The sequence below is a fragment of the Tenrec ecaudatus genome, chromosome 1, assembly GCF_050624435.1.
Source record: "Tenrec ecaudatus isolate mTenEca1 chromosome 1, mTenEca1.hap1, whole genome shotgun sequence".
NCBI classification, from domain to species: domain Eukaryota; kingdom Metazoa; phylum Chordata; class Mammalia; order Afrosoricida; family Tenrecidae; genus Tenrec; species Tenrec ecaudatus.
Genome location: NC_134530.1, coordinates 5764810 through 5902215, shown reverse-complemented (window position 1 = coordinate 5902215; position 137406 = coordinate 5764810). Strand labels below are relative to the sequence as shown.

The 137406-nt window shown below is 56.2% G+C and overlaps 7 protein-coding genes across 12 annotated transcripts in view; 3 read left to right on the top strand and 4 right to left on the bottom strand.

The window, feature by feature from the left end:
* CATSPERD (catsper channel auxiliary subunit delta) overlaps positions 1-36042 on the bottom strand; it is a 61009-nt gene extending 24967 nt beyond the window's left edge. The window contains exons 1-13 of the mRNA XM_075530463.1: positions 36026-36042; positions 35744-35813; positions 32060-32174; positions 26100-26188; positions 25649-25762; positions 24223-24306; positions 19866-20016; positions 16911-17006; positions 15075-15157; positions 13061-13237; positions 4767-4880; positions 3910-3999; positions 2926-2984 (exon numbers count right to left, since the gene is read on the bottom strand). Of these exons, the coding sequence (XP_075386578.1) occupies positions 2926-2984; positions 3910-3999; positions 4767-4880; positions 13061-13237; positions 15075-15157; positions 16911-17006; positions 19866-20016; positions 24223-24306; positions 25649-25762; positions 26100-26188; positions 32060-32174; positions 35744-35813; positions 36026-36042 (1259 nt within the window). The remainder of the gene's footprint in view (positions 1-2925; positions 2985-3909; positions 4000-4766; positions 4881-13060; positions 13238-15074; positions 15158-16910; positions 17007-19865; positions 20017-24222; positions 24307-25648; positions 25763-26099; positions 26189-32059; positions 32175-35743; positions 35814-36025) is intronic.
* Positions 36043-44540: 8498 nt separating this feature from the next.
* On the top strand, positions 44541-58618 carry LONP1 (lon peptidase 1, mitochondrial). Its single transcript, XM_075545371.1, has 18 exons — positions 44541-45006; positions 47700-47788; positions 48178-48297; positions 50099-50333; positions 51138-51199; positions 51341-51470; positions 51638-51721; positions 52472-52692; positions 53832-53970; positions 54439-54617; positions 55772-55859; positions 56013-56135; positions 56228-56344; positions 56720-56860; positions 56958-57123; positions 57227-57444; positions 57515-57679; positions 58329-58618. The coding sequence occupies exons 1-18, from the start codon at positions 44575-44577 to the stop codon at positions 58503-58505; spliced, it is 2886 nt and encodes a 961-aa protein (XP_075401486.1). The 5' UTR covers positions 44541-44574; the 3' UTR covers positions 58506-58618.
* Positions 58619-58677: 59 nt separating this feature from the next.
* RPL36 (ribosomal protein L36) lies at positions 58678-60179 on the bottom strand. Its single transcript, XM_075545382.1, has 4 exons — positions 60101-60179; positions 59836-59930; positions 58910-59044; positions 58678-58818 (listed from the first exon to the last, which is right to left on the bottom strand). The coding sequence occupies exons 2-4, from the start codon at positions 59926-59928 to the stop codon at positions 58729-58731; spliced, it is 318 nt and encodes a 105-aa protein (XP_075401497.1). The 5' UTR covers positions 59929-59930; positions 60101-60179; the 3' UTR covers positions 58678-58728.
* A 1052-nt stretch (positions 60180-61231) lies between these two features.
* Positions 61232-63793, bottom strand: HSD11B1L (hydroxysteroid 11-beta dehydrogenase 1 like). The gene is given in 7 exon segments (XM_075535650.1): positions 61232-61939; positions 62008-62172; positions 62292-62374; positions 62488-62590; positions 62784-62895; positions 63443-63573; positions 63640-63793. Coding segments are annotated over 7 exon segments (858 nt in total). The 5' UTR covers positions 63713-63793; the 3' UTR covers positions 61232-61748.
* A 2101-nt stretch (positions 63794-65894) lies between these two features.
* On the top strand, positions 65895-67820 carry MICOS13 (mitochondrial contact site and cristae organizing system subunit 13). Its single transcript, XM_075535639.1, has 4 exons — positions 65895-66044; positions 66608-66785; positions 66953-67004; positions 67558-67820. Exons 1-4 carry the CDS (start codon positions 66016-66018, stop codon positions 67665-67667), a joined length of 369 nt encoding a protein of 122 aa, XP_075391754.1. The 5' UTR covers positions 65895-66015; the 3' UTR covers positions 67668-67820.
* Positions 67821-70213: 2393 nt separating this feature from the next.
* Positions 70214-91721, bottom strand: SAFB (scaffold attachment factor B). Of its 5 annotated transcripts, none has more exons than XM_075545360.1 (21): positions 91389-91721; positions 88417-88501; positions 81039-81103; positions 80738-80941; positions 80095-80157; positions 78389-78416; positions 76941-77475; positions 76397-76446; positions 75677-75771; positions 74637-74786; positions 74471-74553; positions 74191-74330; positions 73937-74025; positions 73335-73441; positions 72883-73173; positions 72666-72803; positions 72532-72574; positions 71229-71398; positions 70957-71063; positions 70807-70873; positions 70214-70516 (listed from the first exon to the last, which is right to left on the bottom strand). In XM_075545360.1, exons 1-21 carry the CDS (start codon positions 91575-91577, stop codon positions 70387-70389), a joined length of 2829 nt encoding a protein of 942 aa, XP_075401475.1. In that variant the 5' UTR covers positions 91578-91721; the 3' UTR covers positions 70214-70386. The 5 variants fall into 5 exon arrangements, with proteins under 5 accessions (XP_075401475.1, XP_075401467.1, XP_075401441.1 ...); XM_075545352.1 differs by having other exon boundaries at positions 74251-74330; positions 91389-91719; XM_075545326.1 differs by having other exon boundaries at positions 70957-71057; positions 91389-91718.
* A 236-nt stretch (positions 91722-91957) lies between these two features.
* SAFB2 (scaffold attachment factor B2) lies at positions 91958-119666 on the top strand. 2 transcript variants are annotated; one of them, XM_075545315.1, is made up of 21 exons: positions 91958-92253; positions 93317-93404; positions 97217-97281; positions 97365-97568; positions 99949-100011; positions 101453-101480; positions 102263-102797; positions 103223-103275; positions 103747-103847; positions 107732-107881; positions 107987-108099; positions 110556-110689; positions 114583-114674; positions 115450-115586; positions 115723-116016; positions 116746-116877; positions 117922-117964; positions 118388-118515; positions 118786-118898; positions 118983-119049; positions 119309-119666. In XM_075545315.1, exons 1-21 carry the CDS (start codon positions 92068-92070, stop codon positions 119442-119444), a joined length of 2862 nt encoding a protein of 953 aa, XP_075401430.1. In that variant the 5' UTR covers positions 91958-92067; the 3' UTR covers positions 119445-119666. The 2 variants fall into 2 exon arrangements, with proteins under 2 accessions (XP_075401430.1, XP_075401422.1); XM_075545307.1 differs by having other exon boundaries at positions 91959-92253; positions 119158-119666.
* Positions 119667-137406: the final 17740 nt, after the last annotated feature.

Sequence of the window (137406 nt, the reverse complement as noted above, 5' to 3'; positions counted from 1 at the left end):
TCCCTAGGCAGGAGGACGGTGAGAGCTGGGACATGTTGTCAGGAGGGGCCAGCTTCTGGAGAAGGATGGAACATTTTGGGAAAACAGAAGGCCATCGGATTAGAGGAGATGGGTTTTGACCCCTTGGCTGTAACAAACATCATGAATGTGACTGCAGTGCAGGATCCAGCAGCATGTTGCCCTCTCGTACGTGGGGGTTCCATAAGTTAGGGCTGGACAGACCCGAGCAGCAATCTTCCGTAAGGCTGGATCACCAGGCTCATGATGCTGTGGTCCTGCTGGGTCTCTGTGAACCAGTAACCTTTTGGTTAGTAACTGTGCACGAAACAACTTCACCAGTGCAAAATCGTCTCCAGTGAGGACCCTGGCTCGGTGGTCTTTTTCCCCCTGCCTACTGAGTCTGTCAGATCCTAAAGGTAGCATCTTAAAATCTCCCAAGGTGATTGCTTTAGTCAAGATCTCCATGTGTGTCCAGCGTTATTTGCCTTGTGTATTTGCCATGTTGCTTGGAGCATCGAGATTTCTCTTTGTAGAAAGCACTCTTGGCTTTGAAACGATATCTTGTAATCATATTGCCATGGCTGTTCTTTTGTTTGTGTTTGTGTTGGGTTGCCTGATGAGATTTTCCCGATTATCTTTATCCATCCTGTTACTCCCCACTTTTGCCAATTAATTCCACATGTGTCCTTCCTCCCTCCCTCCCTTCCCCCCTGCCCCCCCCCCTCTTTGCTCGCTCTAGGAGTCTTATCTTTTCACTGGAGGATTCAGGCTTCTGAATCTGATTGTGGTAGCTCCATGATTTCATGTCAACTTGAAGATATATAAAAGTGTAGGGGTGGGGTTTAGCCTGTCAATCAGGTCGCTACCTGATGGCCTCACTTGGAGGTGCCGATGGAGATAGTATTGCTCTCTGGAGGCCGGCCTCTCTCTTTCTCTCTCTCTTCCTTGACCCTCCTGCTTGCTGGCCACTCTGAGACAGGCTGGAGCCCTGCAATGTTTTCCACTGACTCTTGAACGCAAGACCTCATACCCACCAGCCCGAGATTCTCCTGCATTCTGCATCATTGTGTGTGGTTCTGTGAGTTTGAAGAGGGACTTATGGACTAGGATCGGGCTTAAGGACTTGAGTTGGACTGGGCTGGGATGTTTTCTTGATATATAATTACATCTTCATATAAAGCTCTCTCTTATACATAGGTCAGTGTCACTGTGTGGTAATCACCTAATCTGGTGTCAATTTAAGGATTAAAAGTGTAGGGGTATTTGAGAATGATGAGGGCAATGAATGTACAAATGTGCTTTACACAATTGATGTATGTATGGATTGTGATAAGAGTTGTATGAGCCCCCAGTAAAACGATTTTTTTTTAAAAAGAGTGTAGGGGTGGAGTCTAGGTTGTCAATCTGGAGATAGCCAATGAGACTTCTGTGTGGGCATGGCCTTCTCCTGAGAATTCTGGGAAATCTGGTACTTCCTCCTTGGAGACAGAAAACACCTCTCTCTGCTACTCCCTGGGAGACACTGCAGAAGACAAGCCACATGGATGAAATTAGACCTCAAAAGCCAGAGAAGCCACAGAGAGGCCCCTGCCAGCGCTGAGATGCTTACAACGCCACCTAAAGACTCTCCCCACTGGCTGGTGATCGTCCTGCATTTGGCTTCATTGCATGCGTTTCGTGAGTCTGAAGAGGACTTTATAGATTGGTATCAGACATATGGGCTACTATCAGACTTATGGCCTTGGACTGGACTGGGTTGGGATGTTTTCTCAATGTTCAATTCCTCTTGTATATAAATCTCTTTCTTATACACATATGTGTGTCCATGGATTTGTTTCTCTAGTCCACCCAGACTCACACACACTGGATTTGTTTCATTACCAACTCAGTCTAAGACATTGCTGAATGAATCACACACATCCCCGAGACCACGTACACCCCCTACCCAAACCTGGTCTTCCGTTGTTGCCTGTCTTGGTGATTGGGAGCCCTCTCCAGCATGTAGGTAAACCAGAAGACCAAGCACCCTTGGCGCGCCCCCAAGGTCTCCCCAACTCTCCTGTCACATCACCCCGTCCAGCCCAGGAGCCTGTGGTCTCTTCTTGGAGCACTGTAACACCCACCCAGCCCACCTGCACCCCATTCTCGCTGCCCTCTGACTCATTCCCACCCTGCAGCGGCTGGGGCATTCCGTTGGCATGCAAGTGTGAGACCATCTGCTGGGCGTCGCCTTGCCCCATAACCCTTTCCCTGTCTTCACACCAAGGTCTTCTGCCAATTCTTCCTAGGGTGCCAGTTCCCTCCTGTCTCGGGACACTGGCACAGGCTGGTCCTCTCCCAGGCACGCCAGTCTCCAGAATGGCCACTGGTCCTGCGGATCGCTGCCGAGGGGCCCCCTCCTTGCGCAGGCATTCCTGGGTGTCACTGCCGACGGTGAGCCTCGCCCTCCCGCCCCACATAATCACTCAGGGGACCCGGCCCTTTCTTCTGTCTTGCCAGATGCCGCCAGCCACGTGATTCCTTTTGACACGATGGCAGATTGGGTGCTCAGGGGCGAACGGAAAGGTCAGAGGTTCTAACCCGCCCCCCCCCCAGTGGTTCCAGGTGACGAAGGCTTGGTGAGCTGCTCTGGTGAAGATGTTGTGGTTGTCAGGTGTCCTCCGGTCAGTTCCAGCCCGTAGTGACCCGAGGTTCAGCCGGACAAGGCACCGAGCAGTCCTGCACCCGCCTCATCCCTATTGTCACATTGAGCCTGTGGTTGCAGCCACTGTGTCCGTCCATCTTGCCCAGGAACTTCCTCCCCACCCCACCCCCGGTCCCCATAACCCCTCTACTTTACCAAGCATGCTGTCCTTCTCCAGGGACTGGTCTTCTGCTGACCACACGTCCAAAGTACCAGGTGAGGTGGGCGAGACCACGACGTACCTGGAGGTGAAGCTGGGGTCCGCCCTGCCCGAGAAATGCTGTTGTATCAGGAACACGTTCTGCGGACCGAGAGGGGGGAGCGCAGCGTTTCAGGCCCGCCCAGACGCCGTCCCATCTCGTCCCACATGCCGCGGCGGGGAGAACGTTCCGGAAGCTCTGGGAAAGGACTCCAAGTGGAGGGTGCGATGTCCGTGATGTGGGTCCCAGCACCAGGCGCTGCCTTTGGTTTGGCTTTCTCCCTCCCCAGGGGCCCAGTGGCTTAAGCGCTTGCATACTAACAGGGAGGTCTCTGGTTTCAGCCCGCCGGCCACTCCTGTTGAGGAAGAGGAGGCTGGCAGCATGGCAGAGACCTACAGCTTCAGAAAGCCTTGGGAGCAGTTGGCTCTGCTCTGTCCTGCAGGGCGGCTTCCCGTCAGAAGATTTAAATAGAGGCCCAAAGTCCTCTACTAAAGATTTAAGTAGAGGCTGTGTGTTGGGAGGTGCTGGGGTTGAGGGCAGGGTCAGTGGGCCATCGTGCCTTGCCGAGCCCTGTCAGGCACCCACCACCCACTCTGGCCCCACGGGCCCCCTGGCCCCCCTTCCCTTGCCCATCCTGGCAACCTCCTCCTCCTGTCTCACCTCAGCCTTAGTTTCCCCCTAGCGAGCTCAGGCCTCACACACTCCCCGGGTTGGATTCCATCCTGCTAGTGGACCACAGCTTCCCTCGGGCCTGTCTTCTCAAGGGGAGCCGGGGTCTCTCCAGAGAGAGGGCCTGGCGATGAAGAGGGTCAGCAGCCTGAGCCCACCCAGTAGTTCCTTGGAGAGCGAGCTGGGCGCCTGCTGTCGTCAAGATGACAGGGCACTGCTGCTCCGTCCTGAGGGGGTGTTCTGAGTCAACAGGGCTGCACCCCTCCACCAGGCCCTGCAGGGTTTGCTCCTGGGCTGGGAGGGGGAGGAGGGGAGGCCCTGGCCCTGGGCTGGGCTGGGCTGAGCGCCCAAGCTCACCACTTGATAGACGAAGTTCCCATCCATCGTGAAGTTCTTCTCCCAGATGTCCACGTCCAGCCCCAAGGAATGCGGGTTGCTCACTGTCACCTAGGGTGGGGAGGGGGGGTGGGGGGAGGAAGCACATGCAGAGGGCCACGAGGGGTCAGACTGATTCGGTGGCACCTCACCACCACCACTGTGTGTTGCTTAATCTCTTGACTGCTGCTGCCAGGAGTATCAATTGTGGGATTGGTGGGAGGGCTTGGGGGAATCTCAGAAGGCTGGAGAACAAGGCTGCCAATGGATTCATGGTCGCCATGGGGGCCACCACCTGTCTGTCAGTTTGTCATCCTGAGCTGATCCACAGGAAGCAGTCCCATTGGCGCTCTAGACACCAGCAGGGTCAGCTGCATTTCCAGACTAGGATAGGCCAGCAAGAAAGGCCGGGCAACTGACTTCCAAAAATTAGCCGTTGGAAGTTATCCTCGGGGGTGGGGGAATCACAACAGAACATTGACCCAAGTGCTGCAAGATGATTTCCCCGTGGGGAAAGGGCTTCCAATGACCCAGTGCTCTCAGCCAGGGCGTGGAGCCTGGAGCTCACCAGCCATCACGAGGGGCCAGGGATGAGTGGTGTACCCTCTCGTGGGACAGTGCTGCTGCGGTTCCGGAATTTCTGCCTCGGGGAGGGGTGGGACGGGCTTTTGGAAAGAGCGCCGAGCGTGCAGCATTGTGCCTGCGCTGCGTTGACCCAGAAGAGGAGAACACATGCAGCAAGAACAGACTTCCAGTGGCCGGGGAGGCAAAGATTAGACTGTCTGTGAGCTGGGACCGACCCTCCAATACCCCCCCCCCCAACAAAAGGACACACTTACTAGTGGAACTGGGAGTCTGCGGAACCGGGGTATCACAATCGCAAACAATTCCAAGTGGCTTTTCATATCCATGGTAAACATCTTGTTCGCAAAGTGCCCGGAGATGTATTCTAGCTGCTCAGAAACACAGAGAGGGCCGGGCTGTCAGCCGGCCAAGTTCCCCAGAAGACACGGCCAATGGGGTAGGAAGCATTGGGTGACTTCCCAGAGATGTGACTTTCTTTTTCTGTCCCATCTTCCCCCCCACACGCTTTTGTCCCATCTTTTAATGTTTCTCTTTTTTTGTTGTATTTTTATTTTTTAAATCATTTTATTGGGGGCTCGTACAACTCTTATCACAATCCATCCCTCCATCCATTGTGCCAGCCACATTTGTACATGTGTTGCCATCATCCTTCTCAAAACACTTGCTTTCTGCTTGAGCCCTTGGTATCAGCTCCTCATTTCCCCCCTCTCTCCCTCCTCCCCCCTCCCCCATGGACCCTTGATAACTTTTAAATTAGCATTTTAAAACAAACACACAAAAAACGTTTTATTGGCATTTCACCCACGTGCCCTCCCGTTCAAGAGTTCCACCTTGTCAAGACTTGGACAATCTTTACCACAATCGATTTTAGAGCCTTTTCTTTCCCCCCGTACTCATTGCTATTTATGTAAACCATTTTTTTTTCTTTTTTTCAATTGGGGGGAAAACATACACAACGAAGCAGTCATCAGTTAGCTCACCAAGGCTGGCGCCTGGCATTCGGTGTCTTTGTTTCTGCTGCTTGTGTCGTTCCTCTCCAAATTGTTCCACCACCACTCAAGTGAACTCAATGCCCGGTGGGGCCTTATGGGGGTTACTGCCGCTTCCCCTTGCTCCTTGCTGGATGGCCATCCCCACTGGCCTCTGCACCCCCAGCAGGCTCCTCTGCATCGCCCCCTGGACTGCTCCTCCCTCCCTTCCTTCCTCTGGAAGTTCTTTAACCCGACTCTAACCGGGTTGGCCTCCTGGTGTTTCTTTGGAGCGTACGCACCCAAAGGTGTGTCTGAAGATGGCATGACTTAGGCTTGGCATTCTTGAAGACTGGACACACACACACACACACACACACACACACACACACACACTTTCTCACCATCTCAAGCCAGCAAAAGAGCCCAGGTCATCCAGCCTGGGAAATCTACCACAGTTTGGAAAAACCATCTGGCCCAGTCAAACCAGTTGCTGTGTCTTTTCGTATTTCTGGTGGGTGGGTGGGTGGTGGCAGGGTCAGACGCAGGGGTCTGATAGCATTGGGCACTCGAGGGCCGTGGGGTCTTTTATCAGAGGCCAAACACATACTCCGGGGTGTCTTGTCTGGCTGCCTCTCTTTCTGCACCTTTGCAGCCACAGCTGCTGTGAGTCGACAGCCACAATCCATTTGTTATGGATTGAAGTGTGTGTCGTCACTGCCAAAAGTAGGTGTTACCAACCCTGAGCCCCATGCCTGTGCCTACGAGCCCACCGGGGAGCAGGCTGTCTTTCTGTTTGTTGAACAGGATCAGTGTAGGGTGGGTGCGTCCTGTCAGCTTGGGCAGTACTGTGGTGGCTGGCGGGCTGCCACGTGGATTTCGCAGGCCGGCGGGGACACGCAGGGTGGACAGTTTTCCTTGGAGTGTCCAGCTCAGGACAGATTGGGAAAAGAAGGAAGAGGTGGTCCCCTCACGAGGAATTCGACCCTGAGAACCTCACAAACAGCACTAGAACACTGTCTAATAGCGGAGCCGGGAGGGGACCCCCTGGGGTGGGAGGCCGCTCAAAAGACAGCCGAGGAAGAGCTGCCGCCTCAAAGGGGAGTCGAGCCTCATGGCACGGATGGAGCAAGGCTTCCGGGACCTCCGTGTGCCGGAGGCACATGATCCCACACGTGGGGTGTGCAAAGGAGAAGTCGTCAAAAAGATGTGAAACACAGCAAGATGGACACCCTAGGCCTTGTGGGGGAACTGACACGGACTGGCGTTGACCCTTGTGGGGCCAGCCGAGCACGTGGCTCACCAGGCTGGGCATGGCCGATTCGAAAGGAATGGTGTCACACGTGTCATCTCGTGATCTGTCCCGAGGCACGACGGCGTCGGTGGCGGGGCCATGTCCACCCACCGACAAGGGAGACCAGGGAAGCCAACTGTGATCCAAATGCATGCTCCCACCACGGAGGCCCGCGATGGGGGGAAGCTGAGAAGTCCACTAACTTCTGCATTTGGAAACCGACCAATCACGCAGCCGGGCTGCATTGAGCGAGACCGGCGATGGGAATGGAAAGGTCAGAAGCCAAGAGAAACAGGGCGGGCAGTTGAAAACCACCACAGGGCCTGCGTGGCGGAGTCTCACGAGGCGAAAGACAACGTGTGGCAAACGCCGGTTTTCAACGGCATCACAGGGACTGTACCCTGGGGGCCTCACTGGATGGAGTACCCAGGAATCCAACACGTCGTCTGTGAGCAGAGGCGATGGGGAAGCTCACCGTCCTCGCTCAGAACAAGGTCAAGGCTCAACTGTGAAACAGACCATCGACTGCGCTTGTGCAAGCTGGAGCTGGAGCTGAACAAAACCGAGGTCTGCAAGAGCCAAGGCGCGGCCAGGGAACTCCACCCTATCTGCATTTAGATGCCGCCCCCAGAACGGAATTGATACCCCGAGCGCAAGTGGCCAAAGACCAGATGAGGAGGACGTCATCAACATTCTACAGGGAGAAAGCAAAATGGCCCAGCTCCTTGCCACGGACGCGTGTGGAAAGACAGAAGTGACACGAGCGGTGACGTTTGGCCTCCTCCGGCTACACAAGGGAAAGGAAACTCAACCGCCCCTCAACGTCACCCAGGGCGGATCTCCGTGCAGCTGAAATCAGACGGCGCCACCCTGCCCGTCTGACACCAGCTCCCGCACCCCAGCTCTCTCTCCTTGGCGGTTGGGTTCCCTACCTCACTGCAGTGGCCACATAGGACTCAGGTCACGCACACGGCCTGGGGTTTATTCGGGATCCTACCGGGTTCCAAATGCTCAGGATGCAATGATTCAGACGGCACACCCCCTAGTCAGCTGTGCCCCCAGGTAGGTCTCCGGTCTTTGGACTCAGCCCGGCTCACGCAGTGTTAGAACGCTCTTTTAGGGCTGCCACAAGCCTCAGCCTAGAGGTGCTCAGCCCCATCTTTGGATGGCCAGCAACCTTAGCTTCACCACCACCACCACCACCGATTAAGTACCTGGAGACATCCCACTCTACGACCCAGCCTCCTGGCTGGAGGCACTCAGCTCCCCTGGCTCGTGGTTCTGCCATTGCTGCCTCGTTGCTGTAACTCAGGTGCGCAAACTGACTTCTGGATCAAGGAGGTTCAATGGGTAGGGATCTCGGGGTCCAAAGGGCGTGCCCCACTCCTGGATCTTCTCTCTTGCTGGTAGATAGATTTCCCCTCTCTACTTCTGAAGCGGTTGATTTTATATCCAGCAGGATGGCAATCACAAGGAACCCTGGCCACAATGAACAGTCGCTCACAACTGAATGCTGTCCATGTCGCCCCGCACCTTGTCTTACCCAGAGACTCATCAGCTGTGGCAGTTACATAATCTGTTGTCAACTTGAGACTATTCAGAGTGAATGGGTGGAGTTTAGCTTGTCAATGAAGTCGCAGCTCAATGACATAAGGAGATACTTAGCTCATGGAGGCGGAACACACACTCATTCCCAGCGAGACATTCCTGTTGACAAGCCACATGGGGCTATGCTGATGACAGCCGGAGCCTTGGAGCTGGAGGAGTCACATGGAGACCCACACCAGCATTGAGATGCTTCCACCGCCACTGGACCCACAAGATTTTCCACCCACTGGCCTGTGATCTTCCTGTACTTGGCATCATTGCATGTGTTGCGTGAGTCTGAAGAGGAATTTATAGACTAGTACTGGACGTATGGGCTAACACTGATATATGCACTGGGATGGGATGTTTTCTTAATATACAATTGTTATTTATAGAAAGCTCTTTCCTATACACACGAGTGTCTACAAATTTGTTTCTCTAGTCTACCCAGCCTAACACATCAGGTAAAGGTTGTTTGCTGGGAGTAACCAAGACTGTGGCTCTCTGGGTGGTGCACATCAAGAAGCAGTGAGATACTAACTTAACCAACCTTGACAGACTCTACTCAAGTAGTCCCTCAATGCAAGAACAGTTTGTTGCATTAACCTGGCATTCCATGATGCTCACCTTCCCGACACCATCCCGGAAGACAAAGTGAGTGCATAAGCAAATGTGGTGAAGAAAGTTGATGGTGCCCGGCTATCAAAAGATATAGGGGGTCTTAAAGGCTTGAAGATAAACATGTGGCCATCCAGCTGAGAAGCAAAAAAGCCCACATGGAAGAAGCACACCAGCCTGTGTGATCACGAGCTGTGTTGATGGGATCAAGGTACCAGGCATCAAAGAACAAAAAATCATCTCATTGTGAATGAGGGGGAGTGTGGAGTGGAGACCCAAAGCCCATCTGTAGGCAACTGGACATCCCCTTACAGAAGGGTGGCAGGGAGGAGACGAGCCAGTACAGGTGCAGTGTAGCAATGACGAAACATGCAACTTTTCTCTAGTTCATAAATGCTTCCCCTCCCCCCCTATCATGATCCCAATTCTACCTTACAAATCTGGCTAGACCAGAGGATGTCCACTGGTACAGATAAGAACTGGAAACAGAGGGAATCTGAGACAAACCCCACAGGACCAATAATGACAGCAGCGATACCAGGAGGGGAAGGGGCAGGTGGGGGAGAAAGAGGGACCAATCACAATGATCTACATATAACCCCTTCGCTGGGGGACAGACAAGAGAAAAGCAGGTAAAGAGAGACATCTGTCAGTGTAAGACATGAAAAATAATAATAATTTGTAAATTACCAAAAGGAAGGGAGGGAGGGAGAAGAGCAAGGGAGGGAAAAACTGAGGAGCTGATACCAAGGGCTCAAGTAGAAAGAAAATGTTTTGAGGAGGATGATGGCAACATGTGTACAAATGTGCTTGACACCATGGACAGATGGATGGGTGGGTTGTGATAAGAGATGTACGAGCCCCCGATAAAATGATTTTTTTAAAAGGAATGGTATCCCAGATTTAACCAATGTATTAAGTGTAATGGAGAGTACTTTGAAGGTGATACGGTTGTTTTGTTAAAAAAAAAAAAAGTTTAAATACACAGCTTTGAAAAAAAAATTCCTATTGTTTTTCGGCTACCCCGTCATTTGCCCTAAAGAAGTAAGAGTGATAACATGAAGAGACATGTGCACACCCAAGTTCAGGGCAGCGCTGCTCACAGCACCAAGAAGACAGAAACGACCACGATGTCCATCAGCTGAAGAGTGGCTAAAGAACAGCACGCTGGTCCATGCACACAGTGGAAAACGGCACCACTTTTTAAGAAATGGCGAAACCGGGAAGCACTCGTGGCATGGATGGGCCTGGAGAACATCGTGCTGAGTGAAACTGCCGAGTGTCATTGAGTTGGTTCCACTCCTAGCGATCCCAGCTAGCTGGGCAGAACAAAATAGTGCCTGACCCTGGGTCATCCTCACAATTGTTCCTGCCCATGGCTGCAGCCCCTGTGCCCGTCCGTCTCGTCAAGGGCCCTCCTCTTTTTTTGCTGCCCCTCTGCTTTACCAGGCATGATGCCCTTTCCCAGGGACTGGTGTCCCTAAGCATGTGACAAAGCATGTGAGACTAAGTCTCACCATCCCTGCCTCATTCGGTTCTCAATGTACTTCTGCCAAGACAGAATCGTTTGGTTTTCCTTGTGGTTGTTGTTGGTAGCCTGTGGTACTTTCTATTCTTCGCCGGCACCGTAATTCAAATGCCATGGACTCTACTCACAGTTGTAGAATTGGGTCACCCCAGTTCCAGGCAGGTTCCCAGTCCATGGGTCAGGAGTTAAGTTGGAAGCTTCTCCTAATTTGCGAAGCTTTAGGGGGCCGATGAACCCAAGATCAGCAGAGAGAACGCAGTCTGGTGGCTGAAGAGGTGAATGCACCCCAGGTCAGCAGTTTGGATGGCACTCTGCTCATGTCTCCCAGGAGCGGCAGGCAGTATGCCAGGCCACTGACTCAAGCACAAAGAGCCATGTGCAGGATCGAGATCCAGCAACAAGCAAGCAAGCTTCTCCACTGAGTTCACTTATATTGGAAGCAGGCCCCAGCCGCAAGAACACTTACTTGCAAGTGATGGCGGTAGGAGTGTGACCTGAGTCCGAGTGATGCATTGCATCCTAAGCTAAGGATGGGCTGGCTCACCATAGAACCCATTAGGTAGTTGATTGACGACGTTGTATTTGATTGCATCGCAGGAAGTTCGTAGGGCTTAAGTGCCAAACCACAGAGAGTTCAGGCTCTGGGAGTCGAGTGGACATAAAGCGTAACTGCCGCAAACACCATTGGCTGTTGACTAAAAGCTACCCCCTAGAAGAGTTGGGTGTTGTTGGTGCGGTGACTGTGTATTCCTTCCATTTTCCTTTGATGAGCCGTGTTGGTCTAGAGTTCCGGGAGCACAGCAAGGTCAGCAGGTAGGCACCATTGTCACTCCTTGAGAGAAGCTAAGGCTTCCTCCTCCTGTAAAAGGCTACACTCTTGGAAACCTCACCGGGCCGTTCTGTTCTGTCCCGTCCTGTAGGTCTGCTATGGGTTCCTTGCTCGGGAAAATACCTCCCAGAGTTTTCAGCATGTTGCTCCTATTTCTTTATCGGGGAATTCCCGGGAGCCAGGCAATTGGCAAGTGATGAATCATATTCAATCTGCTGGCAGTTTTTTAGATCGCGCCTCCTTGATCCTGTGGTCTGTATTTTTGGACATGACGGAGGCGTTCCGAGGCGCAGAGGAGAGACGCGATCTCGGTGTAGCCGGCATGGTGTGTGCCCGTTTGAAGGCTTCTTCCATCCAGCTAGCAGATGTTACTCACCTTTATTTGTCACAAAGCCGGTGGTTCTTGGAGTTTCCATTCCTAATTGAGCTTTTTTTCCCCAAAACTTTTTTTTGGAGGGGAGGGGAAGTTAATACAGATATCATAGCATTCTGTAGTTTGACCACATCAAGGAGCATGGTACCATCGCTACCACAATCAGCTTCCAAACCCTCCTTTCCTTCCTGCGCTCCTTGACCTCGGCTCCCTTTGACGCCCTCCTCCACTGTGCCCCACCTCCCACCCGGAAGCCCTTCTTCTACTTGCTGTCCCTGTCGGGTCATCGATGGATCCTGGGTGCAGATCGGTCTCTTGAGAGCTCAGTCTTCTCCTGGCGCTGTTGCCTTCACTGCATTGGCCTAGCGTTCAGAGGCTGGCACCGCCCAGGTGGAAGGGGTGTGCTCCATGAGTTGGCAGCAAACCCCTCTGTGTGAGGCCATTTGGAGAGGGATGAAATGCCCAAGGGAGCACGGAGGGCTGTGGATCCCAGAGGCGCTCAGAGAAGGCGTCAGTTAGGGTAGCCTGAGATCGAGGAAGCCCGAAGGGAGAACCTGATCTTAACTGGGGCAGCTCGGAAGGAGCAGAGCCGAGGAGGAAGGGCCCCGCCTGACTGCAAGTGGTATTATCTAACGAGTAGCATCTGCAGCTCGTAGGACCTGTGGACACGAGCAGCTCCAAGAAGAACAGTACCAACACCTCCAAGCAGTGCTGCACATTTGAAATGCACGCCAAAATAATTCATTTGGAAGCGCATAAATGGGTGCATGCTCTCTGTGAGATGTTAAAATACGACAGACAGGGGTGTGTTTCCTTTCCCACTGCCCTTTAGGCCCCCCGGGGCGACCACTATTATTGGTTTGGACGATTGTCTATTTTCTGCCACATCTCCACATTGTGCACCTGTTTTTCAAAAAGAAACCCCCTCCCAATGCAGTGTGCGTGTGTGTGTGTGTGGGGGCAGTGATCTTCACGGTGCCTTCACCACAGTCAAAGGCCATCTATAGGTGGTGGGCAAGCCTCACAGGCGTGGGGTAAGACCCACAGACAGTAGGTAAACCCTGCAGGTGAGGGTGACCTTGGTATAGTCTGTCCGCACAGGGAAGACCACAGGACCAGAGAGAGAAGTGAAGCCCAGGTGACACAGGTGGGTCTCAAGGTCGCAAATGTCGTCTGGGCTTTCGGACAGGAAAAAGGCAGGAGGGGTGAATGGAAGGAAGGAAGGCAGGAAGGAAGGCAGGAAGGATAGAAGGGAGGGAGGGAGAGAGGGAGGGAGGGAGGGAGCAGTGCTGCCTGGGGGCGGGGCACCAAGTTTCTGGGGTGGGGGTTCTTCATGGGCAGGGCCACACACCTTGCAAGATTCCACTTCGAGCCTGGGGTCCATGAATAGCTCCTGGATGTTTAATTCACATTGTATAAGGTCGATTGTGGACAATGCCAAGTTCAGGGTCAGGGCGAAGATCTGAAGCAGTCCCTGCTGGGTGAATGTCACGACCTTGTCTTCAGACCAGGTAACTGTATTCGTAATCTGAGCGAGAGGGAGAACCACGGGAGCGGGAGCGAGCAGGAGAAAAGGAGGGACAGGGAAGGGAGGAGGGAGGGAAAGAGGGAGGAAGGAGGGAGGGAGGGAAAGGAGAAGAAAGAGAGGGAGAGAAAAATTTCTAAGACTCGAAATGAAAACCAAACTCACTGCCACTGAGCCGATGCTGACTCATAAAGAGCCTCCATGACAGGGCAGAACTTCCCCCGTGAGCTCCCGAGGCCCAGTGGTTACACCACGTTGGGGGCTGTGATCCACATGGTCAGCAGTTCAAAACCACAAGAAGCACCAAGGGAGAAAGACTAGACTGTCTACTCCTGCAAACACTAACAGTCTCAGAAAACTGCAAGGGGGAGGGGGTAACTGTGAGCCAGCACTGACTCAATGGCAGTGAGTGAGAAACTTCACAAGAGCAGACAGCCTCATCTTTCACCCGCAGAGCAGCTGGTGGCTTCAAACCGCGGACCTTGTGGTTAGCAGCCCAGTGCAGCCTGTAACCGCTACTCCATAGATCATGCTAACTCTTGGTCCCCTCCCCCAACGCCCCGCCCCCATTCAGATGATCTGGTATCTCGTGATTCCGATGTCAGGCGAGGCATGAGAGCTCCCTGTGTGACCTTAACAGCCTGAAGGGCGTGTTTTGCTGATTTCCTTAGAAAGGATGTTGGGTCATTGGCCCACAGGGTTTTACAGGAGCCTTAGGAGCGAGACCGTTAAGTATGGGGCTGCCTCGCCTGAGAAAAGGTGGGAGGTGGGCACCCACCCCGTGGGCCCAGGTGGCCCTGCCTCTGTCGAAGTAGCAGTGTGGGAAACCCCACGGGGCGGGGCCGGGAAGCGTCAGGAACCCAAAGGTTTGTTGGGCAGACTCTGGAGCTCCCCGGAGAGCCGGCTAGACACTATGGCCCCTCCCCACTGGGGACACGTGTCAGGGTTAGTGAGGACCATCTCTCACGGCCCCCATACCCAGCGGGCCTGTCCTTTGCCCTTTCCCGGCTAGGGCACCTCAGGAGCAGCTGCCACCACTGTTTGTCCGACTTTCTGGACTAAAACAGACTAGGAGGAAAGGTCTGGCAGCTGACTTTTGCCAAGAACAACCCTCTCCAATTCTGATCCGGTCTCAGGATGGCATGAGATGGGGTGGCAGGTGGCTGTGTTGGGTGTAGGCTCCCTAGTGGGAGCAGGCTTGACAACCTCGAGCCGTGACAACATTCCACAGCCAAGCAGCTCCCTGGAGGTGGATGCAGGGGTGAAGGTGGGGGAGCATGGGGCAAGGGGGGAATGCTTAAGGAGGGGTGTACAGAGCCAGGCATCTATGCACCCTCAGCCACTGATGGTGGATGGACCTTCGCTATCAAGCTGGGCCTGCGGAGCTGGGAGAGCCACCAAAAGTTGACGTGACCAAGGGGACCACATGGGCCGCAGGCGACGACGACAGGGACATTGCCTGGCCCCGTGGCTCCCTCCTAACCACCCAGGCCTGCTTCCCCAGCATCTGGATGATGGCCATCTGACCCTCTCAGTCGCTGGGTTGTCGTGGGCTGGTTTGGGGGAAGAAGTGGATGGCCAGACCTTTCCTTCTCGTCTGTCTTCAGCTCGGCTGAAGCCCCGCCCACCATGGGTGACCCTCGTGTTCTGGGGAGATAATGGTGGGTGGCATCGCTGCCAGCCTCGCAGCCCCGCTCGAGGCTCTAGGGCAGGGTGGGCATGAAGCGAGGAGGCAGTGGAATCAGCCTGCCCCCCTCACCCCAGCGCACACGAGGTGCGTCCGTATCTCGGGCGCCTCGCTTTCCCATCTGCGCACGCGGGGCGTTAAGGACACACGCACCTGGATGATGGAGTCGGAGAGGCTCCCCAGACTGCCATAATACACGCCGTGGTGCTTCGTGAGAACGGCCACCTCGTTATGTTCTGCAAGGACAATGGAAGCAAACAAACAAACAAACAAACAAACGCAGGTGAGGACGCCGACCCACGCGCATCCCTCTGCGCTTTCAGACCCGCAATAAGGGAAAGGTCACGGGACAAAGAGAAAGGCCATGTGTCCGCGTCAAGCGTTCTGCTCTCGAAAACCCGTGCGGGGCGGCCGGCCCGGTCCTTTGGGGTCCCTCGGGGTGCGGATTGAGGTGCCGGCAGAGAGTGTGGAGTCTGGGCACCAACATGCGGCCCGGCCCGGGCGGGTGTTTTGTCGTTGGCCCCGACCAGCTCTTGGGTTTCACGCAGCCCGACAGGGGCACGGGTGGAAAACGATTAGGGAAGGGGAAAGGGAGTTTCAAGAAAAGTGACCCCATATCCATCACCAGGACCCAAGGTCAGCAAGCTCTCTCCTGCAAACTCCCAGCCATCAAGGCCATGCTGGCTCCCAGCGCCCCGTGCTGGTCCCTCACCGTGGAGCCAGCGTGGCTCACGGCGCCCGTGCTGGTCCCTCACCGTGGAGTCGGTGTGACTCATGGCACCCATGCTGGTCCCTCACCGTGGAGTCGGTGTGACTCATGGCGCCCCTGTGGGTTTCTGAGACTGCTGTCACTGTTGGCCGGAGTAGAAGCCCCCCGTCTGTCTCCCAAAGACCTGCTGGTGGCTTAGACATGTAGACCACAGCCCAACGTCTAACCGCACCGCCACCAGGGCCTCCTGTCCAAGGGCCCCAGCAGGTCGATATTTTCAACTTGGTGGAACTTGAGTGCAAACACGGCAGGGACAACAGGGAGACCCGCAGCAGTGCCGTGTCGATAAAGCTTTATTGGAAGAGCAGGCCGGCGGGCCGGATTTGGGAACTCCTCAGAGGGGCAAAGCCTAGCGAGGAGGACAGGGGACGGACGGGTGGTGGCTGCGTCTCAGGAAACACGGTGTGCCCAGGAGAGCCACGCGTGTGCTAGGATCCCGTTTACGGAGAGAGGAGGGGTGACGGCGGAGGCATGCAGGAAGGGGAAACCCACAGGGGCAGGGTCTCTGCCGTGAGCAGGCAACGCCTCGATGGCAGTGGTGGGCACCCCTATGTGGTGGTCCGTTGGCACCGGGGCCCCGCCTTTACAGGACTCTGCTGCTAACCACAAGGGTGCAGTGCTCTGCAGGAGAGCGAGATGCCAACACCTGGCTTTGGTACGGAGGCAGCTTGGGACAGTCTACTCTCCGGCAGGGTGGCTCTGGCTCGACACCCCTGGGGCACGGAGGGCCGCTCGATTTAAACAGAACAGTGCTCCCAGAGACTGAGTTTCGACTGAGCATTTGGACCACAAGAGACGTACAGATATCCGCCACCACCACCCCCCCGCCCCCCTGCCCCAAGTCAAAAGACACTGCAATTTGTTGTACTCTTTGCCGCCAAGTTTCAGAGCTGGTCAGCTGTGTTGGGGAAAATCAACTCCTGGCAAATGGCCTTTCTTATTTCCCGGCAAACATGAACCCACCAGACTAGCCAACAATGGGACAGGCATCTCCCAGCAAGGAAAGCCCCAAGGGCCTGGTGCGTATCCACTCCCTCGGCCTCCACCCCCACCCCACCCCGGCCCTCGAGAGAGGACCTGCACTCAGTGCCCCGGGCTGCCATTCCTGAGTGGATACCAAAGGTCTTCCCTGTGGCTCATTTGCTGGTGTCCAGCCCAGCTGGCCCCAGGGAGTCAAAGGGGAAGGGATAGGGAGCGAGGGCTTCTGGGAAAACACACACCTACAGCAATGTTGGTGATGGTGATGTTGGCCAAGTCAACGGAATTGTGTATGATTCGCGAGCCATGGTTCACAGTGATGTCCTTGACCAGCTGGCCTGAGAGAGCAGAGGGTGGGCGTGAGAGAAAACCACACAGCTCAGCCCTACCCACCCCTTACCTGCCGCCACCCCACCGCACAGTGTAGGGCTGCCCTGTGGGGTCCCGTCCGTGGGAAAGAGGAAGCCCCTCGGGGAGGTGGACTGACCACGGTGGCAGCGGCCACGGGCCCCAGCGTGGCCATGACTGCGAGGGTGACAGGCTTGATGGCGCCTGATTGTGGCAAACTGAGGACCGGCAAGAGAGTGGCCGGAGTCTCTCCACTCAGAATAAAAGTGTGGAAGGCCCAGGCTCTGGTGCAGAAAGGCTTTCCCAGCTGTGGGTTGGAGATGAAGCCTGGCAACAGTCTCCAGGTTAAAGACCACTCCCCACGATATCCCCCCATGATAGTGCTACTTCCAAGGCATTTGCACAAGCTCATGGTGGCTCACTAGGCGGCCCGAGGCCCTTATCTGTAGGAGCAGACACGTTGCTACTGTCCGTCCTGTGCTGCAGGTAGTTGGCTCCCCTCCGTCTGCCTCCAGCCCCCCTGTGAGGTTTCTCCCCCAGTGAGGGCAGGAACCTCCATTGTTAAGCTGCCACCTTGTTCCACATGTGATTGGTGGGGTGTGCATGTTCTGAGAATATATAAGCTCACTGATAAATACATTTTGCTCTCTCTCTCTCTCTCTCTCTCTCTCTCTCTCTCTCTCTCTCTCTCTCTCACTTGTTCCTGCTTCATGGAAGATGCAAACACCCTAAACTCTTTGCCCGTCTCTTTATTTTCTTTCAATTGCACCGTCACTCCAAAGGACCCCCAGGGTTGAAAGGCTGGTCCTCACACCTAACCATATGAGTCTTTCTGGAGGCAGACTGCCCCGACTTTCCCCCACAGAGCCTCTGGGGGTGGGCCCTAACCAGACCAACAGGAAATGGCCCACCACAGGGCATCCCTGAAGCTTGAGGCCCAGACTCCAGGGATGAAGAGCCAGCGCCACTCTGGCCAGCACCCACCCCCTCACCATTTCTGCAGGCACCTGCCCGTGGCCCGGACAACAACGGTGAGAGGCGCCGGACCAGGCAGGGGGCTTCATTTTGTTCCGAGTAGGGTCACCGTGAGCCAGGACCTCACACCACCACCACCACCACCTTCCCCATCATCTGCAGTTTCCTGCCACCCTCCACAGAATGTCAGTGCCCCTAGGCAAAGTGTCCCCCACCTGCCCCTTCTAGGGGTGCCTTTCCACCCCCCTACATCTTTTGATGGGGTTCCCTCTTCAAATACCGTGGGAGTCCGGGGAGACAGGATACTCAGGTGTTTTGTTTAATGTCGGCTGCTGTGATTCTGAGTCCTGGGGGAACCCCCCCTGCCCCCACCCCACCACCAGTGCTGAATAGAACTGCCTTCTTGCGTTTCCAGGGCGGCGACCCTTCGGGAGTAGATTTCCAGGCCTGTCTTCAGAAGAGCCTCTTAGAGTGTCTTCTTCTCGGCCTAAGCACATGAGACAGACTCCCGTTTAGTCTCCTGCGTTGACCAGATGGAGTCAGTTCTGGCAGTTGGGAGGCTGGGCGCCACGGGGAGGAAGGATAAGCCACGTTCGCAGTTGAGTGGTCTTGGGGCTCGCTGTCCCGGGAGCCTCGTATCCTTCCTCCCACCATGTCCCTGTCGCCCTCTGCCTCCGGCTGGCAGCCTTTCCGCTGAGATGTTGGACTAGGTCCGTTTGGTCACCAGCCTGTCCCTTTTGCAAATGGCTGTCCACAGCACTGGTGTCCACCCCAGATCCTTTATGCCCCAGTCCTCCATTTACCTCTCTCCTCCCCCATTCCACACCCCCACGCCCCCCAGCACGGAGTAGAGAGGCCACACCTTCCACATTGTGCTCAACACCCAAGGTGGCCACTGACGGGTTCTACTTTCCACTAGACGTTCAAGTGGCCTGCAGTCGGTCTTTGCCGCTTGTTAACAAGGAGTGCCTCGTCTCCAGTGTTCAAGAACATATTCGTTGTTTCCCTAAAACAATTTTTTTCATTTAACTTTGTGGTTGCTGCTGCTGCTGCTGTTTAGCAGGGTCCCTGGTGATGCTGTGGGTCAGTGAGGCCCTGGTCTGCTGACCACAAAGTCGGAGGCTCAAACCCTCCATGGTGCAGACCCACCAGCCACGGTGGAAGAGACAGAGCAGAGCGCTCCCGGGCAGGGTTGCTGAAAGCTGGGGCCAGCTTGGGCTGCTGCGGCTCGGGACGGCAGAATAGCCATCCGCCAGTCCCACGGGCTGGTCCACGGGCAAGCTCAGGCACGCTGGTTCTGTTCCTCAGGCCTTTCACCCGCTGCCCGCCATTCTTCCTCCCCCGCTGATAGACGCTTGCCTGCTCCTCGGCGCCCTGACTGAGCTCCCGAGTTGCTGGCCATCCACCTGACCCGCAGGGATGGCGCTCTGACCAAGCCCAGCGCTCTGGGCGGGACGGGACGTACCGCTGACACAAGGCAATAAAGTGACGGCTTGGTGTGGGTTAGACGTCAGGGCAGAGTTGGGTTGGAGGTTAAAAACCACCACCGCCGCCAGACCAGCGCGGTCAAATACAGGCAGCAGACAGGGTGGCATGGCAACCCTCCGTAGGGACGCCATGGTGGTGCCATAGCTAGATGCTTGGGGCTAACCGTTCGAACACACCGGTGGCTCTGCAGGAGGGAGCTGAGGCCGCTTGCTTCCATAAAGACCAACGGTCTTGGAAACCCCGTGGGGGCAGCTCTGCTTTCTAGGATTGCCTGGAAGGCCCTCGCTGCGGTCCTCGGACTTGGCACGGCACTTACCGCGACGTGCTGGGAGAGCAGCCTTGCCCCGGGCCCTTGCTCTGAGAGGCTTCTCCAAGAAGAGGCTTACCTGAATTCCGGGAGATGAGCAGGGTCCTTGCTTGCCAGAGGACCAAAATTCCTTTCAGGCCTGCGGCCAGGACAACATTGAGCTTTTCTTTATAGTCAAAGGACAGCCCAAAGCTCCTGTTGAGGGGGTGTTCGGTGTACATGAACTTGGCCTAAGAGGGAAGAGAGTGAACCTTGAGTGGCCCTTACGGGGCGACGGGACCCTGGCCAAGATCACTCCCCACCCCCCTGCCCCGCTTCCCCTTTATGCAACGTTAAGCCTGTCTTGTGGATTGGTTTTCTTTCTACCTGAGCCCTTGGTATCAGCTCATTTCCCCCTCCCTCCCCTGCCCTCCTTCCCTCATGAGCCCGTGATAAATTACAAGTTATTTTCATCTTACGTGCTCCGCTGTCTCCCTTCACCTGTGTTCCTGTTGTGCGTCCCTCCCCGGGGGGGGGGTGTCCTATGTGGATCACTGATCGGTTTTAATCACTCACGCTTAAATTGAATGCCATCCAGCCCCGTGGGTCTCACCACGGACCATTCCATTCTGACCCCAGGCCACATGTGTGGTGGTCATGAACTGGGGCAGTGCTTGGGCATCAACTGGGTGGGGGCCGGGGTGCTGCTCCATGCTCTGCTGAGCTCAGACAGCCCGCCCAGGCCCCGCTGCCCGGATTGTCGCGGGACGTGGCTTCCCACTCTGCCCTGGGGTGACTTTCATCTCTCGGAGTGTCGGCTGCTGTCTCAGGTCTAGATTCCTCTGTGCGGGTTTTGGGGGTGTCACCGGGGACCTTGGGGTGATGCCAAGTCCTTCCCGACGGCTCTGCATGTGGAGGCCAGGCCAAGACTCTCCCCAGTTAGCCCCACCAAGATGCTCCCTTCCCCGGAAGGCGCGCTTGAGAGAAAGTACATCCAACAAAAACCAGAAAGGAAGAGCCACGGGGACCTGGCCAGGGAGCCGACCCGCGCAGGCCACGGAGCAGTCTTCCCGATGAATTTTCGGAACCAGATCTCCAGGCCTTTCTGCTAAGGCACCTCCGGGTGGGTCCAAGCCCCCCCAGCCCAGCCAGAGGCCACAGACGGGCCTGCTGGCATCACCATGGGGCTTCTCTGCCCACCCTGTGGCTGTCGTTGGGCGGGGCCCTCGCAGCCCGGTGTGCCCCAGCAGTCCTTGTGACTCAGCCCGGTCCACCTGCAGGGACCGGTCTCGCCACACAGCACGTCCAAAGTACCAGACGAAGCCTCCCCAGGATGGCCTCTGAGGAGGCTTCTGCCTGTACTTTATCCAAGACGGATTTGTCTGTTCTTTTGGCAGTTCATCCGGCTTTCAATATTCTTCTGTTCGGTAGCTAGATGAGGGGTAAGTGGGGGGGGTCACTGTCCCTCCCCATGCCTGCAAAGGTCCCCTGGAGGAGGTTGGGAAGGACTCCGGTGACCATTAAACACCTATGACCGTCAGGCTCGAATTCAGGCCCTCAGCCAGGTGGGCCCAGGTACACCTGGGCGGCCCAAACTAGGCCCAGGCGCATGACGCCCCCCGGGTGGGCTTAACACAACCAATGGGGGTCAACCAATACCTTCCATCACGCCTCCCCAGCCACAGGTTTGAAATGCCCTGGTTGGCGGGAAGGCCGATCTCTTTTTACCCTGCTCCTGGTCAGCGGCAGGTGGGAGGATGAGGTCTCCCACACGCGCCCCCTCTCCCCCACCTGGGCCCACTCGGGGCCCCAGCTCCTCTTCCCCAAAGCGCAGTCCCCCACGTGGGGGTGCGCTGTCCCGCCAGGTGGCTCGTGACCAGGTGTGAGCCCCAGCGCGGCTTCCGCAAGCGGCTTGGCATGCTTCCCGGAAATAGCGAGTATCCTCTCGTGAGACTGTGAAGCCTGGAACGTGTCCGTCCTTCGTGAAAACCCACTTGGATGACAAACGGGATTCCGGGTGAATGCTTTGATCCTGCGAAGCCAAGGACCGAGGTCTGACCCACTGGAGCAACCTCGCACTGCACCGGCTCTTCTGGGGTCCAGCTGGCACAGGGGCACCGGAGGCAGGTCAGAGTGCCATGGCTGGGCCAGGGCGCCCGTGAGTCTCCAAAGCAGCACCTGCACTTTCCAACGCTCGGACGAGGCTCGGGCAGTAGGCAGATTTACCCAGCGGGACGCATCCCTCGCTTCGCCTCTTGGCAGCTGTTTCCAGGTGGCTTGTGGATCCAGGCCGGATGGGCGGAACCCTGGGCCTCTTCAGCCTCTTCTCCGTCCATCACGAGGGGCCCACTGGCTCGGCTGTGAGGATTGTGGCCTCCTGGACATGCCGGTGTAACCCATGCCGGGGCTGCGATCCTGGATGTCCATCAGCGGGGGCTTCGCGTCTTCCTCACTTTCAGCGAGCACGCATGTCGCAGGTGGTTAATCATCCCTCCTCCGATCCCGACGCCGCGTTCTTCTTCCTAGATTCCAGCTGCTCTGGAGACAAGCTCAGCAGCGTCCGGGCTGAACTAGTGGGGTGACGGGAGGCAGAGCAGGTGCTGCAGGACAGCGCGGCGCCGTGTGCTCGGGACGGGCACTCTTCCCGCGAGCACACGGCCCCCGTCTTTCGCCCCCGCGGGCTGACGTCCAGGAAGTGGCTCTCAGGGAAGGCTGGCCCAGGGGGAGAGGCTCTGATCTCTCTGACGGCTGCTGGCTCTGGGTGATCTTCGTGGGGCTCGGCACCTCACTTCACTCGCCATCGCTGGGTCCTCTGCTGGCTGGCTTCGTCTCTGCGGTATCGTGAAGAGGTGGATCCCGCAGACGTCACGCCGTGTGGCAGACGTCACGCGTGTGGCTGGGGCCTCCCAGGCAGTGTGGCCTGGGCCGTGGCACCCGTGTCTGAGCCCATCGCAGCAGCCAGAAGGGCCCGTCTACCTCGAGGAGGGTCTCCGTGGTGGGAAACTGAGGGCCTAGCCCAGTGGTTCTCCACCTGTGGGTTGTGACCCCTTTGGGGGGGGGGTGTCGAACGACCCTTTCACAGGGGTCGCCCAATTCATCACAGTGGCTAAATGTCAGTGATGAAGCAGCAACAAAAGTAACTTTATGATGGGGGGGGGGAGTGTCACCACAACACGAGGAACCGTATGAAAGGACGAGGCAGCAGGAAGGTGGAGGACCACAGCCGAGAAGAAGGTGTGCCTGGCCTGCTCTCTGCTGGCGCCACGACGCGGGTCTCCGGACGGTGGCTGAACGCCAAACACATGTCTTCCGGGTGGAAAGGCGGACGCCTTGGCGCCTGGGCGCCTCCCTCCTCGGCTACACGGTGCCTTAAGAGAAGTCTGCTTCCTTTTGTCCGGAACGGCCAGGGGGACAACCAGCCCCCCGCTCCTTGCTTCCCACGTCCCATGAAAAGCCCAGGGTATGCAAGACCCGCCGTTTGCCCGCTCCGTTGCGTAGGGCAGTGCCCTGCTGGAGGGTGGCGGGCCTCGCGGCTCTCTAAACTCCTTGCTGAATACACGCTCTCGCTCTCCTCCCCGCACTGCGGCCGTGTTTCCTGTGCCCCGTCTCTTCTGTCTCCGTGGTTCCATAGTTGCACATGTTGCTCCGAAGGACCTGTTCCATGGGGAGGGATCCCGCGGGACGTCCCCTTTTGTGCCACGCCTTCCCTGTACCGAGCATGGTGTCCTTCTGCAGGGACTGGCCTCCCCTGGCAGCAGGTCCCGCGTGTGTCAGACGATGCCCTGGCTTCCAAGAAACCCTCTGGCCGTACGTCTTCCGAGACAGCCCTGTGTGTCCCTCGAGCAGCCCACGGGCCTTTCTCCTGCAGCCCCACGCGGTCAAACGCATCGATTCCTCTTCTGTCTCCGCTGTCCCGTGGCCAGCCTGCACGTGGGGCGGCAGCCACGGAGACGGACGACTAGGGCTTGGGTCGGGTGTACCACTCACAGCCTGTACTGCTCCTGCCTGGCTGGCACAACACGGCAAAAGACAGCCTGCTCCCACGCAGGGTGGCAGCCGCAGGCATAGAGGTGAGGATTCACCAATGCACTTGGGTACCCTGGCACGCACACAATTCAAACTCCCCCCACCCCCCAACGTCTCACTGCTATGGAGTCTCTTCTGACCCAGGGCGACCCTAGAGGACGGGGCAGAACGGTCCCTGTGCGTTTCCCAGGCTGGAACCTCATCTCTCTTCCTCGGGGCAGCTGGTGGCTTTGACCGGGGGGCCCTGCAGATCGCAGCCCACGACTCGCAAGCGCCAGGCGACCAGGGAGACGGGCAAATAAAATGGCTAGTGGACTTCAGATGGGGAACGCTGCCCATATGGGGGGTTTTGCTTCCGTGGTTTGTTTTGTTTGCCCCAAACCAGGTCGAAGGCAAAAGTCGTGGAAGAGGCGTTTTCCAACCCAACTTACCCTTTTCCCCATGACCACCAGCACTGCCGTCTGCGACAAGGAGTAAAAGGGGAAGATCCCGCCCAGCAGACCGGACGTGATTTCCTGCGGAGCAAACAGAAAGCAGTACAGACGGACGGACGGATCGGCAAGGCAGCGTGCGTGCGTGCATTCCACAGCCAGCACGGGAGGCCCGTGGTTTCCAGTCTCAGGGTGCGCGCACGGAGGACGACGGACGGGAAAGACAAACAGACGAGCAGCAATAACAAAGTCAGACGTCCGGAACAAAATAACAAGCCACGAGAACTCCCACTGCCGCCGAGCCGATGCCAACTGGGACAGGGTGGAACTGGCCCCCGTGGGTTTCCAAGACGGTCGCTCTACAAGGAGCGGCTGCTGCTGGTTTCAAACCGCTGACCTTGACGACCATAGCTCCCGACTGAAAGGAGGCCGGTCCTAATCACACGCCCTCTCTAGGGAGATGCAGGGACGGGAGCCTGGTCCCGGCGGGGGGTGGGAGGGAATCGGGGGAAGGGTCAAGCTGTCCGTGTGCTCGCCCTGAGTGACCCGAGGATCCTGTTCTCTCCGCCTCTCTTCCCATCCCAGTCCTGCCCAGCTGGGTGACCTTGGCAAAGAGCCTGTACCTCGCTGAGCTGTTGTGACAAATGGTCCCTGCCGTCCCTGCACAGTCCTCACACGACCCTCTTCCTCCTGTGTGTGTCTGTGTCCTCGCCCTGCTCCCCCCCCCCCCCGTAAGGACATGGGATGGAGTGCCTCGGAGCCCCCGGCACCGGGCATGGCCTCCTGCTAACCAAGTGCATGTGCAAGTGTCCTCCTGTCCAATGAGGTCGCCTTCTGAGGTTCCGGACAGACAGGAAGCTCAGGGGGTGGGGGCGGGGGGGGGGAAGACTTCTTCAACCCACTGTAGTCCTCTCCATGGTAACAAAAAAGGATGGAAATCCTGTGCTTGGAACCTGTAACCAGGACTTGTAACCAGGACCTTGCTCAGAAATAAGGTCGTTGATGTTATCGGTGACATTCACCTGAAGCTCTATGCCAGGTGAGGGCAGGCCCTGATCCAATGATACCCAAAGGGTCTAGTGCTTTGGGGGTAATTCCAAGTCACGGGGACCCTAGAGAGCATGTGCATGTACACACACACACACACACACACACACACACACACACGTCTCCAAAGCCGTAATCTGTCTGGACACAGACTGCCATACTGAACCAGAGACCTTGGAGGGAGCCGCTCAGCCTATACTGCATCCATGTGCCCCCTCCCCAGGGCTCCGATTGCACCTGGCTGGGAACCTCAGGCCCCCTTGTCTATTTTCCTGGCCTGGAAGTCTCCCAAGTTCTAGCCACGTGGCCTCTGGCAGGGGAAATGGGCAGCCCCCCACCAGCAGCTCACCAGGCCCCTTCCACAGCACAAGGAACGTACCTGGTGCTCAAAGGTGTACCTGTGAAACAGTTTGCCCAAGGTTTGTGAGTAGTAGATGTTCGCCTTGGCTATCTCTTCGCCGTCCATGTAGGCAAAAATGTTGTGACTGAGTCCCTGCAAGAGACACACGCGTGGGCACACCCACTTCAAAAGGTGGCGGGGAGTCACGGGGTTAACACAGACGTTGGGGTGGGGGGCAGCGGGAGCATGCGCCAAGTTATCCGTATGTCCGACAGGGGAGATCCATGCATGGAGCACCTCCATGGAGGTGGTGGAGCAGACAGGGGTGGGGCGGTAAAGCTGAGACCAGCTTCTTCAGCATGGCCAAGGTACCCTGAGGACACTAGTCCCTGGGCTTTTGGGGGATCAGGGCCACTGTGGTTTGGGGGTGGGGGTGAGGATGGCTATTTAAAAAAGAAAAGAGAGAGAAAGAAAGTTCCCCCACCCTTACCTGACAAATCTTATCAGCGCTGTAGCAACAACTACTGCCGCTTACATGAGACACGGGGTGCTTTATACCTGAGAGGGGAAAAGAAGTCACTTAAACGCCTGTGGGACTCAGTCCCGATGCTCAAGGAGAGTTTAAGGTCGCAGTGGGAGGAGCCCTTTGGCGAGCCTCCTTTGAGTTTCCATGTGTTTGTTGTTGTTTTACGTCTTTTGCATGTGCCCTGCCCCGTGGCCTTTGGGGCAGCTTGCACGGTGATGGGAATCTATTCTCATAGAGACCGATGCAGACGGTGCCCTGCCCGGTCAGCCCCATCTTCTGCTACAGCGCAGTGCTGTCCACCGAGTTGCCCCAGGTGGCTCAACAGTGGTCACGGGCGGTGAGGGAGGAGCGGGCACTCAGAACAATGGCAAAGGACAACTTGCCAACAGGAAGACGCCCAACAGTGGGGGTTGGGGGGGGTGAGTAGAGGGGAAGGGAGGTGGTGCCCGGGAGAGGCACACCAAAGGACGGGCAGCCCCTCCATCCCTGGCACAAGTCTTTACCCGTCTTGACACTCTAACCTCCAACCTCCTAGACCCCAGGTGGTATAAATGGGTTATGCTACGGGCTGCTCACCACCAAGGTCAGAAGTTCGAAGCCATCAGCCGCTCCTCGGGAGAAAGAGGAGGCTTTCTACCCTGGTGAAGAATTCCAGCCCCGGACACCCTCTGGGGCAGTTCGGCCTTGTCCTCGGGGGTCGCTGGGAGTCGGCTCGATTCGAGGGCGGCGGGTCTGCTGCCTTTGCTGGGTTGTAATGTTTGTGGAAAGGGGCCCTGGTGGCACTGTGGTGAAAGCACTCTGCTGTTCCCTGAACCTGCCGGTCACTCTAAGGCCCGAGGGTCTAGTGGGCTGCATGCGGGTTGCTGACCCCAAGGCCACCAGTTCAAAACCACCAGCAGCTCCACAGGAGTTTAAAAAAATAAAATAAAATTTTTTAAAAAGAGGCTTTTTATTCCCGACCAGAGTTATAGTCTCGGAAACCCACAGGGGCAGCTTTACCCTGTCCTGTGTGTAAGGCGGCTCTACTAGTTGTCTGTCCGCGTGCCCCTGGCATTTCAAGTGCCAGCAGCATCACCCAACGTGAGCAGGCTCCAGCCGAGCTTCCGCACTGAGAACAGACAAGGGAGGGGGACTCGGCTCCCCACTTCGGAGGAAGAGGCAGCTGCGGCACTTGGGAGCAGTCCCGGGTCCTGAAAACTGAATGGTGGAAGCAGGACCCTGCCAGAGGTCCCACCGGAGAATGGGCCCCTGGGTCCAAGGGCACTGGAGGTGTGGCTGAAGAGGGGCTGATTTCTGGAGTCGCCGTGGTGACCTGAAGCAGGTAAAGCCAGTGCGAGTGGAGTTTTTGGGGTCCTCATTTGCTGATGGGTGGCGACTCAAGGCCAAGAGAGACAGCTGCAGACATCCAGAGATGAACGACATGGCATCCATGTCAGGAGGGATAACTGCTACATCCATTAGGAAGCACACTGCTCTCTGTGATGGGATTGTAGAGAATTATACCTATCCTCCGCCAAGGAAATCCAATCAATACAACCGGTATTCAACTCTGTGCACAACCACAAAAGCTAGTGATGAAGAGGTTGAAGAAGTCTACCCCTGACTTCAGTAGGGGATTGATCAAACGTGCAGTCAAGATGCGTGAGTAATTACGGGTGACTGGAATGCGGAAGTTGGAGACAAAGAGGAAGGAGCTGGAGTTGGGAAATACAGGCTGGGTGATAGAAACGGCACTTGAGGTCACGTGATAGAACTTTGTAAAGCCGACCACTTGTTCATAGCAAACACCTTGCTATAGCACAAAGGCTGTCCATACCAAGGACGCTCCCGGACGGATGCGCAGAGATCAAACTGACTACCTCTGTGGGAAGACACGGTTGGAGAAACTCCGCGTCAGCAGCTAAATCCGGACCAGGGGCCGACTGTGGAGCAGGCCGTCAATTGCTCATGTCAGTGCAGGATAACGCCAAAGAAACTGAAAACAAGGAGCCAAAAATATGACCCTGTGTCTGTCCCACCTGAATTTCAAAACCACCTCAAGGACAGATTTGACCCATTGAGCACTAATGACCGAAGACCTGACGTGCCGTGGAACGACATCAAGAACACCCTCCATGAAGAAAGCAGGTCAGAGCTGCCAGCGTCTGACAATCGTGGGGGGTCCTTGGGCGCAATTGTACTTCGTCTTCCATAGTTTGGACATGTTGCCCCCGGAGCAGGACATCACGTTTGGTCAAGTGGAGGGGCGGCAGAAATGAGGAAGGCCCTTGACGAGGTGGACTGGCACAGAGGCTGCAAGATCGGGCATTGGAACCACTGGGAGGACCCCGGGGCAGGACCACTCAGAGTCTTGTTCCTTTGTGTACAGGGTTGCTATGGATCGATGGCACCTAACAGCAGCCATGGCATAAGGATCCTGTGAGTCGGAATCGACTCCTTGGCAGTGAGCGTCTGTAGAGTCCAGCCGCCTGTGTATTTTTAAAGTATGGCTCAATATAAAGGGCCTTTAAAAGATGCGCGATGAGAAATCATGGAATTTCCCACCAGGTTCTGGAAAGCCACCTCAGTTGTACAGCGGGCTAGGGCAGAGTGGCCAGCTGGACTGCCACCAGCCCTGTCCACGTCTGGTGTTTGCCAGCATTCAGGTTCTTTGTTGGGGGGAGGGCCAGCCTGGGCGTCCCTAGTGCCCGCTACCGACTCCCCCTCGTCTCGACAATCACAAATGCCCCCAGGTATTGCCAGGTGTCGGGGGGGGCGGGTGGGGGGGGAGGCTGGCCCAGCCCGGGGCGGGAGGACACCCTTCCAGACCTGGCAGCAGAAAGAAGGTTACGCGTGCTCACGGGCTGCGGTCCCAGCTCCTGAGCAGTTAGCGCCTTCACATGTGATTATCATGACTCCACACAAGACGGCTCTCTCTCTCTCTCTCTCTCTCTCTCTCTCTCTCTCTCTCTCTCCAAATTAGAGAGACCCGAAACGAGAGGAGCCTTTCCCAGAACAAAACGTCTGACTTACTCCCACGTGGATCTGTGGATGAGGATCAACCGGGAAGCACTGTTCATCGTATCAGAAGATGCAAGCTGGGGTGGGGTGGGGGTGGTGAAAGGGAGACGGCATCGAGGAATCCGTGCGGAAAAAGAATGTCTGGAAGCCGGTCGTGGTGGCAATGGTTCTACTTCACATGATCAAACTATGGAAGGATGAGGCAAGTGTATTAGACCCCAACTAATAATAACTACAATAACAATAAAATCCAAACTCACTGCCATGGACTGAGTGGCCCCGGACTCAGAGTGGCCCCTATAGGACAGGGGAGAGCTTCCCCCATGGGTTTCTGAAGCAGTAACTCTTGACAGGAGTAGAAAGCCTCGTCTTTCTCCCTCGGGGTGGATGGTGGCTTCAAACTGCCAACCCTGTGGGTAGCAGCCCAAACGCATAGCCTCGAATTATCCCATGGCAGCGGGCTCTTCAGTAAAAGTCTGTTTCTTTTGATGAATGTGGGGCGCCCTCGAGGAAGACGGGCTCATCGATCCTCTACCTCACAGCCTGTCCTCGGGAGACGATGCGGAAAGGGATTTCCGGACCACGTGAAGCTAGGTGTTCGCACATTTGCTGATGGGAAACTGCGGAAGCACGGGCGGGCTGGCATTGTGGTAGAGCTGAAAGGGCTGGCCCCGGCCAGGGACTTCCAGGAGAATGAAGACATTCGTCTTAGAAGAGATGCGAGTCTCAGGCCAACTGCTGCTGCGGGGGGTTTGCACGTTTGCCATGAAGCATGATGTGTCGGGCTGGGTTGACTAGAGACACCAATCCAGCGACACTCATATATGTGTAAGAAAGAGCTTTCTATCGAGAAGCAATGGTTTATCAAGGAAACATCCCAGCCCAGCCCCACTCCAGTCCCTAAGTCTGATCCTCGTCCAGAAGATCCTCTTCAGACTCATGCAGCCACAAGGGAGGAAGCAGAGTGCAGGAAGAGCCTGGGCTGGTGGGTGCAAAGTCTTGTGGATCCAATGGTGGTAGATGTACCTCCAGGGCTCTGACAGGTCCCAGCGCGATTCACTGCCAGCCGGAAGGCACAGGTAGAGAGAGAGATGTCCTTCTGAAAAGGCCATGTCCACAAGGAGGTACCTTCAGGCTCCACCCTTACGCTTTTATATCTTTGAAATTATGTCATGACCACCCACGGCTGATGGGGGGGGGGTGGGGAAGACCGGAGAAGAATGGACTCATTATCATGGAGGCTGGGCTGAGGAAGGTGGGCCATGCCAGGGACTTCCCGAGAATGAAGACCGGGGCACACAACCCAAATACTTGCTCCTTGAAAGCAAGACGTGAACCTCCCAGGTTTGGACCCATCTCCAAGGAGGACCCATCCCCAGAGGAGGATGCCCAGTTTGGCAAAGCGAGGATCGGTGAGGAAGATCCCGCATGACGGAGACTCTCTCCCCACGGGCTCAGATGCATCAAGACCATGAGGCGGATGCGGGCCGGCGAAGCGATGGAACCTCGGGTGCTACGGGCTGGGGCTGCTTACACTGTGACGTGGTTGGCTTCCCAAGGGGGAAGCTTCTTTCCGTGTCACACGGACCGCCCTCACCCCGTCTCCTCGTGGCCGGAACGCACAGCATGCTCCACCTCTCTCAAGACTTTTGGCAAGCAAGGATGGCGAGAGCAACTCTTACACACTTGGGACACGTTGTCAGGAGAGACCAGTCCCTGGGAAAGGACGTCATGCTCCGTAAGGTAGAGGGGGCCGCAAAGAAGAGGAAGGCCCCCAAGGAGAGGGGGCCTACAGGCACAGCGGCTGCAGCCTTTGGCTCAGGTGTACACAGGAGCAACAGGGAGGGTGGTGTGGGGCTGGGCGGTGTTTTGTTCTGTCGTTCCGAGGGTTGCTATGGGTCAGAGCCGCTCGACAGCACCTCACAGCATACGGTGTACACAGAACAGCCACCAGCTCACCAGCTCCCTCCGTGTCCAGGTCAGCCATCCTGACCGCAGGTGTCCTCGCAAAGTCCTGCCGCCGTTCCTCAGGGAGCCTCCCCCAGAGTTTGCAGCCTGCCCTTGTGAGCTGCCCTCTTCCGTCTGATCCCACAGAGATCTCGTTCTTGCGAGAGCACCAGGCTCAAAGCCTACATGCTCTACGAGCTACGCTCAATGGTTGTTTAGGACTTTAGGAGATAGGTCAGGTTTAAAAAATAATCTTGGGCCATCTATTTTTTTTTGAGGGGGGGTGAGGGTTTCTCCAGCCTTGGTGGCCCCAGAAACTCTAGAGAGTCCAAGAGAAGCAAGAATTCGGTTCCGCTCCCCGCAGGATACACAAACGTCTCTGCCATGGTAGACGGGCACCCTGCGGTCCTTCCGGTCTCGTGGCAGAGGGGCCCAGAGGGTTTCCAGACGTCGATCATCGCCAGGCCTTCCGTCCCTGTCCCAGTCTGGGAGCTCGGCTGCCACCTGTGTGGTCATGCCAGACACCACGCCAGACAGGCGTTAGGGTGTGCATGAGAGGCAGTGGCCAAGCATCGAACCTGGGCCTCTCACACGGGAAGCTGGAAATCCCATCACTGCTCTCTGTGACCTGCTTCTGAGTGCAATGCATGTGCAGCTCGGCCACTACATGTCTAGAGTTCCTTGTTGGGCCCAGCCTGGCCCCCTCCATCCGAGGCCCAATTTGGTATCCAACCTACGGATGCCACTTGCTCGCTTCAACCAGTCAGGACAGACATCTGGCTCACAACCACAGCCCCCTACGGAGACCCTCAGCTCCCAGCCGACAGGCTGTGGGGTTGGGGGCCAATCAAGGACGAGGAGACAGCAGCAGCCCTGGCCAGGTGGCGGTTTCGAGGTCACCTGTTACCTTTGCACAAGGTACCTCGGAGGGAGGCCGGCTACATTCAAGCAGGACCCACCACACAAGATGCACGCACCTTCGCATTGTTCCCAGACATCCTTCTTGTAGTAGTAAGCGTAGACTTTCTTGTTTAACACCACCATCAGGATATTATGGGCAAAAAGGGCCGAGTTGAGTTCAGGCTTGCCAACCTAGGGAGAAGGACGGGTGCATTGTGGGTAATGGTGTTTCTTTCCAGCATCCCTACACCAAGCGTATCCGCAACACTGTTTCTTTCCCACCGGTGCAGAAACATCTAGGTAACAGAGTGTTTCTGACATCAGTGCAGAAGCTACACCAGCCCTCCCCCTAACCCGCCAAAAAAAAAAAAAAAATCAATCGAGATCTTTAAAGAGAAGGGTTGACTGAAACAAGGAGTTCAGATAGGGCAGGGCAGAAAACGGGGAGCAGGGGGGGGGTGTCAGATTTTGTTCTGTTGCGCATGGCGTTGCCGTGAGTCAAGGCATTTCACGGGAGCCACTGTCTGGATGGGAGCAGGTGCTGAGGTCTTTATGCAGAGGCGTCGCCAATGGGATTGGAACACCAGCCTTTAGAGCAGCAGGCCAGGGCAACTTGGAGGGGAATAAAGGAGGGCAGGCTCTGGAGACAGTGGCCCCGCTGAGGATGGACAGTGGTCACTGGAGACCAGCAAGGACCCCTCCCCGCCTCTGGAGCCCCATCACGAATTCCTGAGCAGGGACCTCTGGTCTATGAGAAAATGCGCTTCTGCTGCTGACGGTGCCCCCTCGAGGTGTTTTTGTCACAGCATTGCTAGGTCACCGTGTCACTGGTGCCGCCAAACAAGTGGGAGTAGAAATACCATAGGGCCCAGCAAGGCCATTGCTTGGTAGACACCCCCACGGGAATAGGGCACAGAGGACCAATACGTATGGACACAGCCATGCCCACAGCGGCACCATTCAACCCAGCGAGAAGATGGCAAGGACCGAAATGAAATACCTGTCGGTAGAAGATGGAGAAGTATCACCGGGGTGGGGGTTGGGGTGTATGCACAATGGCCGGCGTGCCACGCCGTGCTAAATTTATACCAGTGATGAAGCCGTGAAGCATCCCGTGACGTGGATGGATTCGGACGACATCGTGCTGAGTGGCGTTAGTCAATTGCCAAAGCACAGAGATTGTATGAGACGACTGATTTTAAAATGTAGATGTATATACATGAGGGGGTACCCCCCCAATGGAATTTTTTTCAAAGCCATGTATTTAGATTTTTTTTTTGGTAGATTTTTTTAAAACAATAAGACAACCTTATCACCTTTCAAGTAATCTCGGTCATACTTAATACGTTTGTCAAACCTGTGATTCCATTCATGGGGAAAATATTTTTTTTCAAACTCATCTGTTTGGATGGCAGACAGCACCTCTCTCGCTTTTTTCTTCACCTAGTCTACGTCTCATCACTGTCCTTTCATGTCCTGCTTCATTCTCGGAAACAAAAAGAAGTCGCATGGAGCAAGGTCAGGTGAGTAAGGGGCGTGGGGCAAGAGAGGCATGCTGTTTTTAGCTAAAAACCGGGGCACTGAGATGGCTGCATCAGCAGGTACATTGTCCTGGTACCAAAACCAGTCCCCATCTGCCACAAATCAGGCATTTTTTGGAGCGCACTGTTACGCATCTTTTTAGAACCTCTAAACACAAAGCATGATTAACAGTCTGACCTGGTGGGAAAAACTCTAAATGCACTACCAGTCGACATTTTCATCCATCCAGGAAGTTGAGCGATGTCCAGAACAAGGATTGTCATCAACCAACAGTTCACATTTGTTGAAACAAGAAAACCACACATACACTTGAGTTTTTCCCATAGCGCTGTCTGTGTAAGCTGTGCTCAACATCACAACAGCTTCTGCGGCATTTTTCCCAGAGCAGGAAACAAACTTTCACGGCTTCACGCTGTTCTCTTAAATCAGTCATCACACACACACACACACACACACACACACAAAATTCCATTGAAACTGCTTTTACCAAAAAAATTCTCTGTGGCCAGAGAGAACCTTCCCACGTGACGCCACTGGATGCACTATCTCAGAACAAGTTGCTGGATGCTCTTTGCCTCGTGGGAAAAACGCATTCTATGAAAGCTCTGTTCTGCCCAGAGAAATTCCATTGGGGGGGAGGTACCCGTGTGTGTGTGTGTGTGTGTGTGTGTGTGTGTGTGTGTGAAGAAAACGTTTTCAAGCAAAACAACAGACCAGAATTTGAAGATTACTAAGAGGGGGAGAAGGGGGAGGGTAGGGGAAGTAATAGGCTAGAGCAGTGGTTCTCAACCTGTGGGTTGTGACCCCTTTGAGGGTGGAATGACCCTTTCACAGGAGTTGCCTAAGACCATCGGAAAACACGGAACCAAGACACCGCTTCTCTCTCCATCTCCAGGTGGGTCTGCCCCACATGCAGATACGCCCACCTCGGAGAGTACCCCCGGTTTGAAGACTGTTATCCAGGCTCCACCGTGCTTCAAGACAACATTTCATTTACTTGTCATTAGAAATAAACATTTCACAACATAGATAATTACATATTGTTTTTGTGATTTATCACTATGCTTTAGTGATGTTCAATTTGTAGCAATAAAAACACATCCTGCATATCAGATATTTAGATTCCTAACAATTACGATTCATAACAGTAGCAAAATAATAGTTAGGAAATAGCAACAAAAATAATTTATGGTGGGGGTCAGCGTTAGGAAGGTTGAGAACTGCTGGGATAGAGGGTAGACAGGCGTCCACGGGAGAAGGAGATGGGGGTGGAAAGAAGTGGGGGAGGAAGGAACACAACAAGGCCCTGGGAGGTTTGATACATTGTTGAAGTTGTTGAATGTCAAAATGTTGATCCAATATGTAACCCCCACCCACCTGTTTTCACAGTCAAGCGTTTACAAGAAATCACTTTAAAACAGTGGTTCCCAACTTTCCTAATGCCATGACCCTTTAACACAGTTGTGGTGACCCAAACCCTAAAATTATTTTTGTTGCTACTTCATAACCGTAATTTTGCTACTGTTGTGAATCGCAATGTAAATATCTGATATAAAAATTTTTAAAATATCTGATAGGCAGGCTGTATTTTCATTGTTACAAATTGAACATCATTAAAGCACAGTGATGAATCACAAAAAGATATATACTTATATATTGTGAAATATTTATATCTATTGAAAATAAAAGAAATTTTATCTTGAAGCATGGTGTAGCATGGGTAACAGTCTTCACGCCGGGGTACTCTTTGGTGGGCGTATCTGCATGTGGGTGGACCCACTTGGAGACAGAGAGAGGAGTGGTGTCTCAGTTCCTAAGACCATCAGAAATAGGTGATTCCCCATGGTCATAGGTGACCCTTGTGAAAGGTCGTGGACCCCTTTAGGTTGAGAACCACTGCTTTAACCATCTTTAAGAGATCGCATTAAAAATAAAACAGAACAACCAACCACCCCCAGAAGAACAAAAGCTGATCCAGCTGGTAGTTCCCAGCTCTGGGATACAAGTCCAGCTACCAACCGCAAGGTCAGCAGTTCGAGCCCAGCAGCCTCTCCTAGGGAGAACAATGAGGCTTTCTGCTTCTGTAAAGATTTATAGGCTGGGATCGCTAGGCATCTTTGGGGGCTGGAAGGCAGTGGTTGTGCTTGTTTGTTTGTATGGCTTTATCTCCCTGAATCGCACTCGTCTTGGGAGTCCTTCCGGCTGAATCAATTACCTACCTCCAGTGCCTTTGGAACAGTGAACGGAACGATGGTGAGAAAGTTATCCTGGGTGAGGAAGACTTTCTTTCTGGAAGGGAGCGACAAGGAGAGTTACATGAGGACCATTTCACCCAAGAGGAGGAAGGACAACAAAGGTGCTCTGGACATCTTCCATTCAAACAAAAGTCCTGTTTACAGCCGGGTCCGTGTGGGCTTCTGGCCTGGCCAGGGGGTGTCCCGCTGGGTTGGCTACCATGTGGCCGGGGCGCTGGAAAGCAATGCGGCCAGCATTTCACCTACCCAGCAGGGTCCCCCATGGCAGACAGGCTTCGGCAGAGCTTCCAGAGGAAGGCAGACAAGGAAAAGGGGGACAAGAGGACCACTTCTGAAAAGTGGCCAGGATGACTCGTGGCATATAAAACACCTTTCTCCCAGCTTTGTCTCCCTCAAAGATAAGCCAAACGTTAGAGGCTGTTCGCCAGCACATGGTGGGAGGTCAGATGCTTAGACACATCCTCCCTGAAGGCTTTCAGCCTTCAGACTGCTGTCTGGTCCACTGTCGGTGGGGCTCACACCCTACTGATAAGGATAGTCATTGTTGCCATGGAGAGCCAGAGAGTTGGTCCAACCTGCTCAGTGACATCCAAAGTTAGATGACCATCCTGGATCTAGGATCCACCTGTCGTATTACATGTGCACCCCCAATCCCTCTCCTTCCTATTGTGTGTATACTCTTACATCTCCCCCTCCCACCACTGTATTACCTATAGTACAACCCCACCCTGTGACGTATGTCTTTACCTGTAATCAGGGGGCTTGCACGCCCCCCAAAGATATAGAAGCCTTGGTTAGTAATAAATCGCTCTCTCTCGCTCCTGAAATTCCCACCTTCCACATCCTCACGTGGACCACCAAGCGGGGCTGCTACCATGAGAGGTGTCTGCCTCCTTTATTTCACTCTCTTCTCTCTCTCTTATTCCCTACGACTTTCCTATAATCTTATTTTCTCCATACATTTGCACCTGCCGGGCCCATGATGACCTGTTAGGGACCGGATCCCCTGACAAAGAGGCAGCCTGAGCTGCCCTCCACTTGGATGCAACTCACAGCCACATGATGTGCCATCAAACAAAACGTGGGCCGGCCCTGCACCATCCTCACAATTGCCAGAGTCAAGCCCCTGGTGGCAGCCCGGTTGTCAGTTCATCTTGTCGAGGGTCTGCCTCCTTCAACTGACCCTCTCTCTGACCGAGCAGGACGTCCTTCTCCGGGGACTGGTCCCTCCTGGCAACATGTCCCAAGCGCCTGAGACGAAGCCATCCTTGCTTCTAGGGAGCATTCGGCTGCACTTCGTCCGAGACAGATTTGTGTGTTCTCTGGCAGTCCACTGTACTTTCTGCCCTCTCCCCCTCACGCCTCTAGAGGCATGGATCCTTCCTCCGGCTTCCTTAGCATCACGGTGTAGATGAGGCCACTGAGCCTGGCGTGGGTCTTCAAAGGGACATCGTTTTGGCTTGTTCACATTGCTAAGAGATCTTTCGCCCCGGCCAGCTGTGTGCGGGTCAGGCAGCCCGTGGCCTCTCACACGCAGAGTGATGAAGGAGGTGGCCCATGACCTCGACAATGAGATGTAGCGCATCCATCCTGGACAGCCAGTGTCCTGGAGTCCATCAGTGAGAACCCACGGTGTGTTCTGGCTCCAGACATGTGGCCAGGAAGGACTCACACACCCACCCGTGCACACCCACTCGGCATGGGAAGGGCATGTGAGAGGGGGCAGCTCAGGACCCCCTGAGGCTGCCGGCAAGTGACCAGAAGCTGACACAGGCCAGGAAGTACGTGTCCCGTCCGCCCCCTCTCCCCCACCCCCCACCCTGAGCCAACGTCTTGGCTTCAGGCTCCTGATGTCCTCATCGGAGAGAAAAGCAACCCCTGCCCTTGACTGCGACGCCAGTGTGTGCTCTTTCTGTGCCCTCGGTGCTGGGGAACTGAGGTTGGGCCACTCGGTCCACTCCTGAGAAACGGAGGAGGACGCAAGTCGTCAAGGATCCCGTCTGGCTGGGATCCTCAATCGGTGCTCACGGAAGCAGCACGCGGGAGAGGCGCGTGGCGTTGGAGAAAGCTTCTGCTTCTGCTGCTTCTTTAACGTCTTGAAAGACAAGGGTGTTACTTTGAGGGCCCAGGTGGGCCTGGCCCAGCCATGGTCTTTTCAAGCCCCCCGCCCCTCTGTACGTGAGAGTTGGTTGGACGTTGATTACGCGGCCGGAGAAGGCAGAGCCGATGCATTTGTGCTTGATGGCACAAGAGCCGCCCAAAGCACCAGCACATCTGTCTGGGAGGGAGGACGGCAAGGGGGCTCTTTAAGAGGTGAGGAAGGTGAGACTTGGATCCAGTACTTTGGGTATGTTGTCAGGAGAGGTCAGTCCCTGGAGGAGGCCAGCCGTTGTGCTTGGTCCAGTGGAGGGGGCAGCGAGAAAGAGGGAGGCCGGAGACGGCCGCCGCCACGGGCTCAGGCAGGGAACAGTTGGGCGGATGCCAGAGGACCAGGTAGGGTTTGGGGGTTCCTCTGAGTCAGAACTAGCTCAACCGCAAGACAGACAGACAGAGAGACAGCATAGTGGGAAACAGAAAGATTTCTCCCAAGTCTTCTCCCCCAAATATAGGTTAGACTGAGGACACTGCTTGCAGCTAATGGTAAATGATTGTCAAGTTACCTCCCTGAAGGCAGTCAGTGCCAGACAACTGTCTGGACTGGTAGGACCCTGCTCCCTGCTGTTAAGGACAACAGGCTGCTTCTATTTAGTGCCTGTGGGTGGTTTTACACCCTACTGATAATGGTTTCTATAGTGAGTCAGAGAACAGGTCAAACAGGCTCAAAGACATCCAAAGTCAGGCTGCCATCCTGAATCTTGGATCCGCCCTCCTTGTCACACGGATACCCCAATCCCTCCTCTTCCTATTGCATGTATGTCTCTACACTATCCCCCTCTCAGTGCTGTATAACCTATAGTGCAACCCCTTCCTGTGACGTATGTCTCTACCTGTAAGTAGTGGGCTTGCACGCCCCCCAAAGATACATAAGCCTGAGTTAGCAATAAAGAGCTCTCTCTTGGCTCCTCCCTTGACCTTGTTCTGGCCCTTGCTCCCCTGTTGCCTTTCCCCTAGTTCTCCTTCCCCTCTCTCCAAGTGGACCACCAAATGAGGCTTAAGTGAGCATTGCTACCATGAATTGTGTCTGACTCCATTATTTCAATCTCTCGTCTATCTCTCATGCTCCCTAGGACTTAAATATCATATCATATATCAACCGTACAATTGCACCTATCGAAGCCGTGATTAGTGGGTGGGGGGCTGGCACCCTCCAACCACACAATATGCTCCCCAATTCCAAACTCTGCCCGGGAGGCAATGCCGAGGCAGAGCGACCCCAGATAACAGGACGGAAGTTCTCCCACCCCCGAGAGTTTCTGAAACTTTAACTCCTCACAGGCGTGGAGAAGCTTCGTCTTTCTCCCTCGGGGCTGGCTAGTGGCCTCAAACTGCTGACCTTGTGGTGATCATCTCACCTCGTAACCACTATGCCCCCAGAATGCCTCACAGAGATGCCAGAAGACAGCCATCAAGCCCACAACCCGTTTGGCCACCTGCACCTGATCTAGGATGTGGTGATGCCCCGCTTCTGGTTCCGGCCTGGGTGTCCTGGAGGTCCAGAGAGCCCCACATGGATCACACCTCTCTCGCTCTTCTCCCCGCCCCCTGCACGCTCAGTGACGCCAGAGACTTGGGGCCACCTTGAACCACTGGCTCTTCCTCCTCGAATCCCCCCAAGTCCTGCTGATGCCCCCTACTCACCTCCTTCCTGTGGGGGCTGGGGGTGCAAAGAGTCCTTCATAGATGGTCAGTGAGGGCAGGGCCTTTTAGAATAGTGTCAAAACACTGGAAGCGTTGGGGCGTGGGGGCGGAAGACCCCACCCATTTGAAAAGGAAAATGTTTGGAGTGCTGGCGAGAGGGGCGTAGGGAAGACCGAAGGCATAAATCTGATTTGAACGGTCAAAGCTTTGTCAGTAGATCCCCCCACTAGGATGCAGGCTGGACCTGGGCTGGCTCCCAATGTTTTCTGTATTTTTGGTTTGTATTGTTTTGTGTGGTTCTTGGGTGTTCATACTGGTGTGTGACTCAGAGGTGCTATGTCATTGCAGGTCACCCTCTTGAAGCTGTGTTATCTGCTTTGCTGTGCTTTCAGTAGATGGAACCTCAGATGAATGCACCTGGAGGGATAGGAAGTGGAATAAGGAGGGTACTGGGTGGTGGTGGTGGGGTCTTATAAGGAGGGGACGAGGTCAAGGAGTCCATGACAAGAACAAATGTTTGGAAAAGGCTTGTGGTAGCAATTGTACAATTTTACTTGACATGATCGAAGTATGCAATGGTATGATACATGTATTAAATCCCAATTAATAATAAAAAAGAAAGTGTTTGTTGAATGGATGAATGAAAGCAAATCAAACTCATTAAAAAAAAAAAGAAGGGGAGAGGGGAGCTGGGAGGGAGGGGGAAAATGAGAAGCTGGGCCAGGAACTTAAGTGGCTGAAGCCAGGAGCTTAAGTGGCGAGCAAATGTTTTGAGAATGATGAGGGCAATGAATGTACAAATGTGCTTTACACAATTGATGTATGTATGGATGGTGCTCAGAGTTGTTTGAGCCCCTAATAAAACGATTAAAAAACAGGAACCAATAGCAGGGGCTCAAATATAAAGAAAATGCTATGAAAATGATGGAAACATGTACAAGTGTGCTTGATGCAATTGGTGTGTGGATTGTTATAAGAGCTGTAAGAGATCCCAATAAACTGATTTATTTTTTTTTAAAAGGGAAAAAAAGGTCATAAGACATAAAATAGCTTCTTACCCCACATACAGTACTACATCATCATTGCAGGGATGTATAATCAATTTTGAGGCCGTGCGTAATGAATACACGAATTCCTAGAAAGAGGACCACAAGGTTCAAATCAGATCAGCAATAAGTAAACCACCTGTTTCCTCGTGCGTTAAAAACCCAAAAGGTGGGGTCTGAGTGAGGATGAGGTTAGGGGCAGTTTGTGTCCACCATGAGCATTTTCTGGTCTGGTGATAGCCCTGGGGTTACATAAGGCGTCACCCTTGGGGGCCACTTGGGAAGATTGGTTTGCACCTGCTGGAGAACACAACCAAAGGCAAACTCCCGGGGTGACGGTCCCCCATCCCATCCTGTCCCTAGCACGTTCCGCTGCGTGTTTCCAGAGTGCTCGAGGTTGGAGAGGCAGAGGCTAGAGGTCGTAGCATCTTGACATTAGCCAGTGGGAGACCACGGTCCAGCCTGCCTACTGGTTGCCAATGCCAACGGTGCTGCTGCCACCTCGGAAATAATGCAACTTCCAGAGGACACGCCTCTTCACTGACACCGCTCCCCGTCTGGGCCATGCGTGGGGGGAGAGATGCCATGGGCCACGTGGCAGGGTTGGCGACTTCTCTCCTTTGCGTCTTCACACTTCCAATGATGGTGGACTAGACCAGAAGCTGAACACCACCGCAAACCTATCTGTTTTCTAAGCCCATTCCTGCGCCTCGGCTAAGCTCAGGCTACTCACCTGTCTTTGGAATGACACAGGAGGGAGGGAGGGTGTCCTCAAAGGGCAGGTGTTGGGGTCCAATGACGGGGCAGGGGGACCAGGTGGCATGACCCGGCTGTGGCACCCAGGAAACACTCGGGGTAATCCCAACCCAGTCCTCAGAGAAAGGTGAGCTCTGAGGGAGTAAGAGGAGTTACCTACATAAGAGAGAGTGGAGATTTTAGTGAATCTTCTTGTCTTCATTGCTTGAAAACTGGAGGCAAGCGACAAGAGAGAAACCTATCAGTTTTCCTCCACTCTTTGGGGCTCCCCTACATTCGTTCTAGGGGCTGCACCTCTGATAAAATCCTGTGCCCCCTCTCCCCCACAAAAAAAAACCAGACCGGTTGTTGTTGGGGTGGGCTGGGGGGGGGGCTGTTGATTATGACTCATTAGCATCCCAGGAGGAAGCATAGAGCTGTTCCACACGGTTCAAACTGCCAACTTAAAAAAATTTTTTAAACATCCCTAGATTATGGTCAGAGGAGATTCCACAAAGGCTTAATCCACGTGGGGACCCTGCCAATGGATTTTGGCCTTCCATTGTCATCCACAGTCTTCTGCAGACCGGGTGTTCAAAATTGAAGCTCTTGACACCCTTTCCCTCTTCAGATTTGGATTTTAGTGTCTGTGATCCTTGGATCACACCGGTGGGTGTGTTTCTGCCATGTGGACTTGCAAACTGCCAACTTTCCAGTTGACAGACAGGCACTTAGCTTTGGGGGCACCGGACATCTTAGACATGGGTATAGATTCACAAGCAGACAACACAGAATTCCCAAGAGCATCGGAAGAGCAATCAGCCCCCAGATGACTGAGTCCCGTTTGAAGAATTCCAGCCTTGGAAACCCATGGGGGCAGTTCTATTCTCTCTACGGTCACCATAAATTGGATTGACTTGATGGCAGTGAATTGTTTTTTTGCTTCGGTTTCTGCTTGTTAGATAAAGTATCTATTCCTCCATTATGGAGCCCTGGCGGTGCTGGGAGTTAGGCATAGCATCAGGCTGCTAACTGCAAGGTTGGTGGCTCAAACCCATCAGCAGCTCTGAGACAGGAAGACGAGGCTGTCTGTCCTGGAAAGACTTAACAGTTTCAGAAATCCCAGACAGGGTCACGGTATGAGGCGGAATGGCCTCCATGGTAGGGAGTCCGGTTTCACATACAAGGGTGGGGGAGGGGGTTTCCAACAGTTCCCGGACAAATGGAATGAGAAGGTAATGGAATTTTCCTTCCCCTTCTCTTGAGACCTCCTGGCATCTGAGGGGACCCTGAGTCAGAATGTAGGCTGGAAGAAAAGGAGCCTAGATTTCATGGCCGAGGTTCTCAAACTGCAGTGTCAACCAGACCCGCCTAGAGCAGCGGTTCTCCACCTTCCTCACGCCATGACCCTTCCATACAGTCCCTCATGTGGTGACCCCCAACCATTACATTATTTTCATTGCTGCTTCATCACTGTCATTTTGCTACTGCGATGAATCAGGCGACCCCTGTGAAAGGGTTGTTGGACTCCCAAAGGGGTCGCGACCCACAGGTTGAGTACCACTGGCCTAGGGAGCAGTGACTCTGAATCACGGTCGGTCAGAGGAAACTGTTAGGTTTTAGGGGCTGAGGCTTCTCAGAAGTAATCACCAGGCCTTTCTTCCAAGGCGCCTGGGGGTGGCTTTGAGCCTACAACCTTCCACTGTGTAGCAGCACGTGTTTAGGAGCCCTGGTTACTCAGTGGTTAGAGTCAGACTGCTAACTGCAAGGTCAGCACTTTCAAAACCACCTGCCGCTCCCAGGAAGAAAGACAAGGCCCTGCACCTGTCCAGAGTTACCATCTTGGGCAGGAAGGCTTTGACTCCACGGAGGTGAGGTTTTGTTAAGCGTTTGCACCCCCTAGGGGTAGAGGAGATAAATAGCAAGTTTTCCCTGTTCCCAAGGGCTGCTTGGTGTTAGTACATAAAGAACAAAAGCAGAGACCCTACTAAAGGGGGTGGGGGTGGGGTCTGGTGGCTCTCCGTTCCCAGGGGTCATCTGGCAACGCCTAGAAAAGTGTTTTGACTGTGAAGTTTGGGGAACAGAGCCAGGGCGTGGGGGCTGGGGATACCCCTAAATATCCCACCATGCCTAGGGCACGATCACAACATAGAATAAGCCAGGCCCGGAACCTGGGGTATAGTGGCCAGCCTCCAGGAGGGAACTGGTAGAGCCGGGGCAGGGATGTCATACATTCGACTCGTTTCGAAATACTCCCTGGTTTCGGAGTGATGAGTGGACCCAAGGACCAAGCCCAAGGTAGTGGTGGTGGTGAGTTCTAGTTACCAGAATGGGGCTGGAGTTTTGAAGTGGACGTGGGAGGTCTGGGAACTATCAACTTCGACTCATAGGGTGAGGGACCCGAAACCTTCGATGAGGTGAGGGGGACTGAGAGCACCCCCCCTATTACCCCTACCACCCCCCACCCCACCCCCAATTCTGCACCGGTCAGGCCTATCCCGAGGCCGGCCCCTCCTCGGCCCCCCTGGGAGGGAAGCCCCACCGGCACTCCGTTTGAGCTCTGACTGGCGGCCAGAGCCCCACAGACATCGCCATCACTAGCATCAGCATCAGCATCTCGCTGCACGATCCTAGGGGTCCACAGCGGACCATCAACCGCTGCAGGCGTAGGCCGAGGTCTGCGCATGCGCCCCGAAACCTGAGCATGCGCAAACCGCTCGCGCGCTTGAGTGTGCGTACGTCCGCGCGCTCCTAGAAGCTGCCTTTGCAGCAACGATTCGCCTTCGAGGACCTGGCGAATGGCTACACCTTCCTTGTGGGGCGAAAGGAGCTTGAGGGCACTAGCTGGGTGACCAGAAGGGTCGACAGGGTCTGGGAACACTGAACATCACCGTCTCCACGCCGCTGAACACTATAACTTCCACCCTTCGCCCAAGCCCCGCCTCCCAGCCCCGCCCCGCCCCGCCTCCAAGCCCCGCCCCCGCAGCGTCCTGTCCGTGGACACGCCCCGCCGCCCAGCCCCGCCCATCCGCGCCCCCGCAGCGTCCTGTCCGTGGACACGCTCCACCTCTCAGCCCCGCCCCGCCTTCCAGCCCCGCCCCCGCAGCGTCCTGTCCGTGGACACGCCCCCTAGCGTACGCACCTGGCGTCACGTACGCCCCAAGCCCGGCTAGGGGAAGTGACGCGACTTCCCCGCGCCGTCAGGATGGCCGGGTTATGGCGGCGGGCACAGGCTACGTGCGACTGTGGGGCACCGCGCGGTATTGGGCACTGCGGCGGCCGTTCCTGGCCGCCGTAGGGAGACGAGCCCCGGCTGCAGCCGAAGCCTGGTTGTCCAGGGGCCGGCGGGCCTGTAACGACTCGCTGCCCTGGACACTGTGGGGTCGAGGCCCCGCGACCACTGGCCAGTGGCGGGGGCTTTGGGAGGCGAGCAACCGCGGTGGCAGCGGCGCCTTCTCGGGCAATGAGGACTCCCCGGAGGGCGGCGCAGAAGATGGGGCCGGGGGCACGGGGGGCAGTGCGGGCGGCGGGGAGAGCCCCGTCATCACCGCACTCACGCCCATGATGGTCCCGGACGTGTTCCCACACCTGCCGCTCATCGCCGTCACTCGCAACCCGGTGTTCCCGCGCTTTATCAAGATTATCGAGGTAATGAGCGCCCCAGCCTCGGCCTCACTATTCCCGGCTTAACGCAAGCAGCGGACAGAACCTAGGGGCCTTCAGGCGTCCTCACGCGTGGCCCTCAAGCACGAAATTTCCCCAAAGCTGGAGCTTGAATCCGCCCGCTCACCACTTATATAGTGACCTTGGGCCACATCCCTCCTCCTTTAGGATTCCTTCGGGTTTGTCCAATGAGAAGTATTGAACCTAATCAATGTAAGACTACTCACCCGGAATTCCCGACCTGGGCTGAGAGGCAGCCCCAGTAACATCACCCCCAGCGCATCTCCCCTGCCTCCTGGTGAATGTTTTGTAACAACTCCCCCCTTGTGGTTAAGGCCTCTTGGCAAGATACAGTCTAGGCATTGATGATACTGGCAGTGAACAAAACTCCAAAAACCATCCCCCACCGGTCGATGCCGACTCACAGCAACCTTATAGAACAGGGTAGACCTGCCCGCCTTTGGGTTTCCGAGACTGTTAACTCTTGATGGGAGTAGAAAGCCTTGTCTTTTGCAGTGAGCAGCCAAAGAGATAAACTTCATTCTAGTGGAATGAGAGAGGGGTCATGAACAAGAGTACTAGGGCGACGATCACGCATAGCTGGGTAGAGCTAGGCTGCAAACCACAGGGCCAGCAGTTCAAAGCCGCCAGCCACTCCTGCAGGAGAAAGACGAGGCTCTCTGTTCCCGTGGAGATCCACAGCCTCAGAATCTCCTATAGGGTCACGAGGAGTCGGAGCTGACTCGACGGCCGTGGGTTTTTGAGATGAGGAAGACTACTAGCAGGAGCTACTCTGAAAACTTGAGGAGTGGGTGGGTTGGGGGCAAATGATCCCTGAAGGATGTAGTCGTCGGCCACCGAGGGAGGACATGGCAATGGACAAGCCAAACGCAGTTCCTGGGCCTGGGAAGGGAGGAGACACACGACCATTCCAGACTTATGGGGAAGAACATCCAGGGTGATGTAATAGAAAGAAACACAGAGGCGGCCTAAGTTATGTTTTGAGTGGACAGGACCCAAATGAGTTTCCCATCTCCACCCCCTCTTCCTCTCTCTTGTCCCCTTCCCACCCCCCCCTTTTTTTTTAACTGATGGGAGTGGAAACAGTCCACAGAGGAGCAAGGTTATCCGATAACTTCATGAGCAAGGTCAGAAGCTACGTCAGCTTCTGCCCTCACCCTGGCCTATGCTCATTGAATGCCAAGGCCAGCACGGACAGCAGCCAATCCAAGGGGGAGGGGAGGGGAGGAAGAGGACCCTTCCCCTCCTCTCCTGCATTGCTGGTTAGCTGTGGATGAGCTGCTCTTTTGAGCCCCTTCCTTGATGTTAAATAGTGGTCCCTGGTGCCAGCTTTCCACCCCTGCCCACCGGTTTGTCGTGCTGTGGTGGCTGGTGCGTTGCTTCTGATGCATCAGTGAGCTCGGATAAGAACACTTGTGAGTGTGGCAGTGCCTGGTGCTGTTGTACATCGGGTCCCTGGGAGTTGGAACGGACTCGTCAGCACCTGGCAGCAACAGTGCCAGCCCCAGAGCCGGCTGGGAGTTCGGGGCCTGGCTCAAGCATCCCTCGCTCCGTAACCCTGGGCAGGCTGTTTTCCTCTGGATCTCCCTTTTCTCATGTGCATAGTGGACATAGTCATGTCCCCTGAGGAGCCCCTGTGGCCCCCTGGTTACGTACTCGGAACCTTAACCGACACATCAGTGGTTCCAGCCCACCTTTCCAGCAAGGAAACTCCCGGGTGGTCCTGCGAATCGGAGTGAGCTCAGCGGCACTGATGGCCTAGGGGAGGGAGGGCCCCGTGCTGAGGAGACTCGTGAAGCAGTTGTCATGGAGCTGCCTGATTGGAGGGCGATGAGGGGGCGGGGGAGCACCCTGTAGCAGTAGCATCCTCCGTGCTAGTGGGTGGAGCCTAGAGGGCAGCCCCGTGACAGGTTGCAGTGAGCAGGGCAGCCTCCTGATGACTGCCGGGGGACCGGTTCCCGGAAGAATGTCTGCTAAAGACTTTTTTCTTTCCTTTTCTCGGCCACTGAGTTAACCCTGGCTCCCAGCGAGCCCATGTGGTGGGTCAGAGCAGCCCCCCCACGCCACCCCCCTTTTTCAGGGGCTAGTTCTTTGGATGTTGGCTGCCAGGCCTTCCATGGCACCTCTGAGTGGACTTGAACTGCCAACCTCTGGGTTGATGGCAACTGCCTCCCCTCAGGACCCGGGTGTGCCCCCAGAAGTTCCCTACTGCTCCCTCTGCTTCTAGCTGTTTCCAGTCACCTCGGCCACCGTGGTGGCACAGCAGCCGTTCCTAAAAGGGCGCACTGCGGAGGGCAGACCGTCTACCTGCAGAGCTAGACCACCATGTGGTCTGAAGGCTTCGGGGCCCATTTTTGGTTCTCGGGTTTAAAGATGATCTTGGGGCAGCAGTTGGTGCGCTTCTTCCAGTCCCCAGGGTGGCTCTTTGTCTCTGGCCGGGGGGGGGTGGTGGTGGTGGTGTCCGGCTGAGGGATGCCACTAGTGTGTGTTCTCTCGCTGTCTCTCCCCTCCCTGGCCACTCTGCCTCTTTCTTTTGATCCTCTGGGGCCAGGCTGGGACAGGGAGCATGCCCCAGAGAAATGGCCAAATGGGTGAGTGCCGCCGTCCGAGGTTGGAGCCCCTGCCCGGCGGCTCACTCGGGGCCCTTGTCCTGCTAGGTTAAAAATACGAAGCTGGTTGAGCTGCTCAGGAGGAAAGTGCGTCTCGCCCAGCCCTATGCCGGCGTTTTTCTGAAGCGAGATGACAAGTGAGTGGCATTTTCCCGCACGCCGTGGCACCTGAGACCCCGCTCTGTGGCCCAGAAGAGACCAAGGGAATCCTGGCAGGGCTCAGGCCCAAAGCCTTGCAGGTCTTTTCCAAAGCCTGGCCCCGGAGCACAGGACGGGGCAGGGGTGGGGGTTTGGCCTGGAGGCCCCTTGTCAGCCGAGTGAGCCATCCCAATGGTACGGGTCCCAGTCCAGAAATGAGCCCAGGGGAATGTTCCAGCAGGTGCCGTGGTGGGAGTGAGCCTGTGCCCCGGCACCTCTGAACCCCAGACAGTCGCTCGCTCCTGGTGCTGGGTGGTGGCCCTGGGGGTGGCTCCTGTACCCCCTCGCCTTCCCCACAGCCTGAGGCCTCTCTGTGCCCCACTCACAGCAATGAGTCTGACGTGGTTGAGAGCCTGGACGAGATCTACCACACGGGGACATTTGTCCAGATCCACGAGATGCAGGACCTCGGGGACAAGCTGCGCATGATTGTCATGGGGCACAGGAGGTGCGGGGGCGCTGGTGGGAGGGGCGTGGGGGGGCCAGCCTTGGGTGCCTAGGGCCCAGCACTGATAGCCTTGTTGGGAATAACTGGCAGAGGGGGCCTGGGTGGGAGGAGGAGTCAGGCGTGCCCTAAACAGCGATGAAGGTGGGCAGAGCTGACCCCCTCTGGCTTTCTGTTACCACCAGGCAGGGCTGACATGCCTCTCTGCTGGATCCTCTGTTACCTATCTGCCCCCACAGAACCCCCAGGACTCGCAGTTGGGGGGGGGGGTACTCAGAAGTGAACAGATTAGTGCCAGCCAGCATGCAGTGAGGCTCACAGCAGCCCCTCTCCTTGGCCTGCGGGCCGGGCTCTCAGCCCCCGTGGGGCAGCCTGTCTGTCACTGTTGTGCAGTCCCACAGCCTTGGGCTTGTGGAGGAGCAGGTGCCTGCAGTCTGGGGAAGTCTCAGTGTCCCTCAGCCCTCAGGGAGCGGGAAGTCACGGTGCCCCCAGCCCTCAGGGAGCGGCACCCCGGCAGTGGCAGAGCTGTCATTAATGCTCACCCCAAGCGTGTGGAGCAGACACGCCCACGGGGTCTTCACAGCGAGCCCACTGAACGCCCGTCTTCAGCATCGCTTCTTGGTGGGTCCAAGCTGCCAACCGCTCAGTGAATCGCTTCGTGGTTTGTGCCTCCCTAGGCTCCCACTAATGAAGGCGCGTGTCTCCTGGGGCTTGTGGGCTCAGCCCCTTCCACCCTTGCTGCTCAGGCTGCACCGCGGGGCGGGAAGGGACAGTGGTCTGTGTCAGGAGGCCTCTGCCCGCCTGCCCTCCGAGATGGGAGAGGAAGGACAATGGGGGCGGTCACTGCGCCCTGGACACAAGCCTATGAGGTGCTGGCCAGAGTCCTGCTGGCTCCCCAGGCCTTGCCCACCTTGCCACCGGCTCAGCCCTCCCCGAGGCCCGCCCCCCAGCACCCTCACCTCCACTTGCACCCTTTAGGGTGGCCGGGTGTCTTTCGGCGGAGCCCTCTGTTCCTCTGGAAGGTGTCATCCTCACCCAAGTGGTGGAAGTTTGCCCAGCACTCTCCGCCTCACACATGCATAAGCTTGTGTGCCCCCACCCCCCAAGCGGGCAGACAGGAGGAGCTTGGCCTGGGCTGGGCCCTAGGAAGCTAAGTGCCTGGTGTGGCCTGTAGGGATGGGCTGCTAGCCAAGTGGTTGGTGGTTCAGTCCCACCTTCTGCTCTGAGGGAGAAAGACGAGGCAGACTGCTGCCCCCTTCAGGGTTCTCGGGCCGGGAAGCCCTCAGTCGGGTCGATGGGAGGCAGAGTTGCCTGGATGGCAGTGTTGGGGTGTTCGGTTTTATTCTTGTAGACAGAAAGTCTGAAGGGGCACCTCCACCGAGCTCTCTGTCCGGCGGCCTCCCGGCCTCCCTTGGTGTTCCTCCTGTGGCGCCTGCACGTCTCTGCACAGCTACGGGACACTGCTCCCTCTGCCTGACCTGCCCACACCAGGGCATCAGAAGTCAGAACCGGTTTGCCGGCGCCTGCTCACTCTAGTGCAGTGGTCATGAGGGTCGCTCCAGCCCTGATGTACGGGGCAGGCAGTCTCCGAGACAGGCTGGTGCTCAGTACAGGTAGTCCTGGGAGGCCCTGGGTGTTGCTCTGTGTCCTGCTGCTAGGCTGGCATGGCTGGCCACCAGGCTGTAGGAAGCAGGACGTGAGGAGTCTGGCTGGAGGACAAGGGCAGACTGAGGAGGGCACTGAACTTGAGGCCACCCTCCCCTTGGCCATGGCCCCAGCTTCCCGTCTGCCTTGCTGCTGGCAGGATTCACATCAGCCGGCCACTAGAGGTGGAGCCTGAGGAGCCGGAGGCCGAGAGCAAGCAGAAGGTGCGCCGGAAGTCCAAGCGGAACAAGAAGGAGGTGGAGGAGGAGCAGCTGGGCGGCAAGAGCCCGGTGGAGGTGGTGATGGAGCCCGGCCCCGGGGACCCTCGTGAGGTGCTCATGGTCGAGGTCGAGAACGTGGCCCATGAGGACTTCCAGGTCACGGAAGAAGTAAAGGTGAGGGGCCACGGGGTTTCCTGTCCAGTGGTTGCAGGGGCACCCATTGCAGGCATCACCAGTGCAGAGGAGGCCTGGGGCCCTGCTCACCACACGGCCTCAGTGGCCTCACAGAGGGGCCCTGGTCACAACATGGCTGCTGTGCCCTGCCACCTGCGGCCTTGCTGCGTGGAAGGGCTTTGAGGAATGGGTCAGAGAAGGAAAGCTGCTCCTGTGGAGGTCATAGTCGAACCCAGGGCTCCACCTGTCGTTTCTACCAGCGCTTCCAGCCAGGCCACCTGCCCTCTAGGAACAAGACAGCTGGCATGTGCACGGCAGCCAAGAAGGCCAACTGGCTGCACCCCTGTATTGAGAAGGCTCCTTATGTGGCCTCTGAATGCTGAGGGAAAGAGTGCTGGTTTTGATTGGTGATGTCTGCTGAGGTGCTGGACGAGGGCCTGGCTGCATGTGCCGTTGAAATCCATTGAAATCCAAACCTGTCATTGCGTGGATTCTAGCTCGCAGTGACCCAGTGGGACAGACTAGGGTTCAGGCTTTCTGCCTGGAGCAGCTGGTGGGCGCGCCCTGCTCTCCCTTGCCCTGTCGTAGGGTGCTTCAACCTTCCACCACTGCAGCCAGGGCTCCTGCGAGGGCGCTAGCGACTTCTTACACCACACACGCCTTCCGCAAGGTTGGGAGGCAGGCAGGTTTTCATGTGTCCTCTTCTTGGCTGATGAACATGAGGCCCAGGTGGCCTGGTGGCTGGGGCACTGGGGGGGCGGCAGGTAGGAGGGACCCCAAAGGTCTTTCTGGCCCTGTTTGCAGGCCCTGACCGCAGAGATCGTGAAGACCATCCGTGACATCATTGCCCTAAACCCTCTCTACAGGTGCGTGTCCATGGGCCTCCTCCCTGCGAGGCGGGCAGTGTCCCGCTGCTGTGCCTGGGGTGGGCAGGTCTCACGAAGCAGCGGTGGGCGGGATAGGCTGGCTGGGCGGAGGAGCTGCTCTGAGCGGCAGTCCACCCCCAGGGAGTCGGTGCTGCAGATGATGCAGGCAGGCCAGCGAGTGGTGGACAACCCCATCTACCTGAGCGACATGGGCGCCGCGCTGACAGGGGCCGAGTCCCACGAGCTGCAGGACGTCCTGGAGGAGACTAACGTGAGTGTGTGCATAGCCTTGTGCCCCTCGGGCCTCCCCTGCCTGCCTCAGGGCTGCTGTGACCAACGGCCTTGACCACGGAGCGTTGTTCCCTGTGTGCAGAGGGGCCGTGGGTCGGGCAAGCAGCTTCCCCACCGTGACCACCCTCTCACGCCTCTCCTCGGCAGATCCCCAAGCGCCTGTACAAAGCCCTGTCCCTCCTCAAGAAGGAGTTTGAGCTGAGCAAGCTGCAGCAGCGCTTGGGCCGGGAGGTAAGCTTCCATCTGCCAGGCCGCCTCGAGTCGCTGGACTGCGAGGGTGGTGCTGAGAGACCAGCACAGCAAGCCCAAGTCCTCTGCACGGCACGGCTGAAGGCTTCTGGCCTCACATAGACCGGAGGGTGGTGGGGGTGGGGTGTGTGTGTGTGTGTGTGTGCGCGTGCGTGCGCGGGGGTGGTTGTGGGCAAGTCTCTGCCGCCCTAGACCTGGCGCCTTCTAGGCACGTAGAACCAACCCACCCGGGAAATGCTGACGGGCTGGTTCCCCGCTCGCCTGCAGGGCCTACCATGGTCCCTTGTGGGCAAATCTTGGACCAGCTGTATTTCAGGTCACCCTGGAGGGCCCGGGGTCACTTGAACAGTGCTTAGAACTGACTTGGGGGCTGTGAGAGGCCCTGGTTCAGTTCTGGTCAGCACCTTTCACAGCCCCTCACGTGTGCCCTGGAGGCTGGCATGTGCCTAGGACATGGAGCAGGTGTTGGTGAGCTCCCGGGCTCAGGAGACGCAGAGGGGCCACGTGAACCCCGGCTCACTGCAGTCTAACCGACAGGCATGGGGGTGCCTCCAGGCGGGGCAGCGGCAGGGGACGGGGGACAGCAGTGATCAGTGCCCACGCCTCTGCTTTGGGTTGAGACTGGAGGGTTGGGGTGTGGGGCGGTCTCCTCCCCACACGCCCACAAGGCAGCAGGGAGTGTGACTGGGCCCGTGGCCTGCGCGCTCCGTTCCTGACAGCGCCCGCCCGCAGGTGGAGGAGAAGATCAAGCAGACGCACCGCAAGTACCTCCTGCAGGAGCAGCTGAAGATCATCAAGAAGGAGCTGGGCCTGGAGAAGGAGGACAAGGACGCCATCGAGGAGAAGTTCCGCGAGCGCCTCAAGGAGCTCGTGGTCCCCAAGCACGTCATGGACGTGGTGGACGAGGAGCTCAGCAAGCTGGGCCTGCTGGACAACCACTCGTCCGAGTTCAAGTGAGTGCCCGCCCAGCTGGCGTGTGTCCCAGCGGAGCGCCATGGGCAGCTTCAGGGGCACGCTGTCCCTCCCACAGTCTGTGGTCGTGGTTCGGTGCTGTGGAGTCGGTGTCGACCCATAGGCACCCTGTGTGCAAGAGAACAAAACGCCGCCCGGGCCTGCCCCGCCCCCACTGTGTCAGACCTCCTCCTCTCGCTGCCCCTCTACTCGACCAAACAGGAGGGCCTTCTCCAGGCACCGTGTCTCCTGACACAGTCTCCCCATCCTCGTCCTCGCTTCCGAGCAAGGAGCACCTGGCTGCACTTCTTCCTCTTCTGGCCGTCCAGGGGCCTCCGGGGCTTGTCGCCGGCCCCGAAATCCAAGTGCTTTGGTTCTTGTCCATCTGCCCTCTTCACACCCATTCCATGTGTGCATGAAGTGACTGCAAGTACCAGGCCTTGGGCTAGGTGAAAACCTTAGTTTTCGAATCGACACCGTGCTCTTCAGCACTGTGGGGCTTGTGCAGCAGATCCCCGGGCAGTCCTTCGTGTGCTTTCTTGACTGCGGCCTCCACCGGTGGCCATTGTGGACCCTTGAGCAATGAGCCCGTCCACAGCTGCAGTCTCTGCCCCGCCTGTGGTGGTGCTGGCTCTGTGTCCCCTGTGAGGGCTGCAGTCTACGGCCCTCACCAGCAGCTGCGGCAAGTCCTCTTGGCTTTCGCCAGGAAGGACGGTCATTTGAACACGCCGGCTCGTCATTCACGCCGCTCTTCAATCCCTAGCTTGCTTTCCTATTCAGATAAGCCAGCTTCTGGGATTGTTAGGGACATACAGAAGTTAAGGGTTGACAGTACATAAATGGAGGACAGTTCCATCAGATTACAAAGATGGAGGACAGCCACACACTATTGGGACTCATGGGCCCACCAGGCGGACACATCGCCACCCTACAAACCTGTTTTAAATTGATAACTTAACCATCGTTGTCCCACCCATTGCTCCGAGGCTTGCCACTCGCGGGAGCCCAGGGGCCGTGCTCCCGTGTCCTGGGCAGCAGTGGGGTGGACCTAAGGGGGGAGGAGGGACCTGGTCATCAGACAGCGTGTGCATACCCTTCCCGGGGGGGCTCTGCTCACAGGCCCCTGTTGGTTCTGTGACAGTGTCACCCGCAACTACCTGGACTGGCTGACCTCCATCCCATGGGGCAAGTACAGCAAGGAGAACCTGGACCTGGTGCGGGCCCAGGCGGTGCTGGAGGAGGACCACTACGGCATGGAGGACGTGAAGAAGCGCGTCCTGGTGAGCACGTGTGCACCCGTGTGTGCAGGGCCCGGGGATTTACCTCATGTGGGGACATGTCAGGGCTGATGCCCCACACCTGGAGCCCAGGCTGTCCCGCGTGGTGTTGCGGGGCTGGGGGCTTGGGTTGTAGGACCCTAAGTAGAGGGGGGTAGTGCAGCGAGAGCAGGGGTCCTTGGTGTACCTGGGTCCCCCTGCTGGCTGTCTGATGGTAGAGGAGCAGAAAGCAAGCCCAGAGGTGCCACTGGGGGTGGGGGGGATGGACATTGTCATCTGTGGGCTTTACCTGTCCTTGGCCACAGGCTGTCCCTCCTCTGAGAGCTGACCATTCTTGTCAACCCCTCTGGGAGGGGCCCGGTCCCTGTAAGGGACCATGGAAAAGCAGCGCTGTGTGGGGCAGCAAGCCCCCCTGCAGAAAGCACTTCTCTTGGGTCCCCACCCGCCCCTGAGCCCAGCCTTTGCCCACAGGAGTTCATCGCTGTTAGCCAGCTCCGAGGCTCCACCCAGGGCAAGATCCTCTGCTTCTACGGCCCCCCCGGCGTGGGCAAGACCAGCATTGCCCGCTCGATCGCCCGGGCCCTGAACCGAGAGTACTTCCGCTTCAGCGTGGGGGGCATGACCGACGTGGCTGAGATCAAGGGGCACAGGTAGAACTGCCCTCCCAGGCGCATCTGCCCGTGAGGCTCCCGGGGCCCAGTCCAGCTAGTTCTCCTGGCTCTCCTCACATGACCTGCTCCACTCACCTGGACGGACAAAGTCTAGGTGTCGGGTGCATTCCAGGCCTGGCTGGGTCCAAGCACTCGGACCTTATAGGCAGAAGTCTGCACCACGCCACAGGCTCTCCGTTGGTGGCTTTTAGCACCCGCTGTGAGAGGCTGTGGGGACCATGTCTGGTCTCCCTCCCTGCCCTCCAGTCCGTGCTCCGTCCCTGTGACAGTAGTAGGAGGCCCGGCTTTCCCCCGAGGAACTAGTGACCCTGCAGGTAGCAACTCGGCGCGTAGCCACTTTGCCACTCAAAGCGGTTTGGGGGGAGGGGACTCCCAAGTCCACCTCTGCCTAGAGGTCATAGGCTCCCAGACTCAATCCCACTCTCTTGGGAAGGCAACTTCCTCAGCGGCCCCGGCAATGAAGACTTGGACTGTCGCCCGCCCTGGAGGAGAGCGTGCAGTGCCTGCTCTGGCAGACTCCCTGCACCCTGTCAGCGCCGCCAGGGGCCAGTCTCCCTACTCAGCACCAGTGCTGTGGGTGACAGCCAGGAGACACGCCCTCCCCTCCCACGGCGCTCTGCACTCCGCTCTGCTGGGGCGATGCTGTGGCAGCCTCAGACAGCGCTCAGTGACAGTTTCTTAGGAGGCTCAACAGGTCACAAATTATTCGGAGACCATTCCTTTGTCCGCCAAGTCTCTTCTCAGCCATGCCAGCAGCTGTGGCTCGGCCCCAGTCTCCCAGCTGCACAATCACTGGGCCCGTTGGCACTGCCACTCTGCTCTGCCTCGTGGTCTCTGCCACGTCAGCCAGACGTGGCAGAGACTGCTTAAAGTGAAACTTTAAGCAGTTTCACTTCCCCACAATCCTCCAGCGGGGCAGCCAGGCCAGATGAACCAGACTCCAGGGAACCCGTTCTGGGAGGGAACCGGAGACCCAGCCCTGGCCCAGGCCCCATCCTTCCAGCGACACAGATCCATGCACTGCCCTTCTCTGAGCCACACGAGGCTCCTGAGGATGTCTCCACGTCCAGGCCACCCTGGGCAAGTAGCTGCCCACGTGCCCTGGTACTGAGCCTGTTGTGCCCTCCCTGCAGGCGCACGTATGTGGGGGCCATGCCAGGAAAGATCATTCAGTGCTTGAAGAAGACCAAGACAGAGAACCCCCTGATCCTCATCGACGAGGTGTGGCTCAGCCCAGTGGGGGGGAGGGGGGTGGGGACTCCAGCCCCAGTGGGGCCCAGACATCCCAGGGGCCCCCTGCATTCCCTCATGCTGTCCAAGCCCACAGCTGCAGGGCCTGCTCCTGTCAGCTGCCAACTGCCCTCTGCCACTCAGGTGGACAAGATCGGCCGGGGGTACCAGGGTGACCCCTCATCAGCCCTGCTCGAGCTGCTGGACCCAGAGCAGAATGCTAACTTCCTGGACCACTACCTGGATGTGCCCGTGGACTTGTCCAAGGTGTGAGGCCCGAGGGGCAGTCCGGGTGCTGACGTTGGCCAGGCGGGGGCGTCAGTGTCGGTCGGCAGTCCTCAGCAGCTGGGCTCCCACAGGTGCTGTTCATCTGCACGGCCAATGTCACAGAGACCATCCCCGAGCCTCTGCGGGACCGCATGGAGATGATCAATGTGTCCGGCTATGTGGCACAGGAGAAGCTGGCCATTGCTGAGGTGAGGCGCCTGGTGCCCACCTGGCCAGGCCTTGTGTGCCCCCAGCGCCGGCAAGGGGTGCAGCCCTGGGGCAGAGCGGCCCAACTTCAGGAGGGTTTACTGCTATAAACCTGGGGGTGCTTGGGGCCTGTGGGATTCCAGAGCATGGCCAACTCAGCGCTGTTTGCTGGCCTGGGAGCCCCGCCCCATCCACGTGGCACTGCCCCCATGCCTGGGTCCCAGGACTTCTGAAGAGCCCAAGGTTGGGGAGGCCCTGGCTCAGTAGAGACCTGGGAACATGGAGCTGGGTGGGCTGCAGACCCTGAGCCCTGCCCGGATGGTTCTGCTGGGTGTGGCCACGGCCTGCCCTCCCAGTGCTGACTGCTCTCCCCACAGCGGTACCTGGTGCCCCAGGCTCGGGCGCTGTGCGGCCTGGACGAGAGCAAAGCCAAGCTGTCGTCCGACGTGCTGACGCTGCTCATCAAGCAGTACTGCCGCGAGAGCGGTGTCCGCAACCTGCAGAAGCAGGTGGAGAAGGTGAGCCCGTTGTCTGCCCTCCTCCCCCGCTCCCCCCACTCCCGTCTCCTTTGCGCCCCTGCCATGCCACACTTTGCTTGCCCCCCCCCCCCCCCAGGTGTTGCGTAAGTCCGCCTACAAGATCGTCAGTGGTGAGGCTGAGGCGGTGGAGGTGACGCCCACCAACCTGCAGGACTTCGTGGGGAAGCCGGTGTTCACGGTGGAGCGCATGTATGACGTGACGCCCCCCGGTGTGGTCATGGGGCTGGCCTGGACCGCCATGGGTGAGCAGTCCGCGAGCAGGAGCCGGCACAGGCCTGTGCTGCCGGGTCCCCACCCCCGAGGTGACAGGGGCCACGCACTCACGAGCTCCGTCCCGGCCCCCAGGAGGCTCTACACTGTTTGTTGAGACATCCCTGAGGCGGCCACTGGACAAGGACAGCAAGGGGGACAAGGACGGATCCCTGGAGGTGACTGGCCAACTGGGGGAGGTGATGAAAGAGAGTGCACGGATCGCCTACACCTTCGCCAGGGCCTTCCTGATGCAGCGAGACCCCGCCAACCACTACCTGGTCACGTCGCACATCCACCTGCATGTGCCTGAGGTCCGTGCCCTCCCTACCTCCCCCCCACCAGTTCCCAGCCGCCCCTGCTCACTGTCCACTCCTCCCCCAGGGCGCCACCCCCAAGGACGGCCCGAGTGCAGGCTGCACCATTGTCACGGCGCTGCTTTCCCTCGCCATGGACCAGCCTGTGCGACAGAACCTGGCCATGACTGGCGAGGTCTCCCTGACAGGCAAGATCCTGCCCGTTGGGGGCATCAAAGAGAAGACCATTGCAGTGAGTCTGCCCCCCAGCCCAGCCCAAGGGCATGTCTCAGATGCCTCGGAGATCTGACTGCCCCTCCACAGTGGGACTCTGGAGAATGTTCTAGAGCAGTTCTCAACCTGTGGGTTGAGACCCCTTTGGGAGCCAAACCACCCTTTCACAGGAGTCCCCTGATTCTTAACAGTACAAAATTGCAGCTATGAAGTAGCAACAAAAGTGACTTTATGGTTTGGGGGTCACAGTATTAGGAAGGTTAACCATCCCTGGGGGAGTCCCTTTGATCACCTGGAAAGCGAGGCAGGGTCTCCAAGGGTGGGACCTGTGTGGACCGTGAAGCAGGCCTGGCCCTGGCTGACTGCACAAAGCCTCCACTCCACCCTCCAGTCACTGCCCCCCCCCCCATGGTGGCGACAGCTCAGAGGGCAAGTGCTGGGCTGTGGGTGGTGAGTGGGCTCTGGACGGGCACTGAGGCATCCTGGGGACAGGGCTGGCCTGGTACAGGAGCTGACTAGCTGAGGCCTCCAATTCCACTGACATCAGTCTGGGTGTGTTTCCAAGCTGGGGGAGAGGGGAGGCCTGTCTTGGCCACTGGGGGAGAGGGGAGGCCTGTCTTGGCCACTGGGCTCCCAGGACCTGCCCCACGGCTTTGTCCCCTCCGCAGGCCAAGCGGGCTGGTGTGACATGCATGGTGCTGCCAGCCGAGAACAGGAAGGACTTCCATGACCTGGCAGCCTTCATCCGCGAGGGCCTGGAGGTGCACTTTGCAGAGCACTACTGCGAGGTCTTCGCCATTGCCTTCCCGGGCGAGGAGGCACAGGCCCTGGCTGTGGAGCGGTGACTGCTGCCTGGACACCTCAGCCAGGACAGATGCGGGGCGGGGCTCCCCTATGGCTTAATCATGGAGTAGTGTACAAGGAATTATTTAATTATGATTAAAATCCATTTTCAGTACTGCCTGCCTGTCTCTGTCCGCCACACCCTTCCAGTGACAATACACCAAACCACACCACCAGCTTCTGGAAAGACTTTATTTTGGGGGTGGGGAGAGGGGGGCACGGCACTCAGTCCTTCTTGGCAGCGGCCTTCCTCATGGCGGCCAGCACGTTGCTCAGCTCCTCTCTCTTCCTCTTGGCCCGGATATGTGTGCCCACCTGGGAACACAGCGGCTGGTGAGCTCAGCTCCTCCCCCCACAGTGGGCCTGGTTGGCACCCCAGCCCCCCAGCAGAGGGACAGCCACCTACCCGCTTCTTGATGAACTTCAGTGCCCGCTTGTCCTTGGAGACCTTGAGCAGCTCCATGGCCCTTCGCTCGTAGGGTGCGAAGCCGCACACCTCCCGGATCATGTCCCGCACGAACTTGGTGTGCTTGGTGAGGCGCTGGACAGGGAGGGAGGCAGGGACCATCAGGACAGGGGTCCCCTGCTCTCCTGGCCAAACACCTCATTGCATCTCCCTGACCCCCCTGTGGTGTGTGCCTCAGTCTCCCCAAATGAGCACCCGGGCATCCTGGGAGGTGACGGCTGAGGGTTACCAGGGAAGAACACCGGTCTAGCCTCTCCCCAGGATCAATCCCAACCCCTGCCTGCACACAGGGCAGCCTGTAACTTTGAACCGTCGACCTTGTGGTTCTCAAGAGCCCAGGGCAGAATCCACGGTGCCCCTTCTCCACAAACACGACTCAGAATTAACCCTTGCACAGCCCCCACCCGGCGCCAGCTGTAGCTGGCTGCTTCTGCAGCCCCATCCACTGTTTGGTGAGCGGAGCACCCCCCCAAGATGAGCTCCAAAGGCCTGCGCGCGGGCTGGATTACCACAAGGCTCCTGGTGCGCCCAGCAGACGCGGCACCCCGCCTCCACCCTGTCCCTCAGGCCGGGACACCCCCCTTCCACTGGGCACAGGCCAGCACCGCCTTAGACCGTACTCCTGACACTGGCGCTCCAGGCCCAGTTTAGTTCCGATGCCCACACCAACTTGTAGACCCTGGCACGTCGAAGCCCACTGGATGTCACGCCACGCGTGCCGCCCACGCGCCTGCCTCGCTCCCCGGGGTGACGCTCGAGGCTTGCTGTTGCGACGCGCCTGGCAGTCCCCCCTTCCTCAGCTCGGGGCCCCCACATGGGTCCTCACGCTGCCCTCTACGACGCCCCGACCTGGACCCGACACTCACCCCGCGGCGGCGGCTGTGCCTCGGCTTGCTCACGTTCTTGGTCACCTTGTGGCCCTTGTCGAGGCCCACGGCCATAGGGTAGCGCACAGCCATGGCTGGGGCAGAAATGGGGAGACGAACTGAGTGCCCGACCAGTCTCGGCCGCCCGGAACCCCGCGCCACTGCTCTCTCGAGCTGCTTAGCTGCACCCTGCCGCACCCCACTCCGCGCTGCAGCTCCTAAGGGCCCGATGGCAGCGGATTCCGTCCGCAAAGAACTCGCTTACCTGCGACTCTTCGATGGGTGCCGCGGCGGAAGGAAGGGGCCGCGCGGAACTCTGGGATATCTACTCTCGGCCAGACAGGCCTCAGAGGTGGGAAGTGAGCGCACGCCCCCTGGCGGCCGGAGGACTGCGGCAGCTTTCATGAAGACGCGCGGTTGCGCTCGGAATGCGCGCGTTTCCAGGAAGCTGGCGGTGGTGGTTATCTGAAGTCCAGTGGGTTCCAGCGCTTAGCGACCCGAACCACCACCGTCCGGCGCTGCACGAGCCTCACAACTGCTCTTATATTCGAGCCCTTGTTGCAGCCACTGCGCCAATCCATCTTGTCGAAGGTCTTCCACTTTCTCGATGCCCCTCCACTTTATCAAGAATGATGAGGTCCTCCTGGGACTGGTCCCACATGTCCCACAGGGATCACATGCTTAAACACTTGTGACACACTCGGGCTCACACACATTCTCACACCCAAACATACAATGTCACAAGCCCACCCGACCTAGCCGACTCCCACTTCACAATGTGTCCTCACCAAAGGGCTTACGTCCATCCCAGCCTCACTGCTGCCCTCTCAGGCTGACACTCAAGGTGAGTGGGATGGCCACACAATCATTCACAACCACAATCACAATGCACCTCAAATATAGTCAGACTCAGGTGTAATCCCCCCCATTCCTGCGCAGTCACACGGAGTCATTTATAATCAGTCACATATACAGTCATAATGCACGCTCCCCCGTCATACCCATAGTCACAGTCACATACAGCCACACGCTTAGGTCATGCTCACAGTCCCTACCCTCCTACCCACATTGTCAGTGAGCCACACCCCCTCACGCAACGTACACTCCTGTCGCAGAAGTCTCACATCCTCACCCTTGTCAGGTACACAGCCTGCACCCAACTTTATACATTCTTGTTTTCATGCACACACACACACACACACACACGGTATCACTGGAGCCCCAACACCCTCACACTCTCTTCCTCTCACACACCATCACACGTAGGGTAGCGTTTCATCTTTTGTGTATGGGGGGCCCCCTCCAGGGTACCTCCACCAACTACACCCTCCACGCCAACAAAGTGGACGCACGGAATGAACTGGAACAACAGATAGGATAAAGACAAGAGCATTTTTATTAGGGAACAGGAAGTTGGGTCCAGTTGGGTCCAGACCCCACCCCCACCCGAAAACCGACTTTCCTGTCTCCTGCGCCTACACCGGCACCTGGGGGTGGGGTGGGGCTGAGACATGCCGCGTAGGGGCAGTTTAGAGGCGATCTAAGAGTACAGATCCGGGATGGGGCAGTTCGGGCTCGGGCTGGAAGGATGGGCAGTGCGCTCTGACCTGAGTGTTGAGCACAATGAGTCGCCCCTCTGGGCCTCAGTCTCCTCTGCAAACGGAACCGGCCATCCTCAAAGGGGGGGGACACAACAGGAAGGCTCTCCAGGCCCCTGAGAAGCCGAGCATGCGGCTGGGGTGTGCGGCCAGAGCTCTCCAGCTGCCGTGACCGACGCCAATGCTGGGAGGTCCGCTTAGCGGTCCATTTCTGTCTGGCCAGCCCCTCAAAGGTGTCGCCATGTGGTCCTTATCCCAGCATGGCTTAGCAATGCGCGCCCCTACTCCCGCTGGGGCAGTTGCCACACCGGGAGCTCAGGCAGCAGCTGCGGCCGTGATGTCGAGGTCCCTGCGGATGAACCAGGCCCGAGGGCGGGGCAGCCAGGCCCGGAGTCGGCACAGCAGGTGGACGCGTCTCGGGTAGCAGACGCCAGAGGCGCGCGTGGCGCCGTCACGGACCACGGCCGCCTGGGGACCCGGGGCCGCCCTGGCCCTCGTGATGCCCCCGGAGGACGGGAAGGTGAGGTGGGGATTGCAGTCCCCAGGTCCACGACCCCCGCCGCTGGGCCTCACCTAACTCCCTCGGTGGCCGAGGCGCGATCCCGGAGGCCCAGGACGCACCGGGTAACGGCCACGTTAACGTCCTGCGCGTCCAGCTCCCGCCGCAGGGAGCTGTAGAAGGCGGCCAGCACGAGCTTGGCCGCTGAGTAGGGGTCGGAGAAGGAGGCGGGTACGCGGCCTAGGGAGGCGGAGGGGCGGGGCTGGCGGGGCTCCCGGTCAGCTGAGCCCGCGGAAGGCGTCGCCCCCGCCCCAACCAGACTCCCCCTCCCGGCAAGAGCTGGGGCCTGGAGCACGCACCGAGCAGCGAGGTCACCACCACCAGGGCGCCCTGGCTGTCCGTCAGGCTCGGCAGCGCCTAGGAAGTCAGCTGCACGTGGAGACGGGGCGTGGCCAAGACGAACAGGAGGGCGGGGCCTGCACCGGAAGGGGAGGAGCCACTGGCTCGAGAAGGGCGTGGCGTGGGGGAAGTGTGGGACGGGTCGGGGCCGCAATGGGGACCAGCACCTGCATGAGCCAGCGAGTCCCCTGGGCACTGTGGGTCCGCGTGCTGGCCGGGGTGGCGCCCATGTGGTTCAGCACGAGGTAGTCCAGCCCGCCTGCTGCGGAGAGGCCAGTCAGCCAGGGCCAGCTCCGAGGCCCCGCCCCTTGGATCCAATGAGCTCCACCCCTTCCGGAGTCCCACCCCCTGGATCCAACTAGGCCCCGCCCCTAGCGACACCCCAGCCCCTGAAGTGCGCCCTCCCTCACTACAACACCCACCACCACCCCGGCTCCTGCCCCGCCCCTCACCCAGCATCTTCAGCGCAAACTGCACCACCCGCTCGGGGGCCTCCGGGGAGGCCATGTCCGCGGCGATGTAGAAGACCGTGGGGGCGCCCAGCTTCCGGCAGTTCCCTACCACCTGGGGGGTGCCAAAGCTGCCCTTGGGCCCCTCCACCTCAGCCGGCCTCTCTCCACCTACCGGCCTCGTTGGGCCGCTAGACTGAAGGTCCCTCCTACTCTGAGCCTCCAGGTGCAGGCTACACTGGGTCCTCCCACGGGGTCGTCGGAATCTAGCGGCCTCCGGGCCAGAACGCCCTGCGGCCTTTTTGTTTGGTCAATCGCCAACATTCAAAGGGCCGGGCATTTCGCATGTCCCTCCGGAATGGGAAGCAGTCCGTTTCCCTTGGGAGAATGACTGCTAACAAGCGGTGGCCCACCTGTCTTTGGATTTGTATGAACCCAGCATCTCCCATTTACAGCTTTACCGGCACTGCCTTGCAGAAATCAACACATCCTCAGGCGCAACCCACGGAGAAGGTACTTTTATTGTGCTCTTTTGACAAATCAAGAAACAGAGAGGTTGACCGACTTGCCAAGGTCACACAGCAAACCTGGATGGGTTCAGGCATATTGCAGTCCAGGGTCCCTTGGTACCCGCCCCCACACTGACCATGGGGGCAGCTCACCTTCTGGACAAGGGCTTTGGTGTGGCCGGTGAACACCAGGTGGGAGCCCAGGCAGGCGTACTGGTAAGCCAGCTCCTCCCCGATGCCAGCACTGGCCCGTGTCAGCAGCACGCGGGCTCCCTGGAGGCTGGCTAGCAGTGGGCAGAGATGGTCAGCCTTCAGAAGGCCCCATTCCTTCCCTGGCCCTGGGTGCTCACCTGGTTCAAAGTTGTCATCCCAGTAGCAGGTGAAAAACAGGACCCCAAGTCCCGTGAGGAACAAGGCCTTCATGACCTTCGCTGGACTGCAGTGACAGAGTGGTCTGAGCCACGCCCACTCCCCTGGGCTGCACTTTGGTTCAAGGGACTTTTGGAGACCTGTCCCTTCTCCGCCTGGTCTTCCACTGCAGCATAGCTTGAACCAGCCTGCTCCTGGCCCCCATCCTTCTTGTTCCCTTCACCCAGCAACCAAACCACACCTCCCCACCTGCTGGAAATCCACCCTGCTCCTTAAGATAAAGTCCAACTGACTTCATTAGCCAAAAAGGGCCTACAGGGGCCAGCTCCTCCCACCCTCTTGCTTCTCATCAGCCCTGTCAGCCCTTCCCACACTGAGAAGGCAACACGCTGCTGCAGGAGCTTAGCAGTGGTAGGTCCCTCAGCCTGGAATGCAAATGACTTGCTCCTTCAATTATTTTCAAGGGGGCTGCTGCCTTCTCTAAGAGGACACTTGGTGGCATCATGGTTATGGGCTTGCTAACTGCAAGGTTAACAGTTCAAAGCCAGCAGTTGCTCCCAGGGAGGACGAAGAGGGTGACTGCTCTGTAATGATTTACAGCCTCTGAAACCCTATATAGGGGTGCTCTGAGTCTGAATCCCCTTCATTGGCAGTGGATTTCAAAAAGGAGCCCTGAGGTCACTGTGAGAGAAAGGTAGGACTGTTTATCTCAAGGTCAGTGGTTCAAATCCACCAGCCAGCTCTTTTTGAGAAAGACGAAGCTGTACTACAAGGTCAGCAGTTCAAGATCAACAGCCACTCTGAGAGAGAAAGATGAGACTCTATTCCTGCAAAAAGTAACAGGGGAAGATCTACTCTACCCTGGAGGGTCACTCTGAGTCCATGGCAGTGAGTTTGGATTTTTGGTGTTCAGGGGTACCCTTTCTAAAGCTCCTCTTTGCCCACCTCTCTTTGCTATCATGAACGAGCACTTTGAGCTCAACACTGGCCATTGGCTGGATAATTTGGTACACTGTCCAGAGCAACCTGTAGGTGCCCCTCCTGCTCCAAACCGTCCCAGGACTCCCTGACCGCCCTGGGATGAGGCCAGGCACCTCACCTCAGCATACCAAGCCCAGTGAGTCTGGCCACCTGTCCAACCTCTTGGCCAGTCACTGTTCTCAGAATCTTTCAGCTCTGACAAGTATCCTGCTGTTCACAGGATCCGTTCTCAACTGGGGACGCATGTCTCGCTTCCAGGCAAAGGCCTGAAGCCCTTGTCAGCTGCCCCTACCCTGCCCTGCCCTGACCACAGGAATCCCATGGGGGGCGGGGGCCAGAGGGGGAGTGGATGGAAGAACTTAAGAAAGAAATCCCTAAAGGGGCTGCCGGATACTCGCAGAATGCACCACGGGGTCCCGCACTTCGCCGGGCCTCAGTTTCCCTTCTGACCCACGGGATCTCACCCTCAGCTGTGTACTCACCCACGTGGACCTCAGTCGTCCCCACCGTCCTGCACGGCGGCTCGGGTCCCAGCCTGGGAGACACAAGCAGGACCCGCCAACCTCCCTTTCGGACCACGCCCACTTCTGTAGGGCCAGCGTCATGTGACCTCAAGCCCACCCTCCGCTCCTCTCTTCCTCCCTTCGCAGGAAAGGGGCGCAAACCTTGGGGGCGGTAGTGGGGGTGGGGGTGTAAGAAGCCCAGCACCTGGCGTTGCCGGGCAACAGCCTCCCACCTGGCTCACGCCCCCTCCGGTCTGCGGTCCTGGCCCCGCCCACAGGCGTGCGGCCCCCCCCGACGCGAATCACGTGACCACGCGCCCGCCTCCTAGAACCAGTCCGCCATCTCGTTGCCCTGACAACCTCCTTCCTTGTAGAAGACGCTTTCTTCGGCCCGGGTTCTTCGCACTCCGCGCGGGCGCGGGTGGGCCTCACGGGTCCCCAACATCTCTTTCAGTCATCTTTAAGTAAGACACCTGGCACTTTTTCTCCCGGCCTTCACGCTGCTAGCAGCTAGCTACGACCGACCTGTCTGGACTACATTTCCCAGGAGTCTTCACGGCCAGAGTAACTCTTGGGCCGCTTTACAGGGCACTGCCCACTACATTTCCCAGGAGTCTTCACGGCCAGAGTAACTCTTGGGCCGCTTTACAGGGCACTGCCCACTACATTTCCCAGCAGCTTTGTGGCATCCTCGGCACCGAAGACTACATTTCCCAGGAGGCATTCGTGGGTGTGGAACGACAACCTCCGTCTCCCGGAAGCCTTTGCGAGGGCAAAAAGAGACTACGCCTCCCAGAGGCCTCTGTGGCGCCGCGACCGGAAGCAGCGGGTGAGCCGAGTGTCCTTGCGCGCAGAGCGCCGAGTTGAGCTGCAATGGTGGTCCGGGCGTGGTCGGTGATGAGGTGCGTGAGACCACCGTGTGGGTCCCTGGCCTCGGAGAAATCTCCTTGCTGCGGGCGTGCCCCCTCTCCTTCCGATTTGATCTGGGACTTGCTCTTCATTTCCCGTAGTGTCGGGCCTACCTAGCCCAAGTAGGGAAACTGAGGCTTGGTGGAGCGGGCTTGCAGAAACAGCGCTAAGTGCTGCCCTCCTCCCTCCCCGCGAGCCCAGGGAGAGACCTCTCTGGTCCTTCATCGTGTCCTTTGTCAGACAGGCGTGCCCGGGAAGTCCGGCCACCCAGAGGACGCAGCGTGTGGCGCGCAGGGGGAGATCTGGACGGTCTAGAGACTCCCTCTGTTGGAAGGGCAGAGGGCTTGTCTTCCCTGCCGCCTCCCCTGCGCCCGACCTCACGGGACCCACTGCTCGTTCCCGGGCCTCAGTTTACCAGTTAAATGGAGTTCCGCGTTGGAGCTGTGTGCCCACCGTGTCCGTGCTGCCCTTTGATGTACACGTGTCATCTTCTAGACCATCTCCTTGTGGACATGGAGCCTAGGGTCAGCCAGGCAGTGACTCCTTGTGCCCACAGGTTTCTCATCAAGGGCAGCGTGGCAGGGGGAGCCGTCTACCTGGTGTACGACCAGCAGCTGCTGGGCCCCAGCCACAAGAGCCAGGCTGCCCTTCAAAAAGCCGAGGAGGTGGTCCCCCCAGCCATATACCAGTTCAGCCAGTACGTGTGCCAGCAAATAGGGTTACGGATGCCGCAGGTGGGTACCCTGGGCTGGAGGGAGGCCAGGGCTTGGGTCATCAGATCTAAAGTCTCCCTAGGTCCTTGTGTTCCAGGGTAAACCTGATACTCCAGGTCCTCTCTCTCTGCCTCTGGAGGGTGCTGCCAGCCTCTCTCTTCTCACCCAGCCCCCTTCTCTCCTCCCAGCTACCGTCCCCTCCGAAGTTGAACTTTTCCTTCCGTGACTCCTGGAATTCAGGTACACCCCTGGAGCCTCTATTGGGGGTGGTAGGGGTAAGGGGTAGCCTAGCCTAGGCCTTTGATGGCCAAGTCTATCACCTCCTCCCTGCTAGGTGTCAGGGGAGACACACACACACACACCCCACCCCATCCCAACCCTATCTCATGTGTCTAAAAGACTGGGCAGAGGCTCTGTGAGGTTTGGGGTCTGAGCTCATTGGGTGAGCTCCTCTCCCAAAGCAAGGCCCTATCCCTCCTCTGGTTCCAGGGGAGAGGGTCCAGACCGTTGAGCTTAAGACTGTCAGCCAAAAGGTTGACAGTTCCAAACTGGCTGGTGATTGATTGCACCTGGCTGCAGTCTGTTCCCTCTGGCACTCATGGGATTGGGTTGCCATGGATTGGAGTGGGTTAGGTGGCAACGAATACTAAGCCCTCACTGCCTCAATTTCCCCTGTTGGCAGGACAGGAAGTGGTGCTTCAGAAAAACTTCCTCAAAGGCATTGTGCCTCGGGGGTTGGCCTAGAGCCCAGGGGGGTGGGGAGCTTGGATGGGCAACTACCTTTGTTACCCAGGTGTCCTCGGGATGATGTCAGCGCTGTCGGCGGCCCCCTCCAAGGCCTGCGACTACACCAGGGAGGGCTGGAACTACCTCAAGGAACGTGCTAAAGAGCATTCCAAGTAGCAGGTTGGATGAAGACACCTGTCCTGCCCAGGCCTTGGGGACAGGGACACCAGGGACAGGAAGACTCCAGGCTGGGACAGCCTCCCACCTCACCCCCGCCAAGTGCAGCTCGCAGCCTGGAGGGCCTAATAAAGGACTTTGGAAAGCCTGTTAGACCTGGGGGCTCCTCATGGGTCCTTGGCAGCGTCTGGCCACTGACTGGCCTGGGTAGGGGTCCAGGCAGTGGGCCCCTGGTGCTCCAGAAAGAATGCTTAGGGGGCTGGGAAGGCTGAGGTACTGAGGGGGAGCCTGGGGTCGGGAGGGCTCAGTTCTGGGAGCTCCGAGCTCAGTTGGATGGTCTCGGATCCCGGGCACTAGAAGGGGGTGTAACCCACCCATCCTTACCTTTGAGCCTCAACTCAGACTGTACCCTCCCCTCAGCTGGCTGGTCTAACCACCACTGCCTGCCTTCTGCTCTGGTCCCCAGCCTTCTCCCTCCTTGCTGGCAGTCCTGGGAGTTCCTGGACTGGGTAGGCCATCATCTCCCTGAAGCCCCCTTTGTGGGCTCAGCTACCTGGCCTGTCTGGGCCCCAGCGGCCCTGGTGTGTACTGGGGGCTGTGAGTTAGTCTCATGTTCCTGTTGCCAACAGCCCCACCCATGCCCCAAGGACACCACAGGGACTGGGGGGAGCCTGTGCCATGAACCAGAGTGGAGAAACCCCTAACAGGGTAAGGGGTGGGCACAGGGGCAGGGCCCTGGTCCGGGACCCCCACCTGGAACAGTGCAATCCAATCTCATGCCCCTGAACTGTGAAGGGCAGGCATGGGAACTCTGTCTTCTGGTGTAGAAACCAGTGTGCTTCTGACCTGCCGCAGGGAGGGCACCCTGGGGTGGGGGGAGGGAACACCCACAGACCACAGGGGCCTTCGGGGGTCTTCCAGGAAGGTGTTCTCTGCAGGGTTCTCCCAAGTGTTGGCCCCCTGGCTTCCCTCCTGACAGGGGAGATGGGGTCAGCAGGACAGAGGTAGTACCCCTGACCCTGGGTTCCCAGGCCTGTTGAGGGCCCCCTGCTGGCCAGTGTGGCAGCAAAGCCGACCTCCAAGTGAAAAGACTGATAGACCACAGAAGAAGCAGCTGGTACAGCTGTCAGATTCCAAGTGTGTGCTCCCATTTTTCTGGCTGACAGGAGACGGGTCTGGAGGTGGGGCAGGGACCCGGCTAGGTGTCCCCGGTAATAGGGACACAGCGAGCTGGTGACGTAGCTTGTCAAACCAGCTCCCTTGCTGCCGGGGTGCTGCTCCTACCAGAGGCCCTGCTTGGGGCTGATGCGCAGCTACGGGCACTTGGTAGTGTCTAGTCCCAGCGGAATAGACAGAAGGTGGGCCGCCCCACCACCAGGCCAGCCTAGGCCTGCCCCTCAACCACACAAGGGTCGCAGCTGCCATAGTAACCCAGGGTTGTAGGGGTGGAGCGGGCAAGGTACTGAGGGGGCTTCCCAGAAGGCAGAGCTATGGCCCCTGGGTGGGCAGGAATGACCGCTCAGGTGGCACTCTGTCCATTTTAGAGATGAGCAAATTGAGGCCAGAAAGGAATGGGAACTCTAGAGCCTAGACCAGCCCCAGCCACCCTATGGGATGCAGACACCCCGAGGCTCCCCTTCCAGGGGACAGGTCGTGCCCACTACCTGGGCCAGCATCCATGCACCAGGCAGGAGTAATTCCTTATGCTTTCTGGTTCCCCAAGTCTCCCATGTGTGGAGCAAAGGGTTAGAGGGGCCCTGGACATCCACCTCCATACGTCCGAGCCCTAAACTAATGCCCAGTTACTGCCTGCAGCTGGAGCTCAGCCACACAGACTTCCCTCACTTGCTGGAGGAGCCCTGAGGCCAGCAGTTCAAAACCACTTCATGGAGAAAGCAAGCTTTCTCCCCCACAGCTTTACAGCCTGGGAAACCTGTGGGGAGTTTGAATCTGGCCTGTAGGGTTGCTGAGTGGTGATCCATTCGATGGCACTGGGTTGGGTTTGCTCTGTCCTCCCATCTACCACCCTCCACACCTCATCTTACTAGAGATCCCCTCTGTTATATGCCCAAGCTCACCAAACACCTGCACACGCTCCCTGGGAGAAGCAGACTGCCCGCTTCCCGAAGCCCGAGTCTTCTCAGGAACCTACCCCACAGGGCTGCCGTGAACTCTGCCATCCGCACGGGAAACCTCTCAGGACTTGATGGGGCAGTGTTTTTACTCCTACAACAGGATCCCATTCAAAAGCCTCAGATGGTTACCGTGTCTGCCAGGGGCACGGCTGAATTACACGACATGGTCCCAGCTCCCTGTGGGCCAGGAAGGTGTGCACTGTCATTTGCCTTTTGAGCCTGCTGCCCAGGGTTCCCCTGGTGGACCACAAGGTCCCTGGTGGTGTGACTCCGGTGCTCAGAGCTAAGGAAAGGGCTGGCGGTTTAAACCCACACAGCCTGGCATTGCGCTCCATAAACACTCCAGCCTGGAGCACCACAGGCGCAGTGGGGTCCTCGGCAAGTAGTTTTATTTAGAGAAGAGACACGAAGTAAAGGTACGTGAACAGACACATTTATTACAAAAAACCAAAACAAAAAGAAAACCCAAATTCACATTGTATCGAGCTACAATATGGCAGCAGATAAAAAACAAACGGCGTTTGTACACGGGGAAGGATTTCTGGGGGCGGCGGCAGCTGCAGGCAGGGGCGAGCCGGAAAGCATTAGTAGCGGCGGGTGAAGCGGGCTTCGTTGGGTCTGCTCCCTCGGGTCTGGCCTCCGAATCCTCCCTGCATCCCACCACGTGGCATCACGTGCCCCCGAGAAGCTCCACCAGGGGCAAAGCCGCCCCTCCTAGGAACAAATGCAGAGGCTTTGCCTGTGAACCCTGCTCAGCTCTCCCCCCTCCACCCTGTTGAAGAGGACAGGCTGTGCACCCTGTGTGGCGCTCCTCTGGCCCCTGGCCCCGCTCTGGAGCAGCAGTGCCAGTGGGCTCACAGCGCCCAGGCGCAGCCCAGGTAGGTAGGGACAGGCAGTGCTGGTCGGAAAGACTGGAGTGCCCGAGCCTTCAGAGTGAAGGCAACATGCAAAGAAGAGACGGGTGGAGAGGCAGCAGGGAGACATGTCAGCGGGGAGCACCTTACCCTGACATCCCACCCCGGCTCATCATGTGGCCCGGCCCAGAGTGGCCAGACAAGTTTCTCTCTCCACCTGGAAGACAAGAGACCCGTGTTACTGAGCGGCCTCCTCCCACCTCTCCAGCAGCCCCCCAGGACAGTGCCACCGAGCCCTACCTTGCCACCTCTTGTGGTCCCTGTCCATCACTCCACCCTCGGCACCGCCCTGCCAGGCACGGTCCTCATCCATCCTCCGGCTGTGCTCCCCCCAGTCACGTCTGCCCCTTGAAGGAAGACACCTCTGACTTGGCTGGCCCACCTCAGGCTCATCACAAGCCCGGTGAAAACTGCAGGAGTCCCTGCCTCCACTCTTCCCCCTCCCCAGCTGCCAGGCCATCACAGGAGCCAAGCCCACACACCACCCTTGGGTCCGCTGTCCAGACACAAACCTAGGAGGCGGCGGCAGCCCCCTGCCTTCACTCATTCTCTTGTTGGAGCCGTAGCCACCCCAGCCATCTCGAGTGTCCCGGCCATGGCGTTCCGGCCCTCCGTGGCGCTCGTGGTAGTGCTGGTGGTCAAAGGGGTGGGGCAGGAAGGAGGTCTCAGGACTTGAGGGATGCTGAGCAGCAGACAATGACAACGAATGACTCAACCGACTGGGAGGGGGGCAGCGGAGGCTGGCCACCCCCCAGCCAGGGGCAGATGAAGCCAAGACTGGGGGGGTCTCTACCTGTACCTGCTCTGCAAAGGTCCAGCTGCTGCCACCGGCACCCTCGGGGACCCAAGATGGGTTTAAACTCTTGCTCCTCCAAAGCAAGAAGGCACTGGGCGGTCACATGGAGCCCTGCCTCCGCGCCCCGCACCATCCTAGTTCAGAGACATGAACCAACGCCCTCTTGGGCCCCACCTGACAAAACTGAATAAGCCAGCCTCTTGGAAATCTTCGTTCAATGTGGGTTGCCAGCCATGAACCAGTTTCCTCTTAAACCCAGCATGGCTGATCCCAGGAACACAGTCCTGGTGGTTATGCTGCCTGTGAACCGCAGTCAAAATACCTCCCCACCCCACCCTGCGAAGGTGGCCAGCTCTCCCTCCAAGCTGCTTCCATGACAAGTGCCCAGAGCCCGCACACTTAGATGCCTCTGTCAGGCACCCACTCCCCAGGGAACCTGTTCGCTCAGGGCCCAGCCACCTGCCCAGTGGCACCCCTCACTAGCTGAAGGGCATGGAGACAGCACGCAGCCTGCTCTGCGAAGAGCTGCTTTAGTGAACAGTCCACTTCTTCCATGGCACGCCGGCCGCCCCGTAATGGGAGGTCCAGGCCAGCTGTAAATGCCCACTGATGTGCCAGCCACCACTCGGGCTCTTACAGACTCGCCTTTCAGCCAGAGGGCTGTAAGCACCCAAAGTCGGTTCTTGCTTCCCAAAGACGCCTGTGTCTCCCCTGCCTCCCATCGACATGCACACCTCCAGCCTTGGCAGCTTGGCCCCAGGACCAGAGCCACCTTTCAACTGGTGGATCCCCCTGTCCCACTTTCAACCCACTGCCTGTGTTCACCACCAGCACCCTCTACTGGGTGAGAAAGGGAAGTCTAAAGGCACGAGACTGCCAAGGGAGCAGGCAATGCTCTGGGCCATGAGCCCGTGGTATCAGCTGCTGGAGAGCCCCAAAGCGGGACCACCATAAGGGACAACTCAGTTAAGCACACAGAACCGGGGCTGCCTCGCCTGCAGTGGTGTCTTTCCACTTACCTGCCCTTCTCTGTCTCCCATCATTGACCTCGAACTGTCTCTCCTGGAAAAGGCCATTGAGGGGCAGATGTAAGGTGAGGGAAACGAAGCCCATCCCTGGGAGCGCCCTCTGCCCCAGAGTGCAGTGGGCTGACCTGTCTACCGAGTGGTCAGGGTAACGGCCTCGATCGCGGTGGTCGAAGCTGTGGAAACGGTCCTGGCGGCTGAAGTCAGAGTGGTAGCGGTCTTCCAGGGCAGCCCGCTTGGCTTCTGGCCAGTAGGCATCGTCGCGCCTATTAAGGACTGAGTCAGGATGGCTCTAGAGACAGCCCAGCCCACCCCACCCCAGCACCTGCGGGGGCCCTGGCTGACCGGCCGTCCATGTCGTAGGGCCGCCGCACAGCAGGCCGCCGCTCCTGCTCGTAGCGCAGCTCCTGCTGGCGCCGCAGCTCCTCGCGCTCGCGGTGGATGCGCTCCTGCTCCTTGCGGCGCTCGTGCTCCACGTGCATGCGCTCCCGCTCCAGCCGCTCCCGCTCCCAGCGCTCCCGCTCCAGCCGCTGCCGCTGGAAGGCCAGCTTCTCCCGGGCAATCTCAAGTCGCTCGCGCTCCTCCAGCTCCCACTGGGCCTGCATGCGGTGCTCCCGCTCACTGCGCTCACGCACCCTGTGGGTGGCAGGCGGGCGAGCGGGCCAGGGTTGGCAGGGGGATTCAGCTCCCCAGTGGAACCCAGGGAGTCAGCCTGATGCCCCCCCATGGACAGCCATCAAGCTGCACACTGTGGTTGCGCCCCTGGGGTAAGAGGCACAAACCCAAGGCAGACTCACCTCCGGGACTCTGAGTCTCTGGACTTGCGTGGTTCCCGGGCTTTATCGAAGGACACAGCCGAGCGCTTCTCTCTGCTGGCAGATTTGCGGTCCTGGCTCTTGGAAGCCTGGGTCACAGAACATGCAGTTAGTGGGAAACAGGACACTCCGGAGGAGGTGGGTTGTGAGGACTCCCTGATGCGTCCACAAGGATCCAGACGCAGGGAGGGGGAGGTGACGGAGGTACAGCACATCAGCTGCCCTGAAGGCCATCCTGACCCTTGGCGACTGCAAGGGGGCAGAGCAGAGCAGGGCTCAGTTGCACAGGATGCCAACGCAGACCACCAGGCCTTTCTTCTGAACACATCAGAGTGAATTTGAGAGGTTAAGTTTCCAGACAGCGCTAAAAAGCTCAGCTGACTCTACCACCCACGGATGCTAGAAGCAGGGAGGCTGGCCACGGTCGGCAGGCAATCAATGACGAGAACACGGCAGGGTGACTACAGAAAGCAGTGACCACGACAGCAGAGTCAAGAAGGAAAGCTTTCTAAACTCTCTCGACTCCTACAGAGGACGCAGGTAGTGGAGGTGTGTATCAACCATGCCCAAAGGCGGACACTCACTCGCTCTTTGGAGCCTGAGGTCTTCACACTGATGACGGGCACACCTTTAGACTTATCCATGACAACGGTCCGCTCAGTACCTCGACTCCCTGTGGACAAAGGCAACTTAAGAAATGCGCCAGACACCCAGTGGGGCTTGGGGGTGGGGGGGATGCAGTGATTGCTGTGTGCGTGTGTGGATCACGGCCCCTCAATTTAAGACTGAGGCAAGGTTAGGTTAGGGGAGCCCAGAACCGCCAGCTTGGGGAGGCTACCTGACTTGGTGATTCGAGATCGCTCAGGGGGGCCGGAATTCGGATCATCTGGATCTTTACCCTTTTCCCCGCTTCCTTCTTCACCCTTCTTTGCCTCATCCTTCTTGTCACCTTTGTCATCCCTTTTGAGGTTTCCAGATCTGCAAAGAGGGCCGTGACCATGGTCGCTCAGAGCAGATCCAGGCCAATCCTGGGCCCTAAAGTGTGCATGGTGCAATGGGGGTGGCCCTGGTGCCAGCAGTGGGGATGAGGACCCACCAGGGTCACCCAGCAGCTGTACCTGTCACTGGTGCCAGATTTGTCCTTTTTGCCCTCGCTCTCTCGCTTGTCAGAGGCTTTCTTGCCAGCAGGCTCAGTCTTGGCCTGAAATCACAGGGAAAGAGAGGCTCAGGGGAAGAGAAGGGCGTGCCTCCTGGGAAGGCCTCCTGGGGGCAGAGGATGCCCACCTTCTCCACAGAAATCATCTTCCCATGGAGCTCAGTTTTGTGCAGGTGGCTGATGCACTTCGTGGCTTCCTCAGCTGTAGACATGGTGACAAAGCCGTAGCAGCGAGCCCCGGGGCTCCGGGCATTGGTCACAACCTTGGCACCCACAACCTAAAAGGGAAGCCAGACAGTGAGGCCCAGGTGGCGAGCAGACATGGATGGCTCTAGGACCCAACACGCAGCCTCAGAGCAGGAGAGAATGAGGGAAGATCCCATCACCAGGTGCTGACCAGGGGCAGAAAGGACCTGAAAGACCCGCTGCCTCTCTGCTCCTCTCCGCTGGAGGGCAAGGGTCCTGGCCTTCTGCCCAAGGGCCTGCCTTCCTTGAATGGCCAGCAAAGCAGGAGGGAGGAGAGGGCAGCGCAACAAAGGCAGGGCTCATTGAAATCAAGAAACAAAATGTGCCCTCAGCGGCAGAGCCAGAGGGGACAGCAGCTCTGGACACCGACTCCTATGCTGCGTGTCAAATTTTCCCCGTCCAGTGAGTAGAAAAGTAGGATCTGCCCACTGGTGACAATTCAAGGCTCACATTCAGGGGGGTGGTGTGTGTCTTCCCCTCCCTGCTTCCACCCCCACACTGGTGAAGGCTGTCCTTTAGTCTAGGGGTATCCACTACAGAGCCGAGGGGGAGGGCAGCCTGCCTCCAGCTGATTACAGCAGCAGCCAGGCAGGTGGCCAGTCCCTGTAACAGGCCTGTCACTACAAGCTCCCTCTCAGAGGCTCTGCAATCCCCTCACCAGGTTCCTCTTCATGTGATCATCCCGGCCCACACAGCATCCCGCATCCCTTCAGCACCCCCAAGCTGCTGCAGGGAGCACAAGGGAGGTGGGGTGGAGAAGACAAGGGAGGCCATCCAGGTGCCCTCAGAGCAGGGGGCTGGGCTCTGCCCGAGCCCTTACAGGCTGCACTGGAATATGCGCAGTGACAGGAAACATCCAGGCACTTACAAGGAAGGACAGGGTGGCACTGCTACACCTGCGAACACACCCTGGCTTGCGTACCTTTCCATACTTGCTGAAGAGATTCTTCAAGTCTGTAGCTCTGGTTGTAGAAGAAAGGCCACTGACCCAGAAATTCCTACCACAACTGCTCCGACCTAATGCAAAAGAGGGTTTTGGTCAGCACCCCGAGACACACCGCCTGCCTGAGCTACATGCCAGCAGCCCCCGGCCCTGTGTGATCTGTGGGTGCACCCCAGGCCCAACAGGACCGCCAGGAATGCTCTCAGCAATGGAGACAGATGGCAGTCCCATCTTCCCAGGGGAATCCCATTTTCGCAGGAACAATCTTCTGAAACCCCTGGCTGTGAACAGTTGTCTGTATCTCTCTAGGGTGTGTGTCTGTCTGACCCCAAGTTCTAGTCCTTCTTACAGCCTAGCTCAGAATTTGGCCTAGAAACATTACTTTCATCAAGCGTGCCAGTCAAAACCAAACTTGAAGCCAGCTGCCACTGAGTGGATGCTGATGCAGTGACCTTTCGGGAGCAGCAGGCTCCTTCGCGGCAGAGGGCAGCCCGATCTTGCTCCCACAAGCAGCTGGCGGGTTAGAACCACGGACTGTAGCTTCGAGCACAGCACCCCCAGGGCCCCTAACCGGGGCTCTAATGTCGCTAGTCCTTCAGCCCATCCCTCAGCTCTCAGAACCTGGGGAGGGGGCCAAGGCAGGCCTGCCCTCAGAGAGCCTCAAGCCCTGGTGGGGATGTGACGGGGAAGGGGACCTACCCTTTTCCTCTTTAGAAAGGCGTTTTGCATCCGAGTCGTCGTCGCCAGAACTAAAGACAAAAACAAAGTGTCACTTCAGGTGGAAGTCTCTCAGGGGGAAAAAACAGAAGCCCCAAACTCAAAATGATCAACTCTGAGCTGAGGCGGCGTACCTACCCGGCCTCTAGTTCTGAAACAATGACACCCAACAAACTGGCACAGGAAATCTGACCTATCTATCCCTTAGCACTCAGACCCACAAGAGTTAATCAATTCTGCTGGACTAAAGATAACGAGGAAGAATTAAAGGCTACAACCAGGAGTGGTTGAGGAAAAGAAAAGGAGATGAGGGATGAAGGGGAGGGGTGAGAAAAAAAAAAACAAACCAAAAAACAAAACCAGATTATCAGCTGAAAATACCCAAAGAGAACTGAAACGCTCTCTAGCAGTTAACTACAGCTGCCCGAGTCTGGCTGGCCAATTGCAGAAAGAACAGCGTATGTGTGTCATTAAGTGCCCCGCGGAAAGGAGAGAGCGTCTGGTCTAGAACTGAGAAAGAACAAACCTCATTTTCTGATCAGCGCCCTCCCTGGCGGAGGGCTCTTTGGGAGCTGGGGGGGCTTCATTACAAGCTTCCATGTCCCCCTTCTTCACGTCTTCTTTGCTATCTTGGGGCTCAGCGCTTGAGTCTTCCTGGGGAGCTTCTGTCGCCGCCTCCTGGCCCGAGGCCTCCGCGTCTTCGGGGCCTTTACTACTCTGCTCAACTGGCTTCTCTAGCCCCGTGGGCTCACAGTCCGGCCTCTCGCCGTCGCCCGTCTGCTCCACGGGCTCCCTTTTCACTACCGCTAACAGGGTGTCTGCCTGAGCGTCTGTGGACTCGCTGGCCACATCTAAACCGCCTTCCTCCTCCTCTTGCTCTTGCTCCTGCTCCTCCTCTTCCGGGTGAGCGCTGACAAAAAGGTCCTCTTCCTCCGCACACTTCCTGTCTGGCCCCACGCTACTTGTGTCCTGTGCCAATGGCTGCTCCAGCTCGGAACCTTCTTCTTTTACTGGCTCAGATTTACAAGTTTTCCCCAAAATGTCGAGTATTTTCTCATTTTCTACGGATTTAATAGGAATAGAATGGCACAAGGTTTAATGACCAGGGAAACACAGCAATCACAAGTGTGGATGGGGCACGGCTGCCGCACGCACATGAGGAGAACGGCTAACTACAGAGATTGGAAAACCCCAGGGGACACGGTTACCTGCTCCTACTACCTGCACGCCAACCGACTACTTACTGCCTGAGGCCACTAGGCTACTGGGAAGACAAGCATCCCGGAAATTTAACCCCAAACAACCTTCTGGCTGATTCTTGAGTCTTCATCATGCTGTCGCCGTTTCCAAATTTAGCTTCCAAAGTCCAAGATGCTTAACAATCAACGGCCATTCACTGAACAGCTCTATGTCCAAATTGCTTTGAATTGCGTTTAACAGAACCGTCCAATAGAAAAACCCGAATATCTTCTAGTGGTGATCTGAGAGATTTGCAGTCCGGGAAGCGCATAGGATTGGTTTGGAATTGTCATGAAGAACGCTTTCCTCTTCGGGCATCCAGTTACGTCTCAATGATTTAAAATGGAGCTCCCTACGCCTGCCTGCCTGCCCCACCTACAGGATAACACTGGCAGAGGCTGCAAGTGCCCAGTATCACCAGATCTGCTGGGCGGGGCGCGCACTTGGATCCAGAGATGCATGCCATGTTGCCAAGTCTCTCTACAGACTGGCAAGGACTGTGGCGGGTCACAGCGACATGACCAGTCTCACCACAAATCAGCCAGCCCCGGAGACAGATCTGGTGATACGGCTGGGTTTCCAATCTCCATGGCCCTGGTACGCTCTGAATGGTAACCCTTCCAAACAATGTAACCACCGTCTCAGCAACTTGATCAGACTCCAGAATTCAAATCAGAGAAGGTGGAAAGCTAGCCTGACTCAAACCCCGCTGCTAAGGTTTTCATTGAACAGTACCTGGCTCCAGGGACGGCTCTTCAATCTCCTGCAACAGAAAAAAGCAAGTCAGAATGGGGCAGTTGTGGGGGTAGGGATGGGTCCCAGTGTCCCACCATGCTGGGCTTCATTTTGCTCATCGGGGCCCAAGCCTGACATTGGTGGGGAGCATCCCCACAAGGCCTAGGTTCCACTGTCTGTGGACTGGTCAGATGGACAGGGACTCGAACCCAAGCTGGTTCAAGGAGGGTAGTTGACATTTTCCTGTAACTCTCTTCATGTCCACCCAGTCTCTGCTGCTGACCATCAGCTCACAGGAAAGCTCACAGGAAAGCCAGATCCACAGACAGGTGGCCCCATCCTGCCTTCTCCAGGAACCCTCACCCTCCCATCTCCCTTGTCCAGCAAGTGTCTTTACAAGTCCCCCCGACCACTATGCCAGCATGTCCCAGTCTCCCCCCCTCGCACCCCAGCGGCCTTCAACAACATCATGGACAATCTTCTCAAGGGAAGGCCTCCTTCCCCATACCAACTCCCTTGATTCCCAAGTGGTCCCAGACCCAAGCTCCCTTCACACAAGGGAGGGGCACACCCTCTTCTGGATGAAGGACTGGCAGGGACAAGGCTCTGGGTCCAGTGTCCACCCTTAACAAAGCACACAGGCATTCTCTCAGGTAATCATCTGAAAGACTTAGGGGTTGGAGCAACTACATAGTGAGGAGCTGTGGGGCAGAAGCTGCCCCCATCCCCACCCCCACCAGCTGCAATTGTACAGAAGGCCAGCACTTGCTGAAGATGAAGCTCGGAAGGGTAAGAAGAGGTGTGAACGTTGGGGGGGGGGGGAACGGGGGGGGGACGGACGGACTTCGACACTGTGGGGATGGCAAGCACTGACAAACAACCCGCATTTAAATCATAGTTCCCAGGGCCTTGAGAGGAAGCCATGAACTTGCCTGAGGACATGCAGCAGCATGTGGGGACCAGTACCCTTAGCAGCTAAGGTAGCCTCCCCAATACAACCACACACACATTACAGGGACAATGGACTCCCACCTCTGGGAAAGCCCACTTCATTGGTCTTGTATTTTTAAAAAATTAAGTCAGGTTCCCCCTCCCATGGAAGAAGTGCGCCATGCTAAGCAGTAAGGAGTTTGAGGACTGAGGTCAAGGGTCAGTGGCAGGGTCTTGGGTGGGGTTGCCAATTTCCCACTTTAACTAGGGCTCTCTGACACCCCTACAGGACAAGGCCAGTCTCGCTGCCTTGAGACGAGGCCAGGCGCTGACCCCTGCTGAATGCCCGGGATTGCCTCCTAGAGAGAGCAGGCTACATGGCAGAACAGATGACAGTGGGCCGGCTAGCAGAAAACCACTGCCAAGAGGGAGTGCCTCCCAAGTCTGCCTCCAGCAAAGAGCTCTGAGTGGCAGGATGGGAGCACAAGGGCCACAATTCCTCTGAGACAAGCTCCCTGGAGGCAGGGCAAGCTCTGCAAATACAGGAGATGGGCGGCCTTTCAGCAGGAGCTGAGAGGCAGCCTCTGAGACCCAGTCCAAGTCCTTGGCCAGGAGTAAAGCCTATTTGGGAGGCAGGGAGAGCATACTCCCTCCAGAGGAGGCTGAACTGACACCCCCGACAACAACTTCTCCTGATAACTGGGATGGCCCAATGAGGGTTGAAATAGGTCCCAGAAACGGGAGTTAAACCTCGTTTCCTAGAATGATCGAGTTACCTGTAATATGGTGAAATCAGACGACGACGTATCTAAATTGTTTATTGTGTCCTTGTCCTCCATCTGCAAGAGAAGTGGAGCACACGTTCATTCCTGTCACACATCACACCCCGGAGGCCGGCACTGATGCAGCCACCTCAGGGGTGCTCGCTGGGGTGCCTGAGCCCCGGCTGCCATCACCATACCAGGCACTTATTTCCCTGACCCTCTCTCTCAAGCTCGATGCCCAGCAGGAAAACAGCCAGAATGCCAAAACAAAGGACCGTGACTGGGCTCTGCCTCATACGTCATTATCGGCGATGGTACTCAGGCCCAGGGTCAAGGCCTCCTGCTCTAGGCACATGGGCAACACTCATCCACAGGCTCCTCCCCAAACACATCATCTGTGCAGCTGAGGACCAGAGAGGTGAAGTAGGTATCACGGCCAGGAAGTGGCAGATGTTGAGCTAAAATCAACTTTCCTGCTTCTCATCGAAGTTCAGGCCCCAGCACGAGGACACATGCCTCAGGCCTGGCCCTGGAAACCCTGTCAAAGCCCAACACTAAAGGCCAACTGTTAGGAGTGGGCAGAAGTCTTAATTGGACCAACCTTCATTCATTACCTTTCCAGTTCCATGATCGACCAAAGGCCTACCCCTCTCACCTCCGCGTGATCTTGGAGCTGCTCGGGAAGCTCCTTCATCTCGCCTTCAACCAGTTCTCGGCCGTCGGCCAGGGACTCCGGGAGGTTGTCGGCGTCCTCGTCACAGTCCGCCACACTCCCGTTGTCGATTTCCGCCTCATCCAGCACGCTGATGTCCATCATGTCGATATCCTGCAGGTTCTCCAGACTGGTCTCCACATCTTCCTGCAAGGACACAAGGGCCCACGTCAGACAACTGCCAGGCCCTCTGATCCAGGGGCTGACTGGCTCCCACCAGGACGAGGGGCAGCCTTGTGCCTACCTGCCCATCCCCAGAGTTCTCCTCCAGTCCGTTATCTTCCACACCCTCCTCTTCTGGTTTCCGCCCTGAGGGGAAGAGAGTTCACACCATGAAACTGGCAGTCGGGCTCCTGCCCTGCCCACAGAGCAGCAGTAGGAACACAGGGACAGCCAGGCCACTCTGGAGCGGCCCCCCCACACCCTGCCCAAAGCAGTTTTATGTCACGTGTCCACTGACATAAGGGCCCGAGGCCAGCTGTTCCAGCGGCATCCTCCCTCACTGCAGCCGCCAGCTACTTTCCAGGCAAATAAACACCCAGTCTGTTTTGTCATCAAAACGTTGAGTGAGCAAACAAGCAGAAGTAAAACCAAACACATTACTTAAAATGACCCTTTGAGCACATAACCTGTGTGACTCCACGCAGCAAACAGGCAGCACTAAAAGCGATCATCAGGGACAGACCCCTGAAAACCTGTGTCCACTTGGTTAGGCCACCATTGCAGCCCTGAGTGCCCGCCCTCCATTTTGTCACCAGGTGCAATTATCCTATATCTCGGGATGAGGTGTCAACCCTAGCCCCTGTGCCAGATGGAGCATCAGGTTAATCTCCGCACTGCGGCCAGCGCATGACCAGACTGACAGGCCAGGTCCCCTGGTGGAGCTGCTCTGTCCTACGTGTTGCCAGGAGGCAGAATCAACTTCAGCAGTGGGCTGGTGCCCGTCCCGAATTGAAATTGTCAACAAAGACTTAAAACACTACCCTCATGCCACCATGGGAGCCCTGGTGGCGTAGTGGTTAAGAGTTAGGCTGCTAACTACAAGGTCAGCAGTTTGAAACTACTAGCTGCACTGAAGAGGAGGCTTTCTACTCCTGTAGAGTCCGTCTCAGGCAGTTCTACCCGGTTCTATGGGGTCTATGAGTCAGAAGTGATTGGAGGGCAGCGAGGTTTTACACATCTTTTTCTACTCAAGTGACCCCTTTCACAAGAGAGAAAGAGAACGCACGGGGCAGACTAGCCCCACCAAGAAAGAACTCAAAGCGAGGAGTCAAAGGCGATCTTTGAGCCTCCTGGACCCATGAGATGCTAGAGAAGCAGAACCAGTTAGTCAGAAGACTGGCAGGAAGCAAGAAAGCAGGGCCACTAGCCAAAACAGGGCACCCCCAGAGGCAGGGCCAGGCTTGCCTATACTGATAGAACTGTACCCCTAACTTTTCTGGTTTTGAATTGTAACCTGTTAACTAACTCTCTAACAAACATTGAGTCTGCCCTGTGAATTATTTTGTGCCCACTGCAACAGAGTCCTAACTCCCACATCAGAAGCTATACAGGAAGGACAGCCGCTGTTAGGCCCAATGCCTGTAGGCTAAAAGCACAAGGGCTCTCTAGGATCTCCAAGGCTGTGAATCTTTTTGGGAGCAGACAGCCTCATCTTTTCCCCCGGAGAGTGGTTGGTGGGTTTGAAACACTGATCCTGCTCAACACCTATGCTACTCCACCACCGAGCTCATTAGGCTGGCGTCACAACTGGGGAGAAGATGGGGGGGGGGGAGGGTTATATTCCTGAGCTCAGCCTGCCCCTTGTGATCTGAGAGGAGGCACTCAGCTGCAGCCCTTGTGCCATGTTTACAGCACCTGTCCTAGAACCTCCTCACTAGGGTTTCATGGCCACCACTCCACATTCCGAAACAGCACTGGAGGGAGGCACTACTGTTGGTCTAGGGCAGGGGTGTCAAACTGGAGGGCCCCGAGGTCATTTTTTGTGGCCCATGATGCTCTGAAATAAAATGAACATAGAAAACATTGTTAAGCAGAAAATAGCGCTTAGGGGAGACGAGGCCATACCGTACACACAATTCCCTTGTTACATTTTATTTCAGAGCAGCATGGGTCACAAAAAATGACCTCGGGGGCCGCCAGTTGGACACCCCTGGTCTAGGGTTTCCGGTTGGAAGTTTAAGAAAAGCTGTGAAGAGACTATGCAGGCAACTGGGTGGGCTAATAGACAGGGAACTTGCAAAGGGCAAAGACTCTGGGGGAGAGCAACTCCCAGTCACACAATTCCATCAATAGTGAGGAATGCTGACCCTCCTTTGTTAAAAAAGGACTGTCTTTGTTCCTGCTGACTCACAGGCAGGAAAAGATCCCCGTTCTTGTAACTTTCGCATCAGGAGCCTCTCCCAGGGCGGGACCTTACTGCACCGCCCCTCATGCTCCAGAACTCTTCACCTGCACAAGTCCACCTGAGTTTTACTCTGCGGACGGCTTTCAAGGAAACGGCACTGGCCTGCAGCTGCCACTGTGACTGGGTTCCCACCTTATGTCTAGCAGCCCTTGCCCACACCAAAGCCACGTGTACTGGATCCTACCCTTTCCCTGGTTTGTTCTCTATCATTTCACACCACCACTTTCCATTTGGAAACAGATTCCTCAGAACCGTTTATAAAATCATCTATAACTCGGGCCTTACTCCATACTCATGGTGATCTGTGCCTGGAGCTTTTTACCGTGTCTGCTCCCATCTACTGGTCTCTGTCCAGTTTTCATGACGTGGCATACTACGCAATTATGAACATTCCCAGCCAACATCATCTCGGAAGAGGCTTAGGTATTGGCTGTTATATGTTGCTGAGTTCCCAAACTAGGAGGTCAACCTGTGGGTTTTGACTCCTTGGGGGGTGAGGGGTTGAATGACCCTTTCACAGCAGTCACCCACCTAAGGCCATCGGAAAACACATAAATATTTCACAATATATAATTACATATTGTTTTGTGGTTAATCACTATACTTTAATTATGCTCAATTTGTAGCGTTATCAGATATTTACTGTACAATTCATAACAGTAGCAAAATGACAGTTATGAAGTAGTTAACGAAAATCATTTGATGGTTGGGGGGGGGGTCACCACCACACGAGGCACTGTCTGAAAGGGTCGCGACGTGAGGAGGGCTAAAAGAAAAGCCTGGTGCTCTCCTGCCATGGACCACGTGGGGGTGGGGTGGGGGTATGTGTGTTCAAATCCAAGATCACTCCCGCGGCTCGGGCAGTGTGTTTGTAAGCAGTAGCTAACAACAGAAAAATAATTTTTTGAAATACAAAATATTGAGAGTAACTAGAAGCTAAGTGAACTCCAGTGAATTAGAAGCAATCACTCAACGTCCAGTGCTTTCTCAAGAGGCTGGAAATCTAGTTCAGAAAATCTACAGCTTGCAACCAGTGAAGACGCAGGGCACACGATAGATTTGGTGGCTGAAAAGTGATCCCTGGAGGTGGATCCAATCCCAGTGTGAAGGGTATCTCAGACCAGCCTCCGGGCTCCCATCCACTTTCATACAAATACTAAGTAGAAAACAAGAAACTGCAAATGATACCAGAAATAACAGAAGCCAAAAATGGAAAACATCAGGGCAAAAAGAAGGGCCTTTCAAAGCGCGGGCTTGCCAACAGGAGATGGACAAACTCTTTTCAACAGGAAGCCGTCACTTAGCAAAGCCACGCTTTTCCAGAGCAGTTGTCCAAGACTCTCCCTCAACAAGGTGGGGCTTACTCGGTCTGCAGGCTGCTGGGAAACTCACATTTTCAAGGTGGGTTATGGCTGGGTTGCTAAACACAAGGTCAGCAGTTTACAGCTCCACCAACGGCTACAACAGAAAGGTAGGTCGTCTGCTCTGCGATAATGGAGAGCCTCAGACTCCTATGGGGCGGTTCTACTGTCCCCTGGGGTCTCGAGGACTCAGTCAGTGGTGGGTAGAGTGAGCACTCAAAAATTTCTCACGTTAAGTCTTTGATCTAAGGAAAATACAACTGCTCACCTCTAAATTCCCAGAGAAGTGCCTGCTCAGACTGTTATAACCAGTTAGTGGGCCAGGCAGGAAGGCGGCTACTATCAGGCAGGCATGGCACCAGCTCGCTCCAGTTAGGGGCTTGCTTCTTCCTGACTGCCTCAGTGATTGATGGCCAGCTCTGGCCTAGACCACCACCCAGACCTTGGTCTCTAACACCTCTCTCTACACGGGGAACCAGGATTTCTGAGAGATGGAGGACTGGTCTCAGGGCCAGAACACAAAGCACCCCACGAAGGATAGGGGAGGATCTCGCAGGGATGATGATCTGAACAGCTAGATGTATGACAGTGGACCAGGATCTATTGAACAGGCTAAGAATCTCTGAAGTCACACCTACTGTATATACTTGAGTATAAGCCGAGATTTCGGGAACATTGTTAATGTAGTTTTGGTGGTAAAAGTAGGCGCTCAGCGGCTATCTGTGTCAGCTTCCACCTGAGTGTACATGGTGTATGTAATGGCAAGAAGGGTAAACCATGCCCTCGGAGAGAGCACTAAGTGCAAAAGAATGGAATCGGAAAGCCCACTAGATGGGGCAGCTCTGGCAGGCCCCACAGAGCCACTCCAAGCGGCATCAGCTCAATGGCATGTAGGTCACCGGGCTGGAGACCTTCAACTTAACTAGCAGCCGAGCACTTGAACACTGTGCCAACAGGGTGTCCTCCATAATTACAAACTGTAATTCCATTATTTGAAGAAAAACCTCCATTTGCTACGAGTGCAACTTGTGGGAAAGGAACAGGCTATTTCCGAAGAGGAAAGCATCCTCCCTACTAATCCCATCACACGGGGGTGACCTCCAAAGGAGACATTGGGCCAGCATCACTCTAGCAAACTGCCAGCCCCTCCCCTGCAACAAACCCAAGAGCGACAATAACACAGCAGAAGCGGCTGCTACCCTCCGGTGGAACCCCTCATGGTGCCCCTTCCCGGTGAATCACAAGAAAAAGCTGCTTCAGAGGGTCCTCTGGGATGTCACCTTATGATGACCAAGGCCTTCCTTCGGCACTACGATCTTCGGGTTAGCAGTTACGTGACACATGTGGCACTATCCAAGAAACCAGGTTTAAATACCATGAAAAACAAACAATAAAACTCAAAAAGGTCAGGTCTGCAGGTGAGAGACTGGCAGGACCCCTAGGACTACAGCCCTGAGACAGTCTTCCAGTCTGGAAATGAGCTCACCTGCAAGGCCTGCCCTTCAGTCTACTATACAATGAACAGAACACCTTGGGGGTAGACAATTTTTAGGCCACGGGGCAGCTCTTACCCAGGACCCAGCTTAGCAACCGGAGGGGACCCCGGGAACAGGAAGTAATAAGTATGCATGCTGCTCCTCTGTGGGGACTGCAAGCGATGCTAGGAAACCGGCATACCTGAACTGCTGAATGGAAAATTAACCTGCTCTGTAAGCTGGCACCCAAATCACAAGATTAAACCGCAGGGGCTCTAAGAGAAAATGAAGTGTCCTGTGCTTCCATCCAGAAACCCTGGCGAGGTGACGCCACTCTGTCCTACAAGGTCTCTGGGTCTCACAAATGGCAATGCCAGGACTATAAGGACTGAGACCTTTCTAAGTTAAAGGGAGCTGGGAGACATGACAAGTAGATGCAGTGCTCAGCCTGACAGTAAGGGACAGATCAGGACAACCACATTTCAACAGGCCTATGAGAAAACAATAAAATTATGTCAACAGTGATTCCCTGAGCTTGATGAGTACAGTTCTATCATATTCTTGACTTTAGGAAATACTGCAGCAACATGTAGAACAAGGGGGGACATACCTGAGACATGAGGGGGACAAAGCGAGGGGGGATGAAGGGAAAACCTGGGTAAGGGAGGTGAGGGAGCGCTAAGGTTCTTCCTCCAATTCACTGAGGTCAGATCCAATAAGCACCCTGCAGGTCCTCAGGGAACAGCTTAAAAAGCAAATGTGCTGAATTTGATTCTTCAGCTACAGAACATTCCACGAATTCTACTCATGCCCAGGTAAGAGCCTTCCCTGTGCTGACCCATGAACAAGTTACACTAGGCAAATGACAGGTGTGAAACAACATTAGAAGCATGCAGAAATAGTTTGTTTTTGAAAACAGGTCAAAGAACCAGCTTTATTGAGACTGAAGCCATCATGACAAAGGGCTCGGAAGCCACCAGTGGCGGCAGACTCCCCTCCCCTCCCCTCCCACGCCTGAAAATGGGCTCTACGTTACTGATCATGCTGAGAAACCAGACTAGGAGCTGGGCACCACACAGGCCATGGTGCATGGCCTGCTAGAAAGTCAATCAAACCGTGGCCATCACAGTGGTGACCAAGGCTAAGTGGGCAGCGAGCAGGCAGCATCTCTCTGGAGTAATAGAAACATTGGAACTCTACCCCGCCCCACCAACACCACAGGCAGAAACAAATTCCCAATGAGGGAAAACCCCACATGTGAGCCTAAAACCACACCCACTGCTCCAAGACCGCCTGTCCTTTGAGACACGAAGCAAAGGTTATATTTCCTTAAGCATAATCAAGAATGAGAAGCTGAAATAAAACCCAGGCAATTAGCTCCATCTCAGAATAAAAATATTACAGAGAGAATATTCCACCCCACCCCACCCTCAGTAATCTCAAGTGCCAGGCAAGGTAAAAAATACCGCCCACCTGTGTGCAGACCTTGAACAGTGACACACCACCCAGTGGAGAAAAGGGCAAAGGGCAGGGAAAAGCGTTACAAGGGGTTTATCACCAAGAACAGGGTGGTCTGAGGAAACACCAGCAAAACCTGTCTGCACAGAAATGCAGCGAGAGGAGTCCTTCCGTCTCCTCCGCACTCAAGCGTGCAGTGCTGCTGGTGGCTAACTGGTGCATGCAGCCGGAGCGGAGAGCAGTGGGTCTGCGATGCATAAAACACACCAACCTCTGAATCTTGTTTGGGGGCGTAAGCATTAAAAATGTTCAATTTTTAGAGCCCTTTCTGGACAGTTCAAGGCCCCGGGCGTGGCTGCTTCTTTCTTCCCAAAGTACTGGACAGTCCTGAGGAACGTCCGAGGGGAAGGGAGAGGACCTAGCAGGATGACACAAGGGATCAGAAACCAGGCCAGCGGGGTGCAGGGACAAGTGACTGCTGGGAAGACGAGTTGTCCTGGACACAGAGATGAGGACCAGGGGTGGCCAGAACTTCATACGCTGAGAAAGTACACGTTTGGGGTCTGAATTAAAACCAGAGTGCTGAGAAGTTGGGGCAGGGAGAGAGCGGGAGCTTTGCTGCTGGCACCCGGCAGGTGCTTTTTCTGTAGTGTTTGAAAGCCATGGTAAAAGTAACAATTGTTTTAGCCAGGTGGTGTTTAGAAGGGGAGCAAGTCAAAGCAATCAGAAAATCACTCCTACATGTTCCCTAATTCAAGCGTGGCTGGGATCAGGCACCTGGGTAACAACGGGACAACCCAGTAGTGAGATCTCAAAGTTGTATTTCTGAGCCAGCCCATGTGTCCAAGTACACAGGGAGGATTAGCAAAGTGTTTTGAAGGAAACTCTTAATGTCAAGAAGGTTTAGGAAATCCTCAATACCTTTGCTGGACCGCTTGGATGTTTTCTTGTTTCCTTCCGAGGTAATTTCAATTTCATCTGGGTTACCCCCTTCTTCTTCAATTGCCTGAAGGGAAAAGATGCATAAAATAAACAAGTAAGAAGTAAGTAAGTAAAAAGCCAGCACACAGAGGGACTGTGAAGAGACTAAGAAGCCAGGAGGTCGAAACGTTCCCCCCTCCCTCCTGCATCCCACCATCTCCTACCCTATCCAGGCAGGAGGAGTCAGGGTCGCCGAGTGGGACTTCGGCCGGCTATGCGGCCAGGGCAGGACCTCTGTATCTGGTACAGAGAGGGTCCTCAACAGCTGGCTTATTTTAAATGTTACCCTCGTCTGAGCCAGTTTGTCTTGGGCCCACAGGAGTGGCATTAACTTAAAGACTCACAGGGACCCTCTAAGAGTAGGACTTATGTGCTCCTGATGGTTTCTGAGCCAGCAAATCCTGACTGGAGCAGCCAGCCTCACCTTCACTTTAGGACTGGCGGGAGGGATTGTACCATAGATCTTGGGGTCAGCAGGCGAAGACGTAGCCCTCTGTGGCACTAGGGTGGCCTTTTGTGCCTGATTTATAAGCCAAAGTCCCCAAAGCCCCGATGGTGCAAGCAGTGGCACTCCCCAGGAGCAAGGCCTGGCCGTCTGCTCTCATAGACTCAGCGTCGGAAAGACTGTAGGGCAGTTGGACTCTGTCCTCTGGAGACACCGAGTTGAAATAGACTCTAGCAGGGGATTTGTTTGGGTTTCTTGTCCTTGGGGACGGGGTGGTGGTACAGTGTGTGTCTGTGTAATAAAGTCTCAAAGATTAACAAACGGGTTCCAAGCTAATTTGGTCCAGGATGCAAAACAAACTCCTCACAAGAGCCAGAGAAGGGATTGCAGTTCTGTCTTGGGGTCAAGAAAAACCCTCCCAGCCGCCCCCACCCCCACCCCAGTTACACAACACCCTGTCCTTAGCACCAGCAGCAGGGGAAGCCTGGCCCCACCTTGCCCCTCCGTGTTGCCATCATCATCCAATCCCCACCCCAATCCCTGCAGCGTTTACAGGGCCATCATCCCTGGGGAGAGATTGTGTGCTGAGTCATACTCCTGTTGTCATGGTTAGCTGTTGTCCAGTGGATAAGGAAGACAGGCCACACCAAAAATCCACCGAGAAATCCTGGACAGGCCAGAACAAATGGGTGCGCCCCCACTGCCTCTCACAGAAATAAAGGATGCTAACTGATGACAAACTGAACACGGAATACAGAACTGGATGACAACTCTGGGCCAAGGAGGATGGGTGGGCATGTCTCAGAGATGATTTGGGGGGAGGTCCCCTCTCACTAAGCTGCCAGGCAGTTCTGCAGAGGGTACAGGCTTGGAGGGGGCTGATAGGGCCCCCAATGCAGTCCATTCCTATTTTGGTCAGAGAACTCCCTGCCTAGCATAAAGGGAAGTGAACCCCTGGGCAAATCAAGTAAGCTCCCCAGAACCACCAGCTAGGGGAAAACCGGAAAAGAAATCAAACCATCATGCCTCTGTTGTCTGGGAGACAGCAGGGTGGAAAAAGTCACCGGCCAGCCCCACAGCTCACCCAGGGTCCCAAGGCTGAGGTGTGGTGGGGTGGTGTGTGTGTGTGCATGCACCTGAGCAAGAAGAGGCTAAGAGGAATGAGGAAAAGGTGGGGAGGGTTGGTATTAGCACCCTTTCCTGACCAAGCAGCACTACCCCCCAGGAAGCTGCCCCCCGGGAAGTTTTCTTGCCGGTAATCTTCACTACGTTACTCAGCTGGTACTGGTCCCAGGGAGTTGAGTAGCTGACAAAATGGTGGCAAGAGGGGGGAAGGTGCATTCAGCTGGCCATCTCTTAACGCTTACAGGTTCCAGGTAGCATGCCTGGCCCATTTCGTGCCCTCTTACCTAATCCTCACACAAAAGCATCATTAATTTTGTTCTTTGCCCAGAAGAAACAGGCTAAGAAAGGGAGGATGGCGTGGGCGGGGGTCTTGTGCCTTTCCAGTGATCTTGGCCGGACCCCCCCCCTCGTCCGCCTCCGCGTAGCTCTCCTCTACTCCCCCAGCCCAGTGGTATTTTACCGCTTAGGGTGCCCTGGTGGCACCTCGCTAAGCAAGACTAGCTGCTAACCACACTTGGTGGTGAGAAGCGCCACCTCGGCGCTACGCGGAAACAAGGCCTGGTGAGCAGCGACGGGAAAGATTAGACTGGGGGACAGGGGGATTATACACACGGGGCGCTAGGGGTCTAATAAAAAACCCACGACATGCAGCAACAACGGAAAACACTACTATATGCTTCCATTTTCCCGAAAACTAGTACTAGAAAACCGTCCGAGTCCCTCTGCGGCCTTTGTACGTTTTCTTTGTTTACTTTGAAACCGGACCCCCCCCCCGCCCCCACTCACGGCCGTGCAGGCCCTAACGGTCACGGGCTACCTCATCTCCCCAGAGGAGAACGGGCTGAGGAGCCGGACGCACCGGGTTCAAATCCCGACGCCACGCTTTCCCGGCCGTGTGACCTTGGCCGGGTCCGGGTCCCTTAACGGGGTGCGGGCTTCGGGTTCCCCGCGGCCGGTTACGGGGAAGAGGGGACAATGAGAGAAAGCCCACGACGCGTGGCTGAGGCAGACAACACAAGCCCGCAGCCGATGTCACTCGTCGCCACGAACCGCGGTCTGCCGCCGAGTCTCTCGTTCGTGTCGCGTTCCCCCGCCCCCCGGCCTTTTCCGCCCGCCTCAATGCGGCACTGGGATTTGAACCCGGGCCTGCTTGGTCTCAGAGCTAGGACCCCGCGGCCTCCCGGTTCCCGCCGGGGCCTGGTAACCGTCACCAAGCGCGGGGCTCCGGCCCAGGCCCAGCAGGCCGCGAGCGCGGCCGGGGGCGGGCCCCGGGGAGAGGGGAGCTCGTCGCGGTGCCGGGGTCTCCCAATGCCCCCCCGCCCATGCCCGCCTGCAGCTCTACCTTTTTCAGGCGCTCCATCAAAACGCTCTTGTTGCCGCTGGAGTCCAGGTTCCGTTTCTTCAGCTCCGCCCGCAGGTCGATCACCCGCAGGTCGCTAAGGCGCCGCGTCCCTGTCTCCGACGAGGCGGAGCTCAGAGCCGCTGCGCCCGCCGCACCCGAATCGCCTAGGCCTGATAGAGTCTCCGCCATTCCAGGGACCCTGGCTCGGCTGCCCACTTCACACAGAACCGGGCCGATCGGATCGCGGCTCCTCGCACAAAATGGCGCCGCCTGAGAGGGAACTGCTCCAGCCGCCCCGGCGCGCCTCACTTCTGCGCAGGCGTATCCGGCGCGGGGCCGACTCTTTAAGTCGTACGTGCACAGGCGCAGTGAGAACCTTGGGTGGGGAGAAGGTTAGGCGCATGCGCCCTGCGCCCCGGCCGCCTCCCGCCGGGCAAGACCGGTAGGCATGCGTGCTGCAGCCGAGGCGCATGCGCGCTGCAGCGGGGAGCGTGCGGTTGGTCGACACGCGAGCGCGCCGGCGGCTAAGAACGCTGGTGGAGGCGGCGCGCATGCGCGGCCGGAAAGCTGGGCGGGAGGAAGCGAGTGCGTTTTCCTCTTAGGCGGCGCCATTTTGTGCTCAGAGCCGCTACAGCCGCCGGCGCTGTGAGGCGTAGGTGGCCGAGACAGGACCCGCGCGATGGCGGAGACGCTAGTGGAGCCGGGTGACTCGGGCTCTGGCACAGCCGCCGTCGGCTTGGGCGACTCCGAGAGCGGGACGCGGCGGCTCAGCGAGCTGCGGGTGGTCGACCTGAGGGCGGAGTTGAAGAAGCGGAACCTGGACACGGGCGGCAACAAGAGCGTCCTGATGGAGCGCCTCAAGAAGGTGAAGCGGCCAGGGGCCCCGGGTGGCGCCCGGGGGCTGGGCCACGCCCCCGCGCTGGCCTGTCAACCGCGACGCCCCCCCCGGCCCGCCCCCGACGCGGCGTCCCGGGCCCGAACCCAGCTGTGTGACCTTGGCCCATCACTCGCCCTCGCCGTGCCCCGCACCTTCCTTTCCTCCGAGCCACTCGCCCCGCGCGCGCGGGGAGCCGGACTTCTTAGCCCCCTAGGGTGGCCCGTGGCTTTTTCCTGGGGCGCGAGTTTGAGTCCCCACTCAGTGACCTTGGAACAGTGCCTTGCCCGCCCCCCTCCCCTCCCCTCCCCTCCCCTGGAGTTGGAGGTCGCCGACTTCACGGGCTGTCTGAAGAGGCTTAAGATCTTACCCGAGTGGAGGGAGGCTTCGTTCCTACCAGCCCCGGGACCTTTGCACTTGCCCCGCCCTCCACCCGGGCTGCTTTTGCCCAGATCCCCTTGGCAGGTGCCTCGTGACCCCGGACCATCCACTTCCAGGCATTCAGAAGCGATCCCATCCGCACCAGCCCTTAAGACAAACTTGTATATTGGGTGGGGGGTGGAGGGGCCTGTTGTGCCTGCCCCCACTAGAACAAGCTCCCTGAGGGATAGAGACCCAGTCCTACACCATGCACACCGGAGACCCCAAAATACCTGTTTGTGTGAAAGTCACCCCTGCCTGCCACCTACCCTGGCAATTAGCGGGTCTTCCTCCCGAGTGGGGCAAAGATGGCCTGTTGTCCACCACCCAGCCCCGTGCCCAGGAAGGATCAAGTTCAGCCTCTCCACTATTATTTGTTCTGTCAGCTTAGCCGGTACCTGAGAGGAGCTGACCGTTGACCCCAGGGCTGGGGCTCCCACTTGCACCTCTTTGAGTCTTGGGCCCAGAGGGGATCCAAGTGGTGCACTTGCAGTCCCAGGAGCAAGATCTTGAGTTGCATTCTGCCAAGGAACTGCCTGCCTTCACGGCGCCAGAAGTTGGTACTTGGAAAGCCTGGGGCCTGTGCCAGGCAGGCACCGCTTGGTAACGCTAACTCTCATCCCTTTCCAAATAGGCTGTCAAGGAAGAAGGGCAAGATCCTGACCAAATTAACCTAGACTTAGACACCACCAGCAAGAAGACCTCAAAGAGATGCGTTAAAGGTACTTGCTTTGCGGATGCTGTTGCTTGAAGCCCCTGTCCCCCGAGAGCTACTTTTTGCTGGGTGCTGTTGAGTCCCTTCCCAGTGAGCCCAGGTGACAGAGTCGACGTGGTCATCTTGCGGGTTTCTAGGCCAAAGGAGTCCCGCTGGTGCAATGGTGAAGTGCCTGGCTGCTAACCAGAAGTCCAGTAGCAGAAAATAACCTGGCAGTGTGTCCTGTAAAGGTGACAGCCGGTTATGAAATGATAGGAACGCTTAATAAAATGGTCTTGGGAAACATGTATAGTATAGCCTCAGAAACCTTAGAGGGGCCAGTTCTGTGTTGTCTCCTAGAGAGCTTGGAGTCACCTTCACCTCGAGGGCACCGTGATAGTCTCTCCAGCCTTTCAGTTAGTCGCCAGGCCCTTGGTCGTGGCATTGGTAGAGCTTCGAGGACTGGCTGTGCCCTCCTGCCGTCTTGGCCTGGAGGTGGTGCTCTCTGGGCCTCAGTAGCCCCTGGCTGAAGAAGCAGGCTGGCTCCTCACCTAGCAAGTAGCCGTGTGTCAAGGGTGCTGAAGCAAGTGCCAGGTAATTGCTCTTACAGAGGAAGACCTGGAGCTGCGGCAACTGGTCTGGCCAACCAGATGGCCCTACCTGGTGACCTTCCTGGCTCAAAAGAAGATACCCAGCAAGGCAGCCGCCACCAACCCAAGACTGAATGTTGTTGCTGGGTGGTGCTGTCTACTCCATTCTTAACTCCTAGCAACCCATGTACCCCAGAGAGACTTGTTGACGGGAACAGGTTGCCAGGTTGTACTTCCACAGTGCTGGTGGGCAGGTCCTCATCCCCAGCCTTTTGGTGGCCAACTAAGCCCTTCACCACTGGGCCACCAGGGTTCTTTCCAGGATGGGGACCCAATTGATGAGGGCCGGGATAGTTTTTTGGGGTCCCTTGCACCAAATCAATGTCCAAGCAAAGGGTTTTTCTTCTCTCAACCCTAAGAAATGTATAAATAGCAAAACATTTTCCATCTCAGTCTTTTAAGTGTACAATTCAGCAAGCTTTTAAGTGCTACAACCCAGACACCATGACATTCACTGATGTAAGGGGTTCCAGTAGTGCACTTCAGCCTGTTCACAAGCCCAGGTCACCAGCACCCCCATCAAATGTCAGGAAGTCCTCTTCATCACGCCACACCCATTGGGCTGTCACTCCTCTGATGGCCTCCTCCCTGCCCTGAGCAACCACTAATCTTATCGAATCTCCGGGAGGGGGGGGGGGTTTGGCGGTGGACCTGCTGCTGAGGATTTTGTATGAATGGAATCTCATAATGTGACCGTTTGTCCTGACTAACTCAGCATGTCCTTTGAAGGTGTGCCCGTGTTGGACACCTAGCACTACTGGTGTTTGTTTTTAAAGCCATGCCTGCGTGATTGTGATGTGGGAGCATGCATTTTATTCTACAAGTGGGAAACCTTGATGTGTTGGCTCTCATCCTCATGGCTATATTTCCTGTGCCTTAATTCAGGCTTCCGGCCCAGTCTGCCACTCGGGCTGGTTCTCACAGCTGCATACATCCCGTTCACCCGAACGCATACATTGCCCCGACAGTGGTGGGCAACTGCCCAGAAAATAAAGGAAACTGGGTGTATAGCATTGGCCACATCTCTAGTTTACTTGTGTTGACAGTTTGTGCCTAGAAAAACTTTTACATGATGCTCCCAAGGTGACCTTTTTTAGGCTGTAGGTCCATATAAGGGACCTGAGCTTAAGCTCAACTTTCCCCGGTATTTTTATAGTGTTAAAGGAACTCTCCACATTTCAGCTGTGAGCTTTGACTTTCCCGGTGAGGACAGGATGTGAGAGGCTGGCCTCTAGGAGGAAACCAATGCCTCTTGTGGTTAGATGTTAAATTATCTGTGACCTAAAAGTCTGATTTTTGAATGGAGGGACTTTAAAGTGTGTGTGTTTCTTTAACGTGGCTGCTCATTTAAAACTGTGAGGATCAAAGCTTAATTCCTTAAAACGGCCTTGGGCCTCTATTGGATCTTTCCGTTGTAGGAAGAAAGTCAAAACAACTATTTGGAGGGAGGGAGGGGAAAAACAAACTATTTGGAGTTAATATTTTTTTCAAAAGAGCTTGATTAAAACTTGCTTCTCTTGCTGTTGAGAGAGTGTTGAGAACCTCGACACCTGCTGGCTAGGAGATGTGTTCGCCCCCTGTTGCTGAGCAGTAGCTGCACCCTGGGCGGGGCCGTGCTGGCTCAGTGGTAGAATCCCGGCCTTCCCTCCCAGCCTTGTATGTACTCCATGCACAGGCACCACCTGGCTGTCAGTGAGGCTTGTGCTTTGAAACATGACATGTTTCAGTGGCTCTTGCAGACTAAGATACGCTAGTGAGCAAGTTCTGGCCATCTATTGCTGAAAGCCGGCCAAGGAAAACCGCCTGGCTCACCCTGGTCGTGGCTGCAACTGATCGATCTCGTGGCTTGTTTGGGGCTGGACAGCCTTTTGGACTCTGGGCTCTCAGAGGTCCAAGGTGGGTTCGTGGCAGGGGAGCAGCCCCAGCTCTAAGGTGGCCCACAGGGTCGGTCTTCAGATGTTGAGCTGACGGCGTTCTTTGGGAATGCCTAGGCCTTTGGTTGTGTGTTGAGAGTAGAGTCTCAAAATCACCTGCAAGTGTTGCAACCACGTTTCGATGACAGGGTGTTAAGAGTCGCAGCTTTCTTTCTGAGGGAAAGCTTGCTCTCGAGACGCATCTGAACAAGAGGGTGTGTGGCTGCGGTCTTTGGCCCATTGCTATCCTTGATAACATCGTGTGTGGGTTCTGCAGACTGCCAGTTAGAGGTGAGGAAAATTGGGTGCTGTTACCAGACACTTTCAGACATTGTTTCTATGGGAGCTCTGTTTAATGAGGAGCTTGGCATGGCTGAGTTTCCAAAAAGTCCCAGCCTAGTCATTCCTCGGTGTCAGGGGAAGCTTGGGAAACCACTGCTGTGGTCGGCAATATTATGTAGTGTGCCGTAGAGCTCCCTGTCACCACGCACTGGTGACCCCAAGTGTGGCACGGCGCTGTGCTCCGTCGAGTTTGCACTGGCCTGGTGAGGAGACTGAACCGTCCACCAAGCTGGCAGCAGCCTGGTGGGGAGCCACTTGCACCAGCCTGCCCAATGCTTTAGGCAACTGAAGTCTCTGGAGTTCTTCTTAATAATAACGGGAGGTGGGAAAGCGACTGTCCAAGATTGAGGTGTGTTTGTAATTTTATTAAAGTTTCATTGTCTTTTTAAAAAGATAAGGCCATTTGGGGACTGCAGAATTTTTTGCAGGTAAAAATGAAGCAACAGCTGATTTTAACCACTGTGCCACAACATCCCCTGGTTTTCAAAATGACAAAGGGTGTAGAGAACTAAGGGCATCTCCCCCAGGCACTGGTGACCCTGTGAGCCAAATCAGTGCATGTTGGCCGAAGGGTGGTGTCCTCTGCATCGTGGGCCACCACCCATGAGATAACCCTGACAGTTGGCAGCAAAACGCTGCCTGTCCTGTGCTGTGGGGCATGGCTGGGTCATGGCCGTCCGTGGGGTATTCTTGAGTTGATTTCCAGAAGTAGGTCCCCAGGACAGCTTGGGCTGGACACTGGAGTATTCACAGAAATGCCAACTGCTAGCTCCGGGCTTACTGACAGTGCTCATTGAGACAAAACTACCTGCTCCTCCGGTCTTTCCTTCCACGCCAGCGTGTTTATCCCGAGCTTGAAGAGCATCCTGCTGCCTAAACTAATTGGGAGACCAGAAATTGAGTGTTATCTGATTGAACAATTCCTCTGTCATTAGGACTGAAGACGGAAGAGGAAAGCATGGAAGATAATGGCCTGGAGGAAGATTCCAGAGACGGCCAGGTATGTGGCTGAGTGGCATCAGTCGTGGCAAGGTGACCGAAGTGGCCCAGACGCTCACCTCTGCTTGTCCCTCCTCTTCCCAGGAGGAGATGGAAACCAGTCTGGAGCATCTGCAGAATCTCGACATGATGGATATCAGCGTGCTTGATGACACAGAAGTTGATAACGGCAGTGCTCCTGGCTTTGGGGAAGATGGCACAGACAACATTCTCTACTCCCTTTGTGACAGCAAGGAGTACGTGGCTGAACAACTCAGACAACTGCCGGCACAGCTCACCGAGCACGCTGTAGGTAACTCGGAGAGCACGCTCTAGGCAACTACAGAGCGTGCTGTGGGCAACTGAGAGCCCCAGAGCATACCACCATCCATGTTAGTCGGTTAACCCGGATTCAGCTCAACTGGCAGAAGTACCTAGTCTGATGTCTAAGGCTGACTGGTAACCTACGTACATTGGAAGTTCCCCGGGGGTCATACTGCTGGAGGAAGTGCCAGGCTTGACTATAGGTTCCCAGGCTTATTTGGCCTATGACTTCTCTCAAAAAAATTAATTGGTGCCCCTGGCAATGGAAAACTTTTGAGCGATAGCCCATTATCCAGGATACAGTGAGGGTGTCTGCTTTTGCAGCCACCCTGGAATGTTCTAAGGTACCCCAGGGGAGCGGTTTTGCCCACTTTGGGAAACACTGGGCCATAAAGCAGACACCGTTGATAACAAAATGCCATTTCCTTTTACTAATTGAGACTGTTAAAAGCATCCACAGCAAAACTGAAGCCTGTTAATTTCTCCCTGGGCACTTCAGTGACATTGATGACATTCCTGGGAGTTGTGTGGCCACTGCCGCCCTCCTCTCCTGAGGTGTACCCTCCTCGTGAGCACGAGCTCGCCAGCCTCTACGCTCAGGCAGCCTTTCACGGTGTCCCGCCAGTTGGAAATCACGTAGGTGGTGCTTCAGACCACACTCTGCTCAGGGCAGGTGCTCCTGACTAGCTGGAGCACTAAACCGCTTTATTTCAACGAGCCTTCGAGACAACACGAGGCTATGTGAGGGTTAATTATCACAGGCCAGTCGATTTTGGGGTTCCTCCATGGTATCAGAAAGGATGGATTCCACGAGCATTAAAAATTCTGTTTTGATTCCTCTTAAGATTCTTCTTTAGAATCTTTGATTAACCCTTCTGTCAAGGCAGCCAGGCACCATCCACATCTCACGACCAGAGAGGCGGGTGCTTGGTGCAGTTAGCCACACATCCCACCTCCTCCTCCTGTTCCTGCCTCTTCCCATCTCTATCTTTTCCAGAGTAGTTTTACACACACACACACACCAGTCACAAGAAGAATATGAGGACGGCTCATAACCTCAGCATTCAGCAGCTATTCCTACCGGTATTTTAAGAATTATCCTTTATATTCAAGAGCAGAAGCTGAACAAAAAAAACAGGCATGATTAGCCAAAGTACCTGGTGGGGCCATGATGAATCACTGAAAGATGGGCATTTCGAGATTTGGTCAACTCAGCACTTAACCTTAGGGAAAGTGGCCTCTTGGCACTCAACCTTAAAGGCCAAAAGTAAGGTTCGGAACTTGGACCATTTTAGTAACACCCTGGTCTAGGATGGCATGGAGCACCAGGTTTTTTGTTATTTTTTTGTTTTTTTAAATCATTTTATTGGGGACTCGTACAACTCTTAGCAGAATCCATCCATCCATCCATCCATCCATTGTGTCAGGCACGTTTGTAAATTTGTTGCCATCATCAATCTCAAAACATTTACTTTCTACTTGAGCCCTTGGTATCAGCTCCTCATTTTCCCCCTCCCTCCCTCGTGAACCCTTGGTAATTTATAAATTACTGTTATTTTGTCATATCGTACACTGGCCGACGTCTCCCTTCACCCACTTTTCTGTTGAGCACCAGGTTTTAGCATGGGCCTCTTGTGTGATGGCTAGCTGCTTCAGAGCTGCTGTGGTCTCTAACTGCTTGATTAGGGAAGCATCTGGGTGCTAGTGCCATCGAGCTGATGGTCACCGCCTGTCGGCCCTGTGTGACAGAACAGAGCTGTCCCTCGGTCTTCTAGACTTATCTTCCTGGGAGCAGGTTTCCAAGCCTTTCTCCTTCCAGAGCTGCAGGGGGGAAAGGGGTGGGAATTGAACCGCCAACCTTTCTGAAAGTAGCCAAGCCTTTGGCCGTCATGTCCTCAAAAGTTTCTTGGTTGAGATCTCGGAAGGAACAGGGCAGCATGGGAACAGAAAGGCCTCCGGGTTTAGTGGCCTTCCCGCCGCTTGCTTTACTGGTTGAAGACCAGTTGTCTAGAAGGAAGTATCTGCTTTGTGCTGCATTAAATGCTGCACCATAGACAAGCCCAACAGGGCAGGGTCCGTCTTCTGCTCTTTGGATTTTTCTGGAAGTTGTACACTGAGACCCCGGTTTGTAGAAGCTGCCTGGGAGACGAGGGCATCTGGCCTCTCAGCAGACAGCACCAGCGTGCCAGCTACCCAGGCACCTGCTCCAAAGGCCCTATCTCCAGGCAGGTGCACTTGGGCAGGGAGAGATGTGACAGGGTGACACGGGCCGATGGCAGCAGGGTCCTGAAAAGGAGGGGTGTTGGCCTGCATGTTTGCCTGGGTCTAGTTCCCCTCCAGAGTCATCTCCGGCCTCATCTTCCAGGTCGATGGGGAAGGCTTCAGAGACACTTTGGATCCTTCGTCGCTGGACTTTAAAGTCACCTCGGTGAGTTACTAGCGTCCTTGGACTCGGGAAACTTTTATGTATCTATGTAGGGGCTCCAGAAAGATCTGATTCGATTCCCTCCAAGCACCTTTGTGTGTAGAAATGGCTCAGCACTGGTGCAGCGGTTAAGCACTCTGCTACCACCCTGAAGACTGCTCCTTGGAAAGCGACCCGGTGGGTCTGTCAGCCCAAAGATGGGTGGGCTGCTCCCATAAGATAGTCTAAGAAATCCTCTCACTCCGTGATGTGGTGTCACCACAAGTCAGCATTGACCACTGGGCCCCTGAGACAGAAGCTGGGTGAGGCACATTCATCTCAGATGGGCCAGCAAACTTTTAAACTTTTAGAAGAGCCAATCCTGCCCTTATTATTTAATAGTTATTCAAGAGACCATGGGTATGTTTTTACAAACGTGAAATCACCGTTATCTGAATGATAACACTTAAAGTTTTCATCAGTGAAACTACGATAGCTTTATTATCATCTCTAATTTTACTTCAGAGCCTCATGAACATATCGAAGGGGCCCCTGCATATGGCTTGAGAGCTGTATGCAGTTGATCAACCCTGGTCTAGAACATAGAAGGTGATGGGAGGTCGGATGGCCGAGCTGGGTGTGGAGATGGCTGGCTCACTCTGCTGGCCTCACAGGCAACAGCCTGGCCTTGAGCCAGTCGGCTGTGGCCAACAAAATAAAATCAGAGCAGACCTGCATTTTTAAAGTTGGGATCTGGAGCCGGAAGATGAGAGGTCTAGTTCCGCCCTGAAATAGGAGGTTGGGAAGCGATATGATAAGCCCTCTGAATAGCCTGGTGTGGACGCACAAGGGATCTACTTGGCTGCTACGCCACCCACACCACCACCACGCATAACACCTACGCACGCACACCCACACACGGGTTTTCTCAAAAGGAGATTGTGTTCCAAGAAGGGGTGTGACCTGTAGGTTTTCCCATCCGGGGTTCACCCAGAGGAGCCATGGTGGTGTAGCAGTTGTGTGTTGGGCTACTCACTCCAAGGTCAGTAGTTTAAAACAACCAGTCTCACCTTGGGAGAAAAATGTGACTTTCTACTCCTGAAGAGTTAGAGTCTGCAAAACCTACAGCAGCAGTTCTATCCTGCCCTGTAGGGTGACTATGAGTCTGAGTTCTGGTTCATCCAGACTTTCGAGATGGGTCTGATAAGGCCTCGGCCCACTAGTTCGTAGGTCTGAGCGATGCGTCAGGGAGGGAAGGTGGGCCTTGGTGGTGAGCCAGTTAAAGCACCACGCTGTGAACAGGGGTCACCAGCTACTTGGTGGTGCGTGGCTTCTGTAGGAGGGCAGTTTAGAAGCCCTGCTCTGCCCCATAGGGGGGAGGGGGTGTGTTTGCTGGGAGTGCGTGACTCTCCTTCGGAAAGTACCTTGTGGATTTTCTTTTTCTTCCCTTTTTCTTTTTAAACAGGATATTGAAGAACCACTCTTGGAACCAGGTACTGATAAGAGAAACGCAAGAGTTACGGTTTGCCGGGGGTTTTTTCCACTCTGCTATTTTTTAAGTCTTCTGTCTTGCGAGCTGTGTTGTGGGCTTTTTAAGCTTGCTTAATGGTGGACAGTCTAGATCAGACGCGAATCAGAGATTGGAAATACTACCAGCAGATCTGTGGAGCTGCCAGTCCTGGTTCCTTGGGGTGCACTGTCTGCTGTGAGGTGCTGTGGCTTGGCCTCGGGTCATTCCCTCCACGGTACGGGCACAGGAAACGGATCTTGTGCTATTCCGCTGCCGCCATTCCGAGTAATTGGGTGAAGGGCAGCCTGAGGCGCGGTCAGGGAGTGAGTGTCTGGATGCTCGAAGACAAGCTGCCTCCTCAGGAATGCCCTCCTGCTGTTGGACATAAGCAAAACTCAAAAGAAATGTGGAGTTTGAGTTGTGGGGTGAATGGTGGCTGGGTTCCGTTCAGCACCTTGAACATCAGAAAATAAGTTGGAAGACTCAGCCAGCCTTGAACCGACATGGAGAAGACTGCCCAGCACCCTGCGTGTTTCTGTCTTGGGGCCCTGGTCTCTTCCCAGTAGCCTAGTGGCCTCAGGCAGTAAGTAGTCGGTTGGCATGCAGGTAGTAGGAGCAGGTAACCGTGTCCCCTGGGGTTTTCCAATCTCTGTGTAGTCAGAGGTTCTCATGTGCGTGCGGCAGCCGTGCCCCATCCACACTTGTGATTGCTGTGTTTCCCTGGTCATTAAACCTTGTGCCATTCTATTCCTATTAAATCCGTAGAAAATGAGAAAATACTCGACATTTTGGGGAAAACTTGTAAATCTGAGCCAGTAAAAGAAGAAGGTTCCGAGCTGGAGCAGCCATTGGCACAGGACACAAGTAGCGTGGGGCCAGACAGGAAGTGTGCGGAGGAAGAGGACCTTTTTGTCAGCGCTCACCCGGAAGAGGAGGAGCAGGAGCAAGAGCAAGAGGAGGAGGAAGGCGGTTTAGATGTGGCCAGCGAGTCCACAGACGCTCAGGCAGACACCCTGTTAGCGGTAGTGAAAAGGGAGCCCGTGGAGCAGACGGGCGACGGCGAGAGGCCGGACTGTGAGCCCACGGGGCTAGAGAAGCCAGTTGAGCAGAGTAGTAAAGGCCCCGAAGACGCGGAGGCCTCGGGCCAGGAGGCGGCGACAGAAGCTCCCCAGGAAGACTCAAGCGCTGAGCCCCAAGATAGCAAAGAAGACGTGAAGAAGGGGGACATGGAAGCTTGTAATGAAGCCCCCCCAGCTCCCAAAGAGCCCTCCGCCAGGGAGGGCGCTGATCAGAAAATGAGGTTTGTTCTTTCTCAGTTCTAGACCAGACGCTCTCTCCTTTCCGCGGGGCACTTAATGACACACATACGCTGTTCTTTCTGCAATTGGCCAGCCAGACTCGGGCAGCTGTAGTTAACTGCTAGAGAGCGTTTCGGTTCTCTTTGGGTATTTTGCTTTATTTTATTTTTGTGAGTTGGTCCCTTCAGCCTGTCAGGGTTGTGCGCCTAACTTGTTGCTCATTACCTCCAGCTAAATCAAATTGACTTCAGAACTGGAATAGGGGGGAAGGGAAGTAGGGGAGTCAGATTTCCAATCTATGTTTGTGCCAAAATTTCTGTTTCAGCCTAATTTTTTGGTAGGTCTTCAGTTGTAGCACGCAACTTCTTTTTAATGTAGCTCCCTGTGGTTCTTTCCCTATGCGAGTAACCTTTCCTTTTGTTTCTAGCTCTTTTAAAGAAGAAGAAGAAGATGTAAAGCCAAGTATTAAAGACGAAAAAGGTAAGGACTGACTTAATGTCCTGGTAGCCTGCTGCAGATCCCGGATTTGAGAAGGGGGGTCCTCTCGTTGTCCATGTTTCAGACCAAGTGGTTTATTTCTAGTTCATTTGATCAGGGGATAGTGAAATTAGCCATACCCCATCATCTCGAGCGGGTAGTTGGCTTGGTTGGGAGGCTTCGCGTGTGGGATCATGGAAACCCCGCTGTAGGCCGGGGGCCCCCGTGCCATAGGAGAGTGTTTGAGGCTACAGTCTCGACGTTGCAGTGGGACGCTAGCAGGGACACCGTGGAGGTCCTGCAGTTGATTGTTGTCGTGCAGAGGTGTGGCTTCCACCCTGTATGCCGCCCATAGGGTGATTCTGGAGTCAGAAGGGGAAACCTGGGTGCAGTTAGCGTCCGAGGGGAAGCCCTGTCCTCTGAAGAACGGCCATGCGTCTCTTCTGAGAAGTTTGACCCTCTCTCTTGCCCCAGCTCGTGTCAGTAGCAGTTCTGGTCGGAACCTGTGGGTTAGTGGGCTGTCCTCGACCACTCGCGCCACCGATCTGAAGAACCTTTTCAGCAAGTATGGAAAGGTATGTGTCCCCTGTGCCTCTTGCCAGATAGGTTAGCTCTCTTTGGCTGCGGCAAAGAAGGGCAGCGGAGTGGGCAAGCTTCCTATTGAAGGGTTGGGCCTGGAAACTGAGAGTCCAAGCTGCAGTTGTCTGCAGGGCTGTGCGCACTCTGAGGGCTCCTGAGAAGGCTCCTTCAGGGCCTCTTCTGAGCTTCCTGTAAGGCGGGGGGTGGGGGCGCAGAGCTTTGTCGTCTCTTGACACAGCCTCGCCCTACTCTGTTTGATTCCCTCGCCCACCTTCCATGGCCTGTTGCACATGAGGACACGTCTGCAGGGCTTGCCTTGTTCTGCGCTTTGAAGAGAATGCGCCTTCTACACATGGGAAGGCTGTGGCAATCTTATTTCCTTTTTTTAACAGTTTTAATGGCATATAATTCACATGTCATGCAATTAGTCATTAAGAAGAACTGTACAATCATTGCTGCGGTCAATTGTAGAACATTTCCTTTCTTTTACTCATTATTATTAGCTCCCCAACCTCCTCGGCCCTACCTTCAAAAAACCATTGATCGAGTTCCTGTTTAGTTGTATCTATCCTGGATTTCATAGACAGAAAAACATACAAAATACTATGCATAGTAACAAAAAGTTTAATCATAAAGAATGCAAAAACATACTGAACATGATGGGTTGAAAGAGATCAGGTAATAAAGTGTTGAAGTCTCCCTAGCTGCATCGGCAGTAGTCCACTTTGCAGTGCGAGATCACAGGACCGCTCACATTCTTGGTCTGTGGTCACAGGGATTCTCACCAGAGGCGTGATCCACATGCTTTTTCCTTCACTTTTTTTTTTTTTAATGAAACAACTTTAATAAAGTGTGTCAAAGGAGAGAGCAAATGATAGGGTATTGCATTTTAACCTGTCTGCCATATTCGACTGTGTAAACAGCCCTCCACTCTGGTCAGAGGGAATTCATTCCTCAGGTTTGAGCCATGTGTGGACCCTGGAGATGGAGTTTGGGCTTCCACTGTCGTCCCTAGGCTTCTGCACACCGGGTACCTCTGATCCTTCAGATGTCGATTCTATTCACAAATCTTGGATCACACAGGCTCGTGTGCTTCTTCCATGTGGACTTAGTTGAAGTTTCAGCTAGGTGGCTGCTTGTTTGAAGGCAAGCCTTTTGGACCTGAGAGGCTCTGGCTGACCTAGCCAGGCACCATCTAGTTTCTTTACCACACTTGGTGTTGCGCTGCTCTTCGTGGCGCCATTTTCTAACAGTTCATGTCTGCTTCCTGTCGTCGTCTCCTTTTGGTCAGCTTCCCAGGGTTGCAAGCTTGCTCACAATGCTGTCTTGCATGCTTCCTGGACTGCAGACCAGTGTCAGTATAGTTTGTAGAGTGCTGGCAGGCCATTGATGTTCCGTGGCTCGCTCTTGGTCTAACCTGTTAGGATGTGGTGGTCTGAACCAAACCCATCGTTCTGCTGTGCTTTGCAGAGACGGGGCCTTCTGTACACAAAAGGGTGTTTGGGGCAAACACTGATTCGTTTGATCACCAAATTTGATTTGAGCCTAGAAACCAAGGGGTTAGAAACTTAACTCCTGGTGTTGGTCACGCTACTGGTTCTTCCCTCTGTTGCGAATCTCAGAGATGGGGGACAGTCAGAAGGCGCCCCTGATCGGCACACCCCTTCAAGCCCTCTAGGCTTTCAGTGAGGAAGGTGGCTCACACGAGGGAATTTCTCTTCCAACAACAATGTACAGAAACCATTTGCATTGAACGAGACAAATACATGCACAGATTCATCATTGAGTTTTCGAAATTCTCTGTGTGGTATACGTACGTCCAGATGCACTTCAATTTAAAGCAAAGGTAGATTCATTATTAATTCCACTAAATTGGTTTCATCATGAATAAACCTAAACCTAGCCAAAGGGTCTTAAACAGTAAATACTAAATGTAGAGACAGATAATGCAGTAGAGACTGTCACGCTGACCCACGAGACCCTTACAGTATTTCAAATGTTGCATAATGCTAATTGTTTCTAATTGTATGTGACTATATAGCGTCACTTAGTTTCACTTAGGACTTAATGGTATTACTTTTAAATAAGTTGCCTTTTAAAAGGAAATGAGGGGTTTTGTTCACGGGTCAATTGAAGAGGTCGTAAGACATGTCTGTAAACTCAGTGTTCCTGAAGCCACATTCTTCCCAGGGCCCCATTTCTTGAACTACATGCTCAGCCGACAGGTTGGACGTGATTACGTGCAGTGAAAGGATATGGACCTGATGCGTGATCACCCCTAAGTGTTCTAGAAGTCTCCTTGGCAGTGTTACCCATCTGCGCCATGCTGCACACAGCCAGTGAAACACAGGTTGACCATCCTTCTGGCACCCTCTGCTCTCAGGCACTGCCCCACCCAAGCTCCTTTTCCTCCCTGTGTGACTCGGGAGAAAGACAAGGCTTTCTGCTGTCACAAAGAGCTGCAGTCTTGGAAACCCTACCCTCCTTAAAGGGTCGCTGTGAGTCCGAGTTGACTCGATGGCAGTCTTCACTTGACCTGCCTTCTGGAGCATGCATCATAGAGCGGAAACGACAATTTCATGTTTCTTTTTTCTCTTCGTTCTCTTGCTGCTTGGCATGGTTAGGGCTTTTTGGCCCCCAGGCGTTGTCGGATGCCGGTGGTTGTTGCAGTCCCGTAAATGATCCTCTCCCCCCCCACCCCCCAAACTCCCTGGGGAGCACTTAAGCCCTGTTATGATGGCATAGCTGCCAGTGCCATAACAGCCTTCAATTTGGGACGAATTTGTGCCTGGCACTTAGGTGATGTTGCTGCTGTCAGGCCAACAGTCAGACTGGCCAGCTGTTCCTAGGGAGAACTGTGAGACCCTCTGCTCCCGCAGAGAGGTACGTGGCCCGGAAGGAAGCCCACCGAGTCAGAACTAACTCTGGTGGTGGCTTTGCTTTTGATTTGCTGTGGAGGTAACCACCGTGCTACCTGTTCTTCTGGATGCCCTGTGAAGTACAGCTTTCCCACCCTGCCCGGTGGGAGACATGAATTCTTCATGGTCTGGAGTGCACCTCAGGGTGGCTTCCTCTACACCTGGGTGCTTCTCTCCCAGCCTCTGCAGGGTTTCTCTCGCCTGTGCTGGGCGTCGCTCAGCCACTGCGTCTATGGATCCCTAAAGCTCCTCTCGAGGGGCCCCCTCTCCCTGGTGCTTGGGTCTGTGCCTAGACCACCTCAGCTGTGTCTCCTCATTCTGCTGCCTTGCGGCAAGGACTGAGTTGGATGAAATGGGGGCCGTGAAGCACGACCACTGTTCTGGCCTTATGCTTCCTGAGCGGGTTGCTCACCATGTCTGTGAGCTGTCATTGCCCACCTGCTCTCTGGACTTCCAAATGGCTCCAGGCAGGGAGCACCTGCTGGTTAGAGGACTACTTCTCCCACGGGGCCACGCCAGCCAGTGTGTCTCGCACTGGTGATGTCCTCAGTTCCCCATAGACACAGTGGGAGCAGAGAACGAGACACGCTCATTGTGACTGTGCACAGCTTGGATTGTTCGTGTGGGAGGGGGCTTCTGAAAGCCCGTGGGAAATTGGACTAGAGCAATAATGGATCTTGCCATAGGCTTTTTGAAGCCCCCAAAGACTGTTTTGGGGTGGGTGCTGTTCCCCACCGCTCCACCCCTGCTGCCCGGAGTCCCGGCCCCGGGCGGAGGCGCTTTGGGTTCATGAACACGGCCGTCTGTCGGGTTGCACGGTGTCTCGGAGCCCTTCACATTGCAGATCAGCCTGAAAGGTGCAGTGTTTGCAGAGCAGGACCCTGACCATCCGGTGCCAGCGGGGGAAGGGTTGTGCGTATCCATGACAGCAGTGAGAAAACCAGAATATCCTTTTTGTGAAGGTTGTCGGGGCCAAAGTGGTCACCAATGCCCGGAGTCCTGGGGCGCGGTGCTACGGCTTTGTCACCATGTCGACATCAGACGAGGCCACCAAGTGTATCAACCACCTTCACCGGACAGAGCTACACGGAAGAATGATCTCCGTAGAGAAGGTGAGGCCTCCTCCTGGCCCCCTGAAGCTAGTAGGGTCTCTGGGTGAGGGGCCAGCTGGGTCCCTGGCTTCTGTTCATGTTCCCTTTGTATTTTTTTTTTTCCAGGCCAAAAACGAGCCCGCTGGGAAGAAGCTAGCTGAGAGAAAAGAGAGTGAGGTGAAGAAGGAGAAGCCTGCGAGTGTGGACAGGCCCCATGCTGTGGAGATCAAAGTTGAAAAGTAAAGCCACTTCTGGAAACCTTGCTCTTGGGGGGGGCTGGGGGCGGGAAGGCAGGGGCGGCAGCAGGGCAGAGGGCTGCCGCCATCCTGTCACTCAAGTGGCATGTGCTCACAGCCCTTCCAGCTTGTCCTGGAAACTCAGCGGGGGGTGGTATGTTGCTGCACTTGCTGTTTGCAGATGCCCAGTGCTGGTGGTGGCACAGTGGTTAAGCAGCTGGTGCGGCCCATAGAAGAAAGATGTGGCAGTCCGCTCCTGGGAATTTCTGCCACCTGAACAGCCCTCGGGCACTTGCTTCTCCTCTGGTAGCTGGGTTGCTAGTAGTCGCCAGCACCCAGCTGCCTCTCTTTTTCGAGGTGATGCTCAGAACTGCTGAGGGCCTGGTGGCTGGAAAGCCATCTGAAAAGAACAGAGGACCTCATTCTGAAGTAACCTTTTGGTCCCCTGCACAGCCTCTTTGACCTTGACATCGTTCCTCAGTCCACGTTGGGTTTCACGAGGTTCTGGGATGTGTTGGGCCACAAAGCTAAGTCCCGCAATGCCACGGTGGCCAAGGTAGCCTCCCACAGAGGAAGGCAGCCTGCTCTGACATCAAAGCCAGCAGCCCGGCTGACTCTGCATGGTAACGGGGTCGCTGTGTCGCTCCCCACGCTCAGGCAGCCTTGGGGTTTGCTGCAGCACAGTAGTTTGGGAGCCATGAGTCTGAGATAGGATGAGTCTGCAACAGATCAGGCTCTGGACGCGGCCTCACCTACTTCTCCTTGGAGCGAGCACGTAGGCTTGTCCTTTCGTTAGAGTGGCCTTTGGCCAAGGGTCTACCTGATGCTTCCTGCTCTCTGCAACCCACTCCCACTCAAAACACATGGCTCCCACACAGCATCTGGCCCCTCCCACCAACCCCGCTTTTCCCTGAGATGCCTGATGCAGGAGAAACCGATGCTCCCGCAGGTGTTTCCTAGAGCCCTGTCCCCTCTCACACGTTGAGCTCACTGTCGTTTTTGAAGAGCAGCCCCTGTTGGCCAAATCAGAAGCTGTGGACCGTGTATAATGGAGTTGACCCACAGTTCTCCGCAGCTTCTCCAGAGACACAGCCTGTCAGCATTGCCCAAAGTCAGTGTTGGTGGAGCACGGACACAGTTGGCATGGTGGGGTGAGCAGGGCCTTGGAAAAGTGTATTCTGGTCCCAAAGTGAGGCAGCTTTGTGGTAGGAGGAAGGGAAGCAGTAATGCACTGGTGGTGTGGGCTAATGAATGGTAGCATTTTGAACCAGCAAGGGAGTGATCCTGTGAGGTCTGAGGAGAGGGAATCCACTCAGAGGTCAAGGGCCTGACCCACGTTCACACAGGCCTGCCAGGACTTGACATGACCCAGGTTTAATGAACCGACGAGCTACTCTTAAACCAAGGAGCTGAGCTCATCTGCCTGAAGTCCCTTTCCCAGCCGGTGGTTTGAGTTGCCATTGAGAGTTGATAGTGCCTCTGGCAACCCCGTGTGTGTGTCCCCAAGTTTTACTTGTTTTTCAAAACCCAACTTACTAATGCAAGTTCTGGGGGGGGGGGGGTAGAGGCGTCTGTGTGTGCATGTAAAGTTCTCGTTAGTGTGTGTGTGTGGTGTGTGTTAAGCAGCTCATACTATTAAATGGTAAATTCACTGACCCCAAGCTAAGGGCTTGTGGAGGTCCCCTTGGCCCAGCCACAGCTCCACTTGGCGCGGCAGGGCAGAGAAGGCAAGAATCGCTTGTTAGAGGGGACCCCCCTGGGCCGGTGCCCGCCCTCCCTCCTCAGGTGCCTGGTGGCTGGTAGTTCATACACGTGAAGTTTAATTGCCTGAGACAAACCGCACTGGGGACTGTGGGAGACAAGTTTGAATCACTGAGATGATTTATGTCGGCACTTAAGATGAAATGGCCTTCCGTGGAAACCTTACTAACCATCTCCTTGTACTCACTGATGTGTATGCCCCCCTCCCTGCCCCTCTCGCCCCATGCCTGCAGAGGGGCGGGGACAGGCCCCGCTGCTGCTTTCAGTAGGGACTTGGCATCGTTGTTGCTCCTCTGCTCTTGGTCAGACTCCCTATTCGGAGAAGCTTTTTCCCTCCACATCCTAAAAGTAACCGTTCTGAATGGGCTCTAAATCCTTCCCGTCGCTCGCAGATGAATCGAACACACACCCCGTAGGCCCGCGTGGCTAGCATTTGGGGGAAGTGGCCCCAGGGGCCTCTGGCTTCAGTGGGCACGAGTCTAGGTTTCGCCGCGACCACAAGTGGAAATCGGGACCACATCTAGAGAGGTGGGTGACCTGGACGAGGTTCTCCACCCAGCCCTGCCTGACTGCTGTGGAGCGCTTCCTTCCTTCCTTCTGCGTGGCCGGCGCCTGCTCGTGTGCGAGTGACGCTCAGTGGGAGCCGGGCGCTTAGCGAGTTCCAGCAATTCACGTTTATCGACCATGTTTTCAAATAGAGCCGTAATTAAGAAGGAAGAGAAGGAAGAGAAAAAGGAGGAGAAGAAACCTGAAGACATTAAAAAGGAAGAACAAGACGAAGAGGAGCAGAAGCCACCGGGAACCCCCACTCGGTCCAGAGTCACAAAATCAGGTGATTAAAGAGTCTGACGAAAGGGGCGAAGCCAGGACCGGATGTCGAGGGCTCCTGGAGAGCAAGTGAGGCAGCCAGCCCCCCGGGGAGTGAATGACGGTGTACAGAGCACGCCAGTGTCCCTTCGATACCTCACATTGAGTTCCATGACCTCGGCCCCTGGTCACCCACACTAGTAGATGTCTGCCCTCTGGTTTAGTGAGCCACCGCCCCCCTCCCCCCATCCCTGGGGACGATCAAGAATGGTCCTTTGAGTGTAAACGTGTGAAAACCTCCTCTTGGCTTCAGTATGAGTGCTCTCAGACAATGTCTGTGACTGACTGATTTCATTCAGCCACGGGTTCCTCCCCGAGTCTTCATCGCTCGTCAACGTTGCCCGGTATTCCATTGTGGGTTTGTCTGCTCACTCTTCCACGGATGGGCAGCTGGGTTGTTTCCTTTCTTTGTTACTGTGATTGATATGTCCGTGAACATAGGTGTGCATTTATCTGTGTGTATCTCAGCTCTTATTTATGTGGGACAGACCTACACCCACATAGACCCCTAGTAGTGGAGTGCTGGGTGGTGTGCAAGGAAGTAGCATGCCATCTTTGGCCATGGCAGAGCCCTTTTACAGCCCCTAAGTAGGGTGTAAGGGCCCAGGCTCTTCCTACCCTCACCAGCATTGATGGTTTTCTGTTTTAACTTTGCTATTTCTGGAGGAAGATGGGATCTCGTTGTGATTGGCAGCATTGCAATGGCGAATGATTGTGCGCTTTCTCCACGTGTTCGTGGCTGCCTGGATGTCTTCAGTGAAGTCTTTACATGTGCGTTTGTCTTTTGTTAGGATATTGAAGTTTTCTCTAAGTTTTAGGTATGTTGCCAAAAATTCCACCACCCCCATCCATCTGAGTTCTCTTTTTTATTTTTCTGCTGAAATCTTTATTTTAGGTCTCAGTTGTTTAGTCAGTCTTGTGCTGCTTTGTTGTTTTTGTTTCCATTCATATCGGGTAGTGTATATATATAATACGTATTCATTGTAGCCCCTGAGTTTGTCCCTATTTTTTTACTGATGGTATTTGTAATTCTAGTTTTATATTTAGGTCTTTGATTCATCTTGAGTTTGTTTTTGTAAATGGTGTGAGATAAGAGTCCTGTTTCATTTTTCTGCAATTGTCTATCCAGTTTTTTCCAGCATCCTTCATGAATTTTGGCCCTGTCGAAAATCAGCCCCTCTTCAGTAGATATGCTTCTGGGTTCTTACTTTTGTTCCATTGTTCTCTATGTTGTCTGTACCTGCCCCAGGCTGTTTGACTTCGTGGCTTTGTAGTAGGTTTTGAGATCTGGAAGCTTGAAGCTTCAGACTACTCTGGCCTCCTATTTCTGTAGTAATGCTTTGCTTACCCGAGGTCTCTTTCCCTTCCTTGTAAAGTTGGCATTTACTTACTTTTTGGTCTCATTTGGAATCTTGATTGGGTTCGCATTATATCTGTAGACTGTTACTTAGTATTGGCATTTCCACACTGCTGTATCTTTCTATCTGTGAGCATGGTATAGCCTTCCACTTAGGTAGGGTGTGTGTGTGTGTGTGTGTGTGTGTGTGTGTGTATGTGTGTGTGTGTGCATCTGTCTTATTCCTAGGTATTTCATCTTTGGGGTGGCTATCCCAAATGGCACTGTGATTTTGATTTCGTTTTCAGATCTCTGAATGTAAAGGAATCTGACTGGTTTTTACATGTTAATCCTGAACCTGCCCTTTTGCCAAGTCTTTGGGTCCTCACTCTCACTGCCGTTGCACCGTCCTGACTCTCCTGACTCACAGCAACCCTGTAGGGCTTGTGGCGTCACCGGCCCGGAAGTCTTGTCTTTCTCCCACACCATTCCCATAGCAGCCACCTGGGCTCCTAATCTTCACGGAATTCAGTAGTTGCTGGGTCTTTGGGATTTTCTGGGCATAAGGACCGTACCATTTGGACACATAGTCTTGCTCCTTTGCCAGTTTGGATGCCTTTATTGCCCTTCCCTTGTCCCTCTGACTAAAACTTTAGGCACCCTTGTCAGAGTTGACTCGATGGAGGGAGTTTTCACTGCACAGGAAGGACTGACCGACTGTGAGGACGGCACAGGGTCAGGTAGTGTCTCGTTCCTTTGGGCAGAGATAGGGTCTCTCTGGTGGGAACCTGCCCGATGGCACTCAGCAGCAGCAGCAAGTCTGGTGTGAATTTTTGTCTGGTTCTTGGCCACAGGAATGTAGACTCTTGCTGGAGACAACTGTCGTTCTTTTGGGGTAGTTCCAATGCCACTGCTTCCTCAGGGAGGTTTTCTGGATCTGTGATTTGGGCACTTGGTTTCTGCGTGTGAGCAGAGGTTGCCCTGAAAACACTGTGGTCCTGTATCTCTACTGAGACTCAGGAGCGAACCACCTCTCTCTGGGGGGGTGGGGGGGGTGACAGAAGAAGGGTTGGCCACACACTTTTGTCTGCTGTGTGTGCGGCATAGATGATGGGAGGAGAGGGTCATCAGGCAGGTGGTGCCGGTGGGGCACAGCTACTGTCTCCCACCTTTCTGGTTGTCAGCCACAGGTGGGAGTGCGTTTGCAGTCCTGGGTGTGTGAATCTGATGCCCAGCTCACTGCCTCAGAGTTCAGAATGGCGATGCTGCCCGGCCATTCTCTTGTCTCCTCCATCACTGCTTTGCACAGCACCAAGACAATTGTAGGATGGCTCGGGGTGGATGGACTGAGTGGCCTGGGGGCATGCTATTTCCTGAGTCACTGGCCTAAGCAGCCAGCAGTTGGCACGAGGGCACTGGCTGACTGGGTGCCCTTCTACAAGTGGCGTCGGCAGGGCAAGCAGAAAGGTGTCAGAAGTGCCAATTCCCTGAAAGCTGTGGAGCCCCACCCAGGTGCTCGTGATTCTGAGTCTCCCACAAGAGCTGTCATTTTCTTCAGTGGGCTGTGCTCTGTCCCGTAGAATCTGCGGGAGCCTCCTCAGAACATTTCATAGCAAAAAAATAAAACCAGTCCCCTTAGAACACAAGCACGGGGAAAAAAGAACCCAACCATCTGGAGCCTTGAAATTTGTTTCAGCGCTTTACAAGTGAGAGCCTCTGAGCATCGGGGTAATTTAGCAGCAAGCTCATGAGAAACAGGTTTTAAAAACACATCCAAGTATTGTCAATCTCCCCAAATACGGCACTGTAAAATAAAAGCTAGTTATCATGTTGGAGGAGATAGAGCCAGTTTGCAGCCTTTCCTTGTCTTTGTTTGGCCTGTGTCGCCTAGGCCAAGGGGCCATGCAGAGCCAGGCCCCATCAAGCTCTGCACTTAAAGTGGCTGGCTGTCCTGCAGCGTTAGAACAGAACCCTGTGTGCAGGGCAAGGGGTTCTGAGTGGGTGTGCTTGTTGCCCAGCGGCACTGGGTGGCTATAAGTCGGGCTGCTAACCATGAGTTCAGCAGTGTGAATCCAGGAAGCGTTCTGCAGGAGAATGATGAGGCTTGCTGTCTTCTCCCATAAAGAGTCACAGTCTCATAAACCCCTGGGGGCAGTTCTCCCTGTCCTACAGGGTCACTAGGAGTCAGATTTGATGCGGTGCCAGTGGGGTTTGAGTGTGTGTGTGTGTGTATAAAATGTGTTTTACCCCTTCGAGTTCCTTGGTAAGGAAAGAACATGGCCTTGCCCCAGACGAGACCCATCAAGGCAACTCAGCTGCTGCATTCCCAGCGTCACCAAGTCTTGGGGCCTCTGATGAGCCAGATGTGCTCGACACTTGGTATCCCCGTCAATAGAAAGATGGGATGTGGTCACCCCAAAGACCAGCTGCAAGGTGCTCAAGCGGGCTCTAGAAGTCCAACATCCAGGTCTTGTCTCTGGGGTGCTGGCCTGTTTGAGTGACAGCTGCGCTTCTCCCTGAAGGAAGCCGAGGAGTGGAACGGACAGTTGTGATGGACAAGTCCAAAGGCGAGCCCGTCATCAGTGTCAAGACCACAAGCAAGTCCAAAGAGAGGGTGAGTGGCCCCACCGCTCCCACAGCTGTCCTGCTTACCAGTGTGAAAGAGGTTTCCTGGAGTCAAGGTGCTGTGAGTTCTTTGAGGGACCCAGGCAGCATGTTGTTCGTGGCCTCGATGGTGAGATCCCCCAGGCTCTCCGCTGTGTGTGGAAGTCGCTGCTGTCTGGGTGGTTCGAGAGGCTCATGTACAGGAGTGCGGTGCTGACTGTGGAGTTGCTGACGGGCGTTTACTTACTGTGTGACCCTGATGCATCCCGCGGCCCAGTCCCTGTCGCCCTCCTGTCCTCAGAAGCTGCTGTGAGCTTCAGCCCTGCACCATCCTTATCGTTCCTGTGCTGGAGCCCATTGTGGGAGCCACTGTCCGTCCATCTCTTTGTCACTGCCCCTCTGCCTGCCCCCAAACATGCTGTCTTCCTTCCTGGACTGGTCTGTGGCTAACATGCCCAAAGTATGTGAGATGGCGCCTGGCCACCCTTCCCTCTGAGGAGCTCTCGCTGTACTTCCACGGCAGGTCGGTCTGTACAGTACTTTTAATCATCTCCAGCACCACACTTCAGATGACCGACTCATCTTCCGGCTCCCTAGTCCATTCCTGACATGATTCACATGCGTCTCAGGCAATGGAGAGAACGTGGTTTGTCTTTAAAGTAACGCCCTAGCTTTCTTTCCCTTACTGTGAGAGGTCGTGAGCAGCAGGCTGGGGCTCGCCACGGGATGTTATCGTGCGCCACTGTTCGTTTGTCACACCTGACTGAGTCCGCTTTGCCCTGCAGAGCTCCAAGAGTCACGACCGCAAATCGGAGAGCCGAGAGAAGCGCGACATCCTGTCGTTCGATAAAATCAAAGAGCAGCGGGAGCGCGAGCGCCAGAGGCAGCGAGAGCGGGAGATCCGTGAGACGGAGAGGCGGCGGTGAGCGCCTTGGCTGGGCAGGGCCCAGGGCCGGGGAATCCCTGCTCACCGGGAGTGGTGGCCCGCGCCCCTCCCCACTCGCCCCCTTGTTCCTGGGCGGGGTGGGAGGGATTGAGGCCGGCCTCTGCACCTGCAGCGAGCGGGAGCAGCGGGAGCGGGAGCTGCGGCTGGAGGTGTTCCATGAGCGGAAGGAGAGGGCCCGCTTCCAGCGCGAGCGCATGCACCTCGAGTGCCAGCGGCAGCGGCTGGAGCGCGAGCGTTGGGAGCGCGAACGGCTGGAGCGCGAGCGCATGCGCGTGGAGCGCGAGCGCCGCAAGGAGCAGGAGCGCATCCACCGCGAGCGCGAGCAGCTGCGCTACGAGCAGGAGCAGCTGCGCTACGAGCAGGAGCGGAGGCCTGCCTTCCGAAGGCCCTACGACATGGACGGCCGGTGAGCACAAGGTGGACAGGCTGGTGGGGCGACCAGGACCGCAGCGCTCAAGGGAGACAGGCCTCGGGTGTCACATGGGCCCTCAAGCTACCAGAGGGGTCCCCTGAACCCCGCTCAGGTCACCAATGGGGTGTGGACAGTGATACCCGCGGGGGTGGTTATCTAGGTGTCCCCTGGGGGAGGGGGGGTCGATGTCTTGGGACACTCACAGGCCCAGGCCCACACCCACCGTAGTGGTCTCCGTCCCCCTGTTGGTGAAGGAGCCAAAGGTAAGTAGGTCCCTTGGAAGTTGCCTCCTGGGGTCAGAGGCTGGTCTCCAGCACAGCAGAGCTGCTTTACCAAGGCTGCTCCTGGGAAGCTGGCCCACAAGTCTGTCTCAGAAGTTCCTTTAGGACCACTCAGGGCCCTGCAAGAGACCAGCCCGTAGGTGGGAAGCGGCCCCGGTTCCCAGAAGCTGGAAGGTAACCATTGTGGCCACTCCAGTTCTTCTAGAAGAATCAAATGCTCCCACGTGCTTGTGTGAGAGCTCAGGCAGGACGCCAGTGCGCCTGTTTTCCCTAGACCATCACGTCACCGCTCGTCCATCAGTGAGCTCACGCTAGCCCTCGGAGACCAGCCTGAAGAGCAGCCCACTCGAGCCTGGCTCTTTCCTCCCACTTCTTGGAAAATGCAATGTCTTATTATTTGTTCGTTGCTTTTCATTCTCCCCTCATCCCCACCCCACCGCAGGCGTGCTGACCCCTACTGGCCAGAGGGGAAGCGGGCGATGATGGAGGACAGGTACTTTCCACGCTCTGAGCACCGCTTCCACACCTTCGACCACCGTGATCGAGGTCATTACCAGGATCACATGGGTGACAGGTCAGCAAACACCCGCCCTCGGCAAACTCACCATCTCATCCAACTACCTCAGAACCCTCCCTCAAGCAGCCCTGGCCCCAGCAAGGGAGTCCAGAAGGCCTGGGACTGATGCCATGGGTCTGCAGCCCTGGCCCTCCACATCTCCAGCAGGGAGGAGGCCACTTCAGTGGGAGCCGGGGGTGTGGGGCTCCTGGCAATGAAGTTACAGCTTCATTGACACTGGAACTCCAAACTCTGTACTGCATGTCCTGGGTAGGGTCTCTGTCCCATCAGGAATGAGAGCACAGGCCCTATTGGACAGCCTGGGGATAGCTTTGGCCTTGTAGGATGTACTGTTTGGAGTGTTCTCACTGAGTCCCCGGGAAGCCAGACCAACTGACTGGACAGGTGATGGGGGGTGTGGGACTTGGCTGTCAGCATGGTCGTCTCTGCAGGTGTGTCCTCCATGTGCATCTCCCTGGGGTCAGAGTCCTACGGACATTTCCTTGTCACCGCCACATTAGCCTTTCCAGGGGGAGAGACAGGAACAGCTGAAGGGATTGTACATGGCTGGAGTTTGTTTTGAGATCTGGTGTGAGTCTTGTGTTAGGCCGAGCCACAGCTTAGGGCTCATCTGGGGCTTCACGCTGCCCCCGTTCATCACCACTGAGCCACAGCTGGTGGGTACCAGCTCTGTGACAGTTTAGTGATCATGTGACAGGAGGGCAGCTCTGGACATGTCCTATATCTTTGGCGGCCAAGTACTCTACCCTGTGAGCCCCTGTAATGCGCTTGCTGGTCCTGTGGCTACTGAAAGCCCATAGCCCTAAGCTGGTGCTTGGGCTTTTCCAAGCCCGTGACTGGAAGTGACTGTGTGTTGGGTTAGCATAAGTGGCCACCCACCCTGATGACATCAAGAGTCCGGCTGCTGGCCGCGGTGCGGGGTGTGAACTGGAGTCTGGAAACAGAAAGGACTTGAGTGTCGCACCTTTGAGATGGCTGTGGGTGGCCGGCACCCTTCCAGGTCCTGTCTGAGCATTTGAATGAGATACTTTGCTTCCTCAGGAGGGAAGGTTCCCGGTCCATGATGGGCGAGCGAGACAGGCCGGTGAGTGAGCTCCTCCCTCGGGGTGGGGTGGGGTGGGGTGGGGTGTATCGGAACCGGTAGAAGGGTGCGTTCTCCCCAGATGCTCAGATGTGAGTTTGGTGCTAGGCATTTGGGGTGCCCTGGGAGCCGGCCGAGGGGTTCCTCTAGAAAGGTTGGTGTTTCCTCAGTCATCCAGGCTCCCTGCAGTCCAGCTGTGTGGGCACCACATCTCCCCAGTTACATGTCAGGATTTGATTCAGGAGGGCAGGGCACCCTCTCCTCTGCCCATGAGTCCCACGTCTCCCCAGGAAAGGTGGGAATGAGGGGCAGGGCTGTGTGGACCCCCAACAGCACCCAGAGAGCTTGCCGGAGGTGAGGACACCCAGGCCTGCTTCCTCCTGCTTGGCTGGGGGCTGTGGTGAGCCTGTCCCCTGTGCCTTCCAGCACTACATTGAGCGCCATGGCCACGGTGGGCCCCCAGAGCACCACAGCCGGGACTCCCGAGGCAGCTGGGGTGGCTACGGCCCGGACAAGAGGCTGAGCGAGGGCCGGGTCCCGCCACCTACACCCAGGTCAGTGGGGGCAGGCTGGGTGGCGCTGCTCTGTCTTTGCAGTGGAGGAATCTGGAGGAAGCGATTCCTCTGACTAAGAAGGCCGCTGTCCTCCTGATGGGCTGGCGAGCTCTTGGTCACCACCCCCAAGTCCTCTGAGGCATGTCCCTCGATCTCTGCTTCCCTCCCGTGCCACATATCCCCTTCCTCTGGGGTATGCGGCGCTGGCCTTCTGATGGCCTGAGCTGGGAAACCTATCAGGACAGTCCTTTGTCGCTTCTTCTGGCAAAGGGCCGGACGTGACTGGGGCGAGCACGGCCCGAGGCTGGAAGATCGCCCAGAGCGTGCCTGGCAGGACAGCGGGGAGGCTGAGGCAGCCAGCCAAGAGCACGCACAGTGGCAGGGTACGCGCCCACCCCACCACCCACCCCCAGCTGCTCCTGTTTCCTGAGCAGCCTCTTCAACTGCTTTCCCTCCCTCTCTCCCAGGTGGTGAGCGAGGACCGTCCAGCCCCTCGGGGCCGGGGCACCTGGGGAACCACGGAGGCATGGCGGGGTAAGGACGCCATTGGAGGCCCAGTGCCCTCCCTGCACCCGCCCCCTGTGCATGCCTGCTTGGCCGAGTGTTTTGAAAACAAACCCAAAGTGGCTCTCTGCAATATAGGCACCTGGCGACCTCCAGTGCCCCGGAAGCCGCTGCAGCCGCCGCCACCACTCTCGAGGACAGCGATCCTCACTTGGACCCCGCCCGGCACACTCCCGGCTGCCGAGACACGCAGAGCACATGACGAGCATTCTTCGGCCTTTGTTCCGAGGCGAGGCGGCTTTGCACAGGGTGGACACACCCAGGACCCGGTGGGCAGACTGGATGGTGGAGCACTGGCTGACCAGGACCAGGGCAGCAGGGGCCCCTCAGCCCCACCCACAACCCCCTTCACCCGCCGCTACTAGGCCCCACCACCCTCGAATCTCCAGGTAGACCCTCTTGGTAGGTCTGTTAGCCAGGCCGAGCTGGCACCCGGCGCCCTGGCCACCCGCCACTCGCGGAGCTCAGCGCAGGGGACTCACTTCTCTTTTTTTTGTAACAAGTGTGTTCTTGTTCTGCGTTTTTAAGACCAGGTTTCTGTTTAACGAGGCATTCCATTTTCCATTAATAAAAGTTTACGGTTCGCACTCGGGCCTGTGCACGTGTTGGGCGCAGATTCCAGAGGGGAAGGCTGGTGGGAAGGAGGGAGACATACACACACATCCCACACACCTCTGTCCTGCTGGGCATCTGCACTTTGTCGCTTTGGGTGCCAAGTGCTGTCCCCAGACATGACCCAGCCTATTGGGGGGCTGGGCCTGGGCCGCCATGGGGCATAGAGGTTGGGCCTCAGACCATGGGACCTAGGAGGGGCAGAGCCAGGCCGGGTGAGCGTCTTCCCTGCTCACAGACACAGTGCCTGGTGAGGAGGGCTCATGGGGTCACCTTTGTGGCCATTGGGATCCAGGTACCCCCAAGCCCAGTTGAGCCTCCTGGATGGTCTCTCAGTCCCTCCTTAGTAAGCTCCTCCCTCCCCTCCCCAATTTTCTCCCAACATCTGGCAGGGAGATGGAGAGGCAGATCAGGGGCCCATGCTGACTTCCCGAAAGTCCCCAGGGCTGGCATGTTGAGAGCTAATCCCTCCCACTTTCCCTGCTCCACGTCGAGGGCGGGCTCCCAACAGTAGCCAGTTCTCCCAGAGTGTCCTGTGTTCCCCAAGGCTGGTGAAGCTCTGGGGGCGAGAGGTCAAGGCAGCTAGCTGCTTCCTTAGGCACCAGGTTCCTTGGAACTCCCCCAGTGGGGAAGGCTGATCGGGGCCCGGGTCACCACCTCCCTGTGCACAGGGCTGTCACGGAGGCCCGCATTAACAGCCTGTCATGGGCTCTCCTGGAGCTCGGCTGCCCAGGAGGGGCTCCTGCAGTAGTCCCTCTTTGATTTCACAGGGCGGCCAGCCTGGCCGGGGCCCCAGGCAAGTGTAGGGTGAGAAAGACCCCTTGGCAGCAGCGAGGACTCCAGACAGCACCCTCTCTGCCAGCGGGGACTGCTTACCACAGCCTAGACTCTGACGACCAGCTACAGCATAGGAGAAACGGAGACTTGGAGGGATGGTTTTGAGAGGCTGATTGCCAGACCTTGCTTCTTACTCTGCCTTAGTTGACCTCCCCTGAAACCTGCCCAGTGCTCTAGCACAGGCCACTTTGCAATGGACGGGTGGTGGCCTCACTGAGGCGCCCTTGACCAGGAATCCCAGTGGGTCTTCTGCCTGGAGAGGTCAGGGTTGGACCACTAGAACCAACCTGCCCCATTGACCAACCTCTGCCAACTTCGTGGCCCTGTAGGACACTGCCCCAGAGCATTTCCCAGGCCGTAGCTCAGGACGGACACGCTGCCACTCTGTCTCCTTGAGAGACTGGTAAGTTCGAGCCACTGACATTTGGTTCATCATCTGAGCTTTTGACTCTTGATAAAAGAATGAGTTACTAGATATCTTTCAGAGGTTTAAGATTATACCTAGCAGTCAGTGCTTCATAAAGGGTCACAGATAACAAGTGGGGGTGGGTGGGTCGGGGAAGGGTTAGAGTTCCCAAGATTCACAGGGCACCCATGCCGCATTTCAAGACCTCCAAAACTGGTTCATAGCCACCCCCAGGACTAACGAGAACAGAAAGCTCAGGCTTTGTCCCTCAAAGCTGCTGGTGGATTCAAACGGCCAACCATGCGGCTAGCAAGCCCAATGCATGCACCACCAGGGCTCCTTCGAGACGCAGAGGGAGAGAAGTGATCTGTACAGAGAACCCAGAAAGAGTAGCGCGATCAGAATTAATGCCCATTACATGTCTCCACGTCCTCGGTAATGTGTCAGCTCCTGTCAATTGCTAAATTTTGTATTCATGAAGATTTCATTACATTTCAAAACAGCTCCAGGGTTAAAGTCTCTCCCACTACCGGAGTTCCGCACCCCAGCCTCCCACGACCCTTGCCTGGCTGCTCTTGGAGGCGCCAGCCCCGCCAGATGGCTCCCAAGGCCAAGTTCTAGGGGCCTGCTGAGCTGTTGGCTGGGGAAGGGGCTAAGGGAAGCACCCCAGCAGCTCCCAGGGAGGAAGGTGCAGGCCTTCCACTGGCTATGCCCTCCTGTGTCAGCTTCCCAGGACTGCCCACAAAGTACCTGGGGAGGGGGTGTCACTTAGTCACTGCCTTCCCAGTTGGGGGCCTGAAAGGTGATACCAGTGTGTGCGCAGGACCAGGCTGAGTCACAGTGACCCCACCGAGAGCAAAGTAAAATTGCCCGCCTGCAGGTGGGTTTCCACCGATGGGTACTCCCCCTCCCCAGTGCCAGGTGATTTTTGATGGGATGTCCATCACCAGGCTTCCCCTCCAAGGGGCCTGTGGGCCGATCCAAACCCCTGGTCTTTGAGTTAACAGCAGAGGGCAAGCAAGCCCAAGAAGCTGCAGCAGCTCCTGCCACCCCAGACCACGCCACGCTGCCGCACGGTGCAGCCACCCCAGAAGCTGTGTCCCGAGCCTTGGCCAGGGGTCACAGTGGGGCAGGAAATGACACGACCCCTGTGAGCTGGGAGTGGGAACAGCAGTGAGGGAGACCATGTAGCCACGGCCATCCCTGTTGCCAGCACTGCTGTGCGTGCATGGTGCACGGCTGGGGCTGAGCTAACACCTCCCCTCTGTCCGGGGGCAGGAGATGGGCATTGCAGGCTGCTGGCCCAGAGAGAAGGCTCTCTCTCCACATGGCATCTTCTCCACCTTCCCCGCCCTGCTTCCTGGCTTCTATGCCCAGCCTATTCCTTTTCCATCTCACACACGTAATGAGCTTAAAGCAGCACACCCTACATTGATGAACTCGCTGCTGTGGAGTTGATGCTGACGCGTGGCCACCCTGTAGGACAGGCTCGAGCTAGCTGCCCCCGTGGGTGCCTGAGAGAGTAATAGCACGGCAGTGGACGGCCCCCGTCTTGGCCCCAAAGAGTGGCTGGTGGTTTTGAACTGCGAATCTTGCAGTTAGCAGCCCAGAGCACCCGACATCATACCCACAGGTAGGAGATCACCCTGCCTCCAGGCGACGTGTGCTCTGTGTGCAGGGGAGAGCTGCCCCAGAGAGCAGTCCAGGCCCAACCCTTCCAGAAGCACATCTCCACCGCTTCCGTATGCGGGATCGAGGGGGATGGGTAAACTGCCAACCTTTGGCCTGGTGGTTGCTTAACCGTTTGCACCGCCCAGGTGCTCCACCCTCAGCGCAGGGATTGACCACACACACCAAGCGTGTTTGGAAATCCAAGTCCCTGAGCCTGCCCTGCAACCTCTTCTCGGGAGCTCAGCTGTGGAAGTAACACTTCACTTCCCCTAAGGAGCTCTGGTGGCGTAGTGGTTAAGCATTGGGCTGCAATCCACACGGTCAGCAGTTTGAAACCACCACCAGCAGCAGCTCGGTGGGAGAACGACAGCTTTCTACAGCCATCAGTCAGCATTGACTCAATGGCACTGAGTCAGTTCACTTCCCGTAAGAAGCTCTGGGAGCGCAGTGTTACCTGCTAACACAAAGGTCAGCTATTTGAACCCACCAGATGCTACTCGGAAGAAAGACGAGGCTGCCTGCGTCCGCCCAGATTCATCGTGAAGATTTGCAGTTTGGGACACGCGCAGGGGCGGCTCTGTGCTCTCAGAATTGAGTGAGTTTGGAGCTTGAGTCATGCCTTCTGCCCCCCGGGCACATCCTGGGTCCTGGGCTTTTCTCCAGGGGCACAGCAAGGACCCAGCTAGAGGCAGGGGCTTCCTGGAGGAGGTGGCCCCAGGCATACCTGGGGAGAAAAGAAAAGGAAGGACATTCTTGGAAGGTGAATAGTGACCCCCCCCAAGGAGGAACTGGACCCCGAGGGGCGTCGGAGCAGATGGGGGCACCCCAGACCTTCAGCAGGGTTGAAGGGCAACTTCCTGGTGGGAGGGAGGCCCCCCTACAACCTCTTGCCCCTCATACCTCAGGGAGCCAGAGCTACATGATGGATCTAGACAAGGGCACCCAAGGGATCATGTTGTGTGGGGCTCCCCTCTCCAAAGACCAGCTGGCTGGAGCAGGGCAGGGCGACCTGGGGTGGGTCCTAGGGGGTAGGGCACAAGGGGTACAGCCTGTCAGGAAGGCCATGGATGGGTCACTGGAGATATCCCACCCGGTCATGGAAGGGTTCCTGAATAGAAGGGACAAGGGGACTTGCAGAAAGACACACAGGCAGAGAGGAAAAGACCAGGAGACAGAAACACCAACAGACAAGAGAAAAGGGGGTGGGGGTGTGGACACAGGGACAAATACAGGCAGGGTTCTGTATATGTATATGTCCGCGTCCCTGCCCCCGACGCCCACCTGGTGGCGCCCGAGAGCCATGCTCTAAGCCATTGCCAGGCTGCCCCACTACCCTGCAGGTCGCTGGCCTGCAGCCCCACCATGGCCTGAGCCAGGGATATAGGGGGTGAGCAGAGGTGAGGGTCCCATTGCCCAGGGCCAAGACCCCCGATCTTTTCATGTAGGTGGATTTTCAGTGTGTTTCCAGTGGTTCTCAGGTGTGTGTGTATCACGCTGTGTATCTGATGTGTCCCCGTGTGTGTGCACATGCGTGTCTGCAGTGAGCTAGGTGTGTTCATGTGTGTGTGCGTGAGTCGGCCCCTCACTGTATCGCTTTGCATGTCGGACAAGGAGGGCCACCTCTGGGTGCCCTGTGTCTCCCCACCCCTCGAAACCTGCCACGATTACCCTCGTTCCCCTTCAGGTGGGGCCCGGAGCACTCACGGAATGACCCCCACTAGTGCTGTCCTCTCAGGGTTCCTGTCCATGGGTCTAGCCAAGCAAGGTTTGTCCGCACAGTGGCTGCAGCCACGGGCCCAAACCTAACAACCACGTGAGGAGGAAGAGGAGGGCGGCGCAGGGCCCGGCGGTGTTTCCTGTTGTACGCCGGGGCACCGTGAGTCGGAGCCTGTGGGAAACTAACGCTGAGGGACACATGACCAGGACAATATTCCACGGTCGGAAGGCCACCACTTTGATGAGTCAGAGGTAAAGTCGCAGTACATTATCCTGCTTTAAATATCACTCCCATAGGTTCTCCCCAACAGCGATGCTGCCTAAAGTGAGCACATGGTTGATTCTGTCTCCCTACAGAAGGAGACATTGTTGTTATCGCCTCCCCCCCCCCCCCGCCGCGGCACCCATCCCTCCTCATGCCTCCCCCAGCGCAGGTATTAGGTTTCCTCGCCTGTGAGCTCAGGGCCTTTTCTGTGGCGACCACCCACCCTGTGACGTGTGTCACTACTGGATGTGCATGGCTGATGGGTCGCCTACACATATCCCAAGACAGTACAGAGCCCCTCTCTGTGTGGACCATGGCCGTCCCAGAGGGGAGCATGCTACCATGCAATGTGTCCAACTCCTTGATTTGACCCCCTCTCCTATCTTCGATGACTTTACTATGATCTTTATATGTTATAACCGTACAGTTGTGCCTACGGACCCTGCCGTTGTCGGAGACTGGTTACTCTGACAAGAACTGGCTCAACATCACCTAACCACCACCACCAGCAACCTATTGTGTCACTGAGGCTGTGAGCTTCCAGAAGGTTCCAGGAGGCGGCAGTGTGTACAACTGCTGGGCATGCCTGGACTCGGCAGTCAGAATTTCGCCGCCACAGGCCCCGAGCGTCCCTGGTTGCAGAGAGCAGGGATTCTGGGAGCTTGTCACCGCTCTGCCTCACCTCTTGTAATCGCCCTCGACACTGGGCCGCCGTGTCTCGAGGCAGAAACCACGATCCCTCTGATCCAGCCGCCCAGGCAAAGGACCTACCGCCTGCAGCCACCTGGCTCTCCCTGACGGCTTAATGAGAAAGTAAAATTAATTGGAGCTGGCAGCCACCATTCACCGGGCTCGGCGTGGCCAGCCTGGCTTCTATCTGATGCCTTGTGCTCTGACCTGCTCTGAAAGCGGATGACCCCTCCCACCGCCCACCCCCAACCCCTGCCCTCCAGCTCACAGCAAGGGGAGGTAACCAGGGTCACGTGGCCTGGTTCGGCAGGTCCAGCCAGCCTGCCCATCTTCCCGGGAGAGTGGACCACACATGGATGCACACATGCACACCCTGCCTGGCTCGCTCCACGCCAGCCATGTCTCTCTGGGCCTCGCTTTTCCTCCTGTTGGGTGGCCTCTGCTTGTGGTTCCTTTGGTTCCTATGAGTCGCTCACCTGTGACCTGCGCTGTCATCTCTCTGTAGGCCTACGGAGAACACGGGGCGCATGGCCTTGTGCAGGCCACAATCGATGGTCGGGGGAGGCAACAGGCTGGTAGTTCCGGTCCACCCAGCGATGCCTTGGAAGAAAGGCCTGACAACCAGCCTCTGAACCCCTCGTGTGACGCACAGGTCTACTCCAGCACCCAGGGAGCGGCCAGGAGTTAGACAGACAGGGTGAGAAGATCGGTCTGTCTCCTGGATGTGGTGCATTTTCACACTCCCAACCCTGACTCGCTCGATGTGAGGCTTCCGGTTTCTAAAAATGCTCCTCCCAGCGGCCCGGCGGTCGTAGATCCCGTTGCCAGGTGCTGCAGCCCCTTTGCCCCTTTACAAAATTAGGATGTTGATTTCTAGATGCTTTCTACATAGGAAGGAAACCCGCCTTCTATGTTCTATGTCTTGGAGACCACTCCTGCCCACACCACGGACTTAAATTGACCTTCTGGTCGTGTTTATATGGATGCAGGAGTCAGGAGCCTGGTGGTGCAGGGATTAAGCATTCGGCTGCCAACCTACAGGCTCGTGGTTTGAATCCAGTGAGAGGCTGCTGGCAATTTGCTCTGGAATAGATTGTACAGGCTAGAACATCCTATGGGGGAGAGACCTGGCGATCTGCTCTGGGATAGATTGTACAGGCTAGAACATCCTATGGGGGAGAGACCTGGCGATCTGCTCTGGGATAGATTGTACAGGCTGGGGCAGTTCACCTGCCACGTGGGGTCAACGGGACAGCCCGCAAGGAAACAAAATCATTCTATTTTGAAGTAGTCAGATATTAGTCTCTAATTGCGTCTGGGTTTCGTGTTGGGGGAAAGACAGGACGTTCTGCTCCTGTAAGCAATTGCAGTCTTCAGAAACGAATGGGGGAGTTCTGCCCTGTCCTGTAGGGTCGAATGCATCAGTACTGACTCGATGGCAGCGAGTTTGAGCCCTTCTACACGAGGACTTCTTGGTTGCTGAATTCCCAGTGTTTCCTTCTAGTATTTTCATCGTTCTTGTGGGGTTTTTTCTTGAGCCCCAATAGTGCAGTATGTACCGGGTTGGGCTGCTACTGTCAGGTAACTGGTCCAAAGCCACCAGCCCCTCCTCGCGACTCCGATGAGGGTTTCTACTCCCGCCGAAAAGAGTGTGTCTTGGACAGTGCACCCCCATCCCATCGGGTCCCTGTGAGTCGGCAGCCTCGACTCGATGGCAGTGGGGTTGGAGTTTGGGTTGCCGGGGGACGGAGGGGCTGGGAATCCAGCACCACCTTCTGCCACCTTCAGAGCCATCTGAAGTCTTCAATCCCCGTGGCTGTGAGCGTGTGAGCGGAGGTCACGTTGTTGCTAGAGACTGCCGGCCAGGGTTCAAGCCCCAGCTCTGCCGTTCACTCCTGTCGGCAGTCACTTAGCCTCGCCCCACCTCGGCTCCCCCAGCTGTCGAATGGGAGTCACAGCGCCTTGGGAGAACTAGGGGAGGCTGTGTAACATTTTTAAACAGATCCTTAGAAAGACCTGGGTTACCCTGTCGTTGAGTTTCGAGTCGATTCCTACTCGACGGGAGCAGAATGGCCCTCCAGGGTTTCCCAGATCGGGGCCTTGATGAAGGAGCCCTGCTGGTGGTGTGGTTATGTGTCAGGCTGCTAACCCCAGGGTCAGCAGTTCAAAATCACAGGAGAAAGACAAGGCTTTTTGCTCCAACAAAATATCCTGTCATTGTGAATGCGGGGCAGTGCGGAGTGGACACCCAGAGCCCATCTGTACACAACTGGACATCCCCTTACAGAAGGGTCACAAGGAAGAGACGAGCCAGTCAGGGTGCAGTAAAGCACCCATGAAACATACAACTTTCCTCTAGTTCTTCAATGCTTCCTCCCCCCACTATCATGACCCCAATTCTACCTTACAAATCCGGCTAGATCAGAGCATGTACACGGGTACAGATAATAGCTCACAACACAGGGAATCCAGGACAGATAAACTCCTCAGGACCGATATTGAGAGTAGCCATACCAGGAGGGGAAGGGGAAGGTGGGGGGAGTAAGGGGGAACTGATCACAATGATCGACCTGTAACCCCCTCCCTGGGGGAGGGCCAACAGAAAAGTGGGTGAAAGGAAACATCGGTCAGTATAAGACACGAAAACATAATAATCATTTCTAAATGCTCAAGAGTTCCTGAGGGAGGGCGTGTGGGGGAGGGAGGGGAAAAATGAGGAGTTGATACCAAGGGCTCAAGTAGAAAGAATATGTTTTGAAAATTATAATGGCAATAAATGTACCAATGTGCATGACACAATGGATGGATGGATGGAAGGATGGATAGATAGATGGATGGATGGATGGATGGATGGATGGATGAGTGGGTGGATGGATAGATGGATGGATGGGTGGGTGGGTGGGTGGATGGATGGATGGATGCATGGGTGGGTGGATGGATGGATGGGTGGGTGGGTGAATGGATGGATGGATGGATGGATGGAAGGAAGGATGGATGGATGGATGGATGGATGGATGGATGGATGGATGGATGGATGAATAGGTGAGTGGATAGATGGATGGGTGGGTGGATGGGTGGATGGATGGATGGGTGGATGGGTGGGTGGGTGGGTGGATGGATGGATCGGCTAAGAGCTGTAGGAACCCCTACAACGTGGGTGAAGGGAGACGTCGGCCAGGACAAGATATGACAAAATAACAATTTATAAAATAATAATTTATAAATTTTCAAGGGTTCATGAGGGAGGGGGGAGCGGGGAGGGAGGGGAAAATGAGGACGTGATGCCAGGGGCTTAGGTGGAGAGCGAATGTTTTGAGAATGATGAGGGCAGTGAATGTACAGATGTGCTTGACATAATTGACGTACGTATGGATTGTATGAGCTGTATGAGCCCCTAATAAAATGATTAAAAAATGACCAACAACAACAAAAGACTGACAGTCTCGGGAACCCACAGGGGCATTCTCTGCCCTGAAGAGTCGCTGTGACTACACATTGACTCAGTGACTACACACTGACAGTCAGCTCTCTGCTGCTCAGAGCCCTTAGGTGGGTTCAAAAGGCCAACCTTTGGGCTAACAGCCAAGCCACCATGGCTCCTTCTAAGTGCTTCCTGCATGCTCAGTTCCTCTTCAGAACAACCCTGCTGGCCCATTGGGGATGTGGCAGCCCAGGAGGGCTAACTAAGTTCCTCTCTGAAGAGGCCAGAGAGGCAGGATGGAGCCTCTGCCACCCTCCCTCCCCTTCCCCTGTCTGCTGCTGGGGGCTGGCAGATCCAGTGCGTCCCCTGGCAACCAACTTCTCAGTACAGACAGAATGGCTGAGTCCAAGCCGGTGTCTTGCCTCTTGGCCGCAGGGGCCTTCCAGAACTGGATGGTCCTGTCCAGCCAGGTGGGGAGGTGGCTGGGGGCAGGTGGCAATCAGAGAAGGCGTGGAGAGGAGTGACTGGAGAGGCTGGTGGGGCCTGAGGAAGGGGTTGGGACAACACAGGGTTGGGGGTGGGCAGGCGGGCCCCATGCCTCCCAAGACACCCAGCTGCCTGTCTCTCCAGATGAGACACATGCACTGCGCTCTGGTGGCTGATCCAGGGCAGGCAGGCGACTCCTCTGCCGGGACATGGCACTCCTGTTCATCTCCCAAAAGCCCATGTCTCTGGGAAGCGGTCCTTACCCTTTGGGCTTTGTGAGCCTGGGGTTCTCCCTCTACTCAGCCCGACCACCCGCTCTAAGTCTGACCAAGACTAGCATCTCCCAGGCCGGCGGAGGCACAGGGTAGGTGCTCAGTGCATAAACGAATGAATGAGGGGTGTGGACTTGTCCCCACCCAACCCCCAGCACTGCCACACCACAGGGAGACAACCCCCACCCCGAGGCCCCCAGGGAGCTGCACACCCAGCCCCGGCCCCTCCCTTCGTTCTCTCTCTCCCCTGTCACACTCTGTTCCAGCCATATAGGCCTCCTCGATGTTCCTCCAGTGCACCAGGGACGGGCCTGCCTCGGGGCCTTGGCACAGGCTGTGCGCTCTGCCTGGAAGGCTTTCCCCCCAGATACGCGCATGAGTGTTTTCATCCCTCCCTCCGTCCTGTCTCTCCTCAAGCCTCACCTTCTCAGAGAGACCTCCGCTGCCTCTGTAGAAAGCTGTCCTTGGTCAGCTTGTGTTCTCTCTCTCTCTCTCTCTCTCTCTCTTTCTGCCCCCCTCCCTGCCTCTGCCACCTCCCAACATCTTCAAACTCAAACCAAGCACACTGCCACCAAGCCAATGCACCTCAGGGTGGCTCAGGAGCCCTGCTGGTGCAGTGGGTTACTCATCGGGCTGCTAACCACAAGGTGCACGGTTCAAAACCACCAGCCACTGGGTGGGAGACAGACGGGGCTTCGACTCCCATAAAGAGGGGCAGTCTCGCTTTTAAACTGGCTAAAGGCCCTGCTCCAAACTGTCCCCCTTCAATAACTTACTCTTTCCATTCAACCCTGAAAAACAGAAAGCGTCACCGTCTTGCTCTACCCTGTCCTCCAGTGTCCGTGGGTTAACCGGCCGGCAGGGAGCCCAGCCTCGTGGTCCATACAAACCCAGAACCCAGTTAACCCAACTCACGGCGACCCTGTAGGGCAAGAACAACTCCTCCGCCGCTGTCTTCTGGACAGGCGCCGGCCGGTGAGCTCTAACTCATTGTCCCAAAGGCTCGCAGCCGAGCACTTGACCACCGCGCCACCAGGATCCCTCCGAGTCTTCGTGCCATGGAGCCGGTAACAACTCACAGCGGCCATATGCACGTACAACAGAACGAGACGCCGCCCGGCCCGGCACCCTCTGCACCACGGTTCACATGCCGGCGCCCTTTCTTATACACATATGCATGTCTATGAACACCGTTCATCTGTTGTGTTAGACCCATTGGCTAGAGAAACAAGTCCAAGGACACTCATAGATGTGTCAGAAAGAGATTTATATCAGAGATCAATTGTATATTGAGAAAACATCCAAGCCCAGGCCAGATCAAGTCCATAAGCCCTATATTAGCCCAGATGTCCGATACCAGTCCGTTCATTCCTCTTCAGACTCAGGTTGCCACTGGCAATGATGCCGACTGCAGGAAGCTGGAAGACTAGTGGGTGGAAAGTCTTGTGGATCCAGTGGCTGTCTCCAAGGGTCTCTGCTTCACGGTTCGCTGGGGTCTCAGCTTAGCTTCACGTGGCTTGTCCACAGGAAGACGAAAGCAAACAGAGGGAGTTCCCAGGATCCACCTGCATGAGAAGGCCACGCCCACAAGGAAGCATCATCAGGCTGTGAGCTCTGATTGACAGGCTAGACTCCACCCCTATATTTATTTATCAGGTTGACATAACATGATGTGTCTCCCACATCTGTTCACCGGCATTTGGGTGGGTTCCACCTTTTGGTGACGGGGAGTCAGGCAGCTGTCGACTTTCACATACGTGTTTTGTATGTGGGTGCATGTTCTTGAGTTCTCTGGGTATGTGCCTAGGTGTGGGATTTGCCGGGTCAGAAGATACTCAATAGCAGCAGCGTGATCACTGGAGAACAGATCGACACGGTCAAGGGTTTCATCTTGCTGGGATCCACAAGCAACGCCCATAGAAGCAGCAGTCAAGAAGCCAAAGGACACGTTGCGTTGGGTACCCCTGTGAAAGGGCATTTTGACCCCCAAAGGGGTTGCGACCCGAAGGTTGAGAACCGTTGCTGTAGAGCGAGGTTGTGCTCTGACACGTGTGGGGCTGCCCTTATTTCAGCGCACTGGTTACTGGTTACTATGCAAGAGGTTACCAGTCAGTGCCTGGATGGTACAAGGGCTCTCGACTCCATGGCAACTGGGTTCTCATCGCTCGGTGTGTCACTTTCAAAGGAGCTGCCACCGGTCGTCCGCAGCTGCGGCACCATTTCCTGTCCTCACCGGCAAGTTCCAAGGTCAGGCCTTCTTCCCCCTTGGATTCAAACCACTGCCCTTGAGTCGATGCTGACCCACCACGACCCTGTAGGCCGGCACAGCACTGCCCTTGTGGGTTGTCGGGGCTGTGGCTCTTCATGGGAGAGGTAGAAGGCCTCCTTTTCACCCCGTGATCACCCCTTGTCCTGGAGTCCATTCGGACAAATTCGAATGGCTCTATGGGGGGGGGGGGCGTCCTTGGCTGTCATCCTTACATGAGCTGTCCTCAGGCGGTGCACACAGTGAAATGCTTGACTACAACCCAGAGAGGTCGCCAGTTCCAATCTACCTAGAGGTACTGTGGAAGAAAGGCCTGGCCATCTAGTTCCTAAAAACCAGCCACTGGTTCTACAGGCACAAGGGAGATTGCTCTAAGTCTAAATCCACCGGAAGACAGCTGCCGCACCTGCGCCACCGGCAGCGACCTTCACGGCCACAGAATGCCAGTCCTTTCTTCCACGGTGTCACCAGGTGGTTCACGCTGTCAACTTTTAGGATGGCGGTGTTTGGTTTCCCGGGAAAGTCAGCTCCAATTCTTCTTTTTTAATCATTTTATTGGGGGCTCATACAACTCTTATCACAATCCATACATCCATCCATTGTGCCAAGCACATTTGTACATTCATTGCCCTCATCATTTTCAAAACATTTGCTCTCCACTTAAGCCCCTGGCATCAGCCCCTCCTTTTGCCCCTCCCCCTCACTCCCTCTCCCTCATGAGCCCTTGATAATTTATAAATTATTATTATTTTGTCCTATCTTACACTGTCCGACGTCTCCGTTCACCCACTTTTCTGTTGCCTGTCCCCCAGGGAGGAGGTCACATGTAGATCCCTGTAATTGGTTCCCCCTTCCCACCCTACTCTCCCTCCACCCTCCTGGTATCGCCACCCTCACCACTGGTCCTGAAGGGATCATCTGTCCTGGATTCCCTGTGTTTCCAGTTCCTATCTGTACCAGTGTACATCCTCTGATTTGTAAGCTAGAATTGGGATTATGATAGTGGATGGGGAGGAAGCATTTAGGAACTAGAGGAAAGTTGTATGTTTCATCGTTACTACGCTGCACCCTGACTGGCTAGTCTCCTCCCTGAGTCCCTTCCATAAGGGTATGTCCAGGTGCCTACAGATGGTCTTTGGGTCCCCACTCCGCATGCCCCCTCATTCACAATGATATGATTTTTCGTTCTTTGATGCCTTATACCTGATCCCTTCGACACCTCGTGATCACACAGGCTGGTGTGCTTCCTCCATGTGGGCTTTGTTGCTTCAGAGCTAGACGGCCATTTGCTTACCTTCAAGCCTTTAAGACCCCAGACACTATCTCTTTTGATAGCCGGGCACCATCAGCTTTCTTCACCACATTCGCTTAGGCACCCGTTTTTATTTAGCACATTTGCTCATGTACTCGCTTTGTCTTCGGCGATGATCGTGTCGGGTAGGTGAGCATCATGGGATGCCCGGTTAATAGAACGAAGTGCCAGCTCCAATTCTCGCCAGAGGGATGCGCTCAGATGGTGCTTTCAAGGTTGGGATCTGCTTCAGGGAAGCAGAGCGCCAGGCCTTTGGTTCGCAGCACCAGGGGGTGGGTTAAGGAGCTCGCAGGCGCGGAAGGCATGGCTGGGGAGAGGGCAGGCCAGCCTGCGCCGGGGGCGCGCGCGGCCGGGGTGCCCGCGGCCAGGGCCGCCTCCGCCTCCCCGTGCGCCCGCCCCGGCCGGGCCCTGCGTGCCGGGCGTGCCCGGGCGGCGGGCCGACGCGCGGCGGGGGCTGGCGGCCCGGCCGGTCGGGCGGGTGGCAGGGCGGGCGCGGGCCCGGCTGGCTCGGGCGCCATGGAGGGGCTGCGGCGCGGGCTGTCGCGCTGGAAGCGCTACCACATCAAGGTGCACCTGGCCGACGAGGCGCTGCTGCTGCCGCTGACCGTGCGGCCGCGGGACACGCTCAGCGACCTGCGGGCCCAGCTCGTGGGCCAGGGCGTCAGCTCCTGGAAGCGCACCTTCTACTACAACGCGCGGCCGCTCGAGGACCACCTGACGGTGCGCGACGTGCGCCTGCAGGACGGCTCGGTGCTGCTGCTCGTCAGCGACCCCAGGTGGCGCGGCCGGGGCTGGGGTGGGGCTGGGGGCCGGCGAGGGCCCCGGGGAGCTGGGGGATGGGCAGAGCAGCTGAGATGGAAGTTGGCGTGGGGCTGGGAGGGGCCCGGACCATGGCGCACCCTTCTCCTTGCCTTAACTGAGGTCCAGCCTGGGGGATGAGAAGGCTGAGGTTGGGGGTCCTGGGCATGGGAGACGCCTAGGAGACCACAGTTGGAGGAGGATGCCTGTCTGGGGGCTGGCGTGGGGGTGGGGGCAGGGAGAGACAGCTAGGAGGAAGGGAGAGGAGTTGGGGGGCCTGGGTGGGGGACCTGAGGTGCAGTGAGTGTGTGATAATGGTGGTGAAATTATCTGGGAAAGGTTCTTTCATGTTCTGCTTCTCCCTCTCGGGTGGCCTACTTCTGTTCCCTCGGCCCCTCATCACTGTCTCTTCGTGTGTGTGTGTGTGTGTGTGTGTGTGTGGTTGTTAGTTACCTTGGGGTGGGAAATCCGGAGACCCAGTATTATCAGAGCAGACTAGCCCCACAGTGTTTTCTGTGATCTTTGGGGAGCAGCCCTTTCTGCCAACAGCCTCTGGGAGGATCAGCAGTCAGGCATCAGCTGGGACTCAGCTCTCTCCCTGTAGCACAGGATACTCTGTCTGGACTGTGTCTCTGTTTCTCGCTCTCTGCATCTCTCCCCTCCTCTGTCTCATCGACTCTCCCTCTGGGTGATGCTGAGTCTGCCCCTCATTCCTCATCCTTCTCTGTGTCTCTGTCTCTGTCCATTTTCTGGTGTGGCCTGTGTCGTGTCTCTGTGCCGCTCCGGCCATGTCCATCTCTGTCCGTCTACCCCCTGCCTTTCCACACGGGTCCTTTGGGCGCTCCAGAGCTGCTGTAGGCCCACGCGGGCAGGAAGTGGGTCTTTTGGGCCCAAGGAAGAGGGCAGGGGCAGGACTAGCCTAGGAAGGGCACATTGTGGGCGATGGGCGTGGGAGGCACAGCTCCAGTGACGAGGCTGGACCAGAGGGGCATAGAGACGGTGGCCTTTAGAGAAGGCGCGTCCAGCGGAGTGCCGCCTCCCCCATGGCCCCATCCCTGACTTTGTGGCGGCCTCTACTGCCTGCTACACTAAACAAGCTGGGTGGGGCCTGGGGCCCTGACCTCTGTGTGTCCTGAGGCAGTTTACCCACCCTTTCTGGGCGTCAAACATGATCTGAACCCCAGACCCACAACCCGACCCACGGAAAGCCGGGTGTCTGGTGAGTGGCTGAGTGTGGATTGGGGAAGACCAGGAGGCCGAAGACTCCGGGGAAAGGCCTCGACTTGCTTATCTGTGCAATGGGGAGAAACCCATTTGACTGGTCGGCCTGCATAGTCCTCCTTGGGTGCAAGTCGTCCTGTGGGCTGCTTGGCCCACCTCCGGGTGGGCGGGGCTGCATCTCGCCCTCAGGCCGCCTTCTGAGAGTGTGATGTCATTTCCTGACTTTCGGGGTGGAGGGAAGCTGTCCAGGTGGCAGCCACGCCTTATGGGGACCAGCAGGCAGTGCACCCACGGGAGCTGAGGAGCGGCTCCTGGTGGCGTAGTGGCCATCCGCTGGGCCGCGGTGGTTCAAAACCACTGGCCGCTCCGGGCGAGAAAGTTTGACATAGGTACAGTCTCGGAAACCCACCGTGGCAGTTCTGCAGCGTAGTATGATTCATTCCTGATTTACAGGTGGGGAAACTGAGGCACGGAGCGGCATCGAGCCGGGCAGGGACGGAGCTTGTTGGAAACGGCATGCTCTCTTCGTCTTTAGAAGGATGTTCCGTCCTTCGCGTTGGTTGAAAACAGACCCAGCGGAGCACATGCGTATTTCTCCTTGATGCTGATGGTGCTCCGCAAGGGGGTGGCCACGCACTTAAGCAACCTGTACACTCCGCCCACCATAAGCGGGGGCAGGGGACTGTAGTTCTCGTTTCATCCCTTCTCTCTTTCGGGCAGTGCCTTACATCGAATCTAGCCCTAACCCACCCTCGTCTCCTGTTCCTCAGCTCCACTTGCTCCAGATACCATAGACAGCACACTCAGCGCCGCCTTGCCCCCCACACAGCTCGTGCTCCCTGCAGCAGCCAGAGGGCTCTCTTGAGCACCTGACTCGGGGCCTGCCTTCCCAACTCTCTCACCTCTCTCAGGTCAAAGCTTGAGTCCTCCTTGAGGCTTCCAGGGCCCTCCCCTCCCCTTCTCTCCCCGGCCTCTTCCTCCCTCCCCCAGCCACAAGGATCTCCTTACTGCCCCTCCAGTGCACCAGGCACAGTCCTGCCACAGGGCCTTTGCACGGGCTGTGCCCTCTGCCTGGAATGCTCTTCCCCCGAGATCTACCTACAGGCCTCCCTGCTCCCCTTCAGGCCTCTGCTCAGAGGCCACCTCCTCAGGGAGACCTTCCTTGACCACCCACAAGCTCCTTCCCTGCTTTCCTGCTCCCCCCAGCTGGCCTCTGTATATTTCCTGCATGTCTCCAGTGACTCCCCTGGTAGACTAGAACTCCGTGAGGACGTGGCTCCACGCTGGTTCCAGCCCTGTGCTTGGTACAGGTTCCCGAGGAGGTGCCCCTGTGGAGTCAGGCAGCCCGTGTGTGGAGAACAGACGTGAGGTCCTTGGGGTTTCAAGGCTCTGATCTTTGGGGTATAGATGGCCAGGCCTTTCTTCCAAGGCAACTCTACGTGGGTTCTAGCTACCAATCTTTTGACAAGCCGAGGGGCGCTTAAACTTGTGTACACCCCCAACCCCCGCAGCCTCTGGTTCTTGTAAACTGCCCGCCGAGGCGATCGAGTCAGTTCTGACTCACAGCCACTCGTGTACCACAGAATGAGACACCGTCTGGCCTTGTGCCATCCTCACCCCATTGTTATGATCCAGCCAATCACTGCAGCCTCTGGGTCAGTTCATCCTGTCGAGGGGACCTCTTCGTTTTTTGCTGCTGATGGGGGCTCCCGTAGGCATTGGGGTTTGATTAACTGCTTTGGTTTCATGATGCTCTTTGCCTGCAATTCCTGGTGGTTTCCGCCAGGTGTCTCCAGACGGCCACAGCCTCATCTCTCTCCAGCGGCACTCCTGGAGGGTGTGCAGGTAGCAGCTCCACCTGGCCCAGGGCATCAGCAGTGCTTGATAAAATGCGTTGAGTGAATCATCCCGGGGGCGGAGGAGGGACTGTCCATACATTCTCCTGGCATTCAGAGGGACCTGGAAACTTGGGAGGGCATCTTAAGGCCATGTGAGTACACTGCGCTACCTGGGAGGCTGTGTTTGGCCTCACCTGGGTCTTTGGGCTCTGCTCTTTCAGGTAGTTTGGGCTGCGGGAGGCGGAGCTGTGATGAGAAGACCCGAATGTGCTGGCTGAAGGAAGAGGCAAGACACTGTCCCCACCCCAGGGAGCCCTGACCTCACTCCAGGTAAGTCACTCTAACAGGTGACAAACATAAAGGGTCTCAGAGGCTGTGGAAGCCCGGGATGGGGAAACTGAGGTCCAGAGAAAAGAAGGGGCTCGCTTCTGTGGATGGTCAGCCCCCCTCCAAATGCCCCTATGCTCTTGCCCCAAGACACTGGCCCCCACCGTGGACCAACATGTGAGCCTAAGC

Coding starts and splice junctions, on each gene's coding strand:
- MICOS13 (XM_075535639.1), top strand. CDS start 66,016: ATGGTGGTCCGGGCGTGGTCGGTGATGAG. Junction 66,786..66,952: donor TAGGGTTACGGATGCCGCAG/GTGGGTACCCTG, acceptor CTCTCCTCCCAG/CTACCGTCCCCTCCGAAGTT. Junction 67,005..67,557: donor CCGTGACTCCTGGAATTCAG/GTACACCCCTGG, acceptor TTTGTTACCCAG/GTGTCCTCGGGATGATGTCA.
- SAFB2 (XM_075545315.1), top strand. CDS start 92,068: ATGGCGGAGACGCTAGTGGAGCCGGGTGACTCGGGCTCTGGCACAGCC. Junction 102,798..103,222: donor GGCGCTGATCAGAAAATGAG/GTTTGTTCTTTC, acceptor TTTTGTTTCTAG/CTCTTTTAAAGAAGAAGAAG. Junction 116,017..116,745: donor CCCTACGACATGGACGGCCG/GTGAGCACAAGG, acceptor ACCCCACCGCAG/GCGTGCTGACCCCTACTGGC.
- RPL36 (XM_075545382.1), bottom strand. CDS start 59,928: ATGGCTGTGCGCTACCCTATGGCCGTGGGCCTCGACAAGGGCCACAAG. Junction 59,045..59,835: donor GGCACAGCCGCCGCCGCGGG/GTGAGTGTCGGG, acceptor CTCCCTGTCCAG/CGCCTCACCAAGCACACCAA. Junction 58,819..58,909: donor TGAAGTTCATCAAGAAGCGG/GTAGGTGGCTGT, acceptor CTGTGTTCCCAG/GTGGGCACACATATCCGGGC.
- SAFB (XM_075545360.1), bottom strand. CDS start 91,577: ATGGCGGAGACTCTATCAGGCCTAGGCGATTCGGGTGCGGCGGGCGCA. Junction 88,502..91,388: donor TGATGGAGCGCCTGAAAAAG/GTAGAGCTGCAG, acceptor TTTTCCCTTCAG/GCAATTGAAGAAGAAGGGGG. Junction 76,447..76,940: donor GGCGCTGATCAGAAAATGAG/GTTTGTTCTTTC, acceptor TTTTGTCTTTAG/TTCTGGCGACGACGACTCGG.
- LONP1 (XM_075545371.1), top strand. CDS start 44,575: ATGGCGGCGGGCACAGGCTACGTGCGACTGTGGGGCACCGCGCGGTAT. Junction 53,971..54,438: donor ACGTGAAGAAGCGCGTCCTG/GTGAGCACGTGT, acceptor CTTTGCCCACAG/GAGTTCATCGCTGTTAGCCA. Junction 55,860..56,012: donor CCCTGATCCTCATCGACGAG/GTGTGGCTCAGC, acceptor TCTGCCACTCAG/GTGGACAAGATCGGCCGGGG.